Raw genomic sequence first — 144,179 nt, 5'->3', positions numbered from 1 at the left:
GCTTTCCTCCAGTCTTGGAGGATCAGATGTCTCTATTCTGGCCAAGGCCAATTGCTTCACCAGGATCTGAGACCTGATCCCAACATATCATTCCAGAATCTTGCTTATCAATTATTTCTTCTCTGTTCTATCTTTACTTCTCTTCAGAGACTATAAGAACGCTCAAGATTTTCACCAGCCTAGCCAGACATCAGCAGCATGGCAGAGTGAGTTGCTCCCTTTGTTTCTCCTCCTCTTAATTACAACTAAATGGACACTCATTGACTAATGGAGGCTACTCAAACAGCACAACAGGATGCCTGAGAGACCCACACAGCTATACATCTGAAGGTTGATGGACTGAGTCCCCAGGAAACAGTGGAGATAGGTGAGTATACCTGTCTTCCTCCCCAGCAGCAGCAAGCCAGGTCACAGACCCTCACACAGTGGCCACTGTGGCTTTAAGAGGAGGAAGAGACAGCCCAGACTGTGTGAAAATGCTATTTTGGCCTACAGGAGTGCTCACTTGGCCATGGCAGCCCTACCATTGGGAACACTCCCTACCAAATGGCCACAGCTTAGGCCCTGGGAAGGGGCCCTGCCCACCAAGCACAGTGGCTTGTGTGACTACAAGAGGAGGTGGGGGCAGCCTGGTGCACACGTGTGTGAATGCCTTAAGAGGGGTAGGCTGGCCTGAAGAAGCACTCACCATACCCTCCTGGCCCCACCAGTGGGAATGCTCCCTATCTGGTGGCCACAGCTCAGCCCATGTGAAGGTGCCCCACCCGCCAAGCACAGCAGCTCAGCCAAACCACCAGTGAGTACAGTGCTGACCTGTGCCTGTGAAACGTGCCCAATGAGCACAGAGGCACAGAGGCCCCGAGGCCCCACCCACATAAGAGCGACCCACTAGGGGGCTGTAGCCAGCCTATGCAAACACAGAGCAGCTCAACCCATGCAAATTCCAGCAGATGAGGCAGGATCAGAAACACAGCTCCTGCTTCCCCCACAGGTGGCAGGTGAATCTGAAAACTGATACTACCACAAATGTGCTGGCAAAGGATCAGGTCATCAAACACCATGAAAAACTAACACTCCAGAGCAGGAGGAAAATGACAAGCTTGTAGAAACCAATCCTAAAGTCACAGAAATTCACAATCTAAATGACAGAGAATTCAAAATAGTTATCATAAAGAAACTCAATCAGTTATAGGAAAACTCAGAAAAACAGTTCAGTGAACTCAGGAATAAAATTAATGAGCAGAAGGAATACTTCACCAAAGAGATTGAAACTCTAGAAAGAAACCAAACAAATTCTGGATAGGAAAAACACAGTTAGTGAGATAAAAAATAATCTAGAATCATTAAAAAATAGAACTGATGTTATGGCGGACAGAATGAGTGATTTAGAGGATAGAAATATAGAAATGCTTTAGGTGGGAGAGGAGAGAGAATTAAGATTTTTTAAAAATGAAGAAATTCTTTGAGGAATATCTGACTCAATTAGCAAAAGCAACATAAGGATTATAGGTATTCCCAAGGGAGACAAGAGGGAGAAAGGAGCAGAGAGCTTGTTCGAAGAAATAATAGCTGAGAACTTCTCAAACCTGGTGAAAGAACTGGACTTACAAGTTCATGAAGCCAATAGAACTCCTAATTACATCAATGCAAAATGACCTTCTCCAAGGAACATATTAGTAAAACTGGCAAAAGTCAATGACAAAGAAAAATATTAAGGGCAACAAGGCAGAAGAAAATACCCTACAAAGGAACCAACTCTTACCAGGCTTTCAGTGGATTTCTCAGCAGAAACCTTACAGGCTAGGGGAGAATGGAATGATATATTCAAAATATTAGAAGACAAAAACTTTCAGCCAAGAATACTCTATACAGTGAAACTATCCTTCAGATATGACAGAGAAATAAAAGCTTTCCCAGATAAACAAAAGCTGAGGGAGTTCATCACCACTAGACCTCCCCTACAAGAAATGATGAAGGAAGCCCCCCTACCTGAAAAAAAAAAGGCAAAGGTTTACAAAGCTTTGAGCAAGGAGATAAATAGAAAAACAAAAACAGAAAATTGCAACTCTATATCTGAACAGGTTAGCAAACACAATTATAATGTAAAAGATAAAAAGAAGAAAAACATAAAATATAACTATAAACACTTCAATTTAGTCACAAACTCACAACACAAAATGGAAAATTTGTGACAACAATAACTCAGAAGGGGAAGAGGGAGGGATGGAGACTGCTTAGGCTATTGGAGATAAGAGGCTATCAGAAAATGGACTATCTCATTTATGAGATCCTTTATGCGAACCTCATGGTAACCACTAAACAAAAGATCAGAGCAGAGCCACAATTCATAAATAAAGAGAAAACCATCACAGAAAACCACCAAACTGAAATGGCAGTCAGAAATACAAGAGAAAAGAAACAATGGAAATATAGAACAACCAGAAAACAAGAAATAAAATAATCTTTGACAAAGGAGCCAAGAACATACAATGGAGAAAGGAAAGTCTCTTCAATAAACGGTGTTGGGAAAACTGGACAGCCACATGCAAAGAATGAAAGTGGACCATTATCTTAGACTATACACAAAAATTAACTCAAAATGGATTAAAGACTGGAAGGTAAGACCTGAAACCATAAAACTCCTGGAAAGAAATATAGGCAGCACACTCTTTGACATCAGTCTTAGCAGCATCTTTTCAAAAGCAATGTCTACTCGGCCGAGGGAAACAAATGAAATAAACAAACGGGACTTTATCGGGCTTAAAAAGCTTCTGTAAGGCAAAGGAAACTATGAACAAAACAAAAAGACAACCCACCAACTAGGAGAAAATATTTGCAAATCTTTTATCTGACAAGGGGTTAATTTCCAAAATATATAAGGATCTCGCACATCTCAACAGAAAATAACAAACCTGATCAAAAAATGGGCATAGGATATGAACAGACATTTTTCCAAAGTAGATACACAGATGGCCAACAGGCACATGAAATGATGCTCAACATCACTAATTATCATGGAATTGAAAAACAAAACTACAATAAGATGTCACCTTATACCTGTCAGAATGGCTTTAATTACAAAGACAAAAAATAGCAAATGTTGGAGAGGATATGGAGAAAAGGGGACCCTCATACACTGCTGGTGGAAATGCAAACTAGTGAAGCCATTATGGAAAACAGTATGGAGATTTCTCAAGAAATTAAAAGTAGAAATACCATAAAATCCAGCTATCCTACTACTGGTTATTTATCAACAATTCAAAGAGACTTATGCACCCCTATGTTCATTGCAGCATTATTCACAATAGCCAAGACATGGAAGCAACCCAAGTGCCCACTGACTGATGAATAGATAAAGCAGATGTGGTATATATATACCATGGAATGCTACTCAGCCATAAAAAAGTACAAAATTGTTCCATTTGAAACAGCATGGTCTGAACCCTTCCAAAGTCTACTTCCTTCTCTGCTCACAGAGAATATAACTCAGGGGCCACTTCTTCCAAAATACCATCCATGACCACTCCTTGGGTTAGCTGCTCCTTGTTGGCTCCCATTATGTCCTATATGTGTCTCTATCATTGCACTGAACACATTATATTCTAACTTAGCTGTTTGTGTCTTCCTCTCTATCCAGAGATTTCCTCACTGGGGATAGATTCATGCCTTAGTCATTGTCTGGTTCAGTGCTGGCAACTATGTTTTCCAAATGCTCCTTGCCGGAAGACAACATATCTCTACTTTGAATTCTCCAAGATGTGACACAGGGTCCTATCTATGCTCACGTTATTTGTTTACAAATAATACATAAATAAATATAAAGAATATAAAGAATAATAAAATATTTCTTGTCACACACCCATAGGCTTCCCAATGACAGGTACTTTTTCAGGACCCTTTAATAACTAAAAACTGTTCTGGCTGAATATCCCTTCCTCAATCTGTCTGCTTGATGTGACAGTGGATTTTATATCTGACTAATGGTGGTATGCCGGAAGGTCACCAGGGCTTTGCTTCAGGGCAGACCACCACCAGGAAAGATGCTTCTTTGGAGAAATGACACTATTTCTCCACCCTCTTTTCTTATTTTTCCTCCAAAGCATTCCCTTATGTCTGTCTGTTAGAGAGAAATTTTGACCCACTGGCATATCAAAGATTTTCCATCACTTGAGGAAATAATCTACCTTCCTCCCCCTTCCCCATTATTCAGGAGTTAGAGCAGAAAGCATTGAGGGTCTGGGGATGTGCTCGGTGGTCTTGTGGGTTCCTGCAAAATTCTGATCCCTAAAAGCCTATGAGCTCCCTTGTCTGGGACCCTAATGCTCTGGAGTGCTGTGGAAACCTGCCAGAAGCAGCACCTCACAGCAGGCAAGGTCAGATGGCATGCGTGAACGATTAGTTAACTCTTGTCCTTTCTTCTGTAGACACAGTTCTTTATGCTTTTGTATGTTCACTGCTGAGTAAGGACCTTCTAAGCTGTGACATGAACAGAAGTGGCGGAATGACCATCTCTGTAAACTTCTGATCTTCTAAACTGTGGTCGGTAATTCTGTCTTGGATTGAGATGGAAAATTTCAGCATTATCTCTTCACCAACAGGACGTTTTTTCCTCTCACTCATTCCAAACTGTTATAAATGTGGTGCTGAATGTCCTATTTATTTTGGGACAGAGGCCAGAGTGAATTGCTTCTCCATCAGTTATGCTAAGCAGTGTGTAATGGGGTAAATTAATAAAACAGCCACAGCTCGCAATGTGATTCTATTTTCAGAATATGATATACTCCTTGGACCAAAGGGTTGTCTTCTTTGGAAGCCAGCCATGCAAACCAGTCCCTGAGAACTGGCCTCCTGGCCTCTCTTACACTGTGTGCAGCCTTTGGTATGAGTAATATTGCCAGACACACCAAGGGCTCGCTCCTGAGCTGGCAGAGCCCTCTTAGACAACCCTTTGCTTATCAGCTGTGTGGACCTCCTCGGAACAATTAAAGCTGCTTCTGTTGGGTTAGCAGCAAGCACATTTGCACAGAGTGCAAATGAAACAGCCAGACTGCTTTCCTTACAAATCCGCCCACTGTTCATCAGGAGAAAAACACGGGGGAAGACTGGGAAGTGCAGGCCAAGTTCCTGTAAGCAGAGCACACAGAGTCACCACCATGATATTCAGGGAAATGGAGCAGAAGCTGGGTCAGGGCACTGCCTGCAGCCAGGAAGCCAGCTACGAGGTAGCAGATAGCACTCATGCTGTCTGAGGGACTGGGGCCTGGAGAGGAACAATTTTTAAAGGAACTTACTTTTTTTAAAATAAAATTTATTTTTTAGAGTACTTTTTAATTCATAGCAAAATTGAGAGGAAGTTACAGAGATTTTCCACATACCCGCTGCCCCCACACGTGCACAGCCTCCTTGTTTGTCAACATCTCCCACCAGAGTGATCCATCTGTTACAACTGATGAGCCTGCATTGGCCCATCTTTATCACCGCGCTTCTTTTTAACGGACCCTCTTCAACAATCCTTTAGTAGCTTGGATTTATTTAGATTTGGAAAGGGAGAACCAGGACTAGTTTTTCCTCCCTATTTTATTCTTGATGCAGTTTTCTGCCCTTTTCTTCTTTTTTAGAGGAAGATTAGCCACGAACTAACATCTGCTGCCAATCCGTCTCTTTTTGCTGAGGAAGACTGGCCCTGAGCTAACATCCATGCCCATCTTCCTCTACTTTTTATATTGGGACACCTGCCACAGCATGGCTTAACAATCAGTGCATAGGTCCGCACCTGGGATCTGAACTGGTGAACCCTAGGCCACCAAAGCAGAACATGTGAACTTAACCACTGCGCCACCGGGCTGGCCCCTTTTCTGCCCTTTTTATCACAACTAATTCTTACTGAAGTACCCATGGCAGGGTCCTAGTCTGACTGTTCCCTGAGCTCCCATATAACTTAAAGGCCCTGCTGCTTCATTGAGCACATCTGGAATGCTCACTGCTGTTGTATGTACATTAGTTTTAGCTTTTCAAATAGATCGTGTGCCCTCTGAGGGCAGGGGCCATTTCTTATTCCTGAGCTCACATGCTCTCAATAAAATACATGTTGCTGTATGGAAGTTTGTTTATTTGGGAGTATAAACACTAGGCCAAACACTGGGATAGTTCTGAAAGAATTGTTATCAAGTATTTTGTACTCACACTGCTATAATAATGGAAGGACAATCTGCTTTAGGGCATGACAGTCGTGCCATATGCCAGGCTGTGGAAATGGGGAGATATGTCCCCTTGGCCCAAGCTACATGATCCAGCTGGTGTGATGGGGTTTGTAATAGACATATGAAAAATGACGCTGTCAGCTGTTGTTTGATGTTATGAAAATCTTATAAATTACATGGAACAAAGGTCATTTACTCCAGAGCAAGAGATATTCCAGGTGTACAAACAAATAAAATTCGTAAAGGAAGATGTAGTGAGAGCCAGCAGAGGACACTGATGGATCTTTTCAAAGATCACTTCTGATGGTGAGTGATTTTTGCCACACTCCTACCCACAGGTCAATAAAGATTTCAGGAGCGCAAAACTTCCATAGATATTTTACAGCTTACTTTGCTTTTTTAAATGAATATGTAACACTAACTTTTATTTTTTGTGTGAAAACTATGTTAAATGTATTCATTGTGTTTATGGTATTAAGTATTTGGAATATTATGTGACTTTTGCTCATTTATAGGTAGAATCAAGTAGTTTTAATTGATATTAATTGGTAGTACTCAATACATTCTTCAGTTGATTTGAACTAAACAAAATACTTTGTAAATTTTATTTAATTTGTACTATATTCCATTTTTTTTTCTCCCCAAAGCCCCCCGGTACATAGTTGTATATTCTTCGTTGTGGGTCCCTCTAGTTGTGGCATGTGGGACACTGCCTCAGCGTGGTTTGATGAGCAGTGCCATGTCTGCTCCCAGGATCCGAACCAACGAAACACTGGTTGCCTGCAGCAGAGCGCGCGAACTTAACCACGTGACCACGGGGCCAGCCACACTACATTCCATTTTTTGGTACCATTTCCTTGTGAGCTAAAGTGTCTTTCTAAAATATTGTGTTATTTTGAAGTTAGGATTTCTAAGCTTCAGAAACGTTAACCTGGAAGCAGTCAGTTTCCTGACATAATGAGTAAACCCTCTACTATATTTCTATGTTTATCAGTAGACTTATAAGTCATCTTAAAAATCATGGCAACTTGAGTCACCATCTCTACATTATGTTTTACACTATCAATTTAATTAGGTGAACTTAAGCCATACACTTAGGACTTGTTCTTTTTTTTCACTGACGTGTAGTTGACCTAGAACATTATATTAGTTTCAGGTGTATAACATAATGATTTTATATTTGTATATACTGTGAAATGATCACCACAACATCCATCACTATAAATAGTTACAAATTTTTTTTTCTCATGATGAGAACTTTTATGATCTACTCTATTAGCCACTTTCAGATGTGGAATACAATATTATTAACTAAAATCACCATGCTGTACATTACATCCCACAACTTATTTATTTCATAACTGGAAGTTTGTACTTTTTGACCCACTTTGCCTACCCCACCACTCCCTGACTTTGGAAACCACCAATCTGTTCTCTGTATCTATGAGCTTGTTTTTTAAGATTCCACATATAAGTAAGATCATATGGTATTTGTCTTTCTCAGTCTGACTTATTTCATTTAGCATAATGCCTCAAGGTCCATCTATATTTTCACAAATGGCAGGATTTCATTCTTTATTATGGATGAATAATATTCCATTCCATTCCATACATACACACACATACATGCACACACACACTCATACACTACATTTTCTTTATCCACTCATCCATTAATGGACACTTAGGTTCCTTCCATGTCTTGGCTATTGTAAATAATGCTGCAATGAACATGGGGGTGCGTATACCTTTTTGACTTAGTGTTTTTGTTTTCTTCAGATAAATACCCAGAAGTAGAAGCAGGATCATGTGGTAGTTCTATTTTAATTTTTTGAGGAACCTCCATACTGTTTCCATAGTGGCTGCACCAATTTCCATTCCCACCAACAGTGCACAGGAGTTCCCTTTTCTCCACACCCTTGCCAACACTTACTTCCGGTCTTTTTGATAATAACCATTCTAACAGGTGTCAGGTGATATCTCACTGTGGTTTTGATTTACATTTCCTTGACGATTAGTGAAAATTTTTTTCATATGCCTGTTGGCCATCTGTATGTCTTCTTTGCAAAAATGTCTATTCAAATCCTCTTCCCATTTTTTAATGGGGTTGTTTGTTTTTTGCTATCGAGTTGTATGAGTTCTTTATATATTTTGGATGTTGACCCCTTATCAGATATATGACTTGCAAATATTTTCTCCCATTCAGTAGGCTGCCTTTTCATTTTGTTGATGGTTTCCTTTGCTGTGCAGAAGCCTTTTAGTTTGATAGTCCCACTTGTTTATTTTTGCTTTTGTTGCCTTTTCTTTTCCACTCAGATCCAAAAAATCATTTTCAAGACTGACATTAAGGAGTTTTACTGCCTATGTTTTCTTCTAGGGACTTATGGGTTCATGTCTTACATTCAAGACTTTAACCCAATTTGAGTTAATTTTTGTGTATGGTGTAAGATAGTGGTCCACTTTCATTCTTTTGCATGTGGCTCTCCATATTTCCCAGCACCATTAATTGAAGAGATTGTCCTCTCTCCATTATATATTTTTGACTCCTTTGTGTAAATTAATTGACCGTATATGCATGGATTTATTTCTGGGCTCTTTACTCTGCTCCATCGATGATTTGTCTGTTTGTATGCCAATACCATACTGTTTTGATTACTATAAATTGGTAATGTAGTTTGAAATCAGGAGGCATGATGCCTGCAGCTTTTTTCTTTCTCAAGATTGTTTTGACTATTCGAGGTCTTTTGTGGTTCCATACAAATTTTAGGATTATTTGTTCTATTTCTGTGAAAAATGCCATTGGAATTTTGATAGGGATTGCATTGAATCTGTAGATTGCTTGGGTCATATGAACATTTTAACAATATCAGTTCTCTGATCCATGAGCACAGAATATCTTTTCATTTGTGTCTTCCTCAATTTCTTTCATCAATGTCTTACAGTTTTCATTGTACAAGTCTTTCATCTTTTAGTAAAATTCATTACTAGGCATTTTATTCTTTTCAGTGCAATTGTAAATGAGATTGTTTTCTTAATTTCTCTTTCTACTGGTTTGTTATTAGTGCATAGAAACACAACAGATTTTTGTATATTGATTTTGTATCCTGCAACTTTATTGAATTTTTTAATTAGTTCTAAAAGGTTTTTGGTGGAGTCTTCAGGATTTTCTAAATGTATTATCATGTTATCTGCAAATAGTGATAGTTTTACATCTTCTTTTCCAATTTGAATGACTTTTCTTTTCCTTGCCAAATTGCTCTGGCTAAGACTTCCAATATTATATTGAATAAAAGTGGTGAGAGTGGGCATCTTTGTCTTGTTCCTGATCCTGGAAGTAAGATTTCAGCTTTTCACTATTGAGTATGATTTTAGCTATGGACTTGTCATATGTGGCCTTTATTAAGTTAAGGTATGTTCCCTCTATACCCACTTTGTTGAGAGTTTTAATCATAAATGGACATTGAATTGTTTCAAATGCTTTTTTTGCATCTTTTGAGATGATCATGTTTTATTTTGTTAATGTGGTATATCTGATTGATTGATTTACAGATGTTGAACCATCCTTGCATCCCTGGAATAAATCCCACTTGATTGTGGTGTATGATCATTTTAATGTGTTTTTGAATTTGGTTTGCTAAATTTTCTTGAGGATTTCTTGCATCTATATTTATCATGTACATCAGCCAGTAATTTTCTTTTCTTGTGGTATCTTTATTTGGTTTTGGTATCAGGGTAATGCTGGCCTCATAAAGTGAGCTTGGAAGCATTCCCTCATCTTCTGTTTTTTGGAATAGTTTGAGAAGGATAGGTATTACTTCTTCTTTGAATGTTTGGTTGAATTCACCAGTGAAGCTGTCTGGTCTTGAACTTTTGTTCTTGGGAGGTGTTTGATTACCGATTCAATCTCCTTACTAGTAATTGATCTGTTCAGGTTTTCTATTTCTTTATGGTTCAGTGTGGAAAGTTGCATGTTTCTAGGAATTTAGCTATCTCCATAGGTTGTCTTATTTGTTGGCATAAAACTTTTTGTAGTAGTCTCTTATCCTTGGTACTTCTGTGATATGGGTTGTAATGTCTTTTCTTTGATTTCTGATTTAATGTATTTGAGTTTTCTCTCTTTTTTCTTGGTGAATTTTATTTATCTTTTCAAAGAACTAGTTCTTAGTTTCATTGATCTTTTCTATTGTCTTTTTCATTTATTTCTGCTCTCATCTTTGTTATTTCCTTCCTTTTACTAACTTTGGGCTTCATTTGTTGTTACTTTTCTAGCTCCTTGAGGTGTAATGTTAGGTTGTTTATTTGAGATTTTTCTTGTTTTTGAGGTAGGAATTTATCATTATGAATGTCCCTCTCGGAATTGCTCTTACGGCATCCCATAAGTTTTGGTATGTTGTATTTTCATTTTAATTTGTCTTAAGGTAGTTTTTGATTTCTCTTTTGATTTCTTTGTTGACCTGTTGCTTGTTCGGTAGAATCTTGTTGAATCTGCACATATTTGTAGTTTTTCCAGTTTTCTACTTGCAATCAATTTCTAGTTTCATACGATTGTGGTCAGAAAAGATGCTTGATATGATTTGAATCTTAAATTTATTAAGACCTGTTTTGTGGACTAACATATGATCTAGCCTGAAGAATGTTTCATGTGCAGTTGAGAACAATGTGTATTCTGTTGCTTTTGGATGAAACATTCTGTGTATATCTACTAAGTCCATCTGGTCTAATGTGTCATTTAAGGCCAATGTTTCCTTATTGATTTTCTGTCTGGATGTTCTATCTGTTGATGTAAGTGGGATATGAAGTCCCCTGCTCTTATTGTATTGCAGTCCATTTGTCCCTTTAGGTCTGTTAATATTTGCTTTATATATTCAGGTGCTCCTATGTCGGATGCATAAATATTTGCAAATGTTATATCCTCTTGTTGAATTGACTCTTTTAGCAATAGGTAATGCCCTTCTTGTTCTTATTACAGTGTTTCTTTTAAAGTCTATTTTGTCTGATATAATTTTGGCTACCCCAGCTTTCTTTTGATTATCATTTGCATGGAATATCTTCTTCCATCCCTTCACTTTCAGTCTGACTGTGTCCTTATGTCTGAAGTGAGTCTCTTGTAGGAAGCATATAGATGGGTCTTGTTTTTCAATTTATTCAGTTGGTCTATGTCTTTTGATGGGAGAATTTAGTCCATTTACATTTAAAGTAATTAATGATAGGTACATATTTATTGCCATTTTAAAAATTGTTTTCTGGCTGTTTTGTAGTTTCTCTCTGTTCCTTTCTTCTGTTCTTGCTCTCTTCCTTTCTGGTTTGATGACTTTCTTTAGTGTGCTTCAATTCTTTTCTCATTATCTTTTGTGTATTGACTATAGATTTTTGCTTTGTGGTTACCATGAGTCTTACATATAACAGCTTATATTTATAACAGTCTATTTTAAATTGAGAACAACTTAAGTTTGAATGCATTCTAAAGCTGTACATTTTCCCCTAACCCCCAACATTTTATGTTAAGTGATTAATCCACTACCTTTACTATATATTTACTTTTACCTTTGAGACTTATACTTTCATATGTCTTCTTGTTACTAATTAGCACCCTTTCTTTTCAGTTTAAAGAAGCCTTTTTACCATTTCCTGTAAGGCCGGTTTGCTTGTGTGCAAAATTCTTTATCTCTTCATCAATTCTGAATGATAAATTCTCCAGTAGATTATTCTTGGTTGGAAGGTTGTTTTTTTCAATACTTTGAACATATCTTGCCACTCCCTTCTGCCTTGCAAATTTTCTACTGAAAAATTTGCTGATCGTCTTATGAGGGTTTCCTTATATGTAACAAGCTGTTTTTCTATTGCTTTTTTTCTTTCCCTTTTTTTGGTGAAGGAGATTCCTCCTGAGCTAACATCTGTTGCAAATCTTCCTCTATTTTATATGGGGGTTGCTACCACAGCATGGCTGCTCACAAGTGATGTAAGTCTGTGCCCAGGAACAGAGCCCTGGCTGCTGAAGTGGAGCACATTGAACTTAATCACGAGGCCACTGAGATGACACCTCTATTGTTGCTTTTAAGATTCTCTTTTTAAATATCACGTCTACTCAGGCAAGGGAAACAAAAGAAAAATAAACAAATAAGACTACTTAAGATTAAAAACCTTCTGTAAAGCAAAGGAAACCATGAACAAAGTGAAAAGCCAACCCACAAACTAGGAGAAAATATTTGCAGATCATATATCTGACAAGTGGTTAATTTCCAAAATACATTAAGAACTCATCAACTCAACAACAATAAAATGAAGAACCCAATCAAAAAATGGGCAGAGGATATGAACAGACATTTTCCAAAGAAAATATACAAATGATGAATGTACACATGGAAAGATGTTCAACATCACTAATCATTAGGCAAATGCAAATAAAAACTACAATAAGATATCACTTCACACTCATCAGAATGGCTATAATTAACATGACAAGAAGTAGCAAGTGTTGGAGTGGATGTGGAGCAAAGAGAACCCTCATACACTGCTGGTGGAAATGCAAACAGGTGCAGGATGTATGGAAAACAGTAGGGAGATTTCTCAAAAAATTAAAAATAGAAATACCATATGATCCAGCTATTCCACTACTGGGTATTTATCCAAAGAACATGAAATCAACAATTCAAAGAGATTTATGCACCCCTGTGTTCATTGCAGCATTATACATGATAGCCAAAGCATGAAAGCAACCTAGTACCCATCAATGGATGAATAGTGAGGACGATTGGCCCTGAGCTAACATTTGTGCCAATCTTCTTTTATTTTATATGTGGGACACCACCACAGTGTGGCTTGGTGAGCAGTCTGCAGGTCTGTGCCCAGGATCTGAACTCTTAAACCCCAGGTCTTGAGGGAGTGGTCCCATGTGGGAGACTAACCTTATCATTCAACCCTGCACTAGCTTTTGGTTGTCTCTCAAACCTTGTGACTGTCCATGCAGCCTATTTTTCTTTTAGTGGTTTCTAGTAGTTGAGGGTGTGCCAAGACCTGTCAGTGTCCCAAAGGTGAGGATCTTAGTTAGCACTTAGATTCAGGCTAACTGGAAGTCTGACCCTCAGGCAGCAGCTTTTAAAGTATGAAAATATATACAGTCCTTTGGGATCACATGTGTATGCCTTGTTAGCCACCAGAGTTGACAATCTGGAGGTGTACTCTGGGGGGCAGTTGCATAAATCAGGACTTCGCATGAGTGTGTAAGCTCCTTTCTGGGAGATACCAGTGAGTTGGAGTGAGGCAGAGATAGAGCACAAAGATGGCATCTCCTGGCTTACACTCCCTGAAAGCACCTCCATAGCCACTGGAAGTGTGCTAAACCTGAAGCCTGCCCCTCAGACTGAAGTTCCAGGGCAAGCAAATAGGCCTCTTGCACAGAAAAACTGGGGTGTGTTTCAGCCAGCCAACTGTGCAGTGCTGTGGGGCTGATAGCTTGCCAAGAACCATCTCTCCAGTTGTTACAGTCATGTGGGACCAATGACATAAGAGCTCCTGGCTACCAGTGGCAGGTGATCAAAGGGCATACCCTGGGCAGCAGACACAAAAACTGGGCACTAGAGGTGAAAAACAGGAACTAGGCATGTTGTTTATGCAACCAACCAATGACTATTCCATAGATAAAGAGATAAAGTGAACTTTGCTTGAGCCAAGCTGAGGACTAGCCCGGGAATGGAGTCTCCACAAAAGAGAGTTCTGGAGAAGCATCGTTTTCAGTACAGTTTTGTACCTTTTTAGGGCAAAGAACATACATCAAACATGCCCAGGATACACGTTCATTAAAGTTTCGAAGAGATATTTAATTACAGATTAGCAGATCAACATCACCCTGCTGTCTGGGAAAGGAAATTTATCTCTGAGAGTACTGATAGAGGCATCTAGGAAAGGAAGTGCACATTCTTATCTTCAAAGAGTGCATTCTTTTACTTTGAGATAATGCATTTTTAATTGTTTAATGCATTCTTTAATTGTTAAAACACATATACAATGTATGTTTGACAAGCCGTCAGTCAGGCTTCTTTTGCTCAGTCTGAATCAGGTTTAACCCAGAATAACTACCCCATATACCTCAATATGTGAAAATTTCTTATCATGTGTAACAGCTCACCTCTGAGGGATACTGGCACTCTGGAGGGCGGCAGAAGCAGAGCCTGAAAATGGCGCCTATCCTCTGTGGAGACCTAGAAATGGCCACCCCAAGATATGTCTCTTTGGCATCAGGATTATTTGAGGCTGGTTGTTTTTGATAAACTGGGACAGGGAAGGAGGCTCTGAGGAATGGAACTTGCCCTTTGTTAGGACACATTTACATTTGTAAGGTAAATCTCTATCTGTAAACGTGCCTCCCTCTGTGTACCAGGAAGAAGAAAGGAGATGACCTCTCTAGAAACTCTTAATCAATGCCAAAGGCAAGGACTTAAATCTGCATTTTATTGTGCTAGTCTGGTAACCTCCTGTAACTGACTACCCTCCCCCTCCCATTGCTTTAAGGATTAAGTATCTTTCCTTAGGCTAGGAACTGATTGCTGCACTCACCTGTGACTGCCCAGCTCCAGACAATAGACTTGCCTCCTGCTATGCCCACCAAGATAGCAGACCACTACCTGCTGTGTCCATCAAGCCTGTGCCAACAGGGCAATCTTGTGACTATTGTGGGAGGGACATTTCAATCATATGTGAAACACCCTGTTTGGGGATATATAACCGCTCTGTGCACCCCACTTCTTTGGTGCCCTTTCTTTCTTGGGGAAGAAAGGCCCCGGGCCATGGTTCCTCATAAAGCTTTGTTTAATTTTTTCTTGCTGTTCTGTCTCACGTGAATTTAATTCGTTCTCCGGCCAGAGGAACCCACTTTGGATAGAGGAAACGCCTTCCTCCCCTACACCTCCAAGGTAAGCTTTTAGGTGTGTGTTTAAATAGAAGCCTTCCCCTCAGGCTATAGCTATGATGATAAGCTAATAGGCCTCTTTCACAGAAAGACTGAACTCCTGGGTCTACTGCCTCTTGCTGTGTTTTGAGGGTGGTTATCTGTTTAAAAACTCTTTCTCCGTTGGTTACAGTCCTGGGGGACCCGCAAGTGTAAGTCCTAATTGACCACCCCAAGATATGTCTCTTTGGCATCAGGATTATTTGAGCCTGATTGCTTTTGATAAACTGGGACAGGGAAGGAGGCTCTGAGGAATGGAACTTGCCCTTGTTAGGACACGTTTACATTTGTAAGGTAAATCTCTATCTGTAAAAGGTGCCTCTCTCTCTGTACCAGGAATAAGAAAGGTGATGACCTTGTCTCTAGAAACTCTTAATCAATACCAAAGGCAAGGACTTAAATCTGCATTTTATTGTGCTAGTCTGGTAACCTCCTGTAACTAACTTCCCTCCCCCTCCCAACGTTGGCATTTCTTAAGGATTAAGCATCTTTCCTTAGGCTAGGAACTGATTGCTGTGCTCACCTGTGACTGTCCAGCTCCAGACAGTTTGATGCGGGGTCGGTGAGCCGAGGAGTCGAAAGAAAGATTTCTTAGACTCTCAAGATCTGGCAGTAGTGCTCTTTTATTTAGAGAATAGTGTGGAATAGCATGGGGACAGGACCCATGGGCAGTCAGAGCTTCTGCTGCTGCCGCTTCTGCTGCCCCCGCTGGCATGGGGACAGAGCCCATGGGCAGGCAGAGCCGCTGCTGCTGCCCCCGCTGGCATGGGGACAGGACCCATGGGCAGGCAGAGCTGGTGTGTGGTGACAGGACCCACGGGCAGTCAGAGCTCCTGCTGCTGCCCCGAATTGAGGGTTAGGGCTAAATTTAAGGCATGGGTATGTGAGTCATCTCTTTACAAGACAAAGGAAAAAGAAGTTAAAATGGTACCAGTGCCGGTAGGGTCCGGCCATTGGGCGGTCCCACAACTTTTAGATAAGAATCAAACCGGATTGAGTAAATGGCAGAAGTCACCGCTCAAATATTATCTTCAGCTAAAGACAAAGGAGGATTTTGGGGTGGGGGGTCAGTTACATGAGGTTGCCAGACAGTAAACAACTTAAGTTCTTGCCTTCCCCATTAAGAGTTTCCAGAGATAAGGCCATCCCCCCTTCCTCCTGGCGCAGAGAGGGAGGCATGGAGATTTCCTTCACAAATGCAATTGTCTCTGATCAAAGGGCAAACAAATTCCACTCCTTGGAGCCTGCTTCTTATCTGTAGTTTTAGAAGTAACCAGCCTAAAAATCCTCGTCATAAACCGTTTTAAAATTAAGCAGCCTAAAAATCCTCATCACCATGACTTTTAGACAAGAATCAAATCGGATTAAGTAAAGGTTAGAAAGGTTAGACGCCACCACCCTAAACCCGTTACATGAGATTGCCAGACAGCAACCAACTTAAGTTCTTGCCTTCCCCATTAAGAATTTCTAGGGATAAGGTCATCTCTCTTCTTCTTCCTGGTACAGAGAGGGAGGCACCTTTTACAGATAGAGATTTACCTTACAAATGTAAATGTGTCCCAACAACGGCAAGTTCCATTCCCCAGAGCCTCCTTCCCTGTCCCAGTTTATCAAAAGCAATTAGCCCAAAACAATCCTGATGCCAAAGAGACATATCCTGGGGTGGCCAATTTCAGGTCCCTGCAAGGTCATCCCCCCTTCCTTCACAAACGCAAATGTCTCTCAGAAGGGCAAGCAAAATTCCAGTCCTCGGAGTCTGCTTCTCATCTGTAGTTTTAAAAGTAATCAGCCTAAAATCCTCATCAAGTTGACTTGCCTCGTGCTATGCCCACCAAGATAGCAGACCACTACCTGCTGTGTCCATCAAGCACTGTGCTGACAGGGCAATCTTGTGACTATTGTGGGAGGGACTTTTCAGTCACATGTGAAACACCCTGTTTGGGGGTATATAACCACTCTGTGCACCCCGCTTCTTCGGTGCCCTTTCTTGGGGAAGAAAGGCCCTGGGCCATGGTTCCTCATAAAGCTTTGTTTAATTTTTTCTTGCTATTCTGTCTCATGTGAATTTAATTCGTTCTCCGGCCGGACGAACCCACATTTGGGAAGAGGAAATCTCTTCCTCCCCTACACCACAAAAATCGGGGCTCCAGACAAGGGTGTGAGCGCCTTTCTAGGAGATACCAGAAAGCTGGAGTGATGCAGAGAGAGAGTCCAAAAATGGCATCCACTTGCCTCCATTCCCTGAGAGCACCTTGTCCCTAGATGAGTAGCCCCTCAGGCCAAAGCTCCTGAACAAGCAAATAGGCCTCTTTCTCAGAAAGACTGGGGATGTGTTTCAGTCTGCTATCTCTGCGGCACCCTGGGAGTGGTAGTCTGCCAAGAACTGCCTCGAATTGGTACAGTCCCCTGGGACCCAGGAATGCAAGCCGCCTGGCCTCCAGAGCCAGGCAATTAAGAGGCAGCCCCTGGATGGTAGCCACAAAAACCAGGGCACCAGACATAAAAACCAGGCACCAGACATGTGTAAAAGCTTCCCTCTGGAGTACAGCAGGAGAGCACAAATGTGGCGCCTGCTGGTTGAAGCAAGCAAGGCAAAGGGGGAACATAAAGATGGCACTTGCCAAAACAAAAAACAAAAAACACCCAAAACATGGCCCCTGCTGGCGTTAGCAAGGCAGAGGGAAAATGTGGAGATGTAATTTGCCAGCCTCCCTCCCCAGACAGTATCCCAGCAGGGCCCTGCCCCTCAGGCTGATGCTTCTTTAAGATTTGCAAATGAGCCTCTTTCTCAAAAAGTCTGGGTGCTTTTCAAATGGCTGCTTTTATGGAAGGCCCTGGGGTGACTCCGCATGTTAGTCCTTTAAGACCCACTTTTTAGTTGGCCACAGCTTTGTGGGTCTCCTGGGCGTTAGCCATGTTGGTTTTCAAAGCTATATGTTTGGGGACTGTCTCTCAAGAGCAGGTGGTAAAAGCTGGGGTACCTGTATGTTGCGTACAAACTCTTCACTCCTCAGGGAGGAGCTCTGGGTTTTGAGTTTTCTCCTGATTGTGGGTTTCCACCCTGGGGGATGGGGTTTATGGTGAGATTGTGTCTCAGCTGTCCTACCTGCTTTGATGTGTTTTTTTTTTCTCATTTGCCCAATGTGAGGTGTCACTCAGCTAGTTCTCAGATTTTTTTCAGAGGAAATTATTCTATATGTAGCTGTAGATCTGATGTGTCCACTGGAAGAAGTGAGTTCAGGATCTTTCTATGTCACCACCTCAAACCAGAACCAGAGGATTTGTTCTTGACACATTTTTCTCAACTCCACATCCAGTTGCTGAGTCCCACAAGTTTGAATTCCTAACTATCCCTCATGTCTTCCCATCTCTCTTCTTTTCTGTGGACCCAGGTTTACCCAGCTCCCTGGGGGTTTCCTCAGAGCACTGACAGAACCTCTGACCTCCACGCGAGTGGGCACTGGGTCTGCTCACTGTGTTCTTAGTCCCTAGGAGAGTGTCAGACGCGTGCTAGATATTGAATGAAAATTTGATGAATGAAGGCAAGCACTATGCAGTTTGAATTATCAAGGATTCTGAATTAGTAAATCCTGGCAAATGAGGCTCAATTAAACATTACAAATAATTTACACTAGGCAGTGCCTGGCTAGGTTGCAAGCAATTCTCTAGAAATTTTTTTATGAAACTGAATTACCTACTTTATAATTTTAATGTGCACACTTTGTTTATGATTGTTGGGCTTGTGACTTCAGAAACAAATTAATGTGTTAGATTGAAATGACTGTCATGTCAAGGTTGTGGGTACATGATATTTTCTCCAAAAAGCAGAGAGGAGAGTGACAGTTGGTATCTATTTTGAAAAGCAGATAACGAGGTAATGACATAATAGCTGTGTTATCGTTAATCCAGGAAAAGGTAATAGTAAATTAAACACAGTTGTGCTAGGGTCATGAGCATATATCCTGTAGGTCAGGCCAAGCTAAGGACAGAATCAAGAGGTCCGTGGAGGTCATGAAAATTTGAGATCTCTTTTGCCTCCTGTACCTCTCAATCCTGTAGGAGGTAGCTTGGCGAGAATTTTAAAATTCAAAGGGCAGCATTCTTCTTTCCTAGTGACAAATAAATAAATGAAATTTTCTGTTCTGCAGTGTGCATATTTGGGATCCAAAAGGGAGCCCCAGAGATGTCAGAAATAATGAACTGTGTCATTTGTGTATTTTACGACCGTTCCTCCTTTAAATAGCTTCCCTTTAAATTTTATCTAATTTTTTTGTGGGTGTTCTGTTCTTTCTTCCTCTCATTGAATTGAAATTTGAGATTGTGAAATGACACCTTGGTCTCACGGCTCTTCACAGGTGGAGTGCAATGTTCTCTGCCTGTTTAATATACTCCTTGTGTCATTACACATATCCGTGTCTTCAATGTATGATCACTTAACATTTTGCAGTGAGAGAAAAATGCATTTAAGGTTCTATTTCCCTTCTAATTACAGAAATCCTGGAGTTCAGAGCTGACATTCATAATGGGAATTTTTATGCAGCTTTAACCTTGGGTCCGATCCCTCTGGGTCACCGTGTGTGGGTAGCACCTGTTAACCTTAAGGAGAATCAGGTGGGGCTGCAGGGGCCTTGGCTGTCTTCACACTCAGTGCTCCAGGCTGAAATGCAGGTGAGAGGATCCCTGAAATCCTTATTTCTGATGTGGAAATTGCCCAGACCCAGAAGATTTAGGGTCTAGAATTAATTGGAAACAGAGAAAGAATAAATCTGGTTTTTGAGTATAAGAAGTGATCTTTGTGTTCAGAAAAGTTTCATAGCAGATAGAAGGTTTTGGTTCTTTTAAGAGAGAGGTTTGAGAATCCAGGTTGAGTAAAATGTGCTTTCACAGCTTTGACTGCATAAGGCTGAGAAAGCTCGTGAATTTGAAAAAGAAAATAAGCCATCCATTTTTGTTAGAAAAGTAGTGTATTTCAGAAAGGACAATTCACGAAACATCAAAACAAGGCAAACGCACTTTGTTTCCGAATCCTTTGATGGACTCCGACGGCAAAGCCAGTCTAAGGCCTCCAGAGGCCCTAAGTGGTAAAAATATTTCCATACCCAACCCCAGCACATGTAATTTAAAATGAAATCAATTTTATTTATTTTTAAATTTTATTTATTTTGTTTATTTTATTTTCTCCTTTTTCTCCCCAAAGCCCCCAGGTACATAGTTGTATATTCCTCGTTGTGGGTCATTCTAGTTGTGGCATGTGGGATGCCGCCTCAGCGTGGTTTGATGAGCGGTGCCATGTCTGCGCCCAGGACTTGAACCAACAAAACACTGGGCAGCCTGCAGCGGAGCGCGTGAACTTAACCACTTGGCCACGGGGCTAGCCCCTAAAATGAAATCAATTTTAAATGGTAAAATAAGAGTAGGGAAGTCAAAGAAGTTCTGACTATCTTTGTTTCCAGAATGACTCTTTTCAAATTTTCTTTTCTAATTGGACACATCAAATTATTTAAAAATAATTGGAGAGAGGTGGGGGTTATACTTCTTTGCCCCAAGCTTGTAATATAGTCTGCATTTCAGATAGTTCTGTGCTAAGCATAACACCTCTAGGAGAAAGATTCTTATTTTTATAATAGGCAATTAGGCAGTTACTTATTGGCAAAATCTGTCCTTTAGAACTATGTCAAAATGAAGTACAATGCTGTCACCTGGTGACAACATTTTGAAATTACAATAATGTCATCCTCGAGAGTGGCTGTCTTCTGCTTCCTGCACCCTCTGCCTAATATTAGGTGACATTGTAGAGTTTTAGAGCTAGAGGAGGCTTAGAAGAAATCACAGGCAGCTTCTCCAGTTTACAGGTGGGAAATTGAGATCCTAAGAAGTTAAAGTGACACAGCTAGAAGGTGGCCCTTGTATAAGCCTAGTGTGTGGGACTGGAATTGGCCACCCCAAGATATGCCTCTTTGGCATGAGGATTATTTTGGGCTGGTTACTTTTAAAAATTGTAGACAGGAAAGAAACTGAAAAGTAGAATTTACTCTCCCTTTGTTAAGAGACATTTACATTGTAAAGGAAATCTCCATCTGTAAAGGTGTCTCCCTCTCTGTACCAGCAAGGAGGGATGACCTTATCTCTAGAAACTCTTGTCAATGTGGAAGGAAAGGACTCAAGTCTGCATAATAACCTGACTCTTGTTTACTGTACTTGTGTGGTAATTTCTGATGATCGACTCCCCCCACCCCCAACATCCTCCTTTGTCTTTAGCTGAAGATGATATTTAAGGTGGTGGCCTTAGCCATTTTGGCGAGTTGCTCAGGTTGCCTGAGCCTCTTCCATGTATACATGTTATAAAGCTTTGTTTAATTTTCTCCTGTTATTCTGTCTCATGTGAATTTAATTTGTTCTCCAGCCAGAAGAACCCAGAGCGGGTAGAGGAAATGTCTTCCTCCCCTAAACTAGTAAATGGTGTGTTTAGTGGTAAAAGTAAGTCCTTGAAGCCAGCCCAGTTGGATTTAAATGTTAGCTGTGCAATTTACTAGTTGTCAGATCTTGGGCAAATTATCCAACCTTGCTGAACCTGTTTCCTCATGTGTAAAATGAGAATTGTACCAGAATATACCTCATAGGGTTATTGGGAAGATTGAATAACATAATATATGTAATTTACTTGCTACACAATATATGTAATTTGCAGCCATGATTGAGACATGCCTAGAAGAGGAGAGAATTTGTCAAAATGAATGTGATAACGGATTTAAGAGTGCCTTGAAAATTTACAGAACTGTGCAAATACAGAATGGTATGATTCATGGTCGGTTGAAATCAAATGATGTAGAATAAAAAAAAAACACTATTTCCCCATTTTCTTCGTCTCCTTTGAGAAGATACCAAATTGCTCTTGATTCATTTCATTGCTTTATTCTATTTTCTCTCTTCCAAGTTCTAAAGCTGTCCTTGGCTGAATTTCTTGCAGAGTCTCAAATTTTCAGGGTGAGTAGGGTGCTTATAACTATTGTCTAAACTGAAATTTCTGTGAAATATTTTGTTTTAAATCCTGAAGTGCCAAGACAGAGTTAACCGATGAGGCTGACTTTAGCAGATCACTCAGCCAGGTTAGCATAGCAACTCCAGTAAGGCACAGCCTGACACCCCGCTTTAAGCTTCCCCTGCATTTTGTGGGCTTGCACAAACGTAGCCTGAAGAGGTCAAATATGGAAAATGTAGTCTAATCATCTGAGCTGGACATGGAATGAGTTTCCTTTCTTGTCCCATTGGTTCAAAGGCTGGCCAGGCAAAGGGTCTAATGTGTTTGATCCCTTTTCTATTTGTCAAGGCACCATGGAGTAGGCCAGGACTTATTTAACTTTTTTAGGTATAAAAAAATCTTGTGTTCCTTTTTGTGGTTACTTCTAATGCCGGAGAATGAAAACTGTTCCACTCTATAATGAATGCCTATACAATTTGTAGAGGAATGCAGTGTGCATGCCTGATTCTGATCCAACTATCTTTACTGAGCACCTGCTACATATTAGATATGGGCTAGGTGCATTACATCCATCACTTGGGTGTGGATAGGGCAGACACTGTGCCTGGTAACAGCTATATTGAGACAGCTTGAGATAGAAACAGTATTTTAGTTTGTGTTCCCCCAGAAGCAGACCCTGAGAGAAGGATTTGATTACAAGTCATTTGTTTGGGAGGTGATCTCAGGAAACAGCAGTAGAAGAGCAGAGAATTTAGACAGAGAAGAGAAGAAGTCAATAAAGAGTGTAAAATCAAACAAGTTTCTACTGTGGACAAATGGAGCTTAATTCTGCTGGGGGACTCAGAAACAGAACACGTGCCTCGGAATTATTTTACCATCCATCAGTCATGCTTCCACGGTGGCTCTTCCCAGGCCTGTTGATTCCCCCAGTTTTGCCCTCAGGCAAAGATTGCACATGCTGGTGGTTTGGAGTTGGCCCAGAATGCATGGAAATAGTAAGTGTCTAGGCGGTGTGATTAGGGTTTTGATACTCTATGCTTCAAAGATGGAGAAGAGCACAGCCACATCCATGGGGGCTTCCCAATCCTCTCTATCTAGAAATCAAAATTTGGTGGGAGAGGAGCATACAAAGATTCTGGCAAGAAATTAGATGAAAACCAGTGTTTCTTTATTTGGCATCTTTACCTGAGTCTCTTAAGCAGGTCTGATATGTCACCTAGACGATGTCCTTGTGCAAATCAATTTCAGAGGTGAAGAGATTATGATGGGCTTGGACCTAGGAGCTCTGAACCCTGGACCACGAGTCTCTGAGGGCAATGGGCAGAGGAAATGTCTAGGTGACATTTGTTTTTAGTATACAAAACTTTTGCCCCATACCCAATGTCATCTCTGATGATCCAGGAGGGACCATGTGAAGAGGGAAGATGCCCAGATGGGAGGTCCACTCAAGGTCCTCACTAAAAACAAACCACGGGCCTCCAAGACCCTCTCCTTAATACCAAGCCATAGATTTTATACCTCTGATGGTGAGGAAAACAAATAAGACAAATAAGTGAGGAAAGTGCCCTAGACCCAATGCCTAGGGCCAAGCTGAGTAGTTGATTAGGGCTCTGGAGCCTGGCTGGTTCTAATCCTGGCACAGCCACTAGGTGGCATTGAAATCTTGAATTCTCTGTGACTTGGTTTCCTCATCAGGTGCCTACCTCTTCCGGCTGCTGTGAGGATTAGAGGATGTAAGTATTTACAGCAGAACCTGTAATGGAAGCTGTTGTTGTGCAAGCTGCCCACCCCCAACAGACCCCAGGGCCATCTTACTACATCTGATTAAAGGAGAAGGGAAAGAAGCAATTTAAGGAGGGAAATCTAGAGTCAGTCCAAATCTCTAGCTCCATGATTAATAAGTTGTCTTTATCCTGACGCATTCTCTGGGGACAGCGAGAGAGGAAGAGGAGGCAGAAGGAGGGAAAGAGGAAGGGGAAGCGGTGGGTAGAGAGAGGTTTGAACCCTGCCTATAAGTTGGAATGTGCCAAGAAAAGTCTATTCTATTTTTCGTGTGTGGTGATTTTAACCCTATATGTATGTGGTGGTCTGGAGGAGTTTTAAAATTTGTAAAGTGGCCCTCAACCCTCCCCCACTATTTTAGCTGTGGACGTTCTTCGATATGTACAGAGATGGGATTTCAGTCTCTACAGACATACACAGAAAACTTAGAAAATAGGTAATATCTTGACACGGTTCAGTGTGTGTGTGTGTGTGCGTGTACACATACGCAGATATTCGTTGAGAATTCTTGCTTTCAACCTATTCTCGTCCTTTACTCCCCACCCCCACAGGTAACCATTTTTATGGATCTCTTATGTGTACTTCCAGAGTTTCTCTATGTGAATGCAAGTAAATATGCATACACATTTTAATCCTCATCCCCAAAGGATGTTTAAAATGGGTAATAATAAGTAACATTTTATTAAGTATTAGCTATATATCAAGTATCCATTTTATATACCTCAGACCCATTTTATAGTTAAGGAAATTGAGCACAGAGGGTTAAATAACTTTCCTAAAGTCATAGAACAAGTAAGTTAGGGAGACAAAATTTACACCTCGTTAGTGTTCAGAGTCTGGGCTCTTAGCAATACCACCTCTTAGAAAGTAATTAAAATCCACAGAGAAAATATTCTTATCTCCAAACAAACAGTCTCACTAGTAACTTTCTGCCCAGAAGCTATTCCTTCTTTACAGCCAAAACTTTTCGGACCATATAGGTCGTCATTGCTCCTGTGTTAGAAAAGAAGTAAGCACAATTCCTGTATAGAGGGATCAGCTACTGAGTGGCCCATACTCCCAGAGTCCCCTGGAGGATCCAGTGAGAGCAGAGAGATGTGCCAGTCTCTACTTGAGACCAGAACTAACTGTGAGCCGTGTGCAATGTGTGGAGAAAGAGCTTTACGCTGTGGTTTTATTATATACCACAGAAAAAAAAGTCAAATTCCTCAACTAAATCTAATACCTTTACCTGCATGTTTTACCCCAGCACATTGCTAAGGATCACATTTTTATTCTCGTAGGCTACCATAGCAATATTCTTATGAAACCACCTTAATGTTCATACCTTCCTATTTAAGGTTTTAGGAGTACCCAGGAATTATGGTGCTGTGGTAGAAAGTTTTTCCCAGCCTGGTTGAACAGAATCTTAGACCTCATGATCTTGAAGCCAACAGTAATAGACACTTACAGCTGAGAGTTCAGAAACGAGTGTCCATAAGCCATTACTGGGGTCAGAACAATCCCCCAGAGTACATCAGTAGTAGACTTGCTTCTCTTCTCTTCAGGTATACAACAGACCTGGTTTGCTGGCCTCTGCTAGCTACAGAGCTAAAGAGCACTTAGAAGACTTCTCACAACTGTCTTGGTCCTATGCTCTTCGGTGGGTAGGTAGGTGAGGATCTGTATTCACTATTTCCATTTCCTCCCTTGCGGAAATGTTACCCTTAAACACGCTTTTGGCAACCATGAGAATACACTGCTCAGATATCCTTTCAAGAGAGAACCTCCTGTGGCTGGCCTGGTGGCGCAGCAGCTAAGTGCGCACAGTCTGCTTTGGTGGCCTGGGGTTCGCTGGTTCGGATCCCGGGTGCGGACATGGCACCGCTTGGCACACCATGCTGTGGTAGGCGTCCCACATAGAAAGTAGAGGAAGATGGGCATGGATGTTAGCTCAGGGCCAGTCTTCCTCAAAACAAACAAACAAACAAAAAAAAAACACACAAGAAAAGAGGGAACCTCCTGTGAGGAATGTAGTGAGCTGATAGCCTCCAGCTAATATACCTATGAGATCCACCTCAATGAGTCCACACCTGGGCTTTCTAGCCAGTGACTGAGCATGATGGGCTACTAAGCTCAAGCCATTTCTGCCAAACGTGGGACTCCTCCAGTGGGCACCCCTGTTCTGAGGGAGCCAGTGGTCTGACCGAGAATTTCTTAGAGCTGCAGTGCAGATTGAAGCCCTTGCTACTCAATCCTCCTTCCCTCTCTCCCTTCATAGGTGTCCCACCTGCATCACAGTGTGAGGCTTTCCTCACTTAGACTCCCTCTCCCTTTTACCCTTTAGAACCATTCTACCTCAAATCCCTTGCACTTCTAATTTTTTTGTTTTTTGCAACCTTCACTCATTTCCCCCCGGCCCCCTCCAGGGGACCACTGTCAATTCTCTGTATCTATGAGTTTTTTTTTTTTTTTTTTAAGATTTCACATATAAGTGAGATCATACAGGATTTGTCTTTCTCTATCTGACTTATTTCACTTAGCAGAACGCCCTCAAGTTCCATTCATGTTTTCAAGGATGGCAAGATTTCATTCTTTTTTATGGCTGAATAATATTCCACAGTGTACATGTATGCACACACATATATATACACACACCACATTTTCTTTATCCATTCATCCATAAACGGACACTTAAGTTCTTTCCATATCTTGGTTATTGTAAATAACGCTGCAATGAACATGGGAGGGCATGTATCTTTTTGAGTTAGTGTTTTTGTTTCCTTTGGATAAATACCCAGAAATGGAATGGCTGGATCATATGGTAGTTCTATTTTTAATTTTTTTGAGGAACTTCCATACTGTTTTCAGTAGTGGCTGCACTAACTCATATTCCCACCCTCAGTATATGTAGGTTCCCTTTTCTCCATATCCTTGCCAACACTTGTTATTTGTTGTCTTTTTGATAATAGCCATTCTTACAGCTGTGAGGTGATATCTCATTGTGGTTTTGATTTGCATTTCCCTATGATTAGTGATGTGGAGCATCCTTACATGTGCCTGTTGGCCATCTGTATATCTTCTTTGGAAACATGTCTATTCAGGTCCTCTGTCCAGTTTTTAATTGGATTGTTTGTTTTTTTGCTAAGTTGTATCAATTTTTTATGTATTTTGGATACTAACCCCTTATCAGATATGTACTTTGCAAATATTTTCTCTCATTCATTAGGTTGCCTTTTCCTTTTGTTGATGGTTACCTTTGCTGTGCAGAAGCTTTTCAGTTTGATGTAGTCCCACTTGTTTATTTTTGCTTCTGTTGCCTTTGCTTTTGGTCTCAGATCCAAAAAAGCATCACCAAGACCAGGGTCAAGGAGCTTATTACGTATATTTTATTCTATGTGTTTTATGGTTTCAGGTCTTATATTCAAGTCTTTAATCAATTTTGAGTAAATTATTGTGTATGGTATAAGATCTTTTGCATGAAACTGTCCAGTTTTCCCAACACCATTTATTGAAGAGACTATCATTTCCCCATTGTATATTCTTGGCCACTTTGTTGTGAATTAATTGACCATACATGTGTGAGTTTATTTCTGGGGTTTCTACTCTGTTCCATTGATCTATGTGTCTGTTTTTATGCCAATACTATACTGTTTTGATTATTATAGCTTTGTAATATAGTTTGATGCATTTCTTATCTTTTAATGCCATACCATCATGCCTATCATTCAACTTATCTTCTCCCTCATTACTCCTACCATCACAAGACCTGCAGATTGTATTTTCAAGTAATTTTCAAATATTTCCTTTTCTTTCCTTCTTTTATGGGTTGAATTCTGTCAGCCCCCAATCCCAATTCATATGTCAAAGTCCTAACCAAAAGTACCTCAAGATGTGACCTTATTTGGAAATAGATTTTTACAGAGGCAATAAAGTTGGGAAATGAAGTCATCAGGGAAAATCTTATTCCTCTTGTTAGAGGGATAGGTTTCAGTTTTTCACTATTGGGTATGATGTTAGCTGTGGGTTTGTCACATATCGCCTTTATTAGATTCAGGTACTTTCCTTCTATCTTATTTTATTCAGAGTTTTTATCATAAATGGGTGCTGAATCTTGTCAATGCATTCTCTGCACCTATTGAGATGATCATGTGATTTTTATTCTTCATTTTGTTAATGTGGTATATCATGTTGATTGATTTACAGATGTTTAACTATCCTTGTATCCCTGGAATAAATCCCACTTGATCATAGTGTATCATCCTTTTAATGTATTGTATTCAATTTGCTAATAAATTGTTGAGGATTTTTACATCTATTTCATCAGTGATACTGGCCTGTGATTTGTGTGTGTGTGTGTTTCACTTGTCTGGTTTTGCTATCAGGGTAATGTTGGCCTCACTGAATGAGTTAGGAAGCATTATGTCCTCTTCAACTTTTTGGAAGAGTTTCAGAAGGATAGGTACAAAATCTTCTCTGAATGTTTGGTAGCATCCAGTGGGGAAGCTTTCTGGTCCTGGGTTTTTGTTTTTTGGGAGGTTTTTGATTACTGTTTCAATCTCCTTACTAATCATCAGTCTATTCACATTCTCTATTTCTTCTAGATTCAGCTTTGGAATCAAGAATAATTCTAAGAATTATTCTAATTCTGTATAATTGTTCAGGTTATAATCATTATAATTCTGTATAATTCTAACAATTTATCAGTTTATTCTGGATTATCCAATTTGTTGGTGTATAGCTTTTCATAGTATTCTTTTATGATCCTTTGTATTTCTGTGGTATCCATTGTAATTTCTTCTCTTTTGTTTCTGATTTTATTTTTACTTTAATTTAATTTTTTTTGTGAGGAAGATTAGCCCTAAGCTAACATCTGCCACCAGTTCTCCTCTTTTTGCTGAGGAAGACTGGCCCTAACCTAACATCTGTGCCCATCTTCTTCTATTTCATATGTAGGACACCTGCCACAGCATAGCTTCATAAATGGTGCATAGGTCCATGCCCGTGATCCAAACCTGCAAACCCTGGGCCACCAAAGCAGAGCATGTGAACTTAACCACTACGCCACTGGGCTGACCCCACATTTCTGATTTTATTTATTTGAGCCTTCTCTCTTTTTTCTTAGTAAGTCTAGCTAAAGGTTTATCAATTTTGTTTAGCTTTTCAAAGAACCAGCTCTTAGTTTCATTGATCTTTCTGATTGTCTTTTTAGTCTTTCTTTCATTTATTTCCACTGATTTTTATTATTTCCTTCCTTCTACTGAGTTGGGGTCTCATTTGTTCTTCTTTTTCTAGTTCTTTTAAGTGTAACGTTAGATTGTTTGTTTGAGATTTTTATTGTTGCTTGAGATAGGCCTGTATTGCTATAAACTTCTCTCTTAGTACTGCTTTTGCTGTATCCCATAGATTTAGGTATGTCATATTTTCATTTTCATTTGTCTCCGGGTACTTTTTAAATTTCACCTTTGATTTCTTCATTGACCCCATTGTTGTTCATTAGCATTTTGTTTAATCTCTGCATATTTGTGACTTTTCCAGTTTTCTTCTTGTAGTGAATGTCTAGTTTCATACAATTTTGATCAAAAAAGATGATTGATATTATTTCAATCCTCTTAAATTTTGAGACTTGTCTTGTGGCCTAATAGCTGATCTCTTCTGGAGAGTGTTCCATGTGCATTCAAGAAGAATGTGTATTCTGTAGTTTTTGGATGCAATGTTCTGTATATATCGATTAAGTCTATTTGGTCAAATGAGTCTTTTAAGGTCAATGATTCTTTATTGATCTTTTGTCTAGATGATCTATCCATTGATGTAATTGGAGCGTTAGAGTCCCCTACTATTATTGTGTTACTGTCAATTTCTCCTTTTATGTCTGTTAATATTTGCTTTATATATTTAGGTGCTTCTATGTTGGGTGCATAGATATTTACAAGTGTTGTCTTCTTTTTGGATTGTTCTCTTTATCGTTATGTAGTGCCCTTTGTTTCTTGTTACAGTTTTTGTTTTAAAGTCTGTTTTGTCTGATATAAGTATTGCTACCCCAACTTTCTTTTATTTCCATTTGCATGGAGTATCTTTTTCATCCTTTCACTATCAGTTTGTGAGGTCTTTAGGTCTGAAGTGTGTCTCTTGTAGGCAGCATATATATGGGTCTTGGTTTCTTTTCCTCCCTTCAGCCACCCTATGTCTTTTGATTGGAGCATTTAGTCCGTTTATATTTAAAGTAACTATTGATCAGTATGTACTTATTGCCATTTTGTTACTTTTTTTCTGGATGTTTTTGTAGTTCTTTCTTGTTCCTTTCTTCTTTTCTTGCTCTCTTCCCTTGTGATTTGATGTCTTTCTTGAGTATTATACTTGGGTTTCTTTCTCTTTAATTTTTGTGAATTAATTATAGATTTTTGATATGTTGTTACCATGAGGTTCATATGTAATAATCTATAGATATAGCAACATATATTAAGTTGATGATCTTAAAGTTCAATCTCTCACTAAAAGCCTATCATTTTACTCCCACCCACCCAGGTTTTATGTTTTTGATATCATATTTTACCTCTTTTAAATTAGTGTAAAATTTTAAAACATTATTACCAAGCTACAGTGATCAGAACAGTATGGTACTGGCATAAAGACAGACATATAGACCAACTGAATACAATAAAGAGCCCAGAAATAAACCCTCAGGTATATGGTCAAATGATCATTGACTAAGGTGCCAAGACCACACACTGGGGAAGGGACAATCTCTTCAACAAATGATGCTGGGAAAACTATAGCCACAGGCAAAAGGATGAAGTTGGGCCCTTACCTTATAGCATATACAAAAATTAACTGAAAATGAATGAAAGATCTAAATGTAAGACCTAAAACTATAAAACTCCTAGAAGAAAACATGGGTGAAATGCTTCATGACATTGGATTTGGCAATGATTTCCTGGATATGACACCAAAAGCATGGGAAACAAAAACAAAAAAGGATAAATAGGACTATATCAAACTTTAAAACTTCTGTGCATCAAAGGAAGGAAACAACAGAATGAAACGTCAACCTACATAATGGGAGAAAATATTTACAAACCATATATTTGATAAGAAGTTAGTATCCAGAATACGTAAAGACCTCCCACAATTCAACAACAAAAAAACAAATAACCCAATTAAAAAATTGGCAAATGACTTGAATAGACATTTCTCCTAGAAATAGAAGAATAGAATAGACGCGGGAACACATAGGGGACAGAATCCTCCTAGAAATCCTCCAGAAGGAATTCAGCTCTGCCCAAACCTTGGTTCTAGAACTTCTGACCTCTAGAACTGTAAGATGATAAATTTGTGTTTTTTCAAGCCCCTAAGTGTGTGGTAATTTGTTATAGCAGCAAAAGGAAACTAATACATTCTCCATAATGGTCTTCCAGATTTTCTTATTTTTTGCTTTCTTCACGTCTATCTTCCTCGTGATTAATTTTTCTAAAACACTAATAAAGACCACATGTCACTTATGGTCTTATGGTGAATTGAACCACTCACCATTCACTTTCCGTCAAATACTGCTAGAATCAGCTTACGTGATTGTTGTGAGATCTTCATTCCCATTAGAGTACAAATTCCTTTACATCAAGGGAACCTATCTCACTAAATGCTAACAAAGTTCCTTTAATATGGTAGAAACATATACACATATGCCTATACATATACATATATGTATACACACATACATACTGTATGTATGTGCCTATATATGTATGTGTGTATATATATGGACATGTGTGTATATATATATAGAAATAGTTATTCAGTCAATATATATATTCAGTCTCTCTCTCTTTATATAAAATGAATTTAGTAATCACTGAATAACTATTTCTTAGCTCATGTAACGTAGTACAAATAATGTGATTCCTCTACGGAGGAAGTGGAAGAAGGAAATGAAAAGCTTTACATGTGCCAGAGGGCTCTCTGCTCATGACAACTCCTAGTTTAGGAAGAAATTTTATGAAAGTCAACATCCATTTTAACCCCTTTATAAGTAAGCTTTATGGCAGAAGAAAAGATCTTCTTGAAATAAATATTCTCCTGAAAACAAGCTAAAATCTGTTTAACTCCCTAAATCTTGTAGGAAGAAGTTATATGAAAAGAGCCATTAGGAAAACCACTTAAAACAAAGGATACTGAGTTTCTTTTCCCAGAGGCCCTGAAATCCTTTTAAAGTGGTTGAGGTGGAACAGCATATGTGCAGCCATGGTGGGCCTTTGCTGGCAGCCTGTGATTTCAGCATATGGTGCTCCTGACTGAGAAACCATAGGCCTTTAACTGATGTGACTTCTGGAACAGGAATAATAAATATTTAGCATTTTTAGAGCTTATACATCCCAACTCTGCTGAAAGTATCCAACCCATGAATGTGTCTCTACTCTGTGCAGTACAATCTCTAGCAGGTAACCCCAGATTTCCCTTTCTTCTCCATGTTTTTCATCCTCCCATCTCCTTTTTCTTACAGGAAAAGGAACTAAATCCATGATGAAATTCTTTTGCCCTTTCCTGATGAAATCACTGAGCTTTTTCCACAAATGCCCATGTAATCTTGGCCACGTCCAATTTTAGGACATTTTAAATCAATTGGTTCATCCTTCTGATTGTGAGCATGAATACACTGCTTCTCTTTTTAATCCTGACTCCAAACAGTTACACGCTTTTCCTGAGCCATGATTGGTCAGTGGCCCAGGTTGTTTGCAAGCCCTTCCACATGCTTGCAGAACCATGCTTTTGATGGAAAGAAATACATAGCTGGAAAGTTACCAAATTAAGTCCTCAGTGCTCATGCCAACTTTCCTCTTCCTTCATGTACACTGTGCTTGACCAAGTCTCTCTCATTCTACGGAACCACTCATGGAGACCACACAGCCTCCAAGGAGACCACTAAGTGAGGCACTTTCCATCATTTTAGTGATATCTGGTGGGGCTGAGACTTTCTCAGTTCCTGGGGGCGGAAGGTGCTCTTTTTAGGAACTTTCAAGTTTTAAACATTCACACAAGTGGCCAGAGCTTTTAATGGGTACTGTTTTTTGAAGTCTCAGGCTTGTGTGAGCAGAAGTGTAAATTGACTTTCTTGTAACTGAACTTTGCTCTTGAGTCCTTATTTCCATTTAGGGAAAACTTTATTTAGTAATTTAAGGTAATCCATCCATTTTTAAAATTTAGAATTCCATCTCTTTTCCATACACAATCAAATTTATTGTACTCCTCTTCACTGTTCCTATCTTTTGTTGGGAGTAGCGTAACTCTGTGGGGCTCACACACCACTCTGTGGTTGGGGAAGAGCAGGTGTGGGTTCGCAGTAGCAGCTATGACAACGTCCAAGGCTGGTGTTGTCTCAGGAATGGCTCTGATTCTGGGGGAGCTCTGTGGTCTCCCCACAGCAATCATTCAACTCTCTCTTGCTATTCACCCTCTAAGACTCAGCTATATTTGCCATCTGGTCTAAACCTTGGATTTCCATTCCATGGATCCTCTCACCCAGCTTCATAGAAACCCTTGACTGGATCTCATTTCTCACCCTTCCTGGGCACGGGGGAATTTTTTAGAATTCACTCATGTCCCAAGGGAGCCAAGAGGGGCTTAGAAGGAAGGTGGAGTTGGGAACTATCCTAAGCCTTTTCTCTGCTTGGAACCACTCTGCTGGCATTTCACTCCCTCCACCCTTGTTGCTAGGAGGTTCTCTGGGAGCCTGCCTCAGTCTAGAGTTCCAGGGCTTCCCATGCCGTCAGAATCCAGACCTCCAGGGGCCTGAACCCTGAGAGAGAGGGCCCAACACTCAGGCCTAATCCGTCTTTCCTACCTCACGAGTCTGGGAAGGCTTGTGCCTGAGCTCTGGGAAGTGGGAAAGCTGCTCTTCCTTCATCACGTTTTCTTTCCAAACCCAAAACTGAGACTAGCACACAACTCTATGTTTTCAGTTTCCTATGTTGTGTTCTTATTTATTTATTCCATCGCCACTCATGGTTATAAATTTTTTTCCTGTGATGAGAACTTTTAAGATCTACTCTCTTAGTAATTTTCAAGTATATAATATAGTTTTATTAACTGTAGTCATCATGATCCCATAACTTATTCATCTTTTAAATGGAAGGTTGTACCCTTTGACCAATATCTCCCCATTTCCCCCACCACCCAGCCCCTGGCAACCGCTACTCTATTCTCTGCTTCTCTGAGTTTAGCTTTTTCAGATTCCACATGTAAGTGAGATCGGACAGCATTTGTCTTTCTCTGACTTGTTTCACTTAGCATAATGCCCTCAAAGTCCATCCTTGTTGTTGTAAATGGCAGGATTTCCTTCTTTTATGGCTGAATAATATTCCATTATATATATAATATATTATATACATGTATGTATATATAACTGCTATCTCTCTCACACACACACATTTTCTTTATCCTGGGGGTGCAGACATCTTTTCGAGTTAATGTTTTGATTTCTTTTGGATAATTACCCAGAAGTAGAATTGTTGGACCACCCATGTTTTGTTCTTGATCAACAACAAAAGCAAGTTTGTTGAATTTCAAATACTTTATTTCCCAATGCCTGGCTCTTTCAGATCGTCCTTTGTTCTTTCAGGCTATTGCTCCTCCCCCATAGTTAAGTGATCTGTTCAGAAGTTGCTCTGTTCTAGGATGGCTTAGCTCTCCCTGTGCCCATGAATGCCATAGTTTACCAGGTAGTAGGGGCTCAGGAAATATCAAAAATGCAGAAAGGAAGAACCTGGTTATTATCTTAAAGTATTTTCCTTACATAAGCACATCAAGACTGTGAAACACCAATTGGTTGTAATAACTGGTCATTCCTGGCTTTTCTTGGTCAATGCATTGTTCATAGATGTGTGACTGTTTGCTGCTTTTGAGCTTAGTTTTGAGGCATTTGACAGATGTATTATCTCATTATGTCCAACAGTACAACTGCATGTCAATGTTGGATGTTCTGGTGCAAATGATGCTTATAATCAAGACGGAAGTTAACGAAGAAATCGTTGTCAAAAATATAAAGATGATACAGAAATGATGATTTTTACCCATCAGAGTGGATCTAGGTTTTGTGAGGCCTAAAGTTTATAAAAAATTTTGAGGTTCTTTTTTAAAAAAAAAGCATATAAAATATTAGATATGAAAATGGGCGGTGGGAGTATTACCGGAAACCACTCTAAAACTGAGAGAGCCAGCAATAACTTAATGACCCTCACAAATGACTGCGAGCCACTTAAATGTATCCCACCCAACTCTACCCAAATGTGTTCGTAGCCCTGCTTCCCCTTAGTCAGAGACCCCACATTCTCATGGCCACTCCATTCTTACCCTAAGTGAGAGAGAATGGGATGGAGAGCAGGGAAAGACATAGCAGTCTTCACAAACTGTGGTTAAAATACTTCATTTTTGCAAATTTTATAAAAGCATACAACATTGTCTGGGACCCTGAAGGGGTGGGTGCAAATGAGGGGCCACAAAGAGTCATTTGCTTCATGGTAAATCCACCTCTGATTGCTCATGCATGTGGAATAATCAGTTGACACTAAGGATGAATCTAAAGGACAAAGAACAAAGAACACCCCATTTTCCGGGGTGGAAATGGTGTTGCCAGAGCTAGGAGGGCTGCAGCCATGGGAGGAGGGGCATGTTCTGTCAGAGCTACAATGAGGCAGGGAAGAGGAGAGCCGAATATGCAGCCTGACCCCTTCACCTCTTGTTACGGGCTGAATTATGTACCCGCCCCCAAAATCATATGTTGAATTCCTAACCCCCAGCACTTCAGAATGTGACTATATTTGGAGACAGGGACTTTAAAACATAATTAAGGTCAAATAAGGCTGTTAGGGTGGCCCTAATCCAATATGATCAGTGTCCTTAGAAGAGGAGGAGATTAGGACACAGACACACACAGAGGGAAAACCAAGTGCAGACACAGGGCGAAGACGGCCATCTACAAGCCAAGGAGAGAAGGCTCCGGAGGAACCAACTCTGCCGACACCTTGATCTCAAACTTCCAGGCTCCAGAACCGTGAGGAATTAAATTTCTGTGGTACTTTGTCGCAGCAACCCTATCAGATTATATACCCCTCATCTCCCAGAGACGTTCCCCCCTTTGAAGGGCACAGCTCAATAGGAAGTCGGAGGGCAGGGAGCCCAGAAGTTTCCGTCTGCAGAGATCAGTCTCCTGGACACAGAGTGAGAAGGAGAAAGATGTGCTGTGGATGGGAGGTGGGAGGGTAGGGAGGCAAAGAGAGAACTACTGGGATGAAGGACAAGTGGAGAAAATAGAACTGAAGGAAAAAAGAGAGGCTGCTTATAGAACATATGTTCACAAGGAAAATGAGAATGTGCCTCATTTTAAAACTTCAAAGGACTGATTAACACTCTTATTTAGTGTAAATCTAGAGACTTGCAAGCTTGAATTTCTCATGAAATCCATGGATCTGAAAATAGCCTTTTGGAATCTAATCTATTGGTAGACAAAGAGTTCTGGCGTTTGCCTTGCAATTGAGATACGTTGCCTCTGAGTTAATTATAGGTCCATAGTTTGAACAGCTAGATTAGAAATTTTCTGGAACATTTATTAAGCGCTTTCAAAAAAGCATAGTACTAAGTGCTCTGCAGGATAGAGAGTTTTACATAACATGTTTTATGAGACTGGTATCCTAATGTCCCCACCAGGGATAGTACTTCAGCAGACCCACCACTCCCATTTGACTAGGAAACCCAGTAAAGGCATTGTGCATATGGCAGTATTTGAAGCATCTTATTTTCCATGAAGGAAACAGTATTTTGGTACTTAAGGGTGTTTGAGCCCAGCCCTGGTGTAGTTACTATCTATGTCCACAAGATGGCAGGCACGACCAGGAAGAGCCTGCAGGAGACTGGCTGTCAGCCTCCAGGCTGGCAGACCGGTGTGGTCTCTGGATTCTGTAGCATGGTTAGTAGGCAAAGGCTGTGAGAGTAGGAGTCCATGATAGCTCTTCCTGTGAGCAGGCAAAAGGATCAGATGAGAGGACAATGAAGAAGCTGGGAGGCAGTCATGGGAAGGGGCGGAAGGAGATAAACAAATGTGAACAAAATGTCTGGAGAGAGGAGATAAGGTTGTTTTGATAAAGAGTTGAGGCACAGAAGACAAACTGCAGAGACAAGAAGCATGTCAGAGGAACTGGAACACCAGGTAAAAAGGTGAAAGGCCGGGAGATAAACCAGGCAGCAGAGTCTGGAGGAGGTGGGAAAGAGGAGAGGAGCATGTGGGGTGCAACCAGAGGAGAAGTTGGGTCTGAAGTTCATAATGCTAATCCTGAACTCCTGTCCATGTCCCTTGGTGTTTCTAGGAGAGACGACTGCTAGGACAGATTCCAGCTTACTGGATCTTAAAGGAGGAGCAGAGACAGAAGAAACAGAATGAGCCAAGTTCACAGCCAGTTATTAGCAGTACTTCTGATGGGTTGGAGCAGAGCTTCATGGAAAAGGGTAGGGAGATGAGACTGCAAAACTGGGAGTTTGTCAGCTCCAGGAGAATCCTTGAATGCTCAACCAAGCAGTGTGGACTACTTGACTGAATAGGAATGAGGCAGGGAACGATTAAGATTTTTTTAAATAAGAAAAGTGATATATACTGGTGCTTTGGAAAGACCTATTTGAGGCTAAATAAAAAATTGATTTGAAGGCAAGTGATCTGAGGCAGTGAGAGTGGTTACAAAGCTATGAAAATAATTTAGAGGTATGGAATTGAGTCCAATATGTTAATGATATTTGACAGGAAGGGGAAATATTAAAGAAATTGGTCGCTTGTGTGTAACAGAGACAAAAGCTTATAGAGTGTTTTTATACTGATTCTTAGTAGAACTATTAAAATACATATGCACATAATTAGATTATGTAAATTTAGAGCAATAGTTAAAGAAATGCTAACACCTGTATACATTTAGATATTTTATTTAACTATTTTCTACCATTTTCTCTGAGGCATAGGTATTACCATCTCACCCCAAATGTTTTACTTTATAATCACACTTTCAGGAGTATATACATGGCCTTGGCTTACTTCAGAGTTTCAATGTAGTTTAGAGGTGTTTGCATTATTAGAATTCCTAGACATCTGTCTGTACTTATCTCTGACACAAACAGATGTGGAAGAGTCCTGTCCCAACTTGGAACGTGACCCACCCTGCCAGACCCCCGCGGCCGCTTTAACGAATGTGCTAAAACGAAAGCACTGGGTATTCCCCTCTTCCCTTCTCCCCAGGCTCAGGCTCTCCTGCCACCTGTGACAGGGATTGTTTTAATCTGGTTTTAAACTGTAACTATTATTTTTTACACATTCCTCAAAGTCCTTCTTGCAATAGAAAATGTCTATTAGGAAATCTATGGACCCAGGGATCCCAATATTTGGGGTAGTTTTTGGTTTCTTCTCTTCAGAAATATTTCATTTAACTTGACAGAAATAGAAAGAGAGTGGTGATTATCTCCATGGAGGAAATCTGCTCACCAACAACGTGAAACAGAATTGACGTCTTTCCTAATCCGAAGCACATCCATTATGTTTCTTTCTTTTAACTGATTACCAATATTGATTAAGGGTGGGGTGGTCCAGCCACCGTCATTTCTAGAGTTGTAAGAAGCTATCAGGACATAGTTTTAGAAATACACTTAGAATCTGCATGATGTTGCATCTTCGACATAATCTAGCATAGTCCGCTTCCTTACGAATGTTCTGGCTTACCCAAGGGTGCACATCTGTGTGAGAGACTTGCATGTGCTGGCAATGTGGATTAGACATCCATCCTGACGTGCTGCACGTGGTCCAGAAAGAGGACTGCTCTTTGGTCGTAGACAAAAAGAACAAGAACACAGGTACTTTGACTTGTGGGCTAGTGGAATTTGCCACTTAATCATACTGTAGCCCCCAATTTCAAGCTATATACCTGGGTAGGGGTTTGAAACACCCATCATGGAACATGTTGAGGTTTTAAAATCAGAAGGAAAACTGTTTTTTCTATCAGTGAAATATCTTCCTTCTTCCAGAAATTGAGCTTCATTTTCATGCTTCTGAGTCTCTGCTTCATCTTTACTGTCATCACTGCTTCCCTTGGAGGCTTTCTCTTGTTGGCTCTTAAACTTTCTGCCACATCTTTGCCACTACATTAGCATATGTATATTTATACCAATCCACTTTCCACGAGAGCTATGGACTATAATTTACTCTGACCTTTTTCCTCTCCAAGGCTTTTTCTATCTTGCTTGATATTCAGAGTCACGGATTACGTTTGTGATTTTTTTCCCTCTTAGCATAAGGGATCCCTTGCTTCACCTCCAATCACTGGCAGAGTATAGATATATCATAATGAGTTTGTTTTAAAGTCAACAATAGAAAAATAACTAGATAATCTTAGCTGGAGACCTAGCTTTGGAACAGCCCAAGAGAGTAATGTTTTGTCATAGTGGGTGCTCTCTCATCAACCTTTCTGGTGGCCGCTAAATGCCTATGTTCTTCTGTTTTAACTTTGCTGAGGCTCAGCATTCCTCCTGGGATGTCTATAGTAGAGCAGGAGATTAGGACAGGGTGGGTATCTCTACAGTGTTGCCAAGAAAGAGTGTGAACAGCAATAATGCTCAGTATTATAAGACTGGGCATTGGTCATTTATTTTTATAATCCTAATTAATTTCCATGCAGAATTTTTTATGGTACCTAAAAGAAAAACAAAGGTTAAATCTTGGGAAAGCATGCTAATAATTTAGCTTCAGGAAAGCTGAAAAGGAAGCACTCTTAAGATAGCAAAACTTCAGCCTCAGGCTGCGTTGATTCTGGTTTTGTGATAATTCCCATAGAATTTGGCTGAATTGCTTTTACATTATCAATTTGCCAAATGAACCCATTCCTGGTTGACGAAGGCTCAGGATTGTCCACAAGTCAGTCGTTTACGTACATAAGTGACAAGTACTAACCATAAAGGATTAATTGTCCGCTCACTGTGGGAGATTTCCTAAAGATCTCTACCAGTAGCCTTTTGCTAGTTTAGTTCCAGTTGCTATGTATATTTGAAAACAGTAGTTGCTTTTCCTTGAAAATGTTTTGTTTGTTTATTTACTCATTTATTACTTCATTAAACAAGCATATGGCTCCCTACAAAAAAAATTTGCTGATTTAGTGTTTTTCTTAAGTGGAATTTTGTAAATTTTACTGAGTTTAGGAAAATGTAGTCAAGAAGAATACATTAATTAGTTATAGGGCATTAAAAATCAGGTTACCTGGGTTCTTGTAGGAAATGGATTGTTTACTAGTTGGGTGAGTATAGGCAAATCATCCAGTTAGTCTCAGTCTTAATTTACTTACTCGTAAAATGAGGATATTATCTACCTGCTTGGCAGCATAAGATTTTGGCAAAGATAAAGGGAAATAATTTGTGTAAAAATGTTTCGCTAAATTGTAAAATGTTACATAAGGCTAAAGACATTGGCATTGACCTCTGGCAGCTAACTTGGATGATATAAAGGTGTACTTCTTTTCTAACTTCTATCTTAAACTTATTCTTAGAACATTAAAAAATTGGATCTGTCAGCAAAATTATCCATTTGTGTTTCAAAAACAGCACCTAGAAAAATCTCTTGAGCCCACGTTGACTGTAATGAGGCAACAAGGCTTCCAGAACTTTCCTATTGTGGACTTTCACACCTTGTGGGTGGAACAAGGGCAAATGGCTTCCCTGGCCTGCTCAGAGTTCTGGTAGACCAGTAAGTTTTATGCCTTGTGTTCTAAGCTCCACACTCAGGGTGTACTGAGTCTTAAAAGTCTTTAGTTTATTGCTACTTACTGGCCTTTGTCATTATTCTCAGATGAATGATTTAAAAGAATATTTGTATTCATATTTGTTCTGTGCTATGATACAATGTGACCAACAGGATTTTTAAAATGGAATAGACATCCACTATGTCCTTGTTGAGAAATAAGGCTGATATCTAAGTGTAGACTTTTCCTACTTTTCTAAGAGAAAATGATACCTATGACTACACTCACAGAAGCCATGGATTTATCTAAGAATGATCGAATTCATGGGACTTGTAGATTTCTTTTAGCAGGTGGAATGGATGGGCCAAGAAAAGGACCACCCTTCTACCCCACCCTTGTTCTGATGTTCCAGAGACTGCAGGATTCACGTAGCTGGTCTCGCACTGAGTCCCTGGGAGCAGCTGTGCTGCCCCTATCAGGAGAACTTTTGGGAGTGAGGAATGGAGGACTAGGGTATGGTATTAATCAGAGTTCTGCAGAGTAGCAGAACCAGTAGGATGTGTGTGTGTATGTGTATTTTATTTATATATATTTATGTATTTTTAAACTATATATATATTTAGTTTAAAGAATTGGCTCATACAATTGTGGAGGAGCAAGTTCAAAATTTTGCAGGGCAGGCCAGCAGGCTGGAGACCCAGGAAGCGCCAATGCTGCAGTTCAAGTCTGAAGGCCGTCTGTCAGCAGAATTCCTTCTGAGGTCAGTCTTTGTTCTATTTAGGCCTTTAACTAATTACATGAAGTCCACCCACATTGTGGAGGGCAATCTGCAAAGACCACTGACATAAATCTTAATCTTATCCAAAAAAACATCTTCACAGAAATATCCAGAATAACGTTTGTCCAAGTATCTGAGCGGCGTGGCCCAGCCAAGTTGACACATAAAATTAACCCTCACGAGTAGGTTGAAACATTCATGTTCTTGTCCCTGTGGCTTTCGATCTGCGTGATTCCTCCAGAAGAAGGTTATAATCTCTGGTGGCCACTCTGAGATAGGTGTTGGCAGAACAGTGTCCAGGTTAGCAAGCAGGTCATGTCTGTGGGCACCGATGGGCCTTTGATCACTTGTCTTCTGACTGTGCAGCTAAGATGAGACACATATGAGGTGTGGGCGCAACAGGCTGCCCAGGTCAGTGCCAAGCCAAGTGCCGTGATTACAGACAGAGCTGGGATCAAGAAATATTCCTCAAATGTGCTGAGGGAAAATTTCAAGTGATTGAGTAGCGGGACCAATTTTTAAATCAGTATTTTTCTCTCTGATATTTTACTCAAAGAAGTATGTAGAGTTTTTGTGGCTTGGTTGGTTTGGCTTTAAGGACATTGCTTCTGCTTTAACAAACCACTTACTTAGGGACGGTCAATTTAGAAGTTATACTAAGTTTACCTATGGATCTAATTGCCGTCACTCAAGCACATGTAAGTGTGCTAGGCTCCATGTTGTATGGACTATTGATAACCAGAAATGCTGAACACAGCTGCAAAGAGCTGAAAGCTAGCACTTAATCCTGTCGTTAGGCTGCCTGCTGTCCAAAAAAGTGCTTTCCAGTAATACTTTTCACTTTCTCAAACTATTGATGAAAACTCCACCCTATTTTCTACTTTTAGGGTGCTTGGTTTGGAGCAATTGAGCGGGGATGTGCACAAGGATTCTTCAAATGAATTATTGAGCATATTGCTTTTAAATTTAGTCTCATGAATGTCTGTTAATCTTAGTTCCCTTGGTGCTATTTATGTCTCTGGCCTGACTTTGAGTCCTGTGTTGAAAAAATATATATATACATAGAGAGAGTACTTGTTTGCCACATTATATGGTGTGACATTGATGAAAAGTCCCAATCTGATGGAATTGATGGAATGTGATTAATAATATTAGTTTTTACATAGCAAAAAGTTTCTTAGAACACAGACAAAATACTGACATCATGTTCCAAACGAAACTCCAGCTCTACTGTGGTTTATTCAGATTTGAGAATCCTAGGTCTGCCAAAGGCTTCACACCCATTTTTTTTGACATTATTATAACATTTTATATATTTGGATATATTATAACATTATTAGAACATTTTCTATAGAGTATGTGGCCCCTGCTTGGCTGGATCACAGGCAGCAGTATTTATTGAGCTTACAAAACATGTTATAAACATGCTTGCTTATAAATATTTGTTTAATAGGTGTTGGGATGTGTGCTCCAAGGCTTTCATTATAACCTAGTAGCAAGGTTGTGGGGAAGGAGCTGACCCTCATCCATCTCCAACCCTTGGGGGCTACCAGTATCTATTAATGCTACCCAAGATATTTGTCCAAGGTGGGCCTGACGTCATCACCTGAAGGGATAATAAACTGTAAACTTCAGACCAAGTTCCTATGAGTCACTAGTAGTTCTGCTTGTAGTGTTGGCTCTAAGGATTTTGTTCTCAGAGAATCCAATGGGATCATATCCTCAATGGGAGCATTCCTAATGTAGCGGCCAATAGGGTCCTAAGAAGTGCTTAATTAAACATTTCAGAACTCAGACATATATATTTGAAAAAATGATGAGGTGGAATTAAATCTAACACAGTAGTTCTGCCCCTACCATTTGTGGGGCCCATATACCACATCTTAATATTTCCAAGTTATAAACTCAGCTAATGACCTTTTAAATAAAATATTTATAAATTTCCTCCTACCTTGACCAATAGACCTTCAAAACAACTGGACAGCCAGGTTCTAGTTTGGGATTCTTGGACTCGAGTTTTGTGACACTCCTCCAGTGGGGCTCTGGAGGAGAGCTGTTCTGATGCCTGACCACTTCTCTTCCACCCCGGCTCCATCTCTCAACTGCAGAGGGTCTTGTTGATGTATGGACACCTGGCTCACACATCATGGCCCCATCCACTCCCTGTCACAATCAGGTACCCACTTGAACACACTTGTGCCTGGGACTCTGCATCCAGGCCTCAGCACCAGCCCTCAAGGCTGTTTGTGCAGGTGTCACAGGTTGGTTCTCCTGAAGCAGACTGAAGTGGAGATTCGTGTGCATGAGGTGTACCGGGGACTGCTTTGGGAATCACCACCTGTGGAAATGAAGAGAGGAAGCGGGATTGGGCACAGGGAGAAGGTGGGCTCAGTACAGTCTCACCTGAGGTCTCAGCTGACTCCAAGGGAGGCTCTGGGACTGGAGATGGCGCTTTAGAGTTGTCCCAAGTTGCGGGAGGAGGCCTGGCCTTAATACTCCTGTGTTGACCAATCACTGGATGTGGGGTACTCCAGGAAGGGGCGTGACCTTGAGTGAGGTGATTCTTTTCAGTGGAGGTAATTCTATAAGGGATTGAGAGCTAAAATCTGTCTGCTGGTAAGACTTGCAGCACTTGGGGCAATCGGTCTTCGGTCTCAAAGTGGACATGGTGGTGAATCATAGCATTCACATGGCAGGTGTCTCTGAAGTCCTGAGTATCTGGGATGTGACCCAGAGGGTAGTAGAGGTTCTTCTTGGGTACTGACCTCTTGGCCCTGAGGACAGTTTGTGCTAGGGGGTGGGGCACAGTTGGAGCAAAGCAGAGCAGAGTTTTCTAAAGAGTGGGACTGCGTCAGTTCAGGCTGCCATAACAAAATACCCTAGGCTGAGTGGTTTAGACAACAGAAATTTATTTTCTCACAGTTCTGGAGGCTAGAAGTCTGAGAATAGGGTCCCAGCAAGGTTGGTTCCTGGGGAGAGCAGTCTTCCTGGCGTGCAGATGGTCGCCTTCTTGCTGTGTGCTCACAAGCTCTCTGTGTCTCTTCTCATAAGGACACTAATCCCGTCACGCTGGAGCCCCATTCTCACGACCTTATCTAATCCTTAATTATCTCCAAATACCATCGCACTGGGGGGCAGGGCGTCGACTTATGAATTCAGGAGGGATACAGACATTTAGTTCTTAGCAAGGGCCTGGGTAGGGCCACTCTTGCTCATGTCTTAAGGTGACACTGACCATAGTGGAGGGATGTTATGAGAAGCAGCCTTTTGAAATTAGTTGCTGTTTCACTGTAGGAAAGATTCAGAAGATGTTGTATAGTAATCTCTTTATGAGAACTGATAGGAGAAATTTCTTTTTGGTCTTATTTTCAAAAACAATGGTTGTTCCTAGGCAGCAGGTTGATTTGCATTGCATGACCACCGTGACTCCTATACCTGACCCTCTTTCTACTTTCTAGTTGGTTACTGGAAAAGTCCAAATCCAAATTGGTGGAACGTGTCTAGAAAGTACACAGGACCTCAAGAGACACGTTTAGTTTAGAGTGTTCTCCTGGCTTCATCTTATCTTTCCAATCCTCATTTTTCCTTTGTCCTGATTCTTCACCTACTCATATATAATGTATATAATTACTATTATTGCGTACCTCTATTTGTATATTGCATTCATTTAGATAAGCAAATAAATCATTTCTGGGATAAAGTGGGAGTCTGAACAGGCATAGTACATATCTCTTCAAATATTCTTTCTGTAGCAATCACTTTCTTTTCTTTCTGGGACCCCAATGACCTGAAAGTTATACATTCTGAGATTGTATTATAGATCTGTGAAGCTCTGTTCATTTATTTCCCCATCATTTTTCACTTCATTCTTCTGACTGAAAAATTTGATTGGTTTATCTTTAAGTTCACTGGTTCTTTCTTCTGCCATCTCCATTCTGTTGTTGAGTCTATTTAGCAAAGTTTCCATTTCAAGTATTGTGATTTTTAGTTTTAAATTTTCCGTTCACTTTTTTTTTATAGTTCCAATTTCCCTTTGAGAACATCTTTTATCCAAGGCAGTTTACCTCATGAAGCATAGTTGTGATATTGTTTTAATGCCTTGTCTGGTGATTCTGACATCTGGGCTATCTGGGGTTGCCATCCATTGTCTTTTCACTTGTGAATTTGTTATGTTTCTTTGGGCTTTTATATGTTGACTGATTTTGGATTGTATCCTGCACATTTTCAATATTATGTTCTAAAACTGAGTCCTGTTAAAATCCTCTGAAAAATGTTGAATTTTTATTGTTGTTTTAGCAGTTGATCAAACCAGTTAGGGTCAGACTACACGCTCTGTCTACCGTTCTGTGGGTGAGAGTTCCAACGTCAGGTTAGTTTTCTCAGCCTTTGCTATGAATGCTTGCTGACAGGACTTGGTCCAGTCCAAGTGGCCGGGAGTTGGGTTGTGGTTTATGTGTCTATTTATTTATTTAAATTTATTATTTATTAATTTTTATTTTTTAAGTTTATTGAGGAATAATTGACAAATATAATTGTATATGTTTAAAGTGTACAGCATGATGAATTTATGTACATATACATTGTGGAGTGATGACCAAGATCAAGATGGTTAACATATACCTTGCCTCACATAGGTACCTCTTTTTCTGTGGTGAGAATGCTTAAGATTTACTCTCAGCAACTTTTAAATATATAATACTGTATTACTAACTATAGTCACCATGCTATGCATTAGATCTTCAGAACTTACTCTTCTTGTAACTGAAAATTTATTCTATTTGACCTGCATCTCCCCCCAGCCCCTGACAACCACCATTCTACTCCGTTTCTATGAAATTAGCTTTTCAAAAAACTTTTCAGATTCTACCTATAAATGGTACTATATGGTATTTGTTTTTCTCTGTCTGGCTCATTTTTAACTTACTGTAATGCCCTCTAGGTTCATTTATGTTACTGCAAACGGCAGAATTTCTTTCTTTTTTATGGCTGAATAATATTCCACTATGTATCTATACACTGCATCTTCTTTATACTATCATCAATCAAAGGACATTTAGGTTGTTTCTGTGCCTTGGATATTGTGAATAATGCTACAGTGAACATGAGTGTGCAGATATCTCTTTAAGATTTTGATTTCAATACCTTCGGACATATACTCAGGAGTGGGATTGCTGTGGTTTATATTGTAGTTCTATTCTCAAAGTCTTTGTCATGCTACTTTGGGTCTTTTCCACACATGTGAATCTCAGGAGCAGGTCTAGGACTTGTGCCAGTGCATGCATGGAATTAGAGGATGTGCTCTCCAGTTCTCCCCTTTCTGGGATTACTCCCACACTCTTGGGCTCCAGTGGTCCCTCCTCTCAGTTCTCTGGGCAGGAAGTCAGGGCTCCTCTGAGTTTAGGATGCCTGCACTAGTGCTTTGCAGTGTAGTGTAACTGGAGTCACCTTTGACACTAAGTGGCAAGAGAAAAGCAATTCCCCTTACACTCTTTGGGCCACAGGATCTCCTCTTCCTTGTTATCCAGGAAGAGAGATGGACTGAAAGTTTTCCTGCTGCCTCTGCTGTGCAGTCCTATGAATGGGGCCGCCCTCTGTTCAAAGCTTGGAGGAGAGACAGGGAAAAACCTCACCCATGTATAGATTGCTTCTTCAAGTCTTGACTCCCTCTTCAACTTGCCCACTATTAGTTACTCTTCTAAATCCTCACGTTGTTGCTTTTTCTGTTTTGTCCAGAGAATTTAGTTGTAGTCAATGGGTGTAATGGGCTTATGCTGCCTTGGCTGGTACCGCAAGACCCCAAAAGATTGCTGATGTTGGTCATTGCTAGGAATCTCAGGGGAACCCTATTAACATCTTGATCATCAAGACCAAGAAGGTCTTTTAGATAAATAAATTATCAATACAACACAGAGACAAATTTGAGAACTGAGTTAAATTTTTACTTGCATGTTTGCAACAGAAACCATTCATTAGAGAACTGACTCCCAGCTTAAAAATACTTTGGATTTAAAGGCAAAACCTATAAAGCTGTGGTGAGTCTGCTCATTGCTCTTTTTGGTGGAAAAACAGTAGTTCTTCTTTGTGGTAAAAGTCAGCAATACATTTATTTTTCCCTAGGGTGTAAGACACTTATGGGAAAGAAGCCTAAGTTCTCTTGTATTTCAAGGAATAGAGAAAAGCAGAAATACTGGTCAATTAAAGCAAAACAAAACAAAATGTTCCTCTTTTTCACGATTTGTCTTGAAATCCAAGTCTTTCAGTATATGCTGTTGATACCGTGTAGCTATAGTGATGAACATGGCTGAGGGCTAGAGGCACATTTTTTTTTTCTGAGAATAAATGAATTCTAGAACTTTGGCAGAAAGAGAAAAATTTTCAAAAATTTTTACACAAAAACCTTTTAGACCTCTGTATTTATAAAAAATTCAATGCTGGCCAACAGAAGAATAGTAGAAATGATATGTGAGGAAACATCTATTCAGAGATTGCTATGTTCTAGGTACTGTTCTAAGCACTAGACATGCTCACAATAATTCCATGAGGTGGTTATTATTACCCTCATGGGATAGCTGAGGACACTGAGCCATGAAGACTTAGTAATTTATCCAAGTTCTCATAGCTGGCAAGTGTCAGACTTGGAATTTGAAAACAGGCAGTCTGACATAAGAGCCTGTGCTTTTAAATGTTCTACTATATACAAGTGCAAATATCATCACGTGTATAATGTTAAAGTCAGTGTGGTATAATGGTATCTAGAAGTTAGGACATATATTTTAGGCTTGAGCTGGTTACTAATTAAGTATGTGACCTTGAAGAAGCCATGCCATACTTTTGGTCTTCAGTTTCCTTATCTGGATGATCTCTAGGAGACCTTCTCACTAGAAACAAACATAGAAGAGTGACAAATCTCTGGGGGGGTAATGAGTTTAAGCATAAAAAGAATTCATTCATCCAACGCTTAGTATGTGTTATATCCTCTTTTTGAGAATTGAGGATACAGAGTGCACAAAATTGATAAAATTGCTGATCTCATGAGCTTTCATTTAAGTACAGAAGGCAAACATGTTAATTTGTAATAAATACGTATTATAATGTTAGGTAGGGATAAATGCTGTGATTGAAAAACAAAGTACAGTCATGTACTGCATAATGACATTCCAGTCAATGATGGACCACATATACGATGGTGATCCCATAAGATTAGTACCATATCGCCTAGGTGGGTAATAGGCTATACTATCTAGGTTTGTGTAAGTACACTCTATGATCTTCGCACAGCTATGAGATTGCCTAACCACACATTTCTCAGAACGTGCCTCCCTCATTAAGTAATGCATGACTGTAGCAGCAAATAGAGAGTGATGCCTATATTTAGACAAGGTGTTCAGGGAAGGTTTCTCTGACAAAGTAACGTTTGAATGGAGAAATGGATAAAGTGAGGGAGCAAGCTAGGTGGATATTTGGCCAGGAGCATTCCGAGCTGAGAGAATAGTATCTCAGTGTACAAGTATCTTGTACATATATCTTAGCATGTTTGAGAAAGTGTTTCTGTAATATAGATCTACAAGTTGAATTATATTTATGAATATAGTTTCTAATAAAAATTAGTGGGTTTACGCAGGTCTCTGAAAAAAATGCATAAATTTGAAATAATTTATTCTATTACCTCCAAACATTTCATTAGGTCAAGGATTTCAAAGTTTGCTTATATTTTAAATGTTCTATGAAGCCTGCAGCCACTAGCTCCAGGTCAGAATTATTTGTTCTTGATTTCTGCCAAAACTGATGGAACCAGGCAGTTTTCCATGGAAGTAGGAGCCATCCAGCCTCTAATTTCTGAATGAGACAGAGAAGGGAAATACATTTGGAAAACAAAGTATATTTCATTCAGAAATAATTGAATTCACTTCTTGAAATATTGATATGAACTAACCTAAAAATATTCAATAAAACAATAAGAGTTTGAAATAGATAAACCAAGTTAACAATATTCGTTTTTAAAGTCAAAATCAAGAATGGCCTAAGTATTAATTAGTATTCTGTTATATTCAACTCTGCTTTTGGAGTGAATTTAGGAGTGGTATTTGCATATTAACTTAGGAGAAATCTTTACCCCAGAGAGAAGGATCAGAAATTGCCATGGAATGGAGAGCAGGGACTGTTTACTCATTATTTCTTCCTGCGGGGCATGTAGAGTGCTTGGAAAGAGGCAGTGGTGAGAGCAGGCTTCAATGCTCCTGACATTCTTGCTCTTTAAAATATTGCTAGAACACATTCTCAAGGGCTGCCTTCAAGACCCTGCGGTTTCTTGGACAATTTTTTAGGAAAACCGTATGATGTAGCAATTTTTAGACATCATAGCTTGTGCTCATATATTTTTGTTTTTTCTCATGTGAATACTATAAGTTTCCTATGCAAACTTTCATGTACAAGATAGCCCTTTACATATTATAAAATACTTCCACATGCTTTATCTCGAGACACACAATTCTCTAATTTTCGGGTGATAAAAATAAGTACATTTATTGAATGCATTAATCTCACTTATCTTTGTTTATTATCGTTCTATTTCTATAGGTGAGGAAACAGAGTCTTAGCAAAGTTAAGTGATTCTCAAATGGTTCTGGACAATTGGAATGATAAAATATCCCATGATTTATGTTACTAATGTAATTGGATAAGAGACTCTTTCTCTCTCAGGTTCAGTTGTAATTTTTAAGTACCCCCAAATTAAGTACCCCCCCAAAAAGTGTCTCAAAATTCAATATTGAGGAGACAGACCAAGATTAGTTAGCACTGTTGATTATCCATTTCCAGGTAAAAACAGAGTAGGCTGAAGAGTTGGCAGAGGAATCTCTTAGAAGAGAGATGTTGGATGACTATAGCATTTCCTCTGTTTGCTGTGGGGCAGGGAATTCTTTCTCCCTATTTCAAGCCAAGGGAGGGGGGCTTTAAGGGAATCACCCAGAAAGTTTGATGTGTGTCTCCTGTAGTTTGGAGGACACAGAGGAACTGGGGTTTGACATATGGCTTTAAAAAAGTCTAAACCCAAGTGGTTCTCATAATTGACCTGAGAAGCAAAAAGAGAGAGGGATGGGCTAAATTAGGACTCCAAAGGTGGGTCAAAAGGTGCTCCTCTGGATGGGGTGTGACTGGCCTAGTCCTTTAAAGAGCTCTGTCCAAGAGGACTGCCTGGAGGGCTGGAGGGACTAAGCAGAAAGGCAGACTGCCCGAAGCCAGGGGCTAAGGAGTCAAAAGCAACCAGATGGAAAGGGGCTAGCCTGCATCTTGGGAGGTGGGGCTATCTCTGAGAATCTTGTGAAAGAGCCTTGTGTGAGAAAGAATCCGGTTCTGGAAATTACCACGCCCAGAGGACAGCACATGACTGCTACCATTGCAACAAAGTATGAACTTTCCTATTGGTATTAGTCAAGGTAGAATCGTTTATGCCGCCATGAGAAATTGACTGCAAATCACATCAGCTTAAAGCTCTTTCTTTGCCCATATAAACATGAATGGGGTTTGGGTGCCCTGCTCCATCTTGTTGCAGTTTTATCTGGAACACGTGGTCTCCAAGGCTCAGCAGCAGGAACCTTGCAAGAGATGGCCGAGGCACACAGGCTCTTGCCTTCTGTGGTCTGGAAGTGACATTTTATTAGCTAAATCTAGTCATATGCCTCCAAACTAACCGCAAAGAAGGCTGGGAAATGTAGGCCACCTGTATGTCAAGGAAGAAGAAACAGTACAGTACACACATAGAGCAACGTCTTTGCAAACGGTTTTCCCTTTCTTCCCAACTCCCTGTTCCAGCACTCGAGGAGCTGGAGGCAGCCTACTGAGTGGAAGGAGGAACAGAAAACCAAGGTAGGCTAAGAATGAAGAAACCATCCATAGCTTCCTCCCCACTATAGGCTTTGAAGTCTAAATCACACCAGAGCTAGAGAAGAGGAAATGTTTTTAATCTGTATAAGGTTATTTAACATCAGATTGGACATTTTGATTATGGAAATGAAATCGTTCTTGTGGCTGATAATGACCAGAAAAAATTATTATTTGAATTTGGCCATAATATATATGGAAACTGCATAATATTTTATTTCATTCAAGGAATAGGAAAATATGGGCCTACAGATTGGACTGAAAGGGACAGTTGTGTAGAGGCCATAAGTTTACAAATAGTAGAATGGTGTATTCAGAGCATGTTGGGATGGAGGACTGGTGATACAGGATAGAGGACTCCTTGATACTGCAAACTCCTCAGCCCTCCTTAAAGGAAGGGCTACCCATGGTCACCTGCCAGATGGCCAAAGGGTCCATTTGGGATGTGGGACCTGCCTGGGAAGGACAGGCAGCCACCACTGTGGCAGATGATCTAGTGCTATGGACTGAGTACTTCTGTCCCCTGACTCTCATTCATATGTTGAAGCTTAATCCCCAGTGTGATGGTGTTTGGAGGTGCAGCCTTTGGGAGGTGATTAAGTTGTGGGGATGGAGCCCTCATGATGGGATTGGTGTCCCTATAAGAGGAGACGTGACAGAGCGTGCTTCCTTTCTCTGAATGCCATGTGAGGACACAGCAAGAAGGGATCTATTTGCAAACCAGGAGGAAGACCCTCATCAGGAACTGAAAGGGCCAGCACCTTGATCTTGGACTTCCTCCCTCCAGAACTGTGAGAAATAAATTAAAAAGAAATTTATTTCTTTATTACTAAGGTATAATTGACATATAACATTACGCTAGTTTCAGTGTAAAGCGTAATGATTTATGTGTGCATATTGTAAAATGATCATCATAATAAACCTAGTTAACATCCATCACCACACATAGTTAGAAATTTTTTTTCTTGTGATGAAAACTTTTAAGTTTTACTCTCTTAGCAAATTTCAAATATGCGATACTTAACTGTAGTCACAGTGCTGTACATTACATCCCCATGACTTGTTTATTTTATAACTGAAAGTTTGTACGTTTTGACCCTTTTCACCCATTTTGCCTACCCCCTACCCCTGCCTGTGGCAACAACCAATCTATTCTCTGTATCTATGCGCTCGGTGTTGTTTTTTTTTAGATTCCACATATAAGTGAGATCATCTGGTATTTTTCTTTCTCTGACTGACTTATTTTATTTAGCATAATGCCTTCAAGGTCCATCCATGTTGTCACAAATGGCAAGTTCTTTTTTATGACCAAATAATCTTCTAACGTATATATACGCCACATTTTCTTTATCTATTCTTCGATTAACAAACACGTCTTTCCATATCTTGCCTGTTGTAAATAATGCTGCAGTGAAGATGGGGTGCACATATCTTTTCAAGTTAGTGTTTTCATTTTCTTTGGATAAATACCCAGAAGTGGAATTGCTGGATCATATGGTAGTTCTATTTTTAATTTTTTGAGGAACTTCCTTACTGTTTTCAATAGTGGCTGCACCAATTTACTTTCTTACCAACAGAGCGCAAGGATTCTCTTTTCTCCACATCTTCACCAACACTTCATATTTCTTGTCTTTTTGATAATAGCCATTCTAACAGGAGTGAGGTGATACCGCGTTGTAGTTTTGATTTGCATTTTTCTGGTGATTAGTGATGTTAAAGACTTTTTCATATACCTGTTGGCCATCTGTATGTCTTCTTTGGACAGAGGTTTATTTCGTTCCTTGGCCCATTTTTTAACCAAATTTTTTTGGGTCTTTTGCTATTGAGTTGTAATATATTTTGGGTATTAACCTCTTATCAGATATGTGATTTGCAAATATTTTCTCCCATTCAGTAGGCTGCCTTTTCATTTGTTCATGGTTTTCTTTGCTGTGCAGAAGCTTTTTAGTTTGATGTAGTCCCATTAGTTTATTTTTGCTTTTGTTGCCTTTGTTTTTGGTGTCAGATCCAAAAAAGTCATCCCAAAGACCAATGTCAAGGACCTACTGCCTATGTTTTCTTCTGGAAGTTTTATGGTCTCAGATCTTAAATTCAAGTCTTTAATCCATTTTGAGTTAATTTTTGAGTATGGTGTAATATAGTGGTCCAGTTTCATTCTTTTGCATGTGGCTGTCCAGTTTTCCCAACACCGTTTGTTGAAGAGACTGTCATTTCCCCATTGCACATTCTTGGCTGCTTTGTCATAAATTAATTGACCATATATGTGTTGGTTTATTTCTCGGTTCTCTTTTCTGTTCCATTGATTTATGTGTCTGCTATTATGCCAATACCATAATGTTTTGATTACAATAGCTTTATCATATAGCCTGAAATCAGGGAGTGTGATACCTCCAGCTTTGTTCTTCTTTCTCAAGATTTTTTGGCTATTTGAACTCTTTTTTGGTTCCATATAAATTTTAGGATTGTTTGTTCTATTTCTGTGAAAAATGCCATTGGAATTTTGATAGGATTTCATTGAATCTGTAGATTGCTTTGGGTGGTATGGACATTCTAACAATATTAATTCTTCCAACCCGTGAGTGTGGAAAATCTTTCCATTTATTTGTATCATCTTTAATTTTTTCATCAATGTCTTGTAGTTTTCAGTGTAAAAGTTTTTCATTTCCTTGGTTAAATTTATTCCTAGATATTTTGTTCTTTGTGATGCAATTGTAAATGGGATTGTTTCCTTAATTTCTGTTTCTGATAGTTTGACGTTAGTCTGTAGAAATGCAACAGATTTTGTATATTGATTTTATATTCAGCAACTTTACTGAATTCATTTATTGTTCTAACATCTTTGTGGTAGCATCTTTAGAGTTTTCTATATGTAATATTATGTCATCTGCAAATAGTGACAGTTTTACTTCTTCTTTTCCAAATGGATGCTTTTATTTCTTTTTCTTGACTAATTGCTCTGGCTATGAGTTCCAATACTATGCTGAATAAAACTAGTGAGAATGGGCATCCTTGTCTTGTTTCTGATCTTAGAGGAAAGATCTCAGCTTTTTACTGTTGAGCATGATGCTAGCTGTGGGTTTGTGGTATATGGCCTTTATTCTGTTGAGGTACTCTCCCTTTATATCGCACTTTGATAAGAGTTGTTATTATAAATGGATGTTTAATATTGTCAAGTGCTTTCTCTGGATCTATTGATAGGATCATATAATTTTTATTTTTCATTTGTTAAGGTAATGTATCACATTGATTGAGATGATCAAAGATTTTTATCCTTCATTTTGTTAATGTGGTGTATCACATTGATTGATTCACAGATGTTAAACCATCCTTGCATCCCTGAAATAAATCCCACTTGATCATGGTGTATGTATTGTTGAATTTTGTTTGCTGACATTTTCTTGAGGATTTTTGCATTTATGATCATCAGAAATATTGGCCTGTAATTTTCTTTTCTGTGGCATCCTTGTCTGGTTTTCAAAACAGGGTAATGCTGGCCTCTTAAAATGAATTTGGAAATATTCCTTTCTTTTCTGTTTTTTGGAAGAGTTTGAGATGGATGGGTATTAAGTCTTTAAATGTTTGGTTGATTTCACTAGTGAAGCCGTCTAGTCCTGGAATTTTGTTTTTAGGAGGTTTGTTATTACTAATTCAATCTCTTTACTAATCAGCCTGTTCAAATTTTCTATTTCTTCATAGTTCAGTCTTGGTAGGTTGTATGTTTCTAGGAATTTATCCATTTCCTCCAGGTTGTCCAATTTGTTGGTGTATAATTGTTCAAAGTAGCATCTTATGATCCATGTATTTCTGTGGTATCACCTGTAATGCTGTAGTGGCTCCTCTTTCACGTCTGATTTTATTTGTTTGAGTCCTCTCTTTTTCCTTGGTGAGTCTAATTAAAGGTTTGTCAGTTTTGTCAATCTTTTTAAAGAACCAGCTTTTAGTTTCATTGATCATTTGCCTTTTAGTCTCTATTTCTTCTCTGATTTTTTATTTCCTTCTTTCTGCTAACTTTGGTCTTTGTTCTTCTTTTTCTAGTTCCTTGAAGTGTAAAGTTAGGTTGTTTATTTGAGGTTTTTCTTGTTTTTTGAGGTAGGCATTTATTGCTGTGAACTTCTCTCTCAGAACTACCTTAGCTGCAACCCATAAATTTCGGTATGTTGCATGTCCATTTTCATTTGTCTCAAGATATTTTTTTGTTTTAAAGGTTTTATTTTTTCCTTTTTATCCCCAAAGCCCCCCGGTACATAGTTGTATATTCTTCATTGTGGGTCCTTCTAGTTGTGGCATGTGGGATGCTGCCTCAGCGTGGTTTGATGAGCAGTGCCATGTCCGCGCCCAGGATTCGAACCAACGAAATACTGGGCCGCCTGCAGCGGAGCGCGCGAACTTAACCACTTGGCCATGGGGCCAGCCCCTGTCTCAAGATATTTTTTGATTTATCCTTTTGATTTCTTCTTTGACCCATTGGGTTGTTCAATAGCATGTTGTTTAATCTCCACACATTCATGAATTTTCCAGTTTTCTTCTTGTAATTGACTTCTAGTTTAACACCATTGTGGTTTGAAAAGATATGATTTCAATCTTCTTAAATGCATTAAGACTTGTTTTATGGTCTAACAAATGATCTATCCTGGAGAATGTTCCATGTACACTTGAGAAGAATATGTATTATATTTCTTTTATATGGAATGTTTCACATATATCTGTTAAGTCCAACTGGTCTAATATGTCATTTAAGGCTGATGTTTTCCTACTGATTTTCTGTCTAAAAATCTATCCATTGATGAAACTGGGGTATTAAAGTCTCCTACTATTATTGTATTGTTGTCTATTTTCTCCTTTAGGTCTGTTAATATTTACTTTATATATTTAGGTGCTTCTATGTTGGATGCATAAATATTTATAAATGTTGTATCCACTTGTTGGATTGATCCCTTTATCATTATGTAATGCCCTTTTTTGTCTCTTGTTACAGTCTTTGTTTTAAAGTCTATTTTGTCTAATAAAAGTGTAGCTACCCCAGCTTTCTTTTAGTTTCCATTTGCATGGAATACCTTTTTCCATCCCTTCACTTTCAGTCCGTTTCAGTCCACGTGTGTTGTTACATCTCAAGTGAATCGCTTGTCAGCACCATATGGACAGGTCTTGTTTTTTTATCCATTCAGTCACTATGTGTCTTTTGATTGGGGAATTTAGTCTATTTACATTTAAAGTAATTATTGATAGGTATGTATTTATTGCCATTTTGTTAATTGTTTTCTGACTGTTTTGTAGTTCCTCTGTTCCTTTCTTCTTCTCTTGCCCTCTTCCTTTGTGATTTTATGAGTTTTTTTTAGAAGTATGCTTAGATTTCTTTCTCTTTCTCTTTTGTCTATCTACTATAGGTTTTTGCTTTCTGGTTACCATGAGGCTTACATATAATAACTTACAATTATAACTGTCTATTTTAAGTTGATAACACTTAATTTTGAGTGCATTCTAAAGCTCTACATTTTCAATCCCCCCAACATGTTTTATGTTTTTGATGTGATATTTTACATATTTTTATCTTGTGCATCCCTTAACAAATTATTACAGTTATAGTCATTTTTACTACTTTTGTCATTTAATTTTCATATTAGCATTATGAGTAATTAATCTACACCTTTACAACATTAGGTTATCTTAAGTTTTACTATATATTTACCTTTATCAGTGAGATTTATACTTTCATATGTTATCCTGTTACTGATTAGTGCTCTTTCTGGTTAAAGCTTAAGAAGTCCCTTAGCATTTCTTGTAAGTTCAGTTTAGTGATGATGAACTCCTGTAACTTTTGGTTGACTGGAAAATTCTTTCTCTCTCCTTCAATTCTGAAGGACAACTTTGCTGAGTGGAGTATTCTTTGGAATACTCTTTGAAGTAAACTTTGGTTGGAAGTTTTTCTTTCAGCACTTTAAATATATCATGTGACTCCTTTCTGGCTTTCGAAGTTCCTGCTGAAAAGTCTGTTGGTAGTCTTATGGGAGGTTGCCTTATATGTAACAAATTGTTTTTCTATTGCTGCTTTTAAGATTCTCTCCTTGTCTTTAAATTTTGACATTTAATTGTGATGTACTCAGTGTGGGTCTCTTTGGGTTCATCTTATTTGGAACTTTCTGGGCTTCCTGGATGTGCATGTCTATTTCTTTCTTCAGGTTAGGGAAGGTTTCAGTCATTATTTCTTCAGATAAGTTTTCTGCCCCCTTCTCTTTCTCTTCTCCTTCTGGGACCCCTATAATGTGAACATTGGTTCACTTGATGTTGTTCCACATGTCCCTTAAGCTGTCTTCACTTTTTTTCATTCTATTTTCTTTTTGCTGCTCTGATTGGGTGAGTTCCACTGCCCTGTCTTTTAGTTCACTGATCCTTTCTTCTGCTTCATCTAGGCTGCTGTTGAACCCCTATAGTGTATTTTTAAGTTCAATTTTTGTATTCTTCACCTTTCCCCAGTCTCCTAGCTCTTGGTTGTCTTTCAAACCTTTGTCACTGCCCAAGCAGGCTATTTTATTTTTAGTGGCTCCCAGTAGTTGAGGTTCTGCCAAGACTTGTCAGTATCCAAAGGGGAAAATCTCATTTAGCATCTAGATCCAGGCTGATTGGAAGCTAGACCCTCAGGTAGCAGCTTTTACAGTGTGCAAATATATTTATTCCAGTGGGACTATAAGCATAAGTCCTGCTGGTCACCAGAGCCAGGTGATCTAGAGGTGTACCCTCGGTGGCAGTCACAAAAATTGTAGCACCAGGTGAGCGTACAAGTTCCTTTCTGAGAGATACCAGTGATGTGAAGTGAGGCCAAGAGAAAGTGCAAAGATTTCATCCACTGAACTCTGTCCCTGGAGAGCACATCAGTAGACTCATAGATGTGTGCCAAACCTGAAGCCTGCCCCTCAGACCAAGGCTCCAGGACAAGCAAATATACCTTTCACAAAATACTGGAAGTGTGTTTCAGCCTACTGCCTGTGCGGTGCCTGGGGCGTGATAGCTGATCACAAACTGTCTTTCCATTTGTTACAGTTCCATGAGACCCAGGAAGGCTCTGCTGGCAACGAGAGCCTGGCAATCCAAGGGCATCGCTGAGCAGCAGCCGCAAAAACTGGGGCACTGGACACTTGTACAAGCTCCTTTTCAGGAGATACTGGCAAGTTGAAACAAGACAGAGGGAGAGGGCAAAGATGACATCCATCGGCCTCTGTTTCCTGAGTGTACCTCTGTGGGCCTCTAGATATGTGCCAAACCAGATGCCTGCCTTTCAGGCTGAAGGTCCAGGACAAGCAAATAGGCCTCATTCACAGAATAACTGGGGATGTGTTTCAGTCTGTTGTCTGAGCAGAGCCCTGGGAGTTGTAGCCAGCCAAGAACTGTCTCTCTGATTGTTACAGTCCCCTGGGTCCCAGAAACACAAGTCCCCGTATTCACCAGAGCCAGGTGATCAACGGGTGTCCCCTGGGAAGCAGCTGCAAAAACTGGGCACCTGGTGTAAAAATCAGGGCACCAGACATGTGTAAAAGCTCCCCTCTGGGAGATACTAGCATTTTGTAATGCAGCAGAGGGAGAGCACAACGATAGTCTGAGCCCTCCAAGGTCTCTGGGAAGCATTATTCTATGCCCTTAGATGTGCATTGAATTTCAAGCCCTCAGGCCCCAGCTATGATGATAAACCAATATGCCTCTTTCACAGAAAGCTTGAGCTCCTCAGACTATTTCTTCTTGCTGTGCCCTGGGGGTAGCAGCCATTTAAGAACTCTTTCTCTGTTGATTACAGCCCTTTTGAACTCTCTAGCATAAGCCAAGTGACCTCTAGATTTTGCAGCAGCCACAAAAATTGGGGTGCTAGAGGAGGGTACAAGCTCCTTTCGGGAGATATCATTGAGCTGGACCAAGGCAGATGGAGAATGTAAGGATGGCACCCTCCAGGCTCCGTCCCTGGAGAGGACCCCAGCAGATCCCTAGATGTGTGTTAAATTAGATGTCTGCCCTCAGGTTGGTGCTTTAGGATAAGCAAATAAGCATCTTCACATAAAGTCAGGGTTCCTCTCAATCTGCTGCTTCTGTGCTCGTCCCTGGGTTAAGTGAATCTGAGTGCATGGGCCTTTTAAGAGCCACTTCTTAGTTCACTACAGCCTGTGGGTCTTGTGGATGTGAACCTCATTAGTTTTCAAAGCTAAATGTTTGGGGGCTCATCTCTCAGGTGCAGGTCTTAGACGGTGGTACCCGATGTGGGGTTCAGACCCTTTGCTCCTCCGGGAGAAGCTCTGGGTTTTGAGTTCCCTCCTGATTATGGGTTGCCTTGCTGGGGGTGTGGTTTATGGTAGATTGTGTCTCAGCCTCTCCTACTGTTTCAATGTGGGTTTTTTCTCATTTGCCTGATGTGTTGGAGTCACTCAGATAGTTTTGGGGTGTTTTTTTTCCAGAGGAAATTGTTCAATATATATCAGTAGATTTAGTCTGTCCATGGGAAGAGGTGAGTTCAGGATCTTCCTGTGTCGCCATCTTGAACTGGAAGTCAAATTTCTGTTGTGTAAGCCACCTAGGCTATGGCATTTTTGTTATAGCAGCCCAAGCTGACTAAGACATCCAGTGTTCATATTACAGTTATTCTATCGCTTTAGTTTGCATGACTTAGAACAATTGCCTCCCCATAAGTGAGTTTTGCAGCTGCCCTGGGATTGATATAATCCCTCTTTGTGTAGACGTTTTCTCCTTTTATGCAGTCTCAAAGTATTCCCTCACAGACTATTAATTTCAAGGGGAAAAGTGGAAGTTTACACTGGAGAAACCCGGTGGACATCACTCTAACAAGTGAACAAAGTTAACACCACCAATTCTGGGGCAAACTGACATCAAGGGTACCTCCTGATGTGAAGCTTTGAGAAGGACATATCAGAAACATATAACCCAAGTCTAACCACGTGGATATATGAGATGAACCCAAACTGAAGGGCATTCTACTCTTCAAACATGTCAAAGTCATGAAAGACAAAGGCAGAGAAAGACACACGCCCACCAAATGTAGCGCGTGATCTTCAATTAGATCTTGGAGGACAAATGCTGTAAAGAACATTGCTGGTAAGATTTGAATGTGACTCATGATAGTAGTATGTCAATGTTATATTTTCTGAATTTGATTATCTTACTGTGGCCATGTCAGATAATGCCCTTGTTCTTAGGAGATATATGCTGAAATAATTAGGAATTTTTAGGGGGAAAGGTCATGTTGTTTGAAACTTTCTATTAGTTTTCTAATAATAATTACATATATTTTACATATACATATATATATATAATAAAGTGAATATAGCCAACTGTTAGCAATTGGTAAATTTAGGTAAAAGATATATAGCTGTACTTGCAACTTCCCTGTAAGTTTGCAGTTTTTACAAACAAAGGTTAAAAAATGCTTATGCCCATTCACTCCCAACATAAAATTCCCCCATCTAGAATTCCTTCCTGTAAAGACACAGCAGGGGGAATAAGTGACAAGACGGTTTCTGAAGTACCTCCCACTTTAAGACTTTTGATTTCTGTGTCTACATTTCCCCACAAGGATAACTTTGGTCCCGATCAAATGAAACAAACAAATACACACCCTCAAATTCCCATATACAAACACCTTAGGAGATTCTCCTTGCTAGAAGTTTTAAGAAGATTGACGGGCTGGGCCAAAGAAAGAGTTTTTGGGGAGATTGGTGTTGGTGAAGACATTTTGTCACCTTTAATTCAAGTTAGATGGTCCTAGTCTGGAACTCATGGCTAGGGTCTGCTCAGCTGAGCCAGTGACTACACAGCCTGAAGGAACAGAGAGACTAGAGAGATGAGACTAGAGAAATGAAACAAATAATGTGGAAGCAGTTCTCATAGTTGTGACTAACACCCCATGACATGCCTGTCACTAGCACTGTCAGATACTGCAAACCAAATGAGCAGGGAATAATTTCCTGGTATAGCCAAGCTCTTACATGCTGGAAGGTACCATTCTGAGCAGCTTATTACTGTGACGGAAGATATATTACCAAGAGTCTCTCTGAAGACGCAGATTCGACAGGAGATTGATGAAATTTGCCTGGCTGTATATGCTCTTTATCCACTGTCAGTCAGTTTTATTTCAGCTGTCCATATTTATGTCAAGGAAAGTCAAATTCTATTAATATTTAGTATAGCTTTGCCCTTAAAAATTCCAGAAAAGTCTCAAAACGGATTAATATTTTTTAAATGAGAGATTTATATTTTATGCTACTTCCTTTGTTTGGGGGAAATTCATTCTTCTTTGACACATGAGGAAAGAAAACAAGAGAATTGTGTTGAGAGTGGAAGATTAAATAATTGATTTGACAGAACCACTCAGCCCGCCAAATTCTTCTTTGCCAGATACCAATGATTCCTTTTTCTTTCAAAGTAATGTGGATTCAAAGTATAACTAATAATTAAGATTGCCATGGGAGATTGATTTGCTCCTTTGAATCTCCTGTTTTCTCAGCTCAAGATGGAAAACGACTCTTCTTCTGGTTCACTGGTTCCTGCTTAACCTGAGCCTACAACAAGCAAGTGTATGTCAGTGTGTTTTTGGTAGCAGGGTCATACACAGGTGTGTGTGCATGCACACACACACACATACACATAGACACACAATTTAAAAGCATAAAAGTTAAGCTGAGTGATTTTTGTTGTTCATGGATGCCGAGGTAAACATTTGGATTTGATGCTATTGTATGTGCTGCAGTCATCAAATCAAACATAATCAAATATCAGAAGTGAAGAGAGGTCACAGAGGCAAAGCAAACACTTCTTTCTTATCATTGAAAAGGATTGTCTGAGCTTTTATCTGTCCCGATTAGGAGTAAGTCCGGCGTTTTTTGAGTCTCCCCCCTACCCCCGTTGTTTCTTTAAAACACAGAGGGCTTCTGTAGGTCAGTCCTTCCAAACACACTGGAGAAAGAAGCCAGCAGGTGAGGAGTTGTTCAGGTGTCCTTGAACATGGGGCAGTGCAGTCTGGTGGTGCTTGTTGACTGTTTTCTGGAAAGTCATTTCTGGAAAGAGCCCTATATAGATGGCTGGGTACCCCTTGCATGGCCTCCAGTTCTGGAGCTCACTTTGTTCACATTCTTGTACCCAGACATTCTTCTAATATGAGCTCAGGTCAGAGGAGCTGAGTCCAGAGGGGCTTCTGATCTCAACCACATGCTGAACAAGAATTAATTCTTCTTTTGCACACCCTTAAGCTCTTTGAAATTTTAAAAATTATTTATGTTTTAAAAATTGTGATAAAATATACATCACGCAAAATTTACCATTTGAACCATTTTTAAGTATACAGTTCAGAGGCGTTACTCCCTTAGGTTCTTCCGTAGAGCTAGGAAGTAGATTTTTAAAAGCCACAAGTTTACGTTGGTATCAATATTTCCAATCCAAATTTAATATCCAGTGTATTCAGTGGTTTTCTTATATGACTTTTTCCCCTTCCCCTAAGGGGGGATAATTTTATCCTTTCAGTGTTTCCCTTTGAAAAAATATATATATATATTCATGTTCTTATTTTCTCTCCTTTCTTACACAAATAGAAATGTATTACATACACTGTTCTGCATCTTTCTTTCTTAATTTAGTTAATCTACCTTGGGGATCGGTTCTGTCAGTTCAAAGAGATCTCCTTTCTTCTTTTTATGACTGCATACGACTTCATTGTGTGGATGCTCCATACATTATTCAACTACTTCTCTACCCATGGAAATTTGGGTTGTTTTCAATATTCTGCTATTATAAGTCATGTCTCAATGAGTAACTTTGTACATATGTTTCATTCTTGTGGAGGTGTATTTTCAGGGGAGATGCCTCAGAGTATAATTACTGGGACAAAAGGCAAATACGTACATTATTATATTATTATGTTATACATTGACAAGACTCCCTTCACAGAGGTCACACCATTTTGCAGTCTCACCAACAATATCTAAGAGTGTCAGTTTTCTCACAGCCCAACCCACAGAGTGTGTTGTCCATCTTTTGGATTTTTTCCAAAAACTTCCTGATTTTTTTTTTTTTCCACTTCCACTAGCTTTGCTCAGAGTCAGCAGGAGAAACAAGGTATCTGAGCTCAGGGTAATGCTGGAGCTGGCTAGGACTGACTCACCAAGATCTATCATGAAAATGTCAAAAACATTGTGCTGGTTTTTAAAACATAGCTGTCATTAAAATTAAGCTAAATGAGCTTATAATTAAATAAATATTAAAAACAAATGCAATAAATAATCGAAAACTTCTGACTTCCTGATTATTTTACTATATTTACTATTATTTATGGAAATTTACTCCTATTATCTGTAAGGTTAGAAATTCAGGGTGAGACACTGGGCATCTCTTACCATTTTTGTGCTTAGTGACTTCGCACCAGAAATTTGAAATCAGCCATCGTGGGAGTATTTATACTGTGAAAATCAGCAAGCATTACAAACCAGGGTCTTTTTTTCTTTCCTGGAGAACCAGTAGTAGGACATTTATCAGCACACCACTGGATGCTCTACTAGAGATGTTCTCAAGTGGGAAACCTAGCTCTCACATTTTTACATACAAAACAAACCCAAACACCTTTTCCTCTTGTGTACCTTCTCTTCACTCTGCCTCATTCCTCCCTCAGGATTATCTTGCAAGAATGCCTACCCATACACATTAGGGTCATAATGCTCATTTCTTTTATTATCACATCATTAAACATCGGGTTTTGTTTGGTGTCTCAATCTACTTTGTCCAGTGCCTTGGCAGGCTTTCCTTGGTGATGATCATAGTGCTAGTTAATTTTCTTCTGAGTTTATGCATGTCATATTAACCTTATGTGTTTAAAACCATGTGAGAACAAGATAATTATATCTCACTGATGTCAGTTAATATAAACTGACCAGTCTGTTTTCCACTATTTGTGTATTTTTTCCCCTATGGCAGAGGTCTGCTTATCTTTATTTCTGTTTATATGTTTCTAGAGCACTGTGAGACCAGTTTTATATCTTAATTTAATCTCCATTCCTTTTCAAAGATAAATTTCCTTTCCTTGGGTTTCACAATATTTAATAAATGTTGAACAAACACTTCCTGAGGGATTTAATCACAAACAACTTTATTTTTGGCTCTTACTGTCCCTTGTTCCTCTTTTGCCCAGAATTAAATCTAAGGCATATTTGCTGGTATTCTGGTCTCTCACAGCGAATGTAAACAGCTTCCTTCCAGTGACTAAAATGTCCAGTCCCACATAATACACACAACTGTACCCATCATTTAAAGGTGAGTCTTCTCCCTTCCCCAGCCTGGACCTATTGCATGTGAAGGTCTCTGTTTGGGTAGGGGGACTTGGTCAGTTATCTTCTCTCTTTCCTCACTTCTGTTCCTACTCCACTAGGGTGGCACGCAAGGAGAAAGTTGAGGAAGGAGGGTCAAGAAGTTCTCATTTGATGGCTGTGCCGTGATCTGGCGATAGCACTCTATGCACTCGGCAGACATTTAGAGCTGAGCTATCCAGTCCTCTCGGACAAGGCTGAACACTGGTTCTCCCGTGAGCACCCCACATCTGATCCACCCCAAACACTCACACATTCTCTGCTCTGAAAAACTCATTTAATGCAGGACATCCAAGATCCAGTAATTTTTCTTTGACTCTCCCATCAAAGCTTATCTCTTACACCTTAGATCTGGGCAGGAAAAAGACACTAGTTGACCATATCCTCTAACTTAGGGGACACATAAAGCCCCTTTCTCCTGACTTAAGATGAAGAGGAAATACAACCGTCTCTTCACTCTATAAAGAGAGCTCTCTCCAAAGATCCTTTCTCTCTAAAAAAAAATCCTTCTTCAATATCCAGCATTTAATTCTTTTTATACAATTAATGTGAGTGGGAGATGAGGCTTATAAACAGTTTTCAGACATCTCCTTTATGAATTCTACGTATGGTCTAGCAGTTTCTTTGGAAGGCAGTATCTTTTGTCCGTTAGGTCTTTGGGTGAAACTTGCATTTAACATCCTGTTACATGAAAAGGATGACAGATGCTATTATGTTCATGTTGCATAATATGAATAATTTTAATTTGCGTGTTTATACAAAAAATTGGCATGATCTGAGAATCAGTGAGTATCATAATGGTGCCAACAGTTCATTATCAATCAGTTTTATATGTGAATAATTCGACCTAAAATGCTTGCACAATTCTGTTCTAGGCATCTTCATGGTACTGACCAAACCTAAGTGTTCCAAATTTATTAAACCTACTCATTTTTAAATTTGTGTGTATTTTTGTGTAATTTAAAGGCATCATTTCAACTGTCATAATTCAATTTAGTTCAACTATGTCAAAATCTAGTTCCAGAAGCCTATGTTTAGAGGTGATATTGTGTATATTATAATGGCTGTGTCATGCTGTCTTGGAGGGAATATTAGTTGTTTCACAGATAAATAACATTTAGAGCTAAGAACATGGATGTGGGAAGCATGCTAGCTAATAATTTAACATTTTAAATAAAATTACCCAAACCGCTGGATATTGTAGAAAGGATGAGATTTCCAGGAAGGAAGATGAAATTAGAGTAGGAAGGAGAGTGTAAGTAAAAATTAAAAAGGAATAAACAGAATAAGAGTTAGTTTGAGCTCCTTACTCTGGACTCCACGGAACCCCTGGGGGATAGTTTTAGGCTTTAGGGAGTCTGTGAACCTCTTAAATTTGCTGCAAATTTTTGTGTTAATGTGATAATTTGCATTTTTCAGAAGAGAGAGTTTTAACTTACACCTGATTCTCAAAGGGACCCCCAATGACTCCCAAATAGAAAGAACTACAGTTTATTATTAATAGCATTACATTTGGGCTTCTGAAATCTGGACTTCATAAACTATTTTTTCACTAGCTAGGCACACAGTTGAGCAAGTCACTTTAACTTCTTTGGGCAGCCTTGTGTGTGTGGTTTTTTTTTTTTTTTTTTTTGAGGAAGACTGGCCCTGAGCTAACATCCGTGCCAATCCTTCTCTATTTTATGTGTGGGATGCTTCCCACAGCATGGCTTTATAAGTGGTGCTAGGTCCATGCCTGGGATCTGAACTGGTGAACTCCTGGCTGCCAAAGCAGAGCATGAGAACTTAACCACTATGCAACCCGCTGGCCCCTGGGCTGCAGTGTTTTTACCTATGCCATGGTGTGGGCTCTAACTGACTGGTCCCATGCCACGCATGGGGGTGAAGCTTAGGGGGGGAACTAAGTAGCATCATTCTTCTCCTCCAGAATTTGGAATCACAGGAAAGTAAACTATGTGAATAAAACTGAGTAAAACAGATGGAGACCAAATGACAATTTTATAAAAGCTGGATTGGAGAACATGGTTTAGATCTGCAGCCAAATGCCCCGCCTTATACTTCATTATACTGCTTCTTTGCTTGGTGCCTTGATACATTCACTGGAACAGCAGATTTACACCTCTATAAGCTTAGTGCCTGGAGAAGCAGAGACTATATGCGTCCTAAGGGCACATTTTTCCAAAAGGAGTATCTAGAAAGTACTGAATCAAGTGTTCTCAGTTCCTTTTCTCACTTGCACCAAAAAGATAAAGGAGAGAGTTCAGAGACACCACTCCCTTTTAGTGGAGACAGCCATCAGTTTCTTGCTTTGTGAAAGAGGGTAGGCATATTAGGAGTCATAGAAAAGCACTACTCTATAGGTAGATGCAACGTGCTCACACAAAGCAGAAGGCAGTTTAATAATATATCTTGAAAAGTCACTTTGAGTCAATGAATGTAGAACATTTTATGTAAACCTAAGAGAGTTTAATTTCATCAAACAGCACAAGGTTATTTACTTTTTGAAACAAATGTGATTTAACCAAAATGTTTAGATAGAGTGTGACGATTATTATACAACATAATAGAGTAGTAAAAAGTGGAAAGATAGAAGCATCAACCAAAAGTTATTGTAAAAATCATGCTGTTAGGCTAGCTACTGTTAACCATATCCTGAGCTGTTAGCAGCACAAAGTAAGATAAACAACTCTGGTGGTGATTCACTGAACGCTGGGAACGGGAGGGCTATGGAATGAGAAGAATCATGTGTAACTCTAAAGCTTAAGTCTTTGAAGGATGAGGATTGAATAAATAAGGAAGGAAGCTTTTGGGGTTGTGAGCAATGGTGGTTTTAATTTTACCATTTTCATTTGCTAAATTCAATTGGTGAATTTGAGTGAGCAACACATATTTCACCATTAATAAAACTGAGACTAACAACAAACAGCCAAGAATATACAATGGGGAAAGGATAGTCTCTTCAGTAAATGGTGTTGGGAAAATTGGACCGCTATCTTGCACCATACACAAAATTTAATTCAAAATAGATTAAAAAACTGAATGTAGGACCTGAAGTCATAAAACTCCTAGAAGAAAACATCAGACCTGGGTCTTGGAGATGATCTTTTGGATTTGATAACAAAACAAAGACAGCAAAAGCAAAGATAGACAAGTGTGTCTACATCAAACTGAAAAGCTTTTTCACCACAAAGGAAACCATTAACAAAATAAAAAGGCAACCCACCGAATGGTAGAAAATATTTGCAAATCATATATCTGATAAGAGGTTAATATCCAAAAATATATAAAGAGCTCATACAGACCGATTGAAAAAGACAGTCTGATTAAAAATGTGCAAAAGGTCTGAGTAGACATTTTTTCAAAGACCTACAAGTGCCTAGAGGTACATGAAAAGGTGCTCAATATTACTAATCATCAGGGAAATGCAAATCAAAACCACAATGAGATATCATCTCACACCTGTTAGAATGAATATTATCAAAAAGACCAGAAATAACAAGTGTTGACAAGGATGTGGAGAAAAGGAAATCCTCATGCACTGTTGGTGGGAATGTAAACTGGTGCAGCCGCTATGGAAAACAGTATAGAGGTTCCTCAAAAAATTAAAATTAGAATGCCATATGATCCAGCAATTCCACTTCTGGGTATTTATCTGAAGAAAACAAAAACATTAACTCAAAAAGGTATATGCATCCTTATCTTTATTTCAGCATTATTTACAGTAGCCAAGATATGGAAACAACTTAAGTGTCCATCAATGGGTGAATGGATAAAGAAGCTTACACACACACACACACACACACACACACACACACACACACTGAAATATTATTCAGCCATAAAAAAGATGAAATCTTGCCATTCGTGACAACATGGATGGACCTTGAGGGCCTTACGCTAAGTGAAATAAGTCAGACAGAGAAAGACAAATACCATATAATCTCACCTATATGTGGAATTAAAAAAAAATCAATAACTGAGCTTGTGGATACAGAGAACAGATTGGTGGTTGCCAGAGGTGGAGGGTCAGGGGTGGGCAAAATGGGTGAAGGGGGTCAAAAGGTACAAACTTCCAGTTATAAAGTAAATAAGTCCTGGACATGTAATGTACAGCATGGTAACTATAGTTAATAATACTGTTGCTAAGAGTAAATCCTAAATGGTATCATCACACACAAAATATTGTAACTATGTATGGGACAGATGTTAACTAGACTTATTATGGTGATCATTTTACAATATATGCAAATATAGAATCATTATGTTGTACACTTGAAACTAACGTAATGTGTATGTCAGTTAAGTCCCAATTAAGAATAAATAAGGTTGAGGTTAATATTAGTTATTACCTATCCAAGGTTATACCTTAATTGGAGTTTCCAAGTTGTCTCAGGACTACATAACTGATTGGTGTTATCATTTATAGGTACATTTAACTGAGTTTTATGATTCTTTACTAGACATTATGCCATTCATCAATTTATTGCCTCTCAGCTGAAAATTCACCCTTCATTACCGTCTCCCCAACAGTGGAGCATTTCTCTTTGCTGCAAGTGTGATATCAAGCTTTGCCAGTAGAGGGAGCTGGAGGGACGTTGCAGGAGGACCAGGCTTACAGTTCTCGCCTAGCTGCTGGCTTGCTTCTTTTTCATGGATTTTTCAGTAGTGTGTGTGTATGGGGGCATCTAGCAGCACTCTATTCTTGCGTGTGCTCAGAGTACACAGTCATTTTGTAAGTCCCAGCCCTCACCCTGGTCTGGTGACCACTTTACATGGACATCATGTTCCTAAGACTTCCTGATGCCTTGCTGGTGAGTGAGCTTTTTTCACCATGACACCCTTTGTACTTCTGCCTTCCAGCCTCGGCCAGTGTCTCCAAGGGTGCAGTTTCTTCAGTGCTAGACTCCTGCAGAGTGTGCTTTCTCCAGCGCTCACCTCCTCCAGCAGCCTGGTTTTCTCTAACTCTGGGCTCTTTTATAGTGCACTTTCTCCAGTTCTCAGCTCTTGCAGTGGCACAACTTTCTCTAGCTCTGAGACCCTCCAGATTCATGGCTTTTTCTTACAATGGGCTCTTACAAAGAAGTCTTCCTCCAGCTCCCAATTCCAGCACTGCCCAGAGGCCAAGAGATTTCCTTGGTGCTCCAGAGGGCAGATTTTCAGCAAGTTCCACTGATGACACACCTTAGTAACTTCCCCACCATCCAGATACCCATGACTTTGCCCTTTCCAATGAGGACTGGATTTCAGTCCCAAAGGGAAGGCTCTTCCATGAGTGTCCTATTTCAGCCTTAGGGATACCGGTGGCTCCTTATATCTGCTGCTCCTGTGTTCTTAAGAATTCTCTTTAACTCTCATTAGCCAATTCTCCATTATTCCAATTCCACGCTAATAATTCTCTATGCCAAACTTTTCTCACTCACGTTACTGTGTGATTTATGTCTCCTGATTGGACCCCAACTGATACAGGCATTGACCTTGTCACCTCACTCATCTTCTCTTATCTTCTTTCAGTGGCCATTCTGTTTGTCTGTATAAGACTGATTCTACTCTATAATGTGCTCCTTTTTGTGTCTAAGTAGCTCTACCCACTTGAAAAAGACTCAAGATGAAACAGTTTTATTCTGAATTTTGTAAATTTTGGAGCTCTAACTCATTTATGGAGAATAATTTCTAGTAGTTCACTTGAGTAGGATTCTTAATGGAATAAAATGAGAAAGATATGGGTCTTGAAAGCAGGAATGACTTACTTTTTCCTTTGTCAGCAGGCAACTGCATATAGCTTTTTTCCTTTTTTAATCCGTTTTCTCCTTTCTCACTTTTATTCCTGAATAGTCAGGAAATGAACGATACTATAGGATTGGATTTAGACTATCTGGTACTGGGGAGGCTGGAATGAATTATGGCCAAGAGAAGATTGGTTTTCCAAGCAAGTCCGATGATTAATCAAGATGTTAGTAAGATGCACCTCCAGTAAAATTGCCCACAAATGAATGTTGGGGCACTTACCTGGCAACCTAGGGCCACTTCTCTCCTTTTCTCTTTCTATTTTCATACCCCACCCCATCCTCCAGGCTCTCAGTGTCCACCTGGTGCCCACATCCTGCAAGGTTGTCAACCCCAGTATGGTCTCCTCTACTCCTCCCTCCCTAAAAGAGTCATTTTCCATGATTGCTTTTCATACTTTGCTTATCTTTAATAAAACCCCTAATTATTGAGCCTGAATTAACTTAGTGCTTTTTAACATTAAGGAGTAATGAATATTATATTTACTATCCATTTGTAGCCCCAAAGTGGAGCTTTTTACCTTGATTAACGTTAATTGATGGAATTTGGTAAGGGAAAGAGTAGGTAGATAGTTCCAAGATGGGAACCTTATGATGTTTTGCTCAGCCTAGATGTCTCCTTCTTCTCTGTCATGCCCAAGCTAGGTTTCTGAGGGAAAAAAAAATCCATGAAAATGATTGGTAATTAGCTTAGAGCTGCATACCACTCAAACCTTAGTAGTGACCTTTACAAATAATACTGTGTTCCCTTGGGACCACATAAGACCAAAGAATCGTGCTTGGATTGGCAAAGTAAACTGTAGAAATTATGGATTTCTAGGTTGTCTTTTGAGGTGTGCATCCACTTCTGACAACTATTGCTTCTAACATTCTCATTTCTCCTGCAAAGTTGGCTGATCCAAGTACTCATTTCTCTCTGCTTTATGCAATGAGGTATCAAAGAGTTAACTAAGTTTCTCAAGGTCCTGGTCCACCTAGGCACCAAAAATGATTAGAATCATGAGTCTTTCTGTTTGATCACACTGCTTTCTCTCAGAGGATTTTACTTGGAATTTTTCAAATCCCGACCCATTTTAAACTTGCAGGTTGGATTTATGAACTAGGAAAATGATAATTTGCAGGGGAGAGATTTCAAATTCCTATTGATGGGAAGAACTGCCTAAAGTGGCATGAAAGAGCTCAAGAGGTTTTCAAAGTCACTTCACAAGGCTCTTTGAGCCTTCTGAACATCAAATGGTTCTCACAAAAAGAACATGCTTCTAATCTGAAGGTTAAAGAAAGGAGGGTGAAAAGCAAGGACTATTGGCAAAGCCTGCTCTAAAAAATGTGGAAGAACACGAGCAGAAGAGTGGACTAGTATAAAATGTTTCCATCTGTATTGTCGTATAATTACGTGGCAATTTCTCTCCAGACATTGATTTGAAATTTCCAAATTAACCAGTGATTGGTTTTCTAATTACATACTTGCGGCTTAGAGGAGTGGTGTATACTGAAAAATTAAAAAGAAAAATTTCTAGCACCTTATACATTTGGATTTGCTACATTAATCCTGACAGTTTTTGGTTTTTGGTTTTTGGTTTAGTTTCCTTTGTTGAGGCCATGTAGGATGGATGACCAGCTAAGTTTTCTTCAGGTACAGATAAATAAGAAACAATCATTCACTCATTCATTTATTCGTGGATTAATTCTGGAAATATCCCATGCACATAAGAAAAATGATCATATAATTCATTTCCTCAGGCTTCTATTTTTTTATATTTCTTTTCTTAATTAATGATATATTAATTATATTTTCTTAATTGTGTGTATGCGTATGTATATATACATGTGTGTACATATGTATTTATGTATTTGTATACATGTGTTGTAATTGTAAGAGCTGTAGAAGTCTAGGTAAATCTGAGTTTTTAACCTTAGCAAGTCTGTTATGCCAAGATCAGGGCCCTGATTTGTCAGGAATAGAACATTAATCCTTGAGATCTAGACATTTGAGTTGCTGCACTCAAATATCTGGAATTTCCTGGACCCTCTTGGCCTGCAGAAATAAGAGCTATCACTTCTTCCAGTTGAAGACTAGTTCTTACACCTTGCTTGAAGACAATATAGAGACTTCTTTGCAAATTACTCATGTCCCTTCAGAGCCTACTCACACTTTCCCTCCTAGTCTCCAATGACAAGGAGCACTCAGAAACACTGAATTCCCAAGTTTCTGTGAACTTTTCCAAAACTAAAGGTTAGTGCTCCTACCTTGTGTAAAGATGATCTAAAGGCTTCTGCCTTGTAAGACAAATCATGTTCCTTTAAGATCTATCCCAACTTTCCTTCCTAACTAAGAGATCAATAACTGGAGTCAAGCTACAACATAATCCAGATGGAAAAGTGCTGGGCCTGCTAGGGACAGAAATGGATTATTTATCAAAGGAATTGCCGTAATCAACATGTATTGGCAGGTGCTAGAACAGTATGTTTGGGACTGGATCCTTAGGAATTTGGTTCAAGGGGGAACAGAACATAAATTGTATGAGAGAGATTTTATCAATACGAGCACATGCTCCAATGATACAAGATTTAACATCCTGGCAAGGATCCCTGGATATTGTGATAACCTTCTAAGTTGGCTGTTAGAGGTTTGAAATGAGTAATTGCTTGCACTAAATGAAATAGAAAAACCAGATATACTTAATACGGACGAAGGGATCAAGAGTTCCAAAGAAGTAGGCACACTAGAGTGGATATGTACTACATGATGCCAGAAAGTCCACCAGTTAGTTGTTTTCCATGAGAATGCCCAGATGATGTTTCACTCACTAAAGCAATAAGAATGTCCTGGTAAGAGGTTTACCAACATTATTACTAAGTTCCTTGTTGGTTTTCTTCTGTAAACCAAGGCTGACAGAAGATATGAAAGAACTGAGATCTCAGACAGAAATGTATTTGATAGATCTCAAAGTAATAGAGGCTAGGTGCATAATAATCAGAAGCAAAGTGGCACAATTGTAATAACCAAAAAGTTTGGAGTGATAGCTTAGGGATTTCAACTATGGAGAGCTATGGAGATAGTTAATGGAATGTAGTGTTCCCAGGAACAAGGTAGATGAAAAGCCAAAAAATATAATATAAAAAACCAAACTCAATGTAAAAACCAAAAATTTTGAATGGATAGTGGGTTTCAGAAATGGTATTTTTGCTAGAGCAAATTAATACAGCCTCAGGTATATGGCATGTGGCCATTGATCTGGCAAATGCGTTCTTTTCTATCTCTATCAAGAAGGGGGACTAGACGCAGTTCACATTCACATGGGAGGGATAACAGTGCACATCCGTGGTCTTGCCCCAGGGCTGTGCTAATTATCCTGTCTGTCATAGTCTGAGGAGACCTGGACCAGACAGTCAGGACGTTTTGCAGAATATAACATTTATGGATGAAATCATGTTAGTCATACCAGAGCAAGAATAAATGTTAAGTACTTTGGAAGGCTTTCTTTCCATAGAGTAGGGGATAAATCCAATAAAGATTTAGGGGTTCAGCACATCACTGAAATTTTTGGAGGTACAGTGGTGTGGGGCACAGCAGGAAATCCCATTCCAGAGTAAAAGACAAATTATTGAATTTTGGACCTCCCACCACTATAAAGGATGGTTGGAATTTTTGTTTTCATTCTGGAGGCTGCATATTCCACACTTGGAAATACAGTTTTCATTCATTTACCAAATAACAAGGAAGGCTTCCAGCTCTACTTCGAGTTTAGAGTAGAAAAGGGGTCTGTACCAGTGCCAGGCTGCAATGCCAGCAAGACTACTGCTTGGGCCATATGACCTGGCATTTCAAGTATCTGTGGTGGGAAAAAGAAATTGTAGAAAAGTTTGTAGAAAATGTCAAGTAGGAGAATAATGATGTAGACCTCTATGGTCCTGGAGCAATCCATGCCATTTGCATCAGAGAGTTATGCAACATTTGGGAAACAGGATTTGGAATGCTATTTGGCCATGTTAAATATGAATATGGGGTGCTTGACCTTGGGACAAGTGACCATGGACACGGAGCTTCCCATCATGAACTGAGTTCTGTCAGACCCACCAAGTCATACTGCCAGGCAGGCTTAGCGGCAATTGCTGTAGGATAGAAGTGGTACCACTGGGATTGGCATGAGCAGTGCCTGAGTGAATATTAAATTCTACTTGGGTGAGATGGGTAATTGTCTTACTAGCAGAACTGAGAAAATTCTACTGGATGCATAAGACCTTTTAAATTGCAAATCCAAAGAGATCAAGGAATAGACAAAAGTGGTTTGCCCAGATCTCCTTTCTTGACTGAGATACTTCTTGCTGCTGGTTGTGTTGACCTTATATTATTTAAAATATTCTTTGGATGGTTTGTGTAGTATGGGAATTATCTTTTTCTGAAAGCTTGAAAGAACTTACAAGTAAGCCAATGCGAGACTAGAATCTTTTTCAGAAAAAGTTGGCATATGAATTGAACAGATTAAATCACTTGAAAACTATCCCACAATATAAAAGAATTTAATGTGTGAAAAAGAAAACATCATAAATCCAGTGGGGTGGAAGTAAATTGTTCGACAAATTGGGAAAATTTTCTGTTTGGAACAAAATTAAGCCTTATTTGAAAAGTCTACCCTTAATGAATTTTCTTCTTAAGTCAAAGTTGATAGTCTTCAAACCTGATGATTACAGTTAGCCAGAAGTGCCTAAAGGATTTTGACATAAAAGAAAACAAACTGGAAAGCAGAGAATAGGGAAAGCCAAAATTTTCCTCATTTGTTTCTGTTTTATTAAGTTCTAATAGTTATTTAGAGATTCATATATTATATACTAATTCTAAATATCTTTTACATCACTCGAGTATTATTTTATTTCTAATGGTATTTGTTGGGGTTGTGATTTTATTTTTCCTTGATCAGATTTGCCAGTGTTTGGTGTGTTTGATTGTCTCCGGTTCCACTTTCCTCCACCCTGCACAACCACTCCGGTGATCCTGCTCTTAGGTTATTAATTGCTACATTTTTCTGATTTTTAAATTACTAATTAACCTTTGATCTTTATTTAGCTAGTGGGTGTCCAACTCTGTGCCAAGCATTGTGCTAAGGATTTTACTTTTAGAACATAAATTCATTTCGTTTCTATAGACTGATTTCATTGGGTTTGTTTTGCTCTTCTTTTTTTAAATTCTAAAGTTGAATACTTAAGTTATTTAAAATGACCTTTCCCATAAAATGTTACTCTTTAATAAAATTATTTCATGTAAACATTAAGGGTGAATCACTGAAAAATACAGTTGTATAGACTTTAAATGGAAAATATTGTTTGGAGCAATATTTAAAACATATTTAGGTCTGGGAGCACTTTAGAGCTAGCAAGGAGTAGAGCTGCTAATTTAATATTGGAAAACATTTTTTAAACCATAGAATTCTTTTTGAAAAAATTCCAAATGTAATTTTATCCTCCATCAATAAAAGTTATGAGAGTATGTCTCTGACTGAAGCTGGGTGGAAGGACTCAGAGCTCTGACAACTCAGTTCTCTGTTTTTCACTTCACCATTTCATCTCAAAGGCAACTCCATGAGCCCTAATGCTTCTTGAGACTGTAGTATGATCTGTCACCCTTTTTACTTTACATATGTGGAAATTGGGAACCAAAGGTTTCTATTTTATTAAGTGTTAATTGCTATATATCCTTGCTTAACTTGATTTTGGCTTTCTCTGTTCTCTACTTTCCAGTATGTTTTTTATATGTCAAAATATTTTAGGGGCTTCTGGCTAACTTTCATTATCAAGTTTGGAGACTTGAAAGAAGTTATTGGGGAAAATATTTCTTAAAAGTCTCTTAAAATTTTGCTAATAATTCCTCAAAGAGATAGCATCAATTTCCCTTTTAGAACTCAGAATATTGTGTTTCATGCTGTCTTTTATGAGTATACTTTGACCTCAGAATCCCATGGAAAATTAGTGACTACAGGTCCCACACACATTTGCATATAAGAAGAGGATCATACAGTCGACTCATCATTGTTGTCATTTTCACCACCATGGTAATAACATATATAAGGTGGAGTCCTATGTGGTTCAGTCTCTATACAGACTCACATTCAAAGAAGCACCGAACAGCAACCCAAAATAATTAAAAGAAAATGTCAATATCATTAAAGGGTCTTCAACCGGTAACCTAGAGCAACACAAATCTCAAAAGCCTCTTTCTTCTCCTAAAATATCCAATACCCCACCTGCTCTGGTGTCTCCACACAACTGCCTCTCACCCTCCCTGAAGTTTGTGCAGGGTTTGTCTGTTTATTTCTCTCCTACTTTTCTCTACCTCTCTTATTCCCACCCCCAACCCCCTCCCACCATTATTCTGAATCTGTATCTCAAAAGCCTGGGAATGTAGTGAGCAAAGACAATTCTTTTAAGTGCAAGTGAGGGGAGAAAAGAAAAGAAAAAGAAAGCAAAGGAAAGAAAAGAGAAGAAAGAGAAAGACAAATGCCCTTTTCTTTTAAAGTATTGGGTGGGAGGAAACATTGGAGAATTCATCCAAGGATACATTTTGTCTTTGTCACTTAAGCAGTTATATATGCATTAGCTCATTCAGTCCTCATGGTAGCTGAATGAGGTAAATAATGTTATTGCAATTTCTATTTTGTTGTCAGGGAAACTGGGACTTAGGGAGATAAAGCAATGTCCTCAGGTCACCTAGCTAGTGAGAGATGGAAAAGGGACCCTGCTTTTAAGCAACTTGCTACACTAATTGTATAAAGTTTCCAGAGTTTCATAAAACTCAATCATGTTTACTTTCCAATTAAAATATGTTTTTCCCCTATGGTCTATTTTTCTTCTTCAAATCTAAGCTCTTAGAAGGGAATATTTGCTTAAAATGAATCTTTATCAGATTACTTATATTTATACATTACCAAACTGCTGACTTCTCCTTAGTTTTGGAACCCAGCCTCTATCAAACATTTGCTTTAGCTATTTTAAAAATTTAAAACAGATTTTTACAGAATGGTAGAAATAAGTCTTCATGCAACCATTAGGATATTTTTTGTTGATTCTGGTAAGTTAGATAGAATGAGTTTCTTGTAATACAGAAGATTAGTATGGAGAAGTTCTGGAGGTGTGTCACCAACACGAGAGCGTGTGCACATGCCTCTGTGATATATATTGATACTGGAGTCTTGAGAGATAAAGGCAAGGCTTGGTGCAGAAGCAACAGTGATGCTATCTTGCCATGGTAAAAGATAAGACAAGTTATAATTTTCTAAAGGGCGGAAATTGTAACTGTAATCTCTGGTGTGAAGGAGGAGGAAACATGACTGTCATGACATTTGAGAAATCAAAGGGTTCTTGGGAGTAGGCACCACTGTGTAGATTGCGTAATACATGTTACAGATTGTTCTAATTCAACATATGGTCTGTTCCTCGGACTGTGAATTAGGGAAGGCCTGTGCAGATATATGAGAGTGCAGAGTGTAGGAAAATAAACAGATGTTTGCTTCAGTCTGAGTCTCCCAGGACCCAGATATTCATGATGAAATCTGCTTTGGGGAATGGGCATAATAGCAAACACTCTCTCTCCCAATCAATTATTTATCCAACTTCATAACAAAAATGAAATGAAACACTCCTTGGACGTGGGCAGGGAAATTGGAAAATAATTTTTGAAATGGCAAATTCTAGGATTTTTTTTTTTGTTGATGCTTCTATAAGTCGGAAGCTCTTTGTTCTGAGTATAATAAGGATGCTCTATGCTCTGTACACAGTCATTCCTGATCAATCAGTACATTTCTATTTTTATAATCCAGAAGGATAAAGACGACGTGTACTTCGGGTTTTAGTATGTGTCTGAAACTGGGTGCATGGTGTTCTTGGTCATCCACTAGTTCTTCACAGCTGACATTTTAAGCTGTGAAGGAATTGAGAAAGAGAACTAGTGTGTGGATGCCTGCTGTGTCCAGGTACTCCACAGGTGCTTTATGTACGTAATGTCATTTATCTTCATGAAGACGAATGGAGTAGAGAATACTGTCCCCAATTCTCAAATGAAGAAACAAAGGAGTTGAAGTACCTCCTCCAGGCTCACACAGTTAAGGGGCAGGGGAGGGATCTGAATTCAGATTAGCCTGACTCCTCACCCCGTGTGGCCCTAAACTGTGATAGTCCAAAGAATTGACTCTGTATATACACTGTAGGATGCTTATCATATAGTAGGTGTCAAATTGTTGTTAAACATTTATGGCATATATCTAGGGGAACTGATTGAATCTAGTCAAATATTAAAATTTGTTTATGTAGTTAAACTTCGTTTCTATTTACATGATGTTTTAATTTGACCGGTTAGTTTTAAGAGCAAACTCTGATCATTTTCTCTTTTTCTTTTCAACCTTCACGAAACAACATAAAGTAAGCAAACCAGAAAGAGTAACGTGGAAGGAAAGTGCAGAAATAACTAACCCCGGCTGCAGTTTTTGTGAGGGTTTTTTTAAAAAAAAAAAAAATCACAGATTCAATAAACCTGATGTCTGCATTTCAAAGAAAGCGCTTGTGGTCCCTTGAATCCTGAAGCTGCTGTAACAGTCCTGGCCATGTCCATGTCCACCTTCACCAGCCAGGGACTTCGCACCTCCTCCCACCCAGTAGTATTGGAAATATCTCTGTGGCAAGAAGGGAGACTACATGTCTAAGTGAAAGGGTGCTTCTATTTGTGGACAAAGCTAATCTACAGTCTGTAGTACTCATTCTAAACAGATCAGTACTTAAGTAATTGATGTGGTTGAAGTAAAGTGTTGAAAAACCTCACGTGTAGGTCATTTACTTCCTTTGTGTGTGTGCATGTTGACCATTTGTATATCTTCTTTAGAAATGTATCTGTGAAAGTCTTTGCCCATTTTATTAAAGAGTTGTTCATCTTTATTATTGATTTATAGGAGTTTCTTACATATTCTCAGTTAACATGTTAACAAAATTAATATTCTACATCAGAGTCTGGCAAACTGTGGCCTGCGGGCCATGTGCAGCCCATGGCCTGTTTGTGTAAATAAAATTTTATTGAAACCCAGCCAGGCTCATCTGTTTATGCGTTGTCTGTAGCTGAGTGGCCCTACAATGACAGTATTGAGTAGATGAAACAGAGACTTTATGGCCACAAAGCCTAAAATATTCACTATTTGGCTCTTTATATAAATAGTTTTATGGCCCTTGTTCTAGATCAACATCTTAACAAAATTGTGTTTTACAGTCTATAAACATGGTATGTCTCTTCACTTAGTAAATTTTTCTTTTAGGAATTTTTGGCAGTTTTCAGTGTAGAGAATTGCACACATTTTAATAAATTTATTACTAAGGATTTTATGTTTTCTGATGCCATTATAAACAGTAGTGCCTTTTAAATTTCATTTGCCAATTGTCCATTGCTAATATATAGAAATATGGCTGCTTTTTATTTTTATTTTTTTGCTGAGGAAGATTGGCCCTGAGCTAACATCCTCTACTTTATATGTGGGACTCCTGCCACAGCATAGCTTGACAAGCAGTGAGTAGATCTGTACCTGGGATCTGAACTGGTGAACCCCAGGCTGCTGAAGTGGAACATGTAAACTTAATCCCTGCACCACTGGGCTGCCCCCTAGGTTAATTGATTTTAAAACTTCCTTCTTTTCTTCTGAGCATATGGAAATAATAACTCATGACAAAATGGCAGAGATTTCAGAGTTTATATAGAGTGAACATAATTATAATTTTGAGGTAAAGAAAAGGATTTTATGAAACTTGAATAATGCAGAATGGCATGGAGGATCCATGGACATCACACCCTCTTGGAAGGAAGCCACTCTCTGCAAGTGTAGCCACCCAAGTTACCTTTAAGCTTCTCTTTCCCTGAAGTAGATGAAGGGTCTTATAATAGTATTCTTATTGTTTCAAAAATACAGTGAGAATTTATTAGAGACTATCCCTATCATGGCTGGAACTAGCCAAAATTGATATTTAACTTATGCTCCTGTGAGGATCATTTTGGGGCTCTTATTTGTTTTTATCTCACTCAAAGCTTAAAAGAACCTAGTGAGAACACCTATCACCCAGATCTTGGTTTCTAATAACATTCCCAATAAAGAGAACCAGGGTCCTTGGAGAAATGGCTCATTGGACTGGGACAGGAAAATACAAGATGAGCTGGGAGCATCTGTGGTGCCAGAAATTAAGGAAGTGCTTAAAAAACATACTACGCTAATGGGGGCTTGTCACAGGAGCCAACTGAAAGAGCTTCTAATGACCAAACTGGAACAAAATGAATAAAGTAGAATTGGATTCTAACTCAATATATAATATAAACATCTATGAGTCCTTATTGATATAAATTAATGATTGAATTAATAAAGAGAAGAAGAGACAAATCTCTCAGACAAAATTTCCAAATCATTTATGTACATACTCCTCTCTCAAGGAGGTAAAGCATAACTCTCCACTCCTTAAGTGTGGTCTATACATAATGACTTTCTTCCAAAGTACAGTTTGGAGAGGGGGATAGAAGATTAATTTTATAGTGTCAGTACCTGACAAACACTATCTTAGCCAGGGGATCATGGTCAACATCAGCAGTGAAAATTATGTTTGTACTATCTACCCTTGGCATGATGTGATGAAAATGATACATACATTCCTTTGTGATTTTCCTCCCCTATACCCACAACACCAATCTAATCATGAGGAAAATTTTGAATAAATCTCAATTGAGGGACACTCTATAAAATACCTGAGCAGTACTCCTCAAAACTCTGAAGATGGTCAAAAATATGGAGATTCTGAGAAACTGCTACAGTCAACAGGAGCCTATGCAGGCAGGACAAATAATTGTAGTATGACATTCTGGATGGGATCCTGGAAGAGAAAGAGGACAGTACGTAAAAACTAAGGAAAATCTGAATAAAGTATGGACTTCAGTTAATCATATATCAATATTGGTTCATTAATTGTAACAAATGTAGCATACAAATATAAGGTGTTAATAGCGGAGGAAATTGGGTAAAGTGTTTATGGAAACTCTCTGTACTATCTTCACAATTTTTCCATCAATTTAAAACTGTATAAAAATGTTTACTTAAAAAAACATAGCTAGGAGGGTGATTTTTCCCATATTTCGGATGAGAAAACAGAGCTTCAGAGAGTTTAAATAACTTGCCCAAAGTAGGGTAATCAAATAGTAAGCGGTGACTTGGGAGATTTGACCTACATCTTTGGACTAAATGGCTTGTTTCATCACCTCATATCTTATGTGCCCACAATCCATTTCAGTGCCTTCTACCCGGCTATCAAAATTTCTATTCCTTCTCAATCACAGGACTTCCAGTGTTTTCATGCACTCCAGTCTCTTCTGCTATGGAGTAACACCAGAAAATGTATGAATCTATTGGTCTTAGCTTGGGTTGCCTCAAAAGTAGTCTTTAAGATAAAAATGTTAAGTGCAAGTAGCTGATTTGGGAAGTGATTCAAGGAAGCACAAGGGAGGAAGTGAGATAGGGACAGGAAAAATGCCAATACATTGTCCATAATGAACAGATTATGCTTTGGGCAATTGGAACTCAATTCCACTTGGGATCCTCCAAGAGAACATGTGGAGCATAGCTCAGAATCATCTCTCTGGAGACAGAGAGGCTGTTGTTATTCCACTGACTCTCATCTGCTCTTGGTTGAAGTTTGCTCTGGAGGGATTAATATCCCCATACCTGGGTTTCACATTCTGGAGAAAACCCTCAGTCAGAGAAGAAGAGGGATTTAGGCTCTCGAAATAGGATGCTATCAGTCTGTCAGCAACTCAACTAGATATAGGAGAACTCAGGCTGAAGGGATTTGGGGTTGGGGTCTACTACATACACTAAGGAATTTTTGATAACACGTGACTCCTCACAGACATAATTGTCTTCTAATGCAAAGGACAATCTTTAATGCAAAGGTGTAGATAACTGATTTAGAATTCAAGACTACATAGAGCAGGTATTGGCAAACTGTGGATGGTGGGCCAGATTGTGTCCACTGTCTGTTTTTGTAAATAAAGTGTTGTTGTAGCATAGCCATGCCCATTTGTTTCCATGCTGTCTCTGACTGCTTTTGAACTACAATGGCAAAGTTGAGTAGTGACAGACACTATACGGCCCACAAAGTCTAAAATATTTACCATCTGTCCCTGAATGGAAGGAGTTTGCTGAGCTTAAATGGGAAGATTTTCAGACAGGGAAACCCTCCCTCTGCTGCACCGAACTGTCTGCTGTAGGTGGTGAGGACCTACCCTTTTGTCAAGATACTCGCTGGTCTGTGGGATCATTTGAATTCTTTGAGAACTGGTGCTGTCTGTTATATAGTTGATGGCAATTTCCCTACTGCCAGTTTGGGCAGTTTCCCCTGAAATTATAATAGAGCACAGATCTCTGGAGGTCCTTTCCAGTTTAAGCTCTGGTTTTGGGAAAATGTAGAGTGTTGGCAATGTGAAACGACAGCACATTTTTTGAAGATTAGTTACCAATCTGTGTATACTTCTTCATATTAGGCAGATGCTGCACTCTACGGGGAGAAAAAAAAATCTCTTTATCCAGGTTAGAGTGTCATTTGAGAATTGAAGAATCTGTTTTGCTCATAGGGAGATTTCAAAAGAACTTGTTATAGATAATAGATCACACTTTATGGGCAATTCCTCTATGTGTCACCACAAAGAGACAATTTCTAACACTTTACTACCAGTTCTCATTATCTTCAGTTTCACTGGAGAGGCCAAAAGTGCTGTGCAAATATGTCAGAACATCCTTTAGCAGGATGACACATTTATAGAAATGCTGAGTTATTGAGGAACTCCCACGATATCAGCTAAATTAAGCCCAGTCCAATTGATGAACAGTAGATATATTAAACCCACATTCCCCAAATTAGGAAACATTCTACTTCCTAAATTGTCAAAGCAAAAACAGGAAGCTTGAACCTCAGCCACCTTACGGTAAGCAGAGCTACTGGGGACTCTTCTGTGGAAAACTTGACTCTTTCGAAGGACAGTACAAAAATGCAGAGATGCAGGAAGATTAAAGGGAAAAAAAGTAATTCGCTAAGGTTTCATGCTCATGTAATGGGATTTTAACTTAGAAATTTTGGCTGAGCTGTCAACATATACAAAGAATGAAATTCCCAAGGTCAGACCAAGATGCAAATTCTCAGAGGGAATATTCACGAATGTGTTTCATGACTCTGGCTTTGGACCTGTAGTAAGGGCATAAAAAGGTAGGTTACTTTAATATAGGCAGAAGATTTAGTGATGAGTATTTAAGAGAAAGCTGTTGATTCATAGGGACAGAAAGTAGAATGGTGGTTGCCAGGGGCTGGGGGAGTGGGAAGTGGGAGTTATTATTAACAGGTACAGAGTTTCTGTTTGGGATAATGAAAAAGTTCTGGTAATGATAGTGATGATGGTTGCACAACATTGTGAATATAATTAATGACACTGAATTGTACATGTAAAAATGGCTAAAATGGTAAATTTTATGTTATGTAAACTTTACCACAATCTAAAAAAAGAAAAAGCTATTGTTGTGTGGTGATTTCCATCCCTCTAAAAGGAAGAAGTGGGGTGTGTTTTCTTCACCTCAAGAACAGTGAGAAGATATTCAAAGGCCCCATTTGAGCTTGGTATTTATCCTTTCCTGTCCTGTCCCCACACATTAGGGTGTTCGAGGACGTGGTGCCTCGCTAAGTCTGAGAGAGGCAAACAGTCTTTGGAAATAAGAAAGGGCCTTGCATGAGAATAAATGCTGTCAACGACAATGGAAATAAGCATTCATGAATTCTACGTGTCATGTAGAGCAAAGGCAACTCTCGTAAACCAACAGTAAAAGTATAAATTCACAGTCACTTTGGAAAACCCTTTGTCACTATGTGCTAAAACTGAACATATGCATAGCCGTAATCCAGAAATTCCACTCCGACAAATATATCTAACAAAACTGTTTGTAAGTGCACCGAAAGACATATACAAGAATGTTCAGAGCAGCTCTATTCACAATAGCCTCCAAATGGAGAAAATAAAAGAGCCAATTTGTAGTAGAATAAGTAAATAAATTATGGCATATTCGTACAGTGACTTACTATATCATAGTGAGATCAAGTAAGAATTCTTCCACCAAAAAATATTGAGCAAAATAAGACAGAGAATTCATTTGATATTTTCTAATCATTCTTTTAATATCTGTAGGAACTACAGCTTTCTCCTTTATTTTATTCCTGATATAGGTAACGTGGGCCTTCTTTGTTTGTTTGTTTGTTTTTTTGTGGTCGGTCTGGCTCTAGAATTTCCAATTTTATTGATCTTAAAAATTTTAAAGATTTTATTTTACTTTTTTGTGAGGAAGAGTGGCCCTGAGCTAACATCTGTGCTAATCTTTCTCTATTTTATGTGGGACACTGCGACAGCGTGGCTTGACAAGCAGTGCCAGGTCCGTGCCTGGGATCTGAACCTTCAAATTCCAGGCCTCTGAAGCGGAGCATGTGAACTTAACCACTATGCCACCAAGCTGGCCCCCAAAAGACCCAGATTTTAGATTCTTAAATTTTCTCTTTTTTTGTTGTTTACTTACAATTTCATTGATTTCTGCTCTTCTCTTTATTTTTTTCCTTCTGATTGCTTTGGGTTTGATCTACTTTACTTTTTAAAAAATATTTTTAAAGGTAGAAGCTTAGATAATTGATTTAAGACTTTCTTCTTCTTTAATATAAACATTTATTGCTATAAATTTACTTCTAAGCACTGCTTTGGCTGCATTTCTCACATTTTAATATGTTGTATTTTCATTTCCATTGAATTAAAAATATTTTCTGATCTCCTTTGTGACTTCTGCTTTCATGTAGTTATTTAGAAATGTGTTGTTTGATTTCCGAATATTGGAAATTCTCAGATATCGTTCTGTTATTGATTTCTAATTTGACTCTATGTGATCAGAAAACATCTTATGTATAATTTCAATTCTTTTATGTTTCTTGATGCTTGGCATATGTCCTGGACATAGTATATCTTGGTGAATGTTTTATGTATACCTGAAAAGAATTTACATTCTGTTGTAGTTGGATGGAACATTCTAGAAATATCAACTAGGTTAAGTTGGTTAATACTGTTATTCAGATTTTCCATATCTTTACCTATTTTCTGTCTACTTGTTCTATTGTTTGCTGAGAGAGGATTGTGGAATCATCAACTTTGTGGATTTATCTATTTTCATTTTCAGTTCTCTCAGATTTTGCTCCGTGTATTTTGAAGCTCTGTTAGGTGCATACAAATTTAGGAGTGTTATTTCTTCTTGATGAATAGACTTCTTTATCATTATGTAAAGTCTTTTTTCTTTGCAATGACCTTTTTAAATCCCTTGTGGTATTCTTTCCTCTGAAGTCTATTTCTTCTGATATAGCCCCTTCAGCTTTATTTTAATTAGTGTTTACATTATATATCTTTATCCATCCTTTTACCTTTAGTCTATGTTTATATACTTAAAAATGGACTTCTTGAAGATAGAATATAATTGGGTCTTAATTTTTTCTCCAGTCTAATCATTCTCTATTTTTATTGGTGTGTTTCTACCGTTTAAAGTTAATATAATCTCTAAGATGGATGGGTTTAAATCCATCATCTTCCCAGTGGCTTTTGATAGAATGCTGGACAATGTGCATAAAGCAATAGAGACTGAGGGTATTTCTGCCTAGCAATGGGCATGCCTCTTCTGCTGGCCATTTGTGTCAGAAGTTGAGCTGTGTTTGGGTTTTGTTGTGCTGTGATTGCCTTCAGTGTATCATCAGCTTCAAATTCCTTTTGTGTTACTTTGTACTTAGGGTGGGGTTGTGATGTCAGGTAGTTTTTTCTTATTATTTCTGCCCCATTCCCAGATTTTCTCTGCTCACTTCCACCTTGGAGAGAGTATCATTCTTCACCCTCAGAAGTCACACTCCATCATTTATGCAATATCCCATGGTTACACAGACCACCTTTATTCAGTGTGGTAGAAGAGAGTACAGGAGCATGCATACCAGGTGGCAAGAATAATTGGGAGTCATCTTGGAGGCCACTTACCAGAAAAACTTTTGTTTATGTTTGATGGAGAGGAAATTTTTGATCACTTTAATTTCCATTTTAATACTAATTAATTTTTTATTATTTTCCAAAATTAAGCCTTTAATCAAGATGTAAAATTATCTTTTGAATAACAGGTCTTGAAAATCATCAGAACCACTTCATACTTCAAACTCAGTCATATTATTGCTTTAATTCCTCCTTTTTGCCAAGCGTTTTAGATGATGAGTAGAAAAGAAGGTGAAAGTATTAGAGCCTTTCTCTCTTTTTACTTATATGCTGATGGCTTGTATCATAGCTGTTTCCACAGGGCACTCTGAGTTACTTCAGGCATTCGTACTTCTTAATATAGAGTGTTGCACTCTATAGTTATTGAGCTCTTTCTACTTACTGAGGCAGTGTGCTGGAGGAGCCAAGTGGATTTACTGCCAGTTAAACTCTAGGGTTACTTGTCAGTCCCAGACTATCCTTTACGCTATTTTCTTTTTTCCTGGAGCAGGATTTGGCTTGCTGTTCTTTCGATGTTAAATTCTTCAATTGCCACTCTATTTTCCTGAAGTTCCTCTTTCCTCAAGCTTTGCTTTCTACTTGATTTGTTTTTCCTTAATATATGAAACTTGTGTCTACATTTTTTTCTCAAAATCTAATTATTATAGACAGATATATTGCAGACACCAATAATTAAAGGTAAGACACAAAGGTACAGTCATCTTAGAAAGTCATGAAACCATGATCCCCAACTCTTTTCTTATAGGTTTTAGAGATGACTGTCAGTTGGCATTGGAGGTCAATGACAAATAATTTTCCATCTCATAGTGAGCTACTGAAGGTGGATTCAAAGGTCTGGGTAGTCTCCGCTGAGAGTTACACTGCGAGAGTTGACACGCCTGCACTACTTCTCCCAGATCAGTCACTCTGGTATCTCTAAGTGAAGATGATATTTCACTTTTACCTGATTTCCCTGGCTGTGCAGTTATTTATTCCTTTTACATTTATTGCCAGTTCCTGCCCCCAAACCCCACCTTTTTTCTTGCCTAGGTATCCAGGTTTTCTAGGGAAAAGCCAAAAGACAAGACGTACAAAAATTCATACTGCTCCCATGCAATTTTGCAAAGATATTTTGGTAATAGTTTTCAAAAAATCCAATCATATATTCACGCATTATTTATTTATTACTTAATAAGCATGTATTGTGTGTCAAGCACCATCATATATGCAAATGAGGTTGGACAATCAGTTCAAAAGGAAAAATGGATATGGCACCTGCCTAGAGGAGATTACACTTTTTTTAGAGATCTCTTTCTCTCTCTTCTCACTCTGTTTCTCTCACATATGCATACCCTTAAATAAACTCTCATGCAGAGAAGCTTAACCTGGAGTGCTCCTTAATAAAATAAAAATCAGTCTGTGATTTATTAGAAGAAATCTCAAATTTGGTTGATTGAGTTCGATATAGATTTTCTGGAGGTGGTAAAAATCTGACCTGGACTTTCTAGGGAATAATGAAAACACGGGAAGCAAAACTTCTATTTTAGATCATTATTAGAAGAATCTGCTGTTTTTTAGGTAACAAGACGAAAACATTTGCAGACTTTTCAAAGCAAAGATTAGCAGAACCATAAAGGGAAATGGACCTTTTAGAAGGGAAATGGACCTTAGAGATAGGCTGGGTCAGTCTTCTTGCTTTACAGAGGACGGAGCTGAATCCAGGGAGATAAAGTGGTGGAGTCTGGATTCTAACTCCGCTCTGCCAATCATTCAGTCAGATGTAGTTTTGCTGATGCCGCCTCTTTGCGGCTGCTCTTTAGAACAGTCGAGAGAGATTAAACCCAACACTACAAAAACTTACTGAGTGCTCACTATGTCCCAGGTATTGGGTGAAATACAAAGATGAATAAGACTAATTCCTTGCCATTGTGGAGTTTTAATCATAATCTAGTTGGGAAGACAGACATGCACATGCCTAATTATGTGATAGGCAGACCAAGATAAGTGCCATTAGTGAAGGAGCAGAGAGAAGCAAGAGATGAACTCACCCTTCTGTGGCGGGCTCCAGAAACAATTTTTGAGATTAGATCACATTTGAGTTGGAAACCAAAGAGTCTCCAAAATGTGGCCATATTTTGCTTAGTTTCTTCCAGAAAAATGATGTGGCACGGACTTTGCAGTTCCTCGGCAACTTGGCTGGCTCAGCTGAAAAGACTCTTAAATGGTCCTCAGGGGCATGTGCCCAGTAATGAGCTCGGAGACCTGAGCCAAGTTGTTATAACAGTTGCTTCACACTTTCATCCATGTAATAACTAGAAGCTCCTTTTCACTCTTTCTGGCATGGCCAGGTCTTGTATATCAAACAAGTATGTCGAGCTTCTCTAGGGGTTATGAAATGGGATGGGAAAAATCATCACGGACGATAATGCATTTTGGACATGTAGAGCTAATGCTTTCGTCCTTCTTTCCTTCTTTCTGCTCCAAAATCTGTAATATTTCACAGTAAGGGTACATCAGAAGTAATAAAATATTCTGTTAATAGACATTGAAGTGGTACACATGCTTGGTCTATAAGCTTATTTTTACTTGACATTTTGTTCAGTTGATAAGTGTAAAGTAAAATAATTGCGAGTGGTCTCTGTAGTCAACTTCGTTGAATTCAGTTTTCATTCTGTTTCTTTTTTCTCTTATTTTGGTCTTATTAATAGACTCACAGTACAGAAGTTGGGGGTCTGATAATGGGGGAGACTGATCTTGAGAGGTCATGTACTTACTCCCTTGCCTTTAATTAGTTTATATTTAAACTATTTCTAATGTTTTCCATTTATGATAAGCTAATACTACTTGTCTGGGTTTTGGTAGAGCTGCAAGCCATTTATTTTCTTCTTCACTGTTGGTAAATATAAACACTATCATATTTAGGTAACACGTTAAATATTTTGACTTTTCTTTACACGTGTATTCAAACACAGCTTCTGTTCCAGATTTTGCTTACTGCTCCCATGTGTTGGCAATTGTGTGAAGCATATGGGACAAAAATAGTAAGAATAAATAGTGAATGAACATGTGGTTTCTATGATCTGAGTGACCAAAATGATACGATGAAAATGTGTAGGAACTTCTGCTGACCTGTCTCTCCCTACACACCCATGTTGTTTTCTCCAGCTGCTTCCAGTGACCTGAATGGCCACTCCAGGAAGCAGTTACCCAAGGCTCCAAGCTTCCGCAGATTTCTTTTGGGCAGGAAAAGGATACTAAATTATAGGAAAACCATTTATCTCAGCTCTGTCCAAAAGAAATATGATGTGAGCCACATGTGTATAATTGAAATTTTTTTAGGAGCCTCAATAGAAACATAACAAAAATAGGTGAAATTAATTTCAATAATCTATTTTTACTCAATAGAACCCAAAACATTATCATAAGAACATATACTTGAAATTATTAATGGGGTATTTTACATTCATTCTTTTTCCTGTCTTTGGAATTTGATGTGTTTTCCATGGATAGCACATCAGTTCAGATTAGCCACTTTTCAAATGCTGTTGCTCAGACTGTGAGGAGTGTGGGAGTTTTCTGGGGTTCAAGTGAGGGTCCCAATGTCAGGATGGAGGGCCAGGGGCGATGGTAATTGGTGGTAATTAGTGTCCCATTTGTTCTCTGCTTTCACTTTTCCACAGTAAATCCAAACTGAGCATGGCTGTTTCTAACTACTTTCAAGCTTCTTTGAATCCTATCCATCTTCGTCTTTGGCAAAGTCAGTAGCACTAGAATTTGATCAATTTGGGTCAAATCACTTACAAATGGTCTTACCTCAGTCAAGTTATTTTAACCTTTCTCCTGCATCAGTTTTCTTCCCCGTAAAATAGAACTAATAATAAATACTACCTCCATTGGAGAGTTGAGGGTTAGATGTAATATATGAAAAGTATATGGTACAGTGCCTGGTGCATACTAGGTGTTCAATTAATAAGAGTTAGCATATTCAGCATGAGAAAGTTATGTCACAAATAGGCTTTTGTGCTAGTCGTGTTTGGTATGTGGCAGACTGGGCTCAGCTTGAGTTATCCTCAGACAGATTGTTATAAGTAAAATCTATTTGAAGATCACTTTACACCTAGAAGAGGTTCCCAATCTTAACAGACAAGACCTCCTTTTTATAGTAAGTGTTTTATAACATTACTCTTTACTGAAATAAAATTCACAGATGATATAGCTTACCCACATATAAAATATTTTTAAAAATCAATATAATGTTTTAATGTCATGTAAGTGGAAAATCTAAGGAACGACATTCACAATAAAATGTGTATTTTAATAAGCAAATACATAGGCACCACCACTCTAGAAAGCACAGTGAGGTAGTCAGATGATGCTCCCCATACATAGAATCATTGCGAGCGGGACAGCTCCAAGGCAAGATTGATAGAGTTCATTCAAATACTAGAAGTGGCGCAGTTAATGGTGACGAGATTTTATGAAATAATGAACAACTCTTGGTAGAGTTCCCAACAAATCAAAGTGGCACTTTTCCTTATTTTACTTTGTAGTTGTAGCCCTGCATAATTCAGTTTATAGTAAAACTGTGCAAAAAATACTTTACCTTTAAAGGTAAAGTGGATTTAGACTGTAGACTCAGAAACTTACAAACAGATTTTTGCTTTTACTGCTTGTTCTGTGGGACATCCACGAGCAGTGCAGGATTTGGAACAATTTTCCATTGTGCAAGAGTGTTCTTAACATTGAGGTCATAGAGACTCCTTGCCTCCTTCCTCCTCTATCTTCACCATTAAGTGCCAGTAGTGCCCTCTGACTATTGTGATAATCAAAAACACCCCTACAGATTTCCAAAATGTCCTTTAGGAGGTGGTACAATCCCAGTTGAAAGCCAGTGCTCTGTGAGGAGGAACTTTCACTATCTCTTATTCCTAGAAAGGTCCGTGGTCTTGGGACATGTCTGAGGAAGGCAGCACTTAACCATTCTTTAGAACCGTGCCATGCACTGTGAACACCCAAGCGTTGACACTAAATAGAAAACAACCCTTTTCCTGGATCTATTAAGAGAAATGGAATGTCTCTACTCAAGTTAAACCCTAGTATTATTTCAAAGAGAGCTTGCAGAGTCAAAGTCACTGCCACGTAGTGCCCAGGTAGGTCAAACTCATCCTTTAGACTCACGCAGACTTTCAACTCCAGTGTGACAGGGGATGGATGTCAACACTGGAGAAGCTTCATAGGTGCTGGACTGAGTTAGAGAAGCGCCTTTGCTGACGGAGCAGATCCACCCACTGGAAAACATCTAATAAACTGTGCCAATATGAAAAGCTGGAAAACTCTGCCTGTTACAAAAGCAGCACAAAATCAGTTCTGAAATTATAGTAAGAGAATTACACGCAGGCTGGTGAAGTATAGAATTAGGTGATAAAAAGGAGACGTGTGCAGTCAAGTTCTTCTTACTCCTTTGTCACATCTAGCCAGTTTAGAAGTTATCTATTTGGGTTATTACCTCTGACCTAATCCTTTCAATTTTCCCAGCACTCTGGTCCCCCTAGGAGGGTGAATGTAGGTTAGGTTGAGGCAAGTTCATAGTCATGCTGCTGAGTTTATCAGAAGAAGAGGGAATATTAAGCACAATTGGCCGGATCAGCCACGTTAGGCAAATCCCATTGCTGGGCTTCAGAATTAATTAGAGGAGCAGAAAAGTTATTAGCCACGGTAGTAACCAAGGGAGACTGTGGTTAATATGGATGTCCTAAAGGAAGATCAAAGAAAGTCTGTCAGAAAATGCAGTGGCACTGAGATTGAATGTTAGGTTAGAGGCCAATATAAACCTAAATTGTTTGGTACAGTTCTATACAGATTGTGTGTGCCAGGCAGGAAATACATTGACTAGCATTGAGAGGCTACAGGCAATAAAAGAGACCAGAAGGTCAGTGAACAGAAGGAGCATCAAAGGGAATGTTTAAATACCTGTGTTCTCGCCTGTAAATAGTGCTGATTTCCTTCAGTATTGTGAAGAATAATTGTGAGACAACCTTACTATTTTTAAAATGCCTATTCATTGTGCAAGTTTCTTATATTGAAATTTTATTTGCCATTTAAAATGATTTTTTCAACTTTATTTTCAGATCTGTATGGCTTTGTGAGATCAAGCTTTTTAAAGCAGGGATGTGCTTCAGAAAACTGGGGAGGGGCTGGCCCCATGGCGGAGGGGTTAAGCTTGTGTGCTCTGCTTTGGTGGCCTGGGGTTCACCAGTTCAGATCCTGGGCAGACCTACCCACTCTCATCAAGCCATGCTGTGGCGGCGTCCCACATAGAGGAATAGGAATGACCTACGAATAGGATATACAACTGTGTACTGGGGCTTTGGGGAGAAAAAAAAGGGGACGATTGGCAACAGATGTTAGCTCAGGGCCAATCTTTCTCACCAAAAAAGCATACTTAAAAAGAAAAAAAAAAAAAAGAAACTGGGAAAAAAAGAAACATCTGGGGAGATTTTAAAATAAGATTTAAAATAAGATCCTTGGCATCAACTCCAGACCCTGGCATCAGAAACTTTAAGATGTGAAACCTGGAAATCTCTGTTTTTAAAAGTTCTAAAAACTCCTTAGGTGGTTCTAATGTGACATTGGCTTTGGAAAGCATGGTCTTAGATGATGTTCCCGCTAGAGTCTGACACAGTTTTATTTCACGTGCAAGACTGTTGGCTTCTTCAACTCTTGCCCTCTTGAGTGCATTTTCAAACAAATAAAATTTTAAAAGCCAGGACAATTTCTTTGGGGAAAAAAATGATTATGACATTCTCTGGACTAAAAGTTTCCAGTGACTTCTCATGGCACTTAGAATAAAATCCAAATCCTGAATGTCCTGGCCTGGGGCTACTTCTCCGATGTCTTTCGCCACTCTCTTGCTCTTCACTCAACTGGCTTTTTTTCTATCCCCAGGCTGTGACACTTTTCTTCTTCCTGATCCTTCTCTTCTTTCTGCCTAGACCACAGTTCCCTGAGATCTTTGCATGACTGGATCCTTGTTTGGATCTCAGCTCAAATGTCAGTTTCTCAGAAAGCCCTTCCCTAACCGGTCCCTACTCTATCCCTCACTAGCATATCACTTCATTTGATTTTCTTCATGGCACTTATTAGTGTCTAAAATTATTTTATTTGTTTGTATGTTCTATAGCTCCCTCAGTTAGAATGCTAAACATTACATTGCTTCTGAGTCTAAGGCTCCAATAACAGCACACTGTAGGTGTTGAGTATGTGTTTAGCAGTTAGATGAAAGACAGCAGATCGAAAAATATCACGTGAACAAGAACAGCAAGTTTTAACCTTGAAAGGCCAGCTATTTAACAGTCTAGCGTCCAAAGGTCCACTTTGGAAAAATCCATCCTGTACTTTGTCTTAGAGGCATTAATGTTTAAGTCGGTTAGAGAAGGCATGATTAAATAAATTGAATCTAATGGTGTGTTGTCTTTTTAGGGAATAATAGCAGAGTTAAGATTTGGAGGTTAGTTTCCTCTTAAAAATTCTCATGCTGGAGAGTGATCACTGGAATAAAATTTCAATTCTTTTATGAGCAGAATAGCACAAGAAGAGCTTAGTAATGGGGTAAATTGTGTGTGTGTCTCAAAGAAAACAAAAAAGAAAAAGTAAAACAAGAGTCTTTCAGGCTTTGCAATTCTTTGGTCACAGATTCTGAGTTAGAAGAGTAACGTGACAGAAGTAAATTGAACCTTTGACCCATCTCATTAATTAGTGCTAAAGTGCTCAGAAACCACTTAAACAATACACTTACCTAGAAATTACAATGTTATTAATGATGCTAATAAATGGATATCACCTTTCAAGTTTCAAGGGCTTAAAGAAAATTCTCCAGGCCAGTAATTCTTTAAACCACAGGGAAATAAGACACTAGAACTTCCCTCCAAGAAAACTTCTCAGGTTAACCTCAACAACTTAGAGCTTTTCAAACTAATGATGGTAAAGTTAAAATCAAATCTTTAAGTTCTTATAACAAGGCAGCAACAAATAAATAATTTTAGTTTATATCATATCATTGATTAAATCATTTAGTTCAATCATATCTTTGATTAAATTGAGTTAAAAAATGTGAAATTATAAAGGTATTAATTTGCTGGACTATCCCTCCCAGCTTATGCCTGTTTTCTCATTAACTATCTGATGTCCTGATGTAAACATCAGTCCAATATTTGACATGGGGATAAACAGCCCATATAGTGGAGCTGTTCCGATATGGACGATTATTATATTAATCATCCAGTGGCAAAAACTGCAGAGAGTGTTTTAGTCTCAATTTTTTAGTTTTAGCTTTTTATTCTGCCATATTTAATGATTGTGTGTGTGTGTGTCTGTGTAGAAGGAAACTAGTTTTGGATTAAAACATATATGTTAAAATAGAGCCTTCATCACTGATTCCTTTACACAACAGAACATGCACCTCACCACTCTCTTGAAATTAACGTCCAAAATGTCGGAATCAGCTCTCCACTCTCAATGTCTTCCCCCCACCCCAAACTACATGCTCATTTTGAATTAAAAACTTCATGTCTTCTGGGTATTTACTTTAACTACAGAAAAGCCCTTTTGTTCATAAGTTAATATGGCATATACAAGAGGTCCACAGCATTATTAGATAGTATTACAGAAAGAATTCAAGGGCAAACTCTCCTAACATTCCATAACTAACCCAAAACACTATCATCTGACTTGTAGAATGATATCTTTAGTTTTCACTAAACCACCACTAACAATATCGAAAGAGAGAAATGAGGAGCTTAGACATCACTGGGTGGGACAGGTAGGCGGGGTGAGGGGGTTTCTGTCTGGAAGCCTAAACCAAGAATCAAATTTCTTCAAAACTCTGTATTTTTTAATGAAAATTAATGTGAAATTTTGAATCATAGCCCACAATATTTTCATGTCTTTTTTAAAAAAAATAAAATTTTATTTTAAAGGATCATCAAACACAGTTGACCTTCAAAAATATGTACAATATTTCTTCTGTATCCTTAAGCTCTCTTAAGAAGTAGGCATTAACACATAGATAGCTGTGTGATTGGCAGGAACATCAATATCCTTCAATGGGCTAAGGGCCAGTACAAGGCATTTTTTATTTATTTATTTTTTTGAGGAAGATTATCCTTGAGCTAACTACTGCCAATCCTCCTCTTTTTGCTGAGGAAGACTGGCCCTGAGCTAACGTCTGTGCCCATCTTCCTCTACTTTATACGTGGGATGCCTGCCACAGCATGGCTTTTGCCAAGCGGTGCCATGTCCGCACCTGGGATCTGAACCAGTGAACCCCGGGCTGCCGAGAAGCAGAACGTGCAAACTTAACTGCTGCACCACCAGGCCAGCCCCACAAGGCATGTTTTGATCAGTATTGAGCCACAAAGGAAGCCATCAGTGTGGGATGCTCTGGTTTCTCTCCCAGACTACCTGCACTACCTATCTGTTGGAGAAGCTGAGTAACAGTATCTGTTTATGCACCTTGGAAGTGAAGTAGAACATTAAATTTGTTGGCTCTGTGGATTGATTCCCTATGCCTTTATCCATGGGAATTGATTATTATCACTCCACTCCAATAAGATCTTGGCTTTCACTCTAAATCTTAACTACCAGGTAAAACTGGAAAGGAAACAAGAATATGTTGCAAGGAAGATGTTGGGTTTCCTATAATGTCATGAACTGTTCTAGCAGCTAGTATTCTGAGAAGAGTATGACCTTGGGAGAATTGTCACAAGAATACTGCCCAACACATTGGAATTCTTCAGAGTGAGATTCAAGTTTTCTATCAGGAAAATCTGAGGAAAACTTGCTCTTCTACCTCTGAGGAGCCTGGGAAAGATGGTTTTCCATCTGATTCTATCTGAAATTTGGATGTATATTTTCTTGCTACAAAAATTGAAGAGATTAAAAATATCCTCTTATATGTGGATTTATAAGTTATTATTACAATGTGAAAGAAATAGATGATTTATTTTGATCTCTTGGAAACAATAGTTAAAATAAGTTAGCTCTCTAATGAAAACAACTGCATTGGACAGATATTTCCTGACACTTAAAAAAATGGTATTGCTTAAAATTTACTGAGCCAAGTACTTTACATTCACTGTCTTATTTAATTTGATTCATTACTTACAATAACCCCAGGAGTTGGCACTTTTATTATCTCTGTATTACATACGTGGAAATGGAGTCTGAAGAGGATACCTGATTGGTCAGATCCTTAGCAAGGGTACAACGAAGACTAGGCTCACTGTCTATCTATTGGCTTACAACTAGTAACCATTGCTCTATACTATCATTTAGGAACTTGAGAGATTGGAGTTAAGAGCATGAACTCTGGAGCCACCAGTCTCCTTATTAAAATCCCAGCTCTAGCACTAATTAACGTTGGGAACTTGGGTAATTTACTTAGCTGGTGTGTTTCTCAGTTTCCTCTGAAAAGGGGGATAAAAATAGTGCTTGCCTCAAAGATTTGTTATTTATTCTTAAGGGACATAGTGCTCAAATAATTAATCCTGTGATACTATTTTATAGGCCACACCAGCCTGGAGATTACAAGTTGATTTGCAAAGTAGTGCACAAGGCCTTTTGCACTTACAACCGTTATATTAATGGGTTAGCCTGTTTGTGAGCAACTCTGAAGGTCTGTGACGTGTGATAATGTGTAATATTGCTGAGGTATAAATCTTAGTCAGAGGTAGAGAGAGCCCCCGTGTGGGAGGAGGGCTTAGCTACTCACTCCTCAGCTCAGCTTTATTGTTCCCTCTTATTGATACTCTTGCAATAGTTCATGCAAAGTGATAAAACAATAACAACAAAATTTGCGGCGCTGTGTTTGTACGTGTGAAAAATGGCTCTAAAACATGTTGGTGATTGAAATGAAGAAAACGTGCTGAAGTCTAAGAACTGGATGGATCTTAGCTAGAAAATATGAGCTTTGGGTAAATTGGATCATGACATATCAGATTCAGTGCCAATCAATTCCCTTTTGGATGAGCCCACCATTCTGTCCTTAGGGAATCAAGATGAGACAACTCTTGAAACAGTTTCAGTGGATGCCCAAATCATATTTGTTTTAATATCTTCCTGAATGAATTTTAGTCTTTGTAAAAGTCAAGTTCTGAGCAGAAAGAAGATGGTACATTCAGATAAGATAATTGAGGGGAGATGAAGAAAGGGATTATTTGCAAAGCTGAAGACGAGTTTAAAGGAAACAGGATCCCAAAGCAAGCAAAAGTGGGAGCCGTTACCACTCCTAGGTCTGAAGCGCCAAAGGATGGGAATGCTTACCTGAATCTGCAGAGGGTAGCGGCTTAGTCTACAGTGTGGTGGTCTTTAAAGGAGAGGTGCAGCCAGCCTGGGGCAACTTGGAAGAGATGGAGCCAGAGAAATACTCGTCTTTATACTCCTCCTACCATCTGATCTCCTGCTAGGGCCTGTCATTGATTGAGCCTTGATTGAAGCCAAAGAGCAAGGAGAACTTCTGACAGACTCGATAAAGATCCAGCTCCCAGGGGCTGGCCCAGTGGCGCAGCGGTTAAGTGCGCACGTTCTGCTTTCTCGCTGGCCCGGGGTTCGCCGGTTCGGATCCCGGCTGCAGACAAGGCACTGCTTGGCACACCATGCTGTGGCAGGCGTCCCATGTATAAAGTAGAGGAAGATGGGCACAGATGTTAGTTCAAGGCCAGGCTTCCTCAGCAAAACAAAACCAGGAGAACCGGCAGTAGTTAGCTCAGGGTTGAGCTTCCTCAAAAAAAAAAAAAAAAAGATCCAGCTCCCATGGCACGGAGCAGGGTGGAGTTTGTAGAGTAGATCTGAAAGGACTAATAGAAAATATTCAACACAATGCAGACTTTACCAAGCCATTGAGGATTCGAAAAAATATCCACGTATTATATGTTGCATATTATTCTAGTAATTAGGGATATAACAGTGAATAAAAGACACAAAAATCCCTTCACGGAACTTACATTCTAATCGGGGTTATATCTAACTGCATCTTATGGAAGTAAATTATAGGCTCTAAAATTTTTGTGAATTTGCATATTCACAAAGATTTCTGTTACATATTTTTTGAATACTTAGAAGTCTTATTTGTTACTCAGGCCCTGCATTGAATTTCTACCAAATTGTTCTAATAGTATAATTTTTTTCTGTAAACCAGTCTTCTTTCCCTTAAGATGAGTTTATTTCTAAGACTCTCCTAAATCATTCACGTAAATAAATATTCCCTGATGACTAGTCTTACCTTTTATCCTACAATATCTGAATGACAGCATAAAAAAAGAGAAATTATCAAAACAAATATTATTTATTATGATATATTATAATAGAGTGTATTATAATGTTTATATTATATATTATATATAATAATATATATAATAAATATAGAAATGTATATAATATAAATATAATATATTAAAATTAAATTTAAATATAAAGTAATATTAAATATAAATATATAAGAAATATATACAATAAATATATAAATTTATATAATATATATTTATATAATATAATATATAAATATGTATTATGTATTGTTATATATGTTACATATACTATTAATTATATATAATATATACTATATATTATATATCACATTTAATATATAGTATATATACTATAATATATATGATTATATAATATATATTATATATAATTACATATATTATTTATAATATATATGTTTATATATTATATATTTATATATACTTTTTATATATTTTATATTTTTATAAAATATATTTTTATATTTATTTATATATTTAATATATTTATATATTATACATTTATATAATATATATTTTTATATTAAATATTTATATATATAATATACATATTATATATATACACATATCTGTGGACAGCTGATCTTGACAAAGGAGCCACAAACATACAATGGAGAAAGGAAAGTCTCTTCAATAAATGGTGTTGGGAAAACTGGACAGCCACATGCAAAAGCATGAAATTAGACCATTATCTTACACCATACACCGAAATTAACTCAAAATGGATTAAAGACTTGAATGTAAGACCTGAAACCATAAAAATTCTAGAAGAAAACATATGCAATACGCTCTTCAACATTGGTCTTAGCAGCATCTTTTTCAAATACTGTGTCTCACCAGTCAAGGGAAACAAAAGAAAAAATAAACAAATGGAGCTACATCAAAGTAAAAAGCTTCTGCACAGCAAAGGAAACCGTCAACAAAGTGGAAAGATAACTAATGATTTGTAGAAGATGTTTACAAACCATGTATCTGATAAGGGGTTAATATCAAAAATATATAAAGAACCCATACATCTCAACAACAAAGAAACAAACAACCCAATTAAAAAATGGACAAAGATATAAACAGACATTTTTCCACAGAAGATATACAGATGGCCAACAGGCACATGAAAAAATGTTCAACATCACTAATTATTAAGAAAATCAAATCAAATTGACAATAAGATGTCTCCTCATGCCTGTCAGAATGGCTATAATTAACAAGACAAGAAATAAGTATTGAAGAGGATGTGGAGAAAAGATAACTCTCATACACTGCTGATGTGAATGCAAATTGGTGCAGCCCCTATGGAAAACAGTATGGAGATTCCTCCCAAAATTAGGAATAGAACTATGACATGATCCAGCTAGTCCACTGCTAGATATTTATCCAAAGAACATGAAGACACAAATGCATAAAGATATGTGCACCCCTAGGTTCGTTGCTGCATTATTCACAATAACCAAGATGAGGAAACAATCTTAGTGCCCCTCACTGGATGAATGGATAAAGAAGATGTGGTATATGTACACACTGTATTACAGTAGTTTATAAAAAAGATGAAATCTTGACAAATGCAACAACATGGATGGACCTTGAGGGTATTATGCTAAGCAAAATAATTCTGATGGAGAAAGTCAAATACCGTATGATTTCAATCATAAGTAGAAGATAAAAACGACAACAATAAACACACATAGATACAGAGATCGGATTGGTGGCTACTTGAGGGGAGGTGGAGAGAGAGGAGGGTGAAAGGGATGATAAGGCACATGTGTATGGTGATGGATGGTAATTAATCTTTGGGTGGTGAACATAATATAGTCTACACAGAAATTGAAATATAATGATGTACCCCTGAAATTTATGTAATGTTATAAACCAATATTACCTGAGTCAAATTTATATATATATATATATATATATATATATATATATATATATATATATGAGAGGAGGTAAAAAGGAAAAAAAACACACAAAGAACTGACAGAACAAATATAAGCACAAAATAATTTAGCAGCATAACTCCAAAATTATCTGTAATTGCAATAAATATAAAAGGATGAAATGTTACAGTTAAAAAAATAAAGACTGTTATGCTGGATTAAAAAAGTAAAATTTAACCTTTTGTTAAGAGAGACACATCTAAAACATAATGACTAGAAATTTTGAAAGTAAGCTTGGAAAAAATAAACCACGCTAGTAACAAAAGAAAATAACAACAGAAAATTGTAGCCTTTTTTTTTTTTAAAGCTTGGCACTTGAGCTAACATCTGTGGTCAATCTTCTTTTTTTTTTTTTCTTTTCTTTCTTCCCAAAGTCCCCCAGTACACAGTCATGTATTCTAGTTGTAGGTCTTTCTGGTTGTGCTATGTGGGACGCTGCCTCAGTGTGGCCTGATGAGTGGTGCCATGTCCATGCCCGGGATCTGAACCAGCAAAACCCTGGGCCGCTGAAGCAGAGCACGTGAACATAACCACTCGGCCTCTCAAACAAAATGGACTTAAGAGGCAGAAGCATTATAAGAATTAATCAATGTCACTTCATAATGATAAAATAATTCTAAAGTTGTATGCATCCAACAACAAAGACTGAAAATATATAAAACAAAAAATAACAGAATAGGGGAAAATAAACTATTTCACTGTAAAGATGGGTGTTTAAAAATATCTAGATCAGACCTTGATAGAAAAAGCAAACCAAAAATAAAAAAAATCAGCAATGATACAGATTTGTTAAAAACAGATAAATTTAAGGTAATGGACATATGTGTTATCATATTCATATTCAGCAGTTGCAAAATACATATTCTTTACAAGCACACAGAAAATTGATCAAATATTGGGTACTATAGCAAGCCTTAAAACATCTCGAAGAATTAATATCACAGAATTCACATTATCTTAGCACTATGTTATCAAAATAAAAATCAATAATTAAAAGTCAATAAAAACATAAATATATGTCAAAGACATCATAATAAATAGAAAAATATTAATAACTGAATGATAAGCATGTACTACATATCATCACTTTTGAAAGATGGAATTTAGACAGAAATATGAAGTCTAAAATCTTGTATCTGTAAAGAAGAAAGGCAAGCTAAGCATCCATCCTACGCAGTTAGAAAAAAAGACAGCAGTGTAAACCTAAGGAAGAAGGAAATTATCCGTCATTATAGAACTGCTTGTTTAGATTCTTAAAACTTTGAGTTCTTAGGATAATTGAGGGGAAAGAAAAGCCAAAATAGAATGGATGGGACATAATCTTAACAAGCAGTCCTGACGTGAGAGGTAATAAAGATCCTCCAGCAAATAAAAAATCCGCAGGTACCAGTGGCTTCATAGCAATATGTGGTAACAGTAAACTCTTTAACAAGCTTAGCACTTCAGAAAAATCATTTTTTATTTAGCTGAACTATGAATTGCATTATATGAACATTCCTTCTACTACGGTTTAAATGTCAGGGAAAAGTAATGGAAGAACATTTCTGTCCTAAATCCATTCTCTCCGCCAGTACAGATATTGTTTTGCTTTCCCACCTCCAGCTGTCATGTACTTCCCCTGACCGAATAAAACTGCTTTGGTCTGACATTGGGATTTTGTAAGCTAAAGCAAGCACTCCCAGAGTTTTGAATTTCTCAGAGTTTTGAATTTCAGAAAATACATATTTTAAATTAAAGATTAACATAGGTATGCATATATGTTATTTTTCGAGGAAAGAACATAATTTAATTTTAAAAGGGACATTTTAATTTAAAAAAGGCAGGAAGAACAGCTATCACCCTAACGCTGACACAACATGCTGCCTTGTCTTCTCGCCGTTTGCCATTGCTTGCTGCTAATTTTATTTTGGAGGTATACCCGTTGGCAGAGCAGTGTTTGAGAAACGCTGGGGAAAAGAGGTTAATGTCTATTTATTGATGTTTGAATTGCTGTAAGGAAACATCAACTAAAATTGGGAGACTCCAGTACTTTCATAAAAGATCATCAGTGGCCTTCTGATGACAGTTCTTAGTCTCGTCATCCTTGACCTATCAGCAGCATTTGACACAGTTGATCTCTTTTGTCCTTGGTGGTTTCTTCACTTTCCTCCAGGATACCATATTCTTAGACTCTCTAAATTCAATCTCCATTCCAGACTCCGCTCCTGAACTCCTGTCTTGAATATCCCACTGTCTACCTGACATCTGTACTTGGATGTCTAATCTCAAATTTAACGTGTCAGTAGGCGAACTTCCACTCTCCGTTGAGTGGCAGAAGTCTCTGATTTCAACTGTGGCTCTGATGGACAGTTTTATGTGAGCTCAAACTCACATCGCACTGACAGTGGCCCATCCGATGCAAGTACCATGTGCCTTTTCCAATGCGACAGGAACTTTATTTACTCTGGAACATCCCAGAAGTGAATGAACCTAGAGACAGCCCTCAACTATCAGGGACTGGGAGCTGGCAGATAAATGCTCCCATATTTCAAACAGAAAGTTCTGGGAGGCATTCTGCATGCTTCTGAGCGATCTCACTAAAATCAAGCCCCATTGCCTGTCTCGCTCTCTACTCCCTCACTCCTGCTTCCTGGGATCACCTGTCATGTAAATATCTGCAGCCAAGTCCTTGTCTCAGAATCTGCTTTTAGGGGATCCAAATAAGTGCCGACAAGTGCCACCTACAGTTGACATCTCAGTTGACATCTCCATCCTTTCCTATGCTTAAATCACAAAACTCAAATTCATTCTCAAATAATCTCACACTCAAAATCTAATCTCTCAGCAAATCCTATTTTCTCCACCTTCAAAATATTTTAAAACCTGCCACTTCTAACCACCTTTGTTGTTAACCATTAACCTCAAATATTGCACAGGCTGGAACACGTCTCCTTGTTTCTGCTCTTGTTGCCTGTGGTGCGTTCTCAACAAAGCAATCAGAACCATGTTTTCAAAACTCAAGTCGGATCAAAACCTTTCCATGGCCCCTCGTTTCACTCTGCCCCATCCCTTATCTTCTGACCTGCTTTCTGTATTAACTACATTTAAAAATTTTCTGTAGTCATGGTGCTTTGGCTTCTGGGGCCTTGATGACCAAGGAGAGATTACTCCTCTCAGGGCTGGTCAATTCCTAGAGATAGCAAATGACTCATCTGGGAGCATGTCTTTCATACACAAACTAGCCCCAGAGGCCACACTCCAACCACCTACCTTATTGGGCTACTATCAAACAGTCCTAATCACCCCAGGGCCAGGTACCAGATAACTCGGGACAGTCTCTACACCTCAAACTCCACTGAAATTATTCAAACTAGCCAATCTAGGCCTGCTTACCCTGCCTCATTTATTCCTTTCCTTGGACACCACAATAAAGGCTTTTGCCTATGCTTTCTTCTCACTCCTGCCTGACCCTGGTGCTTCCTTTTGTGGCCCTGCATAGTGTGGCATGCGCCATCCTCTTGGGAATTGTGAGTAACACACTCTCTTTTCAGTGGCAGTCATCTCCTGATCTGTTGGCCTCATCATACTTGTACAATAATAAAACCTGCATTTGAAAACACTCTCCCACTCCTCCTCCCTTTCTCCTTTCTAGCCGTACTGACCTTCATATCATTCCTCCAATGCATCATCACACTCCTGTTATGAGGCCTTTGCTTAAAAGTTCCGTCTGCCTGAAAAGTTCTGCCAGATTTTTATCTTGTTAAATTTCTAATCTCCTTCCAGTGTTTTCTCACAGCTCACCTTCTTACAAGGCCTAAACTCACAGACCCCATTTCGTCCTGTTCTGCCGCCCATTCCAGAACTCTTAATCCTTTCTCCTTATGTATTCTTTTTTCTTCTATGTCACCTAGTATAAGATATAATTTCTTTTTCTTTATTATAGAAATTATTTTTTATCTATTTCCCTCCTTTTGGAAGGTAAGCTGCCTAAGGGTGGGAATCTTTGGTTATATTCATAGATGTGTCCCAAATACCTAGGTCAGTTCCTGGCAAATAGTAGATATTACATAGACAATTGTTAAATGAATGAATGAACAAATACAATAAGTCATTGTATGTGGCCATTAATGACTTCTTGGGAGCCCACCAAAACTTCCTACTTCATGAGGAAAATGGTTGGGGTGTGTTAAATTTATGTTATTATGGTTTTAAAAAAATTATAGCTGGTTTTAAATCAGATTTATTGAGGCATAATTTACATAAACTTTCAATGAAATTCACCCCTTTAAAGTGTACACTTTGATGAAATTTAACACATCCATAGAGTCATGTAAACACCACAACAATGAAGATATAGAACATTTTCTCCACCTTTAAAAGATTTCTCCTACTTATTCACAGTCAATTCTTTCTCTCCACTCAGACTCTGGATTTGATTTCTATCCTTTTAGCACTGGCTTTTCAGAATATTAAATCAATGGAATTATACAATACAAGATATATTGTATCATGGTTCTTTCATTTGGCATAGTTCTTTTGAGAATCATCTATATCATTGCATGTATTAGTTCTTTTTATAGCTGTATTCCACTTTAAGGAGATACATTCCATTTGAAGGAAGTACAACAATTTATCTATTCATCAGTTGATGGATTGTTTCCAGATTTTGGCAATTATGAATAAAGCTTATGTGAAAATTTGCATATAAGTCTTTGTGTAGACATATGCTTTATTTCTCTTGGTTAAATGCCTGGAAGTGGAATTGCTGGGTGTTAAGGTAAGTATATGTTTAACTTGATAAGAAACTGCCAAATGTTTCTAACAATATGTGACAGTTCCAATTGCTGAACATCTTCATCAACAGTTGGTATTTTTAATTTTAGCCATTCTAGCGGATGTAGCTCGTTGTGGTTTTAGTGTGCATTTTTCTAATGGTTAATGATGATGAGCATCTTTTCTTATGCTTATTTTTCATTTGCATATATTCTTTTGTGAGAAGTCCGAATCTTTTGGCAATGTTTTGTTGGGTTGCCTGTCTTCTTTTAAATGAGTTGTAAGAGTTCACTATATATTCTGGATAGAATTCCTTTATCAGATATTTGTTTTGCCAGCTTGTGTCTTTTTATTTTCTTAGCAATGCCTTTCAAGAGTGAAATTTTAATTTTGATTATCAATTTATCCCTTTTTTTTTTTATAATTTGTGCATTATGTATCCTAAGACCTAACTCAAAATCATAAAGATTTTCTCATTTTTTTCTAGAAGTTTTATAGTTTTAGATTTTATATTTGCGTCTGTGATCCATTTCAAGTTAGTTTTTGCATATGATGGGAGGCAAGGTTCAAGCTTCATTTACTTTTTGTTTTTTGCTATATCAAATTGTTCTGGTACTTTTTATTGTGAAAACTATCTTTTTTTTCCTCTAATGAATTGTATTTGCATCTTTGTCAAAAATCAATTGATCGTATATATACGGACCTATTGCTGGACTTTCTATCCTTTTGTCAATCAACTGTCGTACTGCAGCTGTAGAGTGAGTCTTGAAGTCAGGTAGTACATACCCACCCATTTGTGTTTCAACAATGCTTAGGCTATTCTAGATCCTTTAGATTTCTATATACATTTTAAATTCAGCTTGTCAATTTCTCCCAAAAATCAAGCTGAAAATTTGACTGGGTTTTTGTTGAATCTGTAGATCAATAGATGAATTTGGGGACAATTAATAACAATACTTAGGAGTCTTCTGACATATTAACATAGGATATCTCTCCATTTATTTAGGTTTTCTTTAATTTTTTCTCAGCAATGTTCAGTGGTTTTCAATATGCAGGTCTTGCACACTTCTTGTCAAGTTTATTCATATTTATATTTTTACAAAGTTATTGTATATAATATTGAAATTTCAATTGCTCATTGCTATCGCACAGAAATTCTATGTATGTGTGTATTTTTTTTGTGTAGTGACCTTGTATCTTGTGACCTTGCTAAACTCACTTATTAGTTTTAACATCTTTTTTTGTAGATTCATTAAAATTTTCTACGTAGAAACTATTCATGCCATCTGTGGATAAAGATTATTTTACTTTGTCCTTTATGATCTGTGTGCCTTTTATTTATTTCTCTTGCCTTATTGAACTGGCTGGGACTGTCAGTACATTGCTGAAAAGAAGTGGTAAATTCAGACATCCTTGTCCTAAGTACATTGCTGAAAAGAAGTGGTAAATTCAGACATCCTTGTCCTAGTTTCTGATTTTAGGGGAAGAACCTATGTTATTTCACCGTGAAATATAATGCTATATGTAAAATTTTCAAAGACACTCTCCATCACGATAAAGAGGTCCCTTCTATTCCTAGTTTATTGAGAGTTGTGTTCAAATGGACATGGAATTTTTTGTACACTTTTGCAGCATCTCTTGAGACAATCATATGAATTTTCTCTTTTTATTTGTTGACATGTGAATTACATTGATTTTTGAACATTAAAACAACTTGCATTCTTAGGATTAATTTTATTTGGTCATGATGTATTATCCTTGTTATATATTGCTGGGTTCTTTTTGCAAAATATTTTGTTTGATTTTTCTGTGTGTCTATGTTCATGAGGGATATTGTAGTTTTTTATTTTTTTCTTATGATGTCTTTGGAAGGTTTTGTTATAAGGATAATGCTACCTCCATAAAATAAGTTGGGAAATATTTCCTTCTCTTTTTCTTGGAAGAGTATGTAGAGTTGGTATTATTATTTTCTTAAAAGTTTGGTAGAATTCACCAGTGAAGTCATCTTAGCCTGGAACTTTCTTTGTGAGGTTTCTGATTACAAAATTATTTTCCTAAATAGATATGGGGCTATTCAGGTTCTTTATGCCTATTGGGTGAGCTTTGGTAACTAATGCCCTCTAAAAAAGATTTATTATTCACCTAAGTGGAAAAATTTATTGGCAAATGTTTTGGATCATATTTATTTGTTATCCTCCAATGATGTTCAGTCTTTTGTTTCTGCTGTTGGTCTTTAGTGTGTTTTCTTCTTCATCTTTTTCTTTTAATCATTCTGACTAGAAGTTTATCAACTTTATTAATCTTTCCAAGGAATCAGTTTTTGTTTTCATTAATTTTTCTCCATTTATTTTTTGTTTTCTTGCTTTTATCTCTCTGATTTCCTTCTTTCTGTTTACTTTGTGTTAACTTTGGTCTTCTTACTCTGGTTTCTAAAGTGGGAATGTTACATCATTATTTTCAGGTCTTCTTTAAAATATAAATATTTGTTTATAAATTTTTCTCTGAACACAAATGTGGCTAAAACTAACAAATTCTTATGTTGTGTTTTTATTTTCATTCAATTCAAAATATTGCCCATTTCTCTCACAATTTCTTCTTTGATGCATTAATTATTTAGAAACATGATGTTTATTTGAAGATTTATGTTTTTCATTTCTAGTTTAATTCTGTTATCAGAAGACATATTTGTATTTTAATCTTTTTATGTTTATTGAGACTTGCGTTATCGCTTAGATTATGGTCTGTGTTGGTGAATATTCCATAGAGACTTAAAAATAATGTGCATTCTGTTGTTATCACCTACATTGTTACTGATTATTATTTTTAAAAATTTTTAATTCAGGTCTACTTGATATATAACATTATATTAGTTTCAGGTGTACAATACAATGATTTGATATTTGTATATATTGTGAAATGATCGCTATAATAATTCTAGTTAACGTCTGTCACCATAATAGTTACAAATTTTTTTTTTCTTGTGATGAGGACTTTTAAGATCTACTCTCGTAGCAACTTTCAAATGTGCAAAACAATATTATTAACTATAGTTACCATGCTGTACATTACATCCCCATAATATATTTATTTTGTAACTGGAAGTTTCTATCTTTTGGCAGCCTCACCCATTTTGCTCACCCCTAGGCCCTCGTTCTGGCAACCACCAATCTGTTCTCTCTATCTATGAGTTTGAATTTTTTTTAGATTCCACATATAAGTGAGATCATATGATATTTGTCTTTCTCTGTGTGACTCATTTCACTTAGCATAATGCCCTCAAGGCCCATCCATATTGTCACAAATGGCAGGATTTCCTTCTGATTTTAACGGCTGAATAATATTCCTCGCATATATATACCACATTTTCTTTTTCCATTCATCCACTGATGGACACTGGTTGTTTCCATATCTTAGCTGCTGTAAATAATGCTGCGATGAACATGGGGGTGCATATATCTTTTCAAGTTTGTGGTTTCATTTTCTTTGGATAAATACCCAGAAGTGGAATTGCTGAATCTTATGGTGGTTCTATTTTAAACCTTTTCAGGAACCTCCATAATGTTTCTATACTGGTGGCATCAATTTACCTTCTCACTAAAAGTGCAAGAGTGTTCCCTTTCCTCCGTATCCTTGCCAACACTTGCTATTTCTTGTCTTTTTGATAATAGCCATTTTAATAAGTATGAGGTTATTTCTCATTGTGGTTTTGATTTACATTTACCTAATGATTAATGATAGTGACAGTCTTTTCATGTACTTTTTGGCCATTTGTAGTTATCTTTGGAAAAATGTCTATTCAGATCTTCTGTCCATTTTTTAATTGGATTGTTTCTTTTATTTCTATACAGTTGTATGAGTTCTTTATATATTTTGGGTGTTAGCCTCTTATCAGATATATGATGTGCAAATATTTTCTCCCATTCAGTAAGTTGCCTTTTCATTTTGTTGATAATTCTCTTTGCTCTGCAGAAGTTTTTTAGTTTGATATAATCCCACTTATTTATTTTCACTTTTGTTGCCTTTCCTTTTGAATCAGATCAAAAAAGTCATCACCAAGATGGATGTCAGGGTGCTTACTGCCTATGTTTTCTTCTAGGAGATTAATGCTTTCAGGTCTTACACTCAAGTCTTTGATCCTTGTTAGTTCATTTTTGTGTATGGTATTAAGATAGGGTTCCAGTTTTATTCTGTTGCATGTGGCCGTCCAGTTTTCCCAAGATCATTTATGAAAGATATTGTCATTTTCCCATTGTATATTCTTGGCTCCTTTGTCATAAATTAATTGACCATATATTCGTGGGTTTATTTCTGGCTCTCTATTTGTTCTGTTAATCTACGTGTCTGTTTTTGTGCCACTACTATTCTGTTTTGTTTACTATAGTGACGTAATATAGTTTGAAGTCAGGAGAATGCTGTTCCCATCTTTGTTCTTCTTTCTCCAGATCGCTTGGCTATTTGGGCTCTTTTGTGGTTCTATACAAATTTTAGGATTGTTCTATTTCTGTGAAAAATGCCATTGGAATTTTGCTAAGGATTGCATTGAATCTGTTGATTGCTTTGAGTAGTAGTAATATTAATTCTTCCATTCCATGAACATGAAATATCTTTCCATTTGTTTGTGTCTTCTTCAATTTCTTTTATCAATGTCTTCTAGATTTCAGTGTAAAGATATTTCACATCCTTGGTTAAATGTACTCCTGGGTATTTTATTCTTTTTGATGAAATTGTAGATGGGATTTTTTTTCTTTTTTCTTTTCTTTTTTCACTGAGGAAGATTTGCCCTGAGCTAACATCTGTTGCCAATCTTCTTCTTTTTGTATGTGAGCTGCTGCCACAGCATGGCCACTGATAGATGAGTGGTATAGGTCCATACCTGGGACCCGAACCTGGGCTGCTGAAGTGAAGTGCACCGAACTCAATCACTAGGCCACCAGGGCTGGCCCTGGGATTGTTTTCTTAATTCTCTTTCTGATAGTTTGTTATTAGTATAAAGAAATGCAACAGATTTTTGTACATTTATTGTATCCTGCAACTTTACTGAATTCTTTTATTAGTTCTAACAGTTTTTTGGTGGACTCTTTAGGGTTTTCTGTATATAAAATCATGTTATGCACAAATAGTGACAGGTTTACTTTTTCCTTTCCAATTTAGATGACTTTTATTTATTTTCTTGCCTAATTCCTCTAGCTAGGAATTCCAGTACTATGTTGAATAAAAGCAGTGAGAATGAGCATCCTTTCTTGTTCCTGATCCTAGAGGAAAAACTCTCAGCTTTTTACCATTGAGTATGATGTTGGTTGTGGGCTTGTCATGTATGGCCTTTATTATGTTGGGGTACATTCCCTCTATACCCAGTTTGTTCAGATATTTTATCACAAATAAATGTTGAATTATGTTACTGATTATTTTGATCAACTTATTCTATCAATAACTTAGAATGATGAATTCTCCAGTTATAATTATTGATTTGTTTATTTCTCTTTTCAATTCACTTAGTTTTTCCTTTATATATTTTGAAGCTTTGTATTAGATGCATACACACTTGCTTTTAAAGATATTAAAATGAATTTCCTTCTTTAGTGTTGTGTAATGTTTCTCTCCATCTCTGGTAATCTTCATTGTTCTCAAGTCTGCTTTATCTGATAATGGTAACAACTCTCCAGTTTTCTTCTGATTTGTGTTTTCATGCTATATCTTTCCCTATTCTTTTACTTTAATTTATCTATGTTTTTATATATAGAATGGATTTCTTATGTGGAGACTACAGTTGGTATTTTTTTTAATCCAGTCCAACAATCTCTGCCTTTAATTGGAATTTTTAGATCATTTACTTAATGTAAATGATTTTGCATTGTAAATGATTTTACATTTTACATTTTACAATGTAAATGATTTTTTAATGTAAATTTTTTTATCTTCCTCTTAATTATTGGTAAACTTGGAATAATATCTACTTTTTGCTCTTTATTTTCTATTTGTCCCATGTATTCTTTGCTTCTTTTCTTCCTTTCTTTTGGATTAATTATTTCTTAATGATTCTCTTTTATTACCACTAATGGCTTATTAATCTGTTTTATTTTTTTACTAGTTTCTCTATATTTTACAATATAAATTTTTAACTCATCAAAGTCTGCTTTAAAAAATATTGTACCACTTCAGGTATAGTGAAAGAACCTCAAAACTGTATACTTCCATATTTTCCATTCTTTTGTTGCCATACATTTTACTTCTACACATATTGTGAACCTAAAATACAGTTATATTTTTGACTTGGACTGTCAATTATGTCTTTATGCTTTGTATTTTTATTTTTCCGTTTTGTATTTGTATTGTTTTTTTATATTTTAAGGAGATTAAAAATAAAAAACTTACTTTTATACCCAAGTTTTTATCATTTTTGTTAATCTTCGTTCCTTTAAATAGGTAGAAATTTCCCTTGTGTATAATACTCCTTCTATTTGAAGAACTTTGTTTAACCTTCATTATAGTGCGAGTTTGAAAGCCATGATTGTTCCAAAATCTGTCACCTGTCTTTCTAATTTTGCTACTTAGTTTATCTCTTTACAATGGTTTTAGTGAAAATTCTAGTAAAAGTATACTAGAGATTAAGACAAATTATAATTGTGATTAGAAGTAGGCATGCTTCTTCTGTTCTCAGACCATCTGTGTGGGAATTATGGCAATGTAGTTGGTAGTTGAGCTGGTTTTATGTTTTGTTCTTACTATTGTTACTTTTTTGTGTGTATGTCTGTGAGGAAGATTGGCCCTGAGCTAACATCTGTTACCAATCTTCCTCTTTTTTGCTTGAGGAAGATTGTCACTGAACTAACATCTGTGCCAATATTCCTCTATTTTATGTTGGATGCTGCCACAGTGTGGCCTGATGAGCAGTGCTAGGTCTGCACCCAGGATCCAAACCGGTGAACCCTGGGCCACCAAAGCGAAGCATGCGAACTTAACCACCATGCCACTGGGCTGGCCCCTACTATTGTTACTTTTAATGAACCACGGACTTCAAATTCCTCCAATGGTGGACTGCCTCTGCCTTGGAATTATCATGAACCTTGTCATAAAATATAGTTCTCCTAATTTTCCATCCTACTTTATCATTTTTTTTTTGTTACCTCCATGAAGCACTGCCTCAATCCTAAACATTCTCCTAATTACTAATTAACAGTCTATGACAATGTACATGCCTTGTTAAGTGAATGGTACCTCCTGGAATTTTGCAAGCAGGTGGTCTTGCTATGAACCCTGGTTGATGTAGCATTTGACTGGGTTCGGCCATTCGTGATACCTCACTTTCCCTGTTGAAAAGTGTGATTCAGAATGGGTATGTAGTCCACACAGGACCAAAACCTTTCTGTTGGATTTTTCTAAATGAGAGTTGTGTGGATAAGCTCTCCTTCTTCTCTGCCGTTAATCCGGTAAGGGAGTGATTTTCAAGTAGGGACATGTTTTCCTCCTCAGGCACATTTGGCAATGTCTGGTTTGGGTTCTTACAGCTGGAGTAAGGGGCAGTGCTACTTGTATTTTGTGGGCAGAGGCCAGAGAGGCTGGCAAACATCCTACATGGCACAGAACCGATCTCAAAAGCAAAGGATTATCCAGCCTAAAATGTTACCAGTCCTGAAACTGAGGAACCCTGATGTAAGGGTATTAGCTCAGAATTGTCTGTGGTCATGATTTCAGTCATGATGGAATCGCAAATCTAAACCAATAGAGAAAAGCCAAGATAAGAGGTACATAAAAGGAGAAAGAGTGAGTACTCATGATGCCTAAGATCCTGGATCTAGTCCTTCCAGAGCCTGGTTCCATCTGTGCCCTTTCCTTGGTTTTGTCACTGAGCCCTTTTAAAATTATGCAATTCTATGTTGAGTTTCTGTCACTTGCAACCCAACCATTACATAAAATATACAGTTTTTGCAATAGGTGCTGGATTAGGTTAGAACTAGGAAGGTGAAGGAGCTGCTATGCTTACCACCCCTTTTCAATTGGTATTTGTTTTCTAATAGATTTATGTTAGAAAAGTTATAAGAGAAAGGAATAAGTGAATCTATACACATCAAAGTTTTGCAGTATCTGTATTAACTTCTTCTAAAAGGCAGGAAAGTTTACCTATTTTTGATTATTAGATTCCTAAATTTAAGGTCCTGCATTCATCCATGCATTTGAAACCACAGATTTCATTAAACCTCATGAACAAATGACCTCTCAGAGTACCTTTTAAGGAAATGACTCTTTGTGAGAGAACATATGAGAACCATACATAAAAATGTCAATATAGAGTTTATCTCAGTGAACTTTCTTAAGGTTTATTACCTTATAACTGCCCTTAAAACCCCATAATACAGACTAGATGGCAGCTTGTTGTAGTCAGCTATTGGAACATTGAGTTTATTTTCAGGTCTTGGTCTTCTTGACTTAAATCACCTTCTAAATCATAAAGCACAAACTTTTTCAAAGAAGATAAGTTACCAGCTGCCAGATCATCTTTGCACTCCAAGTTTATACAGTTTATTTAGGACTTTCACATTAAAGTCCAAACTCCTGAGAAATTTATTCAAGTTCCTTCCTGATATATTATCAAGCTAAACTTAAATAATCTTTATATATATATATATATGTATGTACATGGACACACACACATATATAGCCTTTCAGGTGCATACAGTCTTAGACTGGGATTGGACCACCCACTATTTTCTCATATTGCCTATACTTTTAGGCTTCTCTCCTTAAATCAAGCTGTGCTGGCAGAGCCCAGATTATTCTCTTCTCCCTTTTCATATGCTGAAAATATACCTGTCCTCGTGTGTGACTCAGAAAAATCTTCCTTCCATGAAGCCTTTTCTGATCCTTAATCATCAGACTCAGTACTCCTTCCTCCATGTTCTCACACACATAAGCACATATGTTATCCTTACTGGCTACACAGCTCATGCTTATCTTCTCCTGGTTAGACTCTAGGTGCAGTGAGGCAGAAACAATCTTCCTCATCTCCTCAATCTCCTTCCTTCTATCGCATTAGTCACAAACTTGGAAGTCGTCTGGGAGTGACATTCCTTGTTTTGGAGTGGAGAAACAAAGAGCTTGAATTCGAGGTTAATTTAGCTTAAAGTAAAGGAAATTAATCTGCACAAAATATCTGAGAATTCTTAATCATGATTTAAAGAAGTTATTATTAGCTATTTGTGAAAAGTGAGGAACAATTTGTAATGTAAGAGGCAAAGAAAACTCATTTTATTTATTTTATTATTAACATACTACTTAAGGATCAGCAAGATGAGTCAGGAGCAAAACCTACGTCTGATAATTCCACAAATGGAGTGTTTATTTGTGAGGGACGGTTACATATTTATACCTCCATATTATTTAAAGCTTTAGCTGTTGAATAGAATGGCTAAGGATTGTATTCCATGTAGGAATTTAAAAAATGATCTCAGCAGATATTTCATATTCTCCCATATTGGAGTAGGACCTCCAATTTCTCTGTGATTTATCTTGATTTATAGAGATGTTTGAGGTGCATATTACTAATTATTTCACCTGCCAACTCAGCAGTGAGAGTCTAAACTATATACACCAGTTTCTCTTGAATTATATATTTTAAAGCTTCACTCTAGGGACATTTGAACAGCTTCCTCCTCCAAGAGCTATAGATGCTTCTTGGATATCGAATTTCAAGAAAAGTAGTCTTAACTCAAATTCTAATCCTTTGAGTTACATTGATAATATACTCATTATATAATTTTTAGCCACTGTAAGGAGTTTCTCCTCAGAATTGCTAGGCTGGCTATTGTCTCACTCATGTGACAAAAAAACATAAAAATAATTAGAACATGAACCAAATAAATCTCCTAAGTGCCCATTTATTTATATTAGTATGTGTCCCACCAGGAAGGGGTAAATTTGCCTAAATGAAAAGACAGGTTAAAGAATGGCTTGTGTACCAGCGTGAAATAGCAGGTTTTAGAAGTCAAATTCAAGCTAAGGAACTCACTGGACAGGAACAGAAATTTCAGCATCTGTTTATGCCCTTCCCTCAGGCTGTCACGCTTTCCCCACGTTTTTTCTACCAGTTAAATTCCTACTTAAACTTCAGGACATGCTTCAAATGTCACCTCTTAGGCGAGACTTCCCCAAGACCTCCACAACTAGTTATTTATGCACTTGTATTCCATTAAAAAGATTTACTTTCTCCTCTAAACCATATGTACCTTTTCAGAGTTAGCCCAGCCACTGTTTTCTGTGTATCCCAGCTGAGGATTCCAGCTCAGTGTGAAGCATATCTCTTTATGATCATGATCCCAGATCCTAAGATCATTCTAGGCAAGTCACCTGGCCATGCCACTGTACCCCTTGTAGACTCAAAGTTCCTTGACCCACCCAATTCTACCAAGCTTTACCTTCACGGCGCTTCCGCCATCATCTCCCACTGCCATCCCTATGCTCCCCTCTGAAATATTACACCTTCTTTCTTTTGCTGACCAAAACCTCTCCCCTTTTAGCTCTTTCTTTCCTTTCTTTCCACTACGTCTGTTCTTTGGCATCTTTAGAATTTGCAGTTTTTGCCTACTCAATTCATCACTCTTCTCCTGGCTTCACTTCTTTAAGCAAGAAAAATCCAATGGTAAATTACTACATCCCCTCTCTTTCTGGTCCCACAACTTCTGTGTCTTCTTGTCCTTGATTCATGTCCAGTGAGTTCACTTCCTAACCACTTGCTTACTGGCGGTCATACCAAGGTTGCCAGTCAATGATGGAGAAAATTCTCTTCCAATTGGTGGGCGCTAAACCTGGCTGGACCCTAAGTGTGAGTCAGCAATTACTGAACATTTTTCTGGTTACCCCATTTCTGGTTGCCCATAGACTTATTCCTGTCCTCCTTGCCTGTTCCCCTTTTGCCCGACGTACGGCTCTTTCCCTTCCCTAGAAAGTTTATTTTTTATGATATTGGAGAAGTAATACTAATGAAACATCTCATTGAGTACTTTTATTATTAGTTTTTTAATTGAAAAATATGTGGTAACATATTAAATGACACAAACAGAGAATCCCATCCACCCTGGATGAGCACCGTTCTTTCCTCAGGCAACCCAGTGTTAAGTTTCTTACCATCCTTCTGAATGTACTTTATGCATATGTAAGCATAAATGAGTATAGATTTCTTTTTCATCGGTCACTTCCTCTAGAATATACTGCACTCCAGACGTTTGAACTGCTTGCACTCTCCACTGTGCCATAGGCCTTAAGGCCTCCACCGCTTTGCCCTTGATCTTCTCATTGGAACGTCCCGCCTTGTCATCCTCTCCACCCGGTCGGGTCCATGGGAAACCTGCCTTTATCATGATAGCCTCACAGCTGAGCACATTGCCCAGCAGCTAGGAAGCATTGAATAAATGTTAGGTGTTATTATCTTCATTATTATTCATAAAGGACTGGTATTTTCTACCTTCAATCCTTCACTGGTAAAATTTAAGCATTTTTTTTCCTGGAGCAAGCAGCTGCTCTTGGGGCTGTAGGGAATAAGAGCTAAGAATTCTTTAAAAGCATTATATGAAGTATGGAAAAATGCCAAGAGATTATTTTGTACAATTTAGGTGCAAGTGTATGGAAAAAAAAGATAAAGGAATAGAAATCTGGGAAACAATCTATACCTCATCTGACTGAAAAGAAGTCCTAATTTAGGATATATTTCTGAATTCTGAATTGGTCAAATCGTAGCCCCTCTTGTGTTATCCCCTGGATTTTCTGGTGGAATTTCACAATTCTTTTCTTATAGACAGCACTTTACCCTCTTCTGTTTCCTTATATGATGTTAGATAATGATAGTAGAAAGTGAGAAATTATATTTCTGGGTTGGCATGTTAGCAATGGTGGCTCTGGGATAGCTACTGAGGAGGCTGGGGGCAATTCACTTGGAAGTGAGGGCAACAAGTCAAGGTTATGTCTGGATAGGAAACATATTGTTTCTACTTTTTTAGGGTGGTTTTTGAGGCTGACTTCATACTCCTAGTCACCCTTTAGAGCTATCCTATTGTCCAAGATCAAGTCACAAAATCTATCCCTCAAGTCACTTTTGACTTTTTTTTTTACCAATATCTATTTTTTTTTTTAAGATTGGCACCTGAGCTAACAACTATTGCCAATCATTTTTTTTCTCCTCCTCCTTTTCCTCCTCCTCCTCCCCCTTCTTCTTCCTCTTCTTCTTCTTCTTCTTCTTCTTCTTCTTTCTTCCTCTTCTTCTTCTTCCTCTTCTTCCTCTTCTTCCTCTTCTTCTTCTTCCTCCTCTTCTTCTTCTTCCTCTTCTTCCTCTTCTTCTTCCTCTTCTTCTTCTTCTTCTTCTTCTTCTTCTTCTTCTTCTTCTTCTTCTTCTTCTTTCTTTTCTTCTTCTCCCCAAAGACCCCAGTACATCGTTGTATATCTTAGTTGTGGATCCTTCTAGTTGTGGCATGTGGGATGCCGCCTCAACATGGCCTGATGAGCGGTGCCATATCCACACTCAGGATCCAGACCTGCAAAACCCTGGACCGCCAAAGCAGAGCACGTGATCTTAAGCAGTCAGCCACAGGGCTGGCCCCTTTTACCAATATCTTACTGAAATTTATTGACTAAAATAGTAATTAAACTATCCAGAACAAGAAGAAAAGTTTTGGGGCATTATAAGCTGGGAAAAAAGTTGTCTTCACTTCCTAGTATTGCCTTATTTAGAATACAGCTGTCATATAGCGCACTTCTTCACGTTCTAATTTTTTGTCATTATAGCCAGAAGAGAATATTCATGAGCTATAAGTGTTCTTCTCTCTTCACATGGACGCTTGTAGTCCACTGGATTCAGGGTCTACAATTGAGAATTCATCTCTCCAAGATGCATCTGTGCTATGACTAATGGCTTTATTAATAATGAAAGCCATGGATCACTTTGGTTGCAAAGCAAATTAAAGAGTAGCACAGTTTTGGGGCTCCTGTCCATGAATGTCAAGGTCAGAAGCAGCAGGTGCTACAGAGATTCTCTCCCCATGTGATGGACATCCAGACACCCGATGTCCAGAAGTACTTGCTAATTCTGCTTCTGACACTACATGAAATGTCCTACCAACTAAGGAGCTCTTATTTGAGGTCAATAGATTAGATATTCTCACAGATGAAAAATGACAGTAATTAAAGACATACCTGGCAACAACAAACAAACAATTTTCTAACCATAAAAGCAAAACATTGCAAATAAATAACAGTAAACACTACTTAAAGATTTCTTTTATCTCTTAAAAAGTAGTTTTTTGAAATTTGTATTCAAATATTTGTGCAAAAAGCTAGGCGTAGACAAATCCAGTCTTCAGCCATTTCCCATTTATTAGGTGTGGTTTTATTCAACAGTTGGAGTATTAGATTTTTCTAAGGGACCAGAATTTGGAGAGTTCTGATTCTCTCCCTCTCTGTTTCATGTATATATATTTATACACACAAATTGCCATATGTACATTGTTAAATGTATATCTGTGTTTTTAAAGCCTTGCTAACTACATTTTTTTCAAAGAAAATGCCAAAGCATTCAAATAATTTTAACTGCCAGAACATTTGCTCTGGCTTCTCCTAGGGATCATAGTTGAGAATGTTTAGAAAACACTTGTTGTCTCTTTAGACGCAAAGAAAAAATGTTATTCCTAAAATAACCCACATGGAATTGCCTTTAGTAATACTAAACAAAGCTCTTTTTCTATTTGAAGCAAATATTTTGGTCTTTAAACACGATAATTTGTTTAGCTCACATAATTTTCCACCTTGAATGTTGCCAATGTAGATGGAGGTTCATGATCATAAAAAAGCCACTTGACTTATACGCTTTTGTGAATATTGCCATCAACTGTGATTGGGCTTCTCACGGAGTAGCCTGTTAGTTTCCTTCAGATTCCACCCAGGCAATTTTGCCTTCAGACTTTACCACCTTAGCCACCTTGTTTTGGAATTATGTGGGACTCAGATACCTGGGTGAGCTAGGCTTCATGAGATAAGGACATAGAGTAAACTGAGGGGGACTTACCCTCACTTTATTATTATATTTATTTCCTATTAAACATAATTGTTAATCTTAATTTGCAATTGGACAATATGTTTTTAAAAATATTGATAAACATTAAAGCAATAATCTTTAATGTTCTCAATCACTGTTTAATCTAACTGTCTCTTGGATGCAGCCTTGGCAGGACTCAACATGTCAACCCAAGGGAATAGATGTATAGAAGTTTATGTGCTAGAAGGGGCTTTAGGAATCTTCTAATCTGATGGTGCTTTTCAAACTGTGCCTCAGAGTCCCAGTGGTAATCTAGTTGCCTCTCCAACCCTCACTCAGCTAGGACCACTCTACTTTTACCTGTTTCACAAGTTGACTCTTTTAGTAAAATTTCATTTGTGCATAATATTCTGTAGCTGAAAAAAGTTTAGAACCACTGCTCTTGTCTAACTCCTCTGGTAACTTTATTAATATAGTATGTGGTAATTGCCCTCACAACAGCTTAAAGTTGTAGGTAATATTATTCTCTTTTCCTAGTTTACAAATGAGGAAACTGAAAGACAGAGAGCTTAAATAATTGTCGTGACGTTGCCCAGCTGGTATGCGGCGGCACTAGGATTCCAACCCAGGCTTTTGCCTTCAGGTTCATAGCCTTAGCCACCTCTTTTGGGGAGTTATACTCTTTTGGAGCCAGCTGATATCTTTCAACAGCTTCATCAACTATTAAGTCACTATTATACCTTTGTTTCTTTTAAAACTTCTTACTGTAATTTTATTGGCCCTAGAAGGAGAGTTCTCAGTCTGACTTCCTGCTATTCCGAGGAAAAGTCTTTGGAGACTTTTCTATATATCCTTCTTCCCACCTGCATTCATGCTATGAGCTGTCAAGGATTCTATATGCTTCCTTTTATAGAGTAAAGAGCAGAAGAGGAAAGATCACAGCTTTTCACATCCCACATTTTCCTTATGACTCCTCAGGGGCTCTCCTGTCCCCAGTTAGGGCAATTCTTTCCCTGGATCTAACTGACTCCTCATCTTAGCTCTTTGCCCTTCAGAATCCAGAGCCAGGGCGATTCTCATTGCCATCCACTGCTTGGACTCACCCGTTACATACACCCACAGCCTGGCTTAGAACAAAAACAGCCACACTCAAAGGAATTTTAGTGCCTTTTCCGGAATGTAGCATTTTCTTAATTTTTTCCATTAAAAATTTAATTTGTAATAACCATTTTTTGACTAGGTAATGCATTCATATGTTTCAAAATTCAATAGATACGAAGGAGAAGTGAAGGGTCTTCTTGCCACTCCTATTCCCAGCTACTCAGGTTCGCCATCCAGAAACAGCCAAATTGAAAAGCCTAAAACATTGTCGGTATCTCGTTCCCTTTGGCCATCTATACCAGTTTCACCTGCTCTGCGTAACTTCTGATTGTTTATGTACCCACATCTGGCCTTGCTTTTCTCTTTTTCAAGACTTGTTTTGTTCATCAGGTGGAACAGTTCAAGTAAACAATGTGTTCATTTGCAAAAGCAGAGAACTGCAATAATCAAGGACAATTGTAAAACATTTGAGACTTCAAGGTGTCAGAGGAAAGTTTTATTAATGAGAGTGACTCATTCAGTAGAAGTTGAAATAAAGTAGACGAATGCAAAATCATTTTTTGACTCTGTATGGTTTATAATCTTGTCCTGCTCCCCACCCCTACTCATTATTTCACTTCCTTTCCTGGTCATCAACCAAATATAACAGCTTTGATAGAGATGCAAAGGCAAAAAGACTGGGCATCTCTTTCTTGGCTTGGCGCTTCCTTGCTATTTACTACTCTGCTTCAGTTTTCACAGTTGTCAAATAAACAGACCTTTTACCACAGTCCTAAATAGCATGTGGGCGTACTTGCTCCCTGGTAGCTGCACAAGTTACAGCGCAGCATGCAATAGAGAATTTTGAATCAGAAGACCTAAGTTCATATTCATCTCCTCATGTATTTGTAATATGACTGAGGACAAGTTATTTTACCTCTTGAGACTCCGATTACTTATGCAAGGGTAGTGATATGAGGGCTGAAGGAGACAATGGATGTGAAATGCCAGGCACATACTAGGTACCCAATATGTGGTGGTTTCCTCTACATACAGCAATTTTAGATTTCCAGAATTTTGTTAGTAGTGTTTGTTGGTAGCAGAACTATGAGTACTTTTAAATTGAGATGTAACCCAAGTAACATGAAATTCCCTTTTAAAGTATATGTTCACAAAACCATCACCAAAAGTTACATGGCCGTCAACACAAATTAACCCAGGACATTTCCTCATGCCGGAAGACGCTCATATCCATTAAGCACTCTCCATTCCTCCTTCTCCCTGCACCAACCAGCCCCTGGCAGCCACTAATTTGCCTTCTGTCGCCATAGATGTTCTTATTCTAGATATTTTATATAAATATTTTATATAAATATTTTATATACTTTTAATATATTTTATTTATTTGTATTATTTTATTTGTATTATATACTTTATATATTTGTATATTTTAAAAATTTCATATAATATATATAAGAAATATATATTTATATAAATATTTTATATAAATCATCATATGTGACCATCTGTGTCTGGCTTCTCTCACTTAACGTAATGCTTTTGAGGTTTTTCCATGTTGTAGCAATCCGTACTTTATTCCTTTTTATGGTTGGATAATGTTCCATTGTATGCATATACCACATTTGGGTTATCTATGCATCAACTGATGGACATTTGAGTTGTTCCCACTTTTTGGTTATTATGAATAATGTTACTAGGAACATTCATATGCAAGTTTTTGTACAGACGTATTTTTTCATTTGTTTTGGTAAATAGGAGTAGAATTGTTGAGTCATTTGATAACTCTATGTTTAACTTTTTGAGGGACTGCTGAACTGTTTTTCACAGCTGCTGCACCATTTTACATTCCTATCACCAATACATAAGCATTCCAATTTATCTACATCCTCACACAATTGTTATTTTTTGGTCTTTTTTATTATTGCCATCCTAGTAGATGTGAAGTGATATCTCATTATGCTTTTGATTTGCATTTTTCTAACTGATGATGTTGAGCATCTCTTTATGTGCTTATTGGCTATTTGTATCTCTTCCTTTGGAAAACGTCTATTAAATCTTTTAGCTATTTAAAAAATTGGATCATTTGTGTTTTTATAGTTGAGTTATAAGAGTTCTCTCCTGCAGAATGTTCTGTGTGCACTTGAGAAGATGTGTTTTCTGCTGTTTCTATAGATGTCTAGTAGGTCTAGTTGGCTTATTATGTTGCTCAAGTCTTCTTTTTGCTCATTGACTTGTTAGCTAGTTGTTTTATCTGTTATTGAAATCTCCAACTATTATTTTTGAATTGTCTATTTCTCCCTCAATTCTGTTAGTTTTTCCTTCATGTATTTTGCGGCTCTGTTGTTAGGTGTATATATGTTTATAATTGTCATTCTTCTTGGTGAGGTGACCCTTTTCTCATTTTTAAATGTCCTTTGTTTCGGTTAACAATTTTTATTTTAGCGTCTATCATTTTGTCTGTGTTAGTATAGCTACTGAAGCCCTCTTTTGGTTACTGTTTACGTGTATTCATCTTTCCGTCCTTTTACTTTCAATCTGTTTGTACCTTTGGATCTAAAGTGTGTCTGTTATAGACAGCCTATGATTTTTAAAATTCAGTCTAACAGTCTTTTCCACTTTTTGAGAGTGTTTAATACATTTTACATTTAATAGTTAGCAATAAGATGGGATTTTTGTCTACCATTTGCCATCTCTTTATGTCTTACTTTTTGTTCCTTTCTTCTCAATTGTCTTCTTTAAAATAAATATTTTGTGTTGTACCATTTTAATTCCCCTGTTTGTCTTACTAAATTTTTTTGAGTCATTTTCTCAGTGGCTGTCTTGGGTATTACAATGAACATATTGCCTTATAACAATATAGTTCAGTTTATTATATGTAGTTCAGACAATATAATTCAACGGTATACAAAGCTTTGTTCTTATATAGCTTTGTTCCCTCCCCCTCTTTCGTGCCATTATTGTCATACACTTTCATCTTTATCTATATATATCATAAGCCTATCAACACAGTTTTATAATTATTTTTTCATGCAGTTGTCTTTTAAATCAGATAGAAGGGGGAAGAGGGTTAAATAAAAATATGTTTATACTGTCTTTTGTATTTATCTGTATCATTATCTTTGTCAGAGCTCTTTATTTTTTATGTAGATTTGAGTTAATACCTAATGTCCTTTTATTTCAGCCTGAAAGATTCCCTTTAGTATTTCTTGTAGGGTAGGTTTGCTAGTGACAAATTCTCTGTTTTTCAAAAAAGATATCTGGGAATGTCCTTATTTCTCTTTCGTATTTTAAGGATAGTTGTGCTGGTATAGAATTCTTGGTTTACAGTCTTTCTTTCAGCACTTTGAATGTATCATCTTACTGTTGAAACTTAATGTTTCTCATCAAATTTGGAAAGTGTTGGGTCATTATCTCTTTAAATATTAGTTCTGCCTTTTTATCTGTTTCCCCTCCTATTGGAACACGCATTATGCAGATGTTGGTATACCTGATAGTGTCCCACAGGTCTCTGAGGCTCTATTTGCTTTTTTTCATCCTAATTTCATCTGTTTCTCAGGCCAGATAATCTTAATTGATACAGTTAAAGTTTGCTGAATTTTTATCCTGCCAGTGCTTCTCTTCTCATATGATCATTTCCTGTTTAATATCTCATAGCCACTGATTTCTATGGGAGTAAAATATTTCTTTTTATTTCAAACACTTCTGTATTATTTTAATGTTATGACAAGTGTGTTTATTTGGTAATTAAAGACAACAGTTAAAAAATAAACTGCACAGATTGGTTGCAAATGTTGAGTTTTCTTAGTGGGAAGTTACTAAAGCTTGTATGTAAGAACTAATATAATTTTATTATGAATGGTGTTAAATGTACTTTTAAAAATATCAGATGGCAAGTAGTGTTTATTACTAAATTTGGAAATATGGTTTTTACTCATATGGTATGTGTGAATTCCAGATATAAAATGGCATAAATTCTAATTTCAGAGGAAGTGAATGGTATAAAGCAATATGAGTCTGATGAGTTTACAGTAAAAGCAAAGGAACATGCTCTGTAGGCAGCAGAGTGAAAGAAGCATCACGATATTTCATTCCTTTCATCCAAAGATGATGAATCTTTTATATAGCATTTTAATAATTTACCTGTGATTTCTCTCTTCTGTGATTGTATCACTTTCTACATTGGTGCATAGGTATTTGCATGCATCTCTTATCTTCACAGCTGGCCTTGGAACTCATTGTGAGCTGGAATTATCTGTTATTTATCTTTGCATCCCAGCACTTAGAATGGGGCTTAGTAGGTCAAAGAGGGCACCAGAAGATGGTGAGTTTTGTACAAAAAGGCAGTTCACAGGCTTGCTTTTTGTTTGATTTTTTTGTGCTTTAATTCATGCTTATTCTGACTTGGGGAGGAGGTTACATCTCAAGGTTGAACAAGAATTGCTTTATTTCATTTAGATGTTTTCTCAATATATATGATATAATAATAAAAGTTCTGGACTATAATTTACTTTTACAATTAGTTTTTACTTGCTTTTGACCAAAGGTAATTCACTTCAATTTTCTGTCAGTTAAATAGTTTAAATTTGCTTCTAGCAAGTTTATGGGTTATTATAACCCCTCCATTCCAATTCTTCCTTTATTTGCCAATTTTTAAAATTTCTATTTCTTTTTTTATTTTTTTATTGCAGTAACATGGGATTATAACATTATATAGCTTTCAGATGTGCACTGTAATAAATTTCAAACTCTGTGTAGATTACATCATGTCACAATCCAAAAACTATAGTCCATCACTACAGATGTGAGCCTAAACACCCCTTTTGCCCTGCCCACTCTCCCTTTCCCCTGTGGAAACCACCAGTCCAATCTCTGTTGCCATGTGTTTGTCTGTCGTTAATTTTATCTTCTACTAATGAGTGACATCATACGGTATTTGATTTTCTCCCTCTGACTTATTTCACTTAGCATAATACCCTCAAGTTCCATCCATGTAGTCACAAATGGCCAGATTTCATAATTTCTTATGGCTGAGTAGTATTCCGTTATATATATCTACCACATCTTTATCCATTAGTCCCTTGATGGGCACCTAGGTTGCTTCCAAGTCTTGGCTATTGTGAATAATGCTGCAATGAACATAGGGGTGCACATATCTTTATGCATTTGTGTTTTCAAGTTCTTTGGATAAATACCCAGCAGTGGAATAGCTGGATCATATGGTAGATCTAGTCTTAATTTTCTGAGGATACTCCATACTACTTTCCATAGTGGCTGCACCAGTTTGCACTCCCACCAGCAGTGTACAAGGGTTCCCTTCTCTCCACATCCTCTCCAACACTTGTTTTCTGTCTTGTTAATTATAGCCATTCTGACCAGAGTGAGGTAATATCTCACTGTAGTTTTGATTTGCATTTCCCTGATAGTCAGTGATGTTGAGCATCATTTCACATGCCTGTTGGCCATCCATATATCTTCTTTGGAGAAATCTCTGTTCAGATCTTTTGCCCATTTTTCAATTGGGTTGCTGGTTTTGTTGTTGAGACTTATGAGTTCTTTGTGTATTTTGGATATTAACCCCTTATCTGATATATGGTTTGCAAATATCTTCTCCCAATTGTTAGATTGTCTTTTCGTTTTGTTGATGGTTTCCTTTGCTGTGCAGAAGCTTTTTAGTTTGATGTAGTCCCATTTGGTAACTTTTTCTTTTGTTTCCCTGGCCCAGTCAGACATGGAACTTGAAAATATGCTGCTCAGACCAGTGTCAAAGAGCATACTGCCTATGTTTTCTTCTAGAAATTTCATGCGTTCAGGTCTTACATTCAAGTCTTCAATCCACTTTGAGTTGATTTTTGTGGATGGTGTAAGGGAATGGTCTACTTTCATTCTTTTGCGTGTGGCTGTCCAGTTTTCCCAACACCATTTATTGAACAGACTCTCCTTTCTCCATTGTATGCTCTTGGCTCTCCTGTGGAATATTAGCTGTCCATAAATGTGTGGGCTTATTTCTGGGCTCTCAATTATGTTCCATTGATCTGTGTGTCTGTTTTTGTGCCAGTACCATGCTTTTTTGGTTACTACGGCTTTGTAGTATATCTTGAAATCAGGGAGTGTGATACCTCCAGCTTTGTTCTTTTTTCTCAGGAATCCTTTGGCTATTCAGGGTCTTTTGTTTTTCCATATAAATTTTAGGATTCTTAGTTGTACTTCTGTGAAAAATGTTGTTGGAACTTTGATAGGGATTGCATTGAATCTATAGATTGCTTTAGGAAGCATGGGCATTTTAACTATGTTAATTCTTCTAATCCAAGAGCACAGTACTTCCCCATTTTTAATAAACCATAAAATTTAGAGGTAAGATGATTTTCCTAAGCAACAATGTTAGTATGTCTGTTTTTTATATGTTATAAATTTTTTGTGAAAAACCAGTTAGTAAAATGAACTGGGTCCTGTTTTCATGTTGGCTAACTTTTACGATAAAACTTCAGAAAACAGGTGAGATATTTTTCTCTTCCTAATGCCTGGTCAAAAATCAAGCTTAGTATCACTGGCCTCAAGGTTATTGAGTGTGAGAGCAAGAAGAATACGGCCCTGCCTTCCATCGCCTAACAAGATTATGCCATGACCAATTTAGTGGTCACATTGGCATAAAGGACTTCTCAATTTGGGGGATTGTTTAGGACCCTGGGGCACTTTTATAACCAAAGGGAGGAGAGACTCTGCTCAGGAATAGTGATGTTGAATACCTTGCCATGTTGGATGAATGTAAACATGGATCCAGATTTTACTTGATTTGGAGAAAAGAAGTTTCATAAAAAATTTTTAACAACTGTAAGCTTCCTGAAACCGTAAATTATTCACATCTTTAAGACTGTAGTAGTGTCATTTCCCCCACAGCCTAAGAGGGAGTGTGTGTCAACTTGGCAAACAAGGAGAGGAAGAACATCCTTAGTGTAAGAGCAGTGAGTATGAAGCATGACAATGAAAAAAAGAAGTAAACTAAAGGAGTTTTCATGAATCCATTTCAAGAGCATTGGGGGGAAGAAATTGTGGCAAGAATTCATTCTTCAATTCATGGATTCAACATTTTGTGATACTTATTATGAGCTAGATATTCTACTTTGTGCATGGGGTCTGAAAATACTGTTTTCAGAGGGAGATAGGAGCATAGATAAAGTGAGGATACAGTGGATTTGCAAAAGGCAAGGAGAGGAAGGAAGAGATTGTCAGGAAATTTTCATGTAGAAGTTAACCCTTGGAGTAAATCTTGAAAGCTGAGGAGGCCTTTGTCAAATATAAAAGTTTTGAATGGACATGCTAGGAAGAAGGAACTACTTGAGGATGTTAATCATGTAGTTAACTGCTGTCACAAACAACCCCAAAATTTCAGTGGCTTAAGACAATGAAAGTTATTTCTCATTTATACATCAATTCTACACAGTGTTCCCGCCTGAATGACTCTCCTGGTCAAGTCTCCTCCCGGGCCAATAACTCAGAAATCCAGGTTCCTTCAATGGCTCTGTTCTCTATATTCTCTAGAATCCTCTACATTCATCTTGAAGTATCATGTCAGATGTTGTTAAGGGGCCAGGCTTGGAAGAGACGTGTATCACTTCCACTACCCTCCATTGGCCAGAACTCAATCATGTGTCTTATGTAGTTGCAAAGAAGGCTGGGAAAGGTAGGCTAGCTGTATGCCCAGGAGGAAATAGGAAGAGGATTTGGTGAGCACATATTTGGTGAACAAAGAAGGGAATGTGAAAACTCGTTGCACCAGGCTATTTCAAGATCATTGTAGCTGGTGCATAGCATGCATGAGATGGTAAGATGAGAGATTGGGCTCAAGAGGTGGGGAGGACTCAGTTCAAGGATAATAAGTACAAATTGGAATATAGGTAGGCCCAGGTTCCTAGGTATTGTAAATTAAAAGTTAAATGCTTAAAGTTTACATGGGATGAGTATGAATGAATTTGATGGTTACATATCCTCTTCATGCCAGGGAAATGAAGAGTCTAAAGACATTCCCTACTTTTCAAGAGCTCAGAGTCAATGACAAAGACTGATTAGTAGATCAATAGTTATATCACAGCAGGATAAGGCCTGCATTGGAGCAAGCCCAGAGATCAATGACAGGATCATTCCAGTGTAAAGATAATGCTGGGGTACCAGGCATCTCTTGAATATGTAATTTTGACCCAGTTACTCCTCTCTCTAGAGTTGAAGTTCTTTATTTACAGAGAGGATGGACTAAATAAACTCTGTGGGGGCCTATAAATTTAACACTCTTCATCTGTGAAAAGGTAGCAAGCAGAGGAATATATATCAGTAATGTTATTATCAGTAATAAATATTGAGTTGATACTTGCTTAAAAATGTAAGCAGAAAGAGTGGAGAAGTCAGTTCATAGACTGACTACTCATTTCAACTTTTTTTCAAATGTAGCACAATACGTAAATTCAAGTTTTCCCTAGACTTGGTTTTTTAAATTTAGTATTCTGTTTTGAGTTCATTTTGTATCACATATTTTCTCTCATTCATCTTATTCTGTTTGGGGCAATTTCAATGGGCAAGTTCTTCCTGTATGTTTTTGGGTAACGTTAATCTCCTTCCTTTTATAACCTGCCTTTCTCCTTCTGCTACCCATACTTGCAAGAGATGTCTTCCAGCTTTCTGAGCAAAAAGGATGCTTGGTCCAAACTAATGGTAGAAAATGATCCCTGGGTATGACTTTGAGTAGTTAAATCTCTACTTCATGACAATAATGAAACTCCAAATTTACTTATTATTTCATTCACTCAATAAACATTTATCCTGAAAAAAGTTAGATATTTTGTATGCCACATTTCTTTAATTGTAGTAAATTATTATGGAATAATTCATTTTCTTGACTAAGACACACTCCCTAATTCAGGTTAAGGGCTAATGTATTGTTTTGTGATTTCAAGATGAAAAGCTTAGAACTAGATCCAGTTGAACTTCTTTAGAAAACAATATTGTGTGGCAGATGTGAACCCATATAGAGCTGAGAGGCAAAGAGATACTATACAACATATTTATAATGAAAGGGCAATTTGACTTCTGTAAAATTATTTAAAAGTTATTGACAATACTGAATCACTTTTTCCTCAAAATATTACTCTTGAACACCAATGGATTCACTAGATCTCTAAAATCACTCAACAATTATCCCTTGCCTCAGAATAGACTTGTTTCCTGGGATTTTGAAAGAATGAATGTTTAGGAAATTTCATTGAAAAGTTGTTTTGAGCAGTTTTTTTTTCTTATGGTGGATGAAGAAGAGAAAAAGAGAGAGAGAGAGATTTAAATTGGCTATTTTGTCAGTCTAGAATTTGGAAGGAGTAAAAGACCACCTAAATAAGAATATAAGCAACCATATGATTACTTATGTGTAGTTTTGTAAACGGGTTCAGGATCATGTGTGTGGTGGTGTGCGTGTGTGCACGCATGTGTATGTGTGTGTGTGTGTAAAGGAGGGCAGAGAGGGAAAGGAGCATAGAGAGAAGAAAAATGAAGTGATGATTTTGTTGCTCTACTTTCCTAATGACCCTCTTATCTTCAGAGAGTTTACAGAATACTGAAAGCTGGCCCTGACCTTGATGTGAGATCTGCCACCTACCCACACCCCACTCTGTGCTCCCCTGCCCAAGCCGTCTCACATATGAAATGGTTTATTATCACAGCTGAGTACCTTTAGGCCAGTATCAATGTAAGTGGAAATATTTGAGTCCTTTCAGCCACTAATTTCTAATTAGATTCTGGCTGACACTCTGAAACAGGAGAGTCACTGTTTTTGCTTTTGTGCTGTCCAACCTAATTAATGAACAAACTCTTTCATAAGTAGATTAATGGAAGTCGTCTGATTACCCAAGTTATTTCAGGCATGGCTATATTGCATCTCATTAGAGGAGCATGAATTGAGGCAGCTTTCAATTAGAAGACAAAACACGTGTATAGTGTAGGCCTCACTGTTTTTAGAATAGTTTGTTTTTATTATGTTTCCAGAAAAAAATCTTAGCTCTCATTCCTCTACCTGTGTTCTCATTCAGGATTAAAGAGCTTTTAAATAAAATTGGTGCTGATTTTCTACTAATTTGTAATCAGAAGGTTTTGTGCAGCCCTAGATCTGTCACTTGATAAATGTGTAATCTTGGTGAATTTACTTAAAGTCTCTGAGCATCACTGTTCATTAGCAAAATTGTAATTAATACCTGGATACCGTATTTACCTTATAGTATTGAGAGAAGGTGAGCAAAAGTACCTAATAATCCCCAGTGTCTTCATCTTCCTCACATGCACATCTCTCCTTCTTGGTACTCCCTCTTTTCCATTCTGTTCAGGTCATTCTTCCTGCTATGTGTTCTTTCTTAATTTCAGTGTTTGAATCAATGACACACCCTTGACTTCCTCAACTCCAGTGAGCCTCACCTCCAACTTTACTTCATGGTTATGGTCATAGCCACATCCTAATCTTATCAGACCCCATCCAAGCCCATGGTCACATCCTAACTAAATCGTATCATCCCCATGAATTTCTCCCATGAAAACTCTTACCCTTCCTTATTTCATCTTTTGATGAGAACCTCCTATTCCTTTATTCTCTTTCTCACTATCACTTCATCAGTTAGTTTAGATATTTAAAATTTTTAGAATTTATATATTGATTAATAAAAAACGAAGCCACCTTCCAACACCCTCACCTGTTTGCCAGATATTTAGACTCACTCCAAGAAAAAAGGATTCTTATTCAAAGAAATTAAGCAAATAATCTCAGAAACTCCAGGATAGCTAGTGCTCCAAAGTAAAGTCATCGACCTTGTGATATCCGGGTAGCTCCCTGGGTAACTGCCTCTCCCTGCAGTCTTGTTGAAAGGTTAATTTTTTTTTGGCTCTGCTTTCTTAGTCTTCCATTGACTCTTTTTAAATTTTGGTAATTAATTCTTGTTATTATATACTAAATAAACAAAAATACCAGAGGGGTTTATAGTAGGCAGAATTTTGACCCCCATGATCTTTGTCCTCTGGTGTTACTCCCATGATTATGTTACCTTATATGACAAAAGAGAAATTATCCTGGAGGTTCTAATCTAATAAAATAAACGTTTTAAAAGTAGAGAGTTTTCACTGCTAAGACCGATGTCATGAAGCTTTCCCTGTAGGTGTTCTTCTAGCAGTTTTATAGTTTTGGGGTCTTTAACCCATTTGAGTTGATTTTTATATTTGGTGTAAGATAAGAGTCCACTTTCATTCTTTTACATCTAGTTTTGCAGCTTGGACATCTAGTTTTCCAGCACCAATGTTGAAGAGACTATCCTTTTCCTATTGTGTATTCTTGGCATCCTCGTTGAAGATCAGTTGACCCATATGTGGGGATTTATTTTCGTGCTCTCTAATTGTTTCATTGGTTGACATGTCTGTTGTTACACTAGTACCATACTGTTTTGATTACAGTAGCTTTGTAACGTATTTTAAAATCAGGATGTGTGATGCCTCCAGCTTTCTTCTTTTTCAAGATTGATTCAACTGTTCATGGTCTTTTGTGGTTACATATGAATTGCATATTTTTTTTCTATTTCTGTAAAAAATTCCATAGAAATTTTGGCAATGATTTCTGTGACACCAAAAACATAAGCAACAAAAACAAAAATAAATCATTGGGACTGCATAAAACTAAAAAGATTCTATACAGCAAAGGAAATCAACAAAATGAAAAGACACCCTACAGAATGGGAGAAAATGTTTGAAAACTGTATATCTGATTAGCAATTAATATCTAAAATATATGAAGAACCCCTGCAACCCAATAGCAAAAAAATGAATAACCCAATTAAAAAATGGGTAAAGGACTCAAATAGACATTTTCCCATAGAAAACATACAAATGGCCAATAGGTATGTGAACAATGCTCAACATCACTAATCATCAGGGAAATGCAAAACAAAACCACAGCGAGATATCATCTCACACCTGTTATCATGGAAGTTGTCAAAATACCAAGAGACAAGTGTTGACAAAGATGTGGAGAAATTGGAATGCTAGTACACTGTTGGTGGGAATGCAAAATGGTGTGGCCTCTATGGAAAACAGTATGGAGGTTGCTCAAAACATTAAAAATAGAACTACTACATGATCTAGCGATCCTTCTTCTGGGTATTTCTCCAAAAAAATTGAAATCAGGATCCCAGAGATATATTAGCACTTCAATGTTCATTGCAGGAAGATGAATGAATAAAGAAAATGTGGTACATACATATAATAGAATACTATTCAGCCTTAAAAAGAAGGAAATTCTTCAATAGGCAGCAACTTGGATGAACCTGGAGGACATTATGCTAAGTGAAATAAGCCAGTTATGGAAAGACAAATACTGCATGATTTCACTTACATGAGTATCTAAAATAGGCAAATTCGTAGAATCAGAGTGGAATGGTGGTTGCAGGGGCTGAGAGGAGGGGGAAATGAGGAGTTACTAATCAGTGGGCATAAAATTTCAATCGAACAAAATGAATAGTCTCTAGAGATCTGCTGTACAACATTGTATATAGTTCTAAATATAGTAAAAAATAATGTCTTGTACATTTGAAAATTTATTAAGAGAATAGATCTCATGTTAAGTGCTATGATCACAGTAAGATAAAGCAGAGCGTTTTCTCTGGCTGATGGCAGAAGAAGTCAGAAAGACTCAAAGCACACGAAGGATTCAATGTGCAGGCTTGAAGATGGATGGGGCCATGTGACAAGGAATGTGAGCGGTCTCCAGAAGCAAAAAAGCTGTTCCAGCTGACAGCTAGCAAGGACCTCAGTCTCACAACCAAAAGGAAATGAATTCTGCCAACATATAGTGAGCTTGGAAAAGGACCCTGAGCTCCAGATGAGAGCCACGGGCCTCGTGAAAACCTTGATTTCAGGGCAATGAGACCCTGAGAATGGAATCCAATCACACCATTCCTGGGATTCTGACCTACAGAACTTTGAACTCAGAAGTGGCTGTTGTTTCAAACTACTAAGTATGTGGTAATTTCTTACAGCAGCAATAGAAAACGAACACAAGATTATTATGAAGAAAGCAGGAGTCCCTTGCCTTCACCAACTCTACTCCTCAAAGCAAACACTTGTATTTTCTGAGCATCGGTTTTCACACATTTACTCCTGGAGTGTTTCATTTTATCCTAAGAGAACATGCTTACAGTACTATTTCTGAATTCACCCGATTTAGACATCTTTTGACTTGCTGTGATTTCTTGGTATTAACTCAAATAATCTTCACTTTCCCCTCTTTCTCTTCTAAGCAGTTATATATCTATTTTTAGTTTACTTTTGGTTATATATGCAATAATGAATAATGTATGGAAGTCTCAGTTTCTTGTTACATCACCTATGGATTATTCTCTCTTAACTCCCATCACAATGTGACAATAATAGGGAACCTAGTCTACTGTCCCTATCTTCCTCCATCTCCCAAATTTTGAAGACTGTACTTTTATATTGCCAAACTGGTAACACTGACACTATTTCTTTTGATGACTATAATTAAATCTTTGTTGATTGTTTCATTTTAAAATTTGAAGGCTAATGGACACAATCTTATAACTTTGAATAAACAGTGAACTAGACAAAATGAGAGCCCTCCTTTCTGAATCACCTAGAAATGTGACATAAAATAGACAGAAATCTCAAACGGCTATGTATTGAGTGAAACTTGGAATCACGTGCTCTGAACAGGAATTTCCCAATTGCTCCATTACTGTTGGATTTCGAAAAATCCTTTTAATCTCTGAGCTTCATTTACCACAAGTGTAAAATGATGTTAGTGATCTCTACCTCACAGGACTGTTGAGAAGATTAAATGAGATGTTCTATATGATGTTCCCAAAGACATTACCTGGCACATCATTGGCTTTCAAAAAGTGCTGGTTTAGTTCTTTTTATCAACTGTCTCTTTGCTCTCCACATTATTCAAGTCCTCTCTTTATATGCTCATTTGTCCTTTTCCTGGTCCAACTTTTACAAACAATATTTAGATCATAGCCTGTTTTGAGAATTTATTTAAAGTTATGGGCTCTTTTTAAAGAAACAGAATCTTACAACTTTTTATATGTAAATTCAGGGGTTCATGAACACCCATAGGGAATTCACTGACCCCAGGTTAATAATCCTTCCCTCCAGATGATCTTGTTCACTCCCATAAACTGAGGTAGAATTTATGAATACATTCATATCCCTGTCTGGTTGTAAGCTTCTGTCCCCCATTCGCAATTCTCATTGCTAGATAAATATCCAGCTTATGCTTTGAACTTAACACACTTTAAATAACATTAATCTTTCCTATCCTAAATCAATTGTCTCTCAGTGACTTTCTTCTTTTTGTTAAGGTATGATCATTTTTTCAAGCATCCAAGTTTGAATCATTACAGTATGCACAGATGACAAATGCCATTTAGAGTTTGGTAAATTTTTGTTTTTGAGTCAGATTAGCTCTGAGCTAACATCTGCCACCAATCCTCCTTTTTTTGCTGAGGAAGAGTGGCCCTGAGCTAACATCTGGGTCCATCTGCCTCTATTTTATATGTGGGATGCCTGCCACAGCATGGCTTGATAAGCGGTGTGTAGGTCGGCTCTTGGGATCTGAACCGGTGATCCCTGGGCCGCCAAAGCGGAGTGTGCGAACTTAACCGCTGCACCACTGGGCCAGCCCCTAGAGTGTAATGAGTCTTGAGGAGCTAGTAGAATAGTCTGGATAAGAGATTAAACACCATCAATCCTTTGAAATACTTCTCACAATTTTATCCTGTCTTCCCTACTACCGTAGCAACAAACATTCCTTGCTAAGTATTAGGGATCTTATCCAGAGAGACAAGAAGGCAAGTAGGTGGATTGGTAAATGACTCTAACTAAAAAACATTTTCCATAGAGGACACAAGTAAACAAACACACATACACACTGTTTCTTTTGGAATTTGTGCAAATATATCACCTACTTTGTGATTTGGAAAAGAATCCAGAATTATCTAAGGCAGTTTTCAGAATCTAGCCCCAAAGATGTTGGTTTAGTTCTATGAATCTCCTCTCCTATTTCTAATATGAATGGTTAAATATCACACTATTCACTCATATCACACTGTTTGTCCATATCAAATAATGGAAATGTGAAAGATTTCAGCTTTACTATTATACGTTTTTTAAGATGAAACCAAATGTAGGTTACTACCAAATTGTTCTGTCCTAATAAATAAAATAAAATAAAATAAATCTATAAGACTTCTTTATCTGAATAATCAAAGAAAGTACTGGAAATATACGCTGATTTCAAATCTCTGCACTGTAACCTGAGTATCCCATATAGTTTATCTAAATTTTAAGTCAGCAATCCTCTAAGTCAGCAATCTTCTTAAGCACTTTCTCCTCAATTATTTTCATCACATTATCATTTATAATATTAGCTTCTTGAGGAAATACTGTTGTCTAATCTTCATTACGATCTGCAACATCTGGAATAGCATCATGTGGGTCATGATTTTAGGGTCCTGTGTAGCACTTGACAGTTATAGGTCCTAAACCCAATCCTTGTCTTTATAAAGAGCCTTCTATCTTTTTTTATTATTTATTTTATTGAGGTCACATTGGTTTATAACATTATATAAATTTCAGGTGTACATCATTATATTTTAACTTCTGTATAGACTGTATTGTGTTCACCACCAAAAGTCTAGCTGCCATCCATCACCATACACGTGTGCCCCTTTACCCCTTTCGCCCTCCCTCTACTCCCTTCACCTCTGGTAACCACCAACCTGTTTTCCAATATCTATGTGCTTGTTTGTTTGTTTACCTTCCACATATGAATGAAGTCATATGGTAATTGTCTTTCTCCGTCTGACTTATTTCACTTAGCATAATATCCTCAGTGTCCATCCATGTTGTTGCAAATGGCATGATTTCGTTTTTTATGGCCAAGTAGTATTCCATTGTGTGTAGTGTGTGTGTATGTCTGTGTGTGTGTGTGTGTGTATACCACATCTTCTTTATCCACTCATCGGTTTTAGGTTGCTTCCAAGTCTTGGCTATTGTGAATAATGCTGCAATGAGCATAGGGGTGCATATATCTTTTTGAATTAGTGTTTTCATGTTTTATAAAGAAACTTCTGAATTCAGAATTCTTCTGAATGCTGCAAACTTCCATTCGTGTTATTGTGAATTGAAATAAATCCTAAAGTTATGCAACATAGACCAGATCAAATGTCCCAACTCTTATCTTCTGGCCTTTCATAACTGCTTTCTTCTTAGTGTTCATTAAAATGTTCTCAAACACCAGAGAAACCAACTGGTCTGTACTCAGATTTTCACTCACATAAATAGCGGCTATTACTAATGACTCCTAAGAAAGTAACCACACTGAAACAGGCACAGAATGTAATTTTCAAATAACCATTAACATGACATATACAAAGCATTTTTGATCTTATAACCCCAAGACAAATAACCAATAATCATTGGTTTTATCTCAATAGAAAGGCAGTAGCCAAGTGACTCAATTTGGATAGATAAGTTGAAACAAAATATTTCACCATTACACTATTTCTGGAGCAATATCCGCCTATTAAGGGTTATGGATTTATTTCCTAGGACTTTGAAATACAGACTACAACACAAAATAGTATTGAGTTCAATCTCTTAAGCTGTGATAGTAACTATCTAGGATTGTGTCATAGTCAGTAAAAATTGTAAAATATTTATTTTCATACTAAGAAATGTAGTGTCACATTGACATTTTTAAGAAAACATCCTGGAGATTAGACAAGGATTTTGACTAGAGAGTTGGTAATCTAATAGACAAGGGGATTCTAAATTACTTTTTAATGAACAGGAATGCATCTGTGGAAGTGGTTATGTGTTAGACATGAATCACTCAGCTAACTATTTTACAGACATTCTACACAGAACACAATTTAGACTTTTAAAAATGTTGTCAAAACACTTGAAGTAATAAGGAAAATAATAAATGAAGAATTCAAAAGTAATAAAAAAGAAGTATCTTCTGAGAAAAGAGAAAAGTTAATGAAAAGAGCTTCTCATGTTGACTTGACATTCAGAACACCTATTATGGGGAGCATTCTCTCATATCACATACTTTGGGGTCCCCCAAAACACCCTTCTGTAGAATGAGGATGTATTATCAGAGAAGTCATGAGCTCACTAGACAATATATTGACAGCCGTGAGCCCTTTGTCTAGAAATGTATCCAGATATACATAAAATTTTTCATACAGTGAACTCCCTTCACCAGTCTGTGGTCTCACATTGGCTCTACAGTCAACAGAAACATCTCTGTTCTAGGGAAACTTGAGAAATGCCTATAGAAAAAACAAGCATTTGATGATCACAAAAACCAGAACTTAACAAAGTTCACAAACCCGTTTTTTTCCAAGTCAAAACATCATCAGAAACAACCACCTGCCTATGCCAAATGTGTCATAGATTAATGAACCACCCTAAAGACGCCAGCTGTGGCACCACTGTCATGGTTAGGCCCCATAAATATAGTCATGCATCACTTAACAATGGGAGTATGTCCTGAGAAATGCATCACTAGGCAATTTTGTCACTGTGAAACATCATAGAGTGTAGTTAAACAAACCTAGATGGTATAGCCTGCTACACACCCAGGCTATATGTTACTAATCTTATGGGACCACCATCATGTACGTGGTCTGTTGTTGACAGAAACATCATTATGTGGCACATGACTATTCACTGATGATGATTCATGAAGAATTTCTCCCTCAGAAAATAGTGTTTAAACTTGACTTTGTAGGCACTGGACAAGTCTAGTAGGGGGAGACCAAGTTATCTCTAATTGACCCATCATTTTTGACCTCCTCACAGGCCTTTTAAAATGTAAACCAACCCTCAGCACATTAATCAAGTTTGAAACACTCATCTTCCAGAAACATTCATCAAAAATTGCCTCTTTAATACTTCTAAAAATTACACAAATTAAGTTAGGATGTTGAGATGCCTAGGTAATAATAATTTACATTCATTTGCATTCATTAATTTCACATTTTATGAGAATGTTTACATACTATCTCTCTATATTTTAATACTGTATTCTTCTAATAATTCTGTAAATAATATAGTGGAAGTCCATTTATCTTTTGCTATAAAAAGAAAACTAAGACACAGTGATGCCAGATGGTCTGCCCAAGCTCATACAGGAAGTAGGGGCCAGAGCTGAGACAGTAATCCAGATTTGCTTTTTCTTTCTCTCAGTTAAGAAGACACAATGATATACATCAGGCAACCAGAAAGCTCTATTGGAAAATATATACACTAATAAAAGCCAGTTGGCATATTGTTTATATTGTTTCCCCCCCACCTATTTGAGGAATACCTCCATTAAGATAAAAACACATAATAAACGTATAAGGCAATATCAGTGTGAACTTAGTTTCTCAGTTTGCTCCTTGCAGATGTTATCTGACGATAATGGAAAAGAGAAATAAATGGTGATTTCACATTTACAGCATGTATATGCTATCACTGACAACTATTCTAGATTCACAGAAAAGTATCCAAGAATTCTTACTCTCCGTAGAAGCCTTTATGTTTATTGTAAATTACATTTTAGGCCTCTATGCGACTTTTCTAGTGCAGTCATATCAGGTTATGCAACAGAAAATTCGATTCTATAAATTGTATTTACGTCTTCCAAGTAGGCTTCATCAACTAGAAAATGAGTTAGTTCAGGAAGCATGGAATCAGAATTCAGATTTTTATGAAAACTAAGTACTTTCCTCTATCCTTTTAACTTTATAGATCTGTTCAAGCAGAGCTATGACAATGGTTCAGGAGAAAAATCCCTTGTCCAGCATTTCTCAAAGTGCTGTTTTTTTTTTTAAGAGAAGTGCCCATTCACTTGGTACCCAATCTATCAAAAATTATTGGAGAAAGCCTCCATGTCTGGCATATTCTAGGCTTGATATGGATTAAGGTGATAGAGTTTCCTAAAGACGTACAGAGTATAAGACATTTCTGAAGGATCATCTGAGCTTGTTTAGAAAAAAAAGCAAGTTTACATGCAATAATTAGAAAATGATAAATTATATCACATGTTGGGTAACAGTTACAAATAATGAGTTAAAAAAGAGACTTGTGCCTTTCAAAAATGGATCTTGAGATAGCCCACTAAAAATGGGTAGCTTATGATGCTAGAGACAAAGGAAGAACATCCCTTAAGAGAAAAACAGTGGATCACAATGTGGTTGGAGGAACGGATGTGAACTAGACCAGGCCAACCACGGAGAGGGCCAGGTCATCTCTGACACAGTGAAAGGTTGGCCTGGTGAGACGAACTGAAAGAACACTTTGGGTCTCTGTGTTTAGCTTTGACATTTAAAAAAATATGCTAAAATCTAGAACAGATATTGTACTCTCTTTTTAAAAAATCCTTTGCCTGAGGCAACATGTGACTTCCTTCAGAGAAAGTTATTTCATTAATTTACATACAATAGGAGTTGCACACTTACTTTGTGCCAGCCCCGTGGTGGTCATTGCTAGTGGGTGGACCCAAAGAAGAATCACATGGTTCCTGTTCCTCAAGAGTGCCCTACCTCATGGCAGAAAGACATATGCACACATTACTTACAGTATAATTTGATAAATACTCTCAGAGTGACGAGGACAAAAGTGAAATTGGTACACAAAATACTGACCAATACTCAGGATATGTGCATCAAGGAAAGCTTGTTTTTTTTTAATATGAATAGTATTTTGTCAGCAGAGAAGATGAGGAACGGTTTGGTGGGGAGAGAGGGGGAATATTATATGCAAAGGCACAGAGGCATGAGAAAGCTTGCTGTACTGAGGGGAGAATACATTCACAGTCATAGATAATAAAGCTTCTCGTGGTACAGTGGCAGAATGTTTACCCAGTAAGCTGGGGAAAGATTATGAAGAGCCTTGCCACACTAAGTTAGGAACTCATCCCGTAGGCAATGGAAACTGAGGAAAGTTGATCAGGAAACAAATGATAGGGATCTGAGATTGGAGAAAACCAAGTAACTCTACTAGAGGGTGGAAGATGGATTAGCAAGGGGAAACCTGGAGGCGAGTAATTTGGACAGGATTTATCTGAGTCACTCAGCCAAGACGTAAGAGCTTTGTCGATAATATCTCAGTAAAGCTGTTAAAAATAAACAAGAAATTTAAGTGAGTGATTAATTAAAAAAAAAACATTAGCAGTGGAGGAGAGGAAGAGACTTCAGAGAGATGTGATCACTAACTAGGTTTAGAAACTCAAAAGCACCTGCAGACATTATATTGGAATTTTGTCACTTGTTAGTGGCATTTGGCAATAGCTATCCCCACTCGAATTACTCACACAGCCAAAACTTTTAATTTAATACTAGCAGTAAAAGAATTATTATGACCCTACTAACCACCATATAGACTATTAACATGACTGAGATACAAAGTTAATTGAAGTCAGACTCTATCTATTGGTATTTTTAGATAGATGAAACCTCCTTTAAATGTAGAGTGATATAAAAATGGTTGAGGTCGCATATAAAAGTCGCTATCTCTGGAAGTTTCACTATTCAGAAGTGGTTTATAATTTCTAACACCTTTTAAATTATTATCCTAGCGTTTACAAATGTAAAAGCTTAATTATTTCATCATTTCCTCTGACAATATTCAGCAAAGTTTGGAGAAAAAAACCCATTGTGTATCTTGCTGTCAATCTATGAGGAGTTGTAAATTCTTACAGTGACTTTGCAAATGGTTCATTTTTCTGGGTTTTAGGGGGTGGTTATTTAGAATCTTCATCCAACAAACACCCTGAACTATGAATCTCATTTATACGTGTACTCCAACAAATTAGGATTTATTTTTTCTTGATAGAGGTCCTATGTTATGGTTTCATGAATTGGCAATGATTTTATTAGAAAAAAGAGTAGGCAAAATTATAATCACTTGAGGACGATTACTTACCTGAAAGGTGTTAACACTATCCTATTGCTAGTACACTAATAGAGACTGTTAGCTACAGAAAACTTATGGTACATTATCACTTCAGAAATCAAATTTAAGAAAAGATATTTAGGAAAGATACAAATGTAATGTAAATTTGATGGATAGCTTTTCTCTGGTACTGATTTTTTTAAAACTATATTAGAGTACATAAAATAAAAAATCAGTATCCTGTGATGTCAACTTGTAAGAATTGCCATATTATCCATAAAAAAGTATAGTTAATCACACAAAATTAGAATTCGATTCAGTTACTCAATCAAGTCCAACTTTAACTTTCACGATTTTTTCTCATTGTGAATCAGCAGATGTATTAGGATTCTCAAGAGAAACAGAGCCAATAGGAGACATAGATGCAAATACAGAGTTGGCTCACGTGATTGTGGAGGGTGGGAAACCTAAAATCTGTAGAGCAGGAGCACAGTTGGAAATTCGGGTAAGAGCTGATGTTTCAGTTTTGAGTCCAAAATCTGCAAACTAAACACACAGGCGGGGGTTCTACATTGCAGTTTTGAGGCAGAATTTCTTTTTCTTCTTCTTCTTCTTCTTCTGCTGCTGCTGTGTCTGTTTCTCCTCCTCCTTCTTTCCTCCTCTTCTTCTTCTTCCTTCTTCTTTTTCCAGCTTTATTGAGATACAATTGACATATGATTACCATAATAAGGTTAGTTACGCCCATCACCTCATATAGTTACAATTTGTGTGTGTGTGTGTGTGTGTGGTGAGAACTTTTAAAACCTACTCTCTTAGCAACTCTCAAATATACAATACCGTATGGTAACTAGAGTCACCATGATGTACATTACATCCCCGGAACTACTTCGTCTTCTAACTGGAAGTTGTACCCTTTGACCACATTCACCCATTTCTCCCACCTCCCAAACCCGATCCCGGCAGCCACTAATCTCTTCTCTGTTTCTATGAATTTGGTTTTTTTCAGATTTCACATTCACTTCTGGGTATACATGTCAGAAAGAAATATATATCTCAAAGAGATTTCTGCACCCCCATGTTCATTGCAGCATTATTTACAGAATTGCTGCTTCTTTAGAAAACCTCAATCTTTGCTTTTAAAGTCTTCAACTGGATGGATTAGGCCAACCCACATTACAGAGGGTCATCCGCTTTACTCAAAGTCTGCTTTCTTAAATGTTAGTCACATCTGAAGAATACCATGACAACAACATTTAGACTGGCATTAGAACAAACAGCTGAACACTATAGCCGTAGTCAAGTTGACACACCAAATTAACTGTCACAGTAGATGCGATAAAAACAAAAAGTTCTTATTTGGTGTATGAGGAAGAAAGTTTTGTTTGAAATCTCATCATAATGACTTGTGAGTTTTCGTTTTCTATAGGAGCATTCTACTTGAATGCTCTGTTTGAATTCCATTTGAATGTTTTGAACCATTCTAATTTGAGTTAAAAGAAAAACTTTAAATTTATTTTCTAATGTCAGAAGAAATAACATTTCTGTAGACTTTAGTAGAGATTCTTGGATGTTTGCATAACTTTAAGAATGCAGATATCATGGCTCATTTAGTTAACACATACTGCCTGTAATCATTTTACTGATAATTTCTTGTACTAATGGGTCAATATAACCACCTCTTACGTATGGTATGTGACACTCACCTTCTTGATGTTATATTTATAAATTGTAGTGCTACAAGGCAGATCTGCCAGGGACGTCCTTCATAACCGGAGGGGGAGAAAGGGGAATAGCATTACTATGGAGCCTACTATTTGTAGGTACTTTACGCATGCTGATTCACTGGAATCTTAAACCTCATTACAACATTCTCATCTTACGGATGGAGAAATGGGGACTTAGATTAAGCAATCAATTCATATCACATGTCTAAGTGGTCCAGCTAGAATTCAGACATTGTATGACTACTACGTAAGACTGCCTCTCAAAGTAGGAGTCCTAGATCTGCTTTTAAAAAATATAAAATTAAAGTTGGCAACTTTCACATTTGCATACCCAGATACCAGAGTTTTTAGAATAATTTTTAAGGATGGGCATCACAGAAAATGAATGAGGATAAGTGGGTATGGGGAAAGGAGGAAAGCATCTTTACTTCATGCTTCTTTCTACTCTTACAAAGTATGTGCTTCCCTCAGAGGAGGAGGGAGATGCCCACATTAACCACATTAACTATATTGGCATTTAAGTGAACAAAGGGGTCCCACACTGGGGATGGATAGCTAAAGTGGAGGAAGGGGAGTCAGCCATCCAGAATCAATCTCACGAGAGGTCAGTTCAATTCAAAAATTGGTGGGTTTTTTTGTCCTACAAATGCCCTATCCATTAGTCTTTGTTCATCCAAACCTACTTGTTTTCAATTCCTAGCTCAATATCCACCTTCTCCATAAAGTTTTTATTAGTCAGACTAATTCCAGTCACAAATACAGAAACTTCGACTCAAATTGCCTTTAAGCTATAAGGTTATTGTCGCATATAAATGGAGATGTAGAGTTAGCACCAGCCCAACGTTGTCTTCAAGTATATAGTTCC

This window comes from Equus przewalskii, chromosome 7 (genome assembly GCF_037783145.1).
Source record: "Equus przewalskii isolate Varuska chromosome 7, EquPr2, whole genome shotgun sequence".
Taxonomy (NCBI): domain Eukaryota; kingdom Metazoa; phylum Chordata; class Mammalia; order Perissodactyla; family Equidae; genus Equus; species Equus przewalskii.
The sequence above is the reverse complement of the archived record's forward strand: the minus strand, read 5'-3'. Positions refer to the sequence as shown.